Source organism: Dryobates pubescens, chromosome 3 (assembly GCF_014839835.1).
Source record: "Dryobates pubescens isolate bDryPub1 chromosome 3, bDryPub1.pri, whole genome shotgun sequence".
Lineage (NCBI taxonomy): Eukaryota > Metazoa > Chordata > Aves > Piciformes > Picidae > Dryobates > Dryobates pubescens.
The window spans coordinates 24,449,419-24,586,628 of record NC_071614.1 but is presented as its reverse complement, the minus strand read 5'-3'; the positions used below and the strand labels follow the sequence as shown (position 1 = coordinate 24,586,628).

At 39.9% G+C, this 137,210-nt stretch overlaps 2 protein-coding genes across 2 annotated transcripts; one reads left to right on the top strand and one right to left on the bottom strand.

The window, feature by feature from the left end:
- Positions 1–34,706: 34,706 nt before the first annotated feature.
- Positions 34,707–117,727, bottom strand: GREB1 (growth regulating estrogen receptor binding 1). Its single transcript, XM_054179866.1, has 33 exons — positions 117,640–117,727; positions 87,971–88,130; positions 83,938–84,060; positions 82,267–82,443; positions 75,486–75,668; positions 75,025–75,168; positions 73,287–73,412; positions 70,498–70,620; positions 69,799–69,936; positions 69,440–69,625; positions 67,944–68,294; positions 67,105–67,233; positions 66,341–66,466; positions 65,698–65,895; positions 65,426–65,606; positions 63,457–63,649; positions 62,752–62,888; positions 61,413–61,752; positions 59,902–60,017; positions 58,951–59,150; positions 56,148–56,237; positions 53,577–54,193; positions 51,144–51,246; positions 48,791–48,949; positions 48,395–48,537; positions 47,460–47,621; positions 44,660–44,864; positions 43,738–43,912; positions 42,648–42,866; positions 40,315–40,450; positions 39,597–39,797; positions 37,377–37,515; positions 34,707–34,870 (listed from the first exon to the last, which is right to left on the bottom strand). The coding sequence occupies exons 2-33, from the start codon at positions 88,125–88,127 to the stop codon at positions 34,707–34,709; spliced, it is 5,841 nt and encodes a 1,946-aa protein (XP_054035841.1). The 5' UTR covers positions 88,128–88,130; positions 117,640–117,727.
- A 5,605-nt stretch (positions 117,728–123,332) lies between these two features.
- On the top strand, positions 123,333–131,906 carry E2F6 (E2F transcription factor 6). Its single transcript, XM_054179864.1, has 7 exons — positions 123,333–123,775; positions 126,530–126,578; positions 128,023–128,239; positions 128,551–128,710; positions 129,590–129,703; positions 130,312–130,459; positions 131,132–131,906. Exons 1-7 carry the CDS (start codon positions 123,710–123,712, stop codon positions 131,167–131,169), a joined length of 792 nt encoding a protein of 263 aa, XP_054035839.1. The 5' UTR covers positions 123,333–123,709; the 3' UTR covers positions 131,170–131,906.
- The last annotated feature ends 5,304 nt before the right edge of the window (positions 131,907–137,210 follow it).

Here is a 137,210-nt window from a genome sequence, read left to right as displayed (position 1 = left end):
CTTGACTCTCTTTACCAGAAGGAGCTTGGAAGCAGGATATCCCTGTAAGCTCCGAAGACTCGTGGACCACAAGAAGATCTGTTTACACTTTTGAAGCACAGGGATGCCCAATGCAAAGGAGAGAGGCAGAGCTGTCCCACCCTGCTGCTTAGGGAAAAGATCTTTTCATATAGCAGCATCTCTAGATCTGTTTGTGGTACAGGAGGACTCCATTACCCAGTAGGGTAGGAAAAGGAATTGTGTAGAAGAGCAAATATAAGCCCTTTCTGAAACAACTTGGGAGTTCATGGTCTGGATAGCACATCCTATTCCCTGAATAGGTCCCTGCTAGCAGGCAGAGCAGGAGCCTCCACAGAGTTCCTGTACTTTCAGAGACAGAGCCCCAGAGCTGACAGGGCTCACAATTACTGTGGCAATCTCTTTCTGAAAACACAGGAGTGAATGATAATTTCATTTTTAAAGAACACATAGCTGCAAGACACATCAAACTAAATTAATATCTAGTAGAAAGAGTAATCACCCAGTGTTGTTGGAGATGATGGGATTCATGTTTAAAACAAAAGGAAAAGTTATTGATGAGCCTCTGTACTGCTTTTTATATTGTTTTTCCTTAGTGAAATTTTATACTGAAAGGACTCATTCTACAGGAACCATAAATATGATGATATGAACAAATAATTTGAAAGGTTTATCTTTGTTGTTTAGAAAAAAATAGCATTCAAATATGGCCAGGTTTGCTGGTGATGTATGTTCTCAGAATATTCATATTCCCTTCATATTCAAGTCTCAAAACTTTTCAAGCACAAATGCTCATCCCAAAAGAAACAAACTCATTCTACTGTTTAGCATTCTCAACTTAAGTGTCATCCAGAATACTCTATGGAATCTTACTGAGCAACTAGAAAAGGCAGGAAATTATCATTTTTCTGACTGTTCTCTCATTTAAATACAGCTAACTACTACAAACCAAAACAACAACAACAACAAAAACCCCCACAACACACATACACACACAAAAAAACCCCACCGCAAATAAGGAGGAATCAGAAAAACAAGCAGTATAGAAATCAATTCACTGGTAGCTGCAGTTCTTCTGTTCCATTAATGTTCATTGCACTCCCTCACACACTGTGTTATATGTGTAATTAGAATAACATTTCTTGTGGGTGTCATGAAAATTAAGTGTGGGGTGACACTACCAGAAGAAGACAATAGAGATATGGCACATAGCCCTTCTCTGTTCAGACCAATACTTTGCATTTGAACATTTCATTAAGGATTGCAGTGCACTGTTCAAAACCATTCACCAAACCTCTCAAGAACCTTGTGGGCCAGGAAGTATTATTAATTCAATTTTTCAAATTAAGAAACTGAGATGCACCCTGATTAAATGACTTGCTCTGTATTACAAAGGAAGTCTAGCATCAGATTTAGAATAATATAATCACCTGACTGGAAAACACCTTAAGATCATCGAGTCCAGCCAAAACCTAGCATCTGCCTTTACACAACTGTTAGACCTTGTCCCTGAGCTCCTCATACAAATGTCTTTTATGTGTCTTCAGAGACAGTGACTATTCCATATCCCATGGCAACCTAGTCCAGTGTCTGAAGACCCTTTTGGTGAAGAAACTATTCTAATATCCAATCAAAACTGGTTCAACCTGAGTTCATTTCATTTCATCCTATCACTTGTACCTGCGAGAAGAGACCTGCACTCACATGCTACAACCTCCTTTTACATAGTCATAGGGAATAATGAGGTCTTCCTTCAGCCTCCTTTTCAACCCCAGCTCCCTCAGCTGCTCCTTATAGGACTTGTAGGAGAAGCCTTTCCATATGGCCCACTCTTTCAACAACAAGGCTGTCCTTTCTATTTTCAGAAGCAGAACAAAACTTCTGGAATTATTGCACTAATAGTTAAATGAACAGAAATACCCTTGCAGGATAAATTATTAATTGAAATATTGATGTGTGTTCCCTGCAAATACTGGATTTAATATAATTACATTTTCCTGTGACATGTTTTAGTTTAAGAGGTACCTTGTTGCTTTGTTGAGTAAGTCAGTCACATGAAGGTATCATAGCAGTTGACTGCTCAGTGATAGTGTTTTAGAACAAAAAAAAATTAGAGTTTTGTCCCATTTTACACAATCTAAGGTGTGGGTCTCAGTCTTTGTCACTTTTTTAACTCTAGGAGAACTTCCACCTGCCAGGGAGATATGCCAGACTCTTCCATGTGCTGATCATGTAAAAAGGAAACCCTCAGATGTGCCAGCTGGATGCAGTGTTTGGAGAACAACTAGTTTCATTCCCTGGAAAACACCCACTCCACAGTTTGACTGTAGCTTCCAGATTTCCCAAAGGAAATCAGCTGTGCAAAACAAAAACTAGTTATGTTACCAGACTGCTGCTGCTGCACACTGCTGAGTCCAGAATACGTGGGTTTGTGTATGGGCTGGAAGGAGCAGCCATGAGGACAGACAGTACACTAGGAAGATCCGCCTCCTTACTCCCAACATCAGGAACGTGTTTTCAGGGTGGATCAAGGGGGATTTTATTAATCCACCCCTTCTTCCTCTTTCCTCACCCTTTACAGTATGGTCTGGGACCCACCCAACTGGAAAACAATGCAGATGAGTATATTTTTCCCCAAATATCTATATTCAATTTTATTCATTCCAAATGAATGTCTATATTCTGTATTCAAATATCTATGTTCCAATTATCTATATTCATTCAAATATCTATATTAATCTATATTCATAGGCTGATTGTCATTTGCCTGCTTGCTTCCTTCCTTCTCTATCTATTTTTCTTTTCCATTATCCTTCTCTTTCTTTCCCTCCCTCTTGTTCCCACTTTCCCTCCCTTGCTTTACTTCTCTTTCTTCAAAAACACACAAAGTGTTCAGAAATACAGTTTTGGGCACTGCCACAAGCAAACAGTAGATTTCATTAGCAGAGAAATCAACAATGTACTGCAACAGAGTTAGTAATTGTATATAATAGTGCTGCTGCCCCTGCATTCAGTTCCTCTGAAAAACAGTAATCAGAGACAGTCCTGCAAAACATTCTTTGTGTACTGGTGTAACAACCACGCGACACTCCAGGATCCCTGCCAGCAGTTTGAAAGTACAGTTAACACTGCAGTTAAGTATTCAGTCTTTCAAACTGCCTAATCTCTGCTCCTGCTTGCCTTTGAGAACCAACCCTAAGGAGCTTTTGTTCAGTCCTGCAATTAATGGGAAAAGTTAGCATTCATTGAATTGTATTTTGTCCATTGTTTAGAGTGACTGCTCTAAATCAGCTGTCTGCCTTTCCTATTTAATAGGCTTGGAAATGCAAACTGACATGAGCCAAAAACATTTTGAAGCAGACCCAACACATCAAATCTTTTCATTAGTTGTACCCATCTCTGTCATCACCCTGCTGATCTTGGAGAACAAAGCTGACACAGGGAAAAGATGACACTTAAGCTAGAGAAATAGGGACACAAGCTATTCTTGTATAAGGAACTAGACACAGTCAAGACATAGGCAGTGGCACTGGAACACTCTGGTCTGTGCCCTTATGCTAGGAGAACAGCACTTAGCTCCAGCTGGCTAGCAGTTCCCAGTTAAGGAATGAGCACAGAGCATTTCCAACATGCATCTGAATGAGGCTGGCAGGTTTAGAGGGTTGAAGAAGCTTTACAGCGGGGAGGTGACTAGATCACTCCAGGTAGCATCAAAGACAGGGGCTTGGCACAGCCACTGTTCAGTTCACTTACACCAGTGAACCAGTGTAAAGAAGAGATCCAGATCTCCTCTGAGGCTACCTGAGCTTTCTTCCTTCCAGGAATGTGAACATATCATAATCCAAATAATATCTTTCTAAGCTGTCAGGGAAAATCCATTAATATTCAAAAGAAAACTGTAACTCGTGGTGCAAAGCAAAATTTGCCTTTTGTTCCTTAAAGAGAGGTTCTGTCATCTTGTCTTTGTCAGTCTGCCAGCATTAGGCCAAGCTGTAATTTTGCCAGCTAAATACGAAGCATTAAAGAACGAAGATATTTCTTATAAGTGACAGAAGATGGGATAAAACAGGAAGATCCAGAGACAACAGAATTCATGGTGTGATATCTGGAGTAGAACAGATTAGTCTATACTTCATACACTCTCTAGAGTGAAAAATAGATAACAACATTGCAAGGAACAAATGGTGGTAATTGTAACCTCTATCTCCTTGGGAGAGACATGGAAGTACAGTAAAGCATGAAATGCAACAAGAACTATTTAGACATTAGAAAACAATTTTTAATACCTGGAGCAGGCACACTCTGGTATGGCTTGCCAGAAGGGCTGAGATCCTTCAGAACTGGCTGAACACACATTTGTCAGAAATGTTTTAATTATAGTTGAATTTGCCCATAGGCACAAAAATGGACCGAGTGACCTCTGAGTCTCTTCCTGCCTTGCATTCTATTATTCAATGATAAAATGACACAGCAGGATGAGGCTGCATTTTCAGAAGCTCTTTCCTAGCAATGAAATCTCACAGTAGAAAAAAATTCAGACGCTGGTGGCAAAACATGAAATGTTTTGAATCTGACTAAGCAAATAGTGCAGGAACGAGCTGCAGGGAAGCATGGTAGAGAAGCCAGGTGATGGGCTGGGTGATCTAAGAGGCTATTCTGTCTCAAACTTCTGACTCAGACTCACAAAATCACCTGACTGGTGTTTAGCTCATCCCATTAGTGCAACAGATGTTGTAAACAAAATTACTCATTTGTGAATTACTCAGGTAATTTAAATCTAGTTCCTGCAGTAATCAGACTTCTTGGGACTGCTAAGTACACTCTGTATCTGTGCTTGATTGCTGCTAATACTAGATGATAGAAACATCAACCCCTGATGTCCAGAATTGACTTACATTTCACTGTAGTGTGGGTGCCTAGCGCAGAGCCGCTGATCTGTTCTTTCACAGAGACCCAGAGCAGGTACCTTTGGTGAGAAGATGCTATCTCCACTACAGAGTATCTTTTTAAGCATCAAAGAGGAAGGAGGACACCTTCCTTCAAGACAAGATTATAGTACTAAATTAATCACATGACCAAATGACCTTAGGAAAAAAATAATTTCCCACTATCTGGAAAAGTCAGGTTTGCCTGACAGCATTTAATTTTCCTGGAGAGGTGTAGCTAGAGTCAGATGAAGCCTGGGATATCAGTAAATAATGTCAAAGCAATGTAACTACAGAGAGCTCTGTCAGAAATTGGCAGTAGTGAATTCCTAGTCAAACAGCCTGACATCTGAAGCCACCAAACTAGAAATTTGCTGTCCACATTTGCTTTCTACAAGGCTACCAAAATATAGCTGCTGGCCTGTAGGAGGCCACATGGGGAGCTACAGTGCATGGAGATCAACACAGCTCAGTTTGAGTACTTTGCAGCATGAAAACCATAGTTGGGCTTTATTGCATGAAGTTCAGGAGGCCCACCAGGAAACTAGTTCTGCTTTATTAACTCATCCAAACTTGGATTGCATCATTGCTTTCAAGTCAAAGGAGACATTATTAGTAGCTTCAGGGTCTCAAGGCAAAGTATGGAGAGAAAGGCACAGGCTTAGGGTGAATACAAACAGCCTGGAGTCCTGTTACCCTGCCCTCACAGCCTGCATTGCTTCGGAGTTAATGTAGGAACCAGGGCAGCTCCTGTCACACGAGCATGGCCTTCTCCCTACCTCATCACTGCTGAAGATACGAGTAGCTGCAATTTGCACCACCTCAAGTTCCAAAATTATTTGAAAATCCAGGCATATCTTGAGTGCTTTGTACTAATTCAGCCTTTAAGTTAAAATTAAAACCAAAGTATCCTGGTATTTTTCTCCTGGAGCTTGAATCTTCTTGCTAAATGCCAGTGGGAGAAAAGGACTTGTGGGTCTGCTGTGATTCGTAGATGAGCCTAGGCATGGTGTTTTGCTAACCACAACTGAAAGTGAGTTTGAGTAAAGGTAAAAATAAGGACTGGAGGAAAAAAGCTACACAGCAGTTAATTTATTTAGCCAGGCAACTATGTCCCAGCACTGGGTCAATACAAGAGACTCCAGCATATGTTTTTGAAATACACCCCTCCAGCCGTGTGCCTTGTGCCAGGTCAGAATTCTTTCTGCCCAGCTCCTCCCATTTCTTCACCCCACATTACTCACTCACAGCAAGAATTATCAGCTGTTTATCTAAAATTTTATGACACATCTCTTGATGGCTGATAAAGGCTGTTTCCTCATCTCATCCAAACCACTCAGCTTGAGGAGCATGTTTGACTGCCAACTCTATTGGCTGGTGTGGTGGCCCCACTGCCACACCTGCTTCTTGCTTTTTGTGGATATTTTAATGACAACAGTTAACACTGCACCTGAGAATGTTCCTCTTAGGAACTACCTCGGGCTACCAAAAGGTATTTCATGAGGTGGTGTTTCAACATCAGCTGCTCATCACGCCCTCCCTTGTGGCACTAGCCTTTCCAGACCCAGAGGCCTGCCAGCCCTCTTCTTCATAGGGTAGCTTTACCAACAGGCTTGGAAATAGAGATTACCAGCTGCAGCTCTGCACTGAATCACCAGAGAAGGCCACACATGGTTTTCACCAGAGGAGTGTTAAAATTACTGCCTCCTCCTCACAGTCAGGTGCAGAGCAATGACAGGTAGTGGAGCTTCATGACTGTGGTATCTGCATCATACATGCCCTTGTACCTTGGGCTTACTCTTGTGGGAAGCTTTGTATTGTCTGGACCCACGCTGGCAAAGGAATTCAGAAGCAGATCCATCAGAATATGGGATTTGCACCCAAGAGGGATCTGGGAACTTCATTTTATATGATAAATAGAGATCAGACCAAGCCTAAGCCATTTACACTCATTCTAAGATACCATATACATGGTTAGTCATCTACACAGAGGACCCTTAGGAATTAAAAAAAAAAAAGCAGGAGTTATTAGGAAGCTCTTGGCTTAGTTCAGACCTGGTCAAACAGGTATGACAGCAGAGCTAAACCTGGAGCAGTCTTGTTTACAGTCTTGAGAAACTGGGCTTCTGACACATGCTGGATCCTCAGGCTCTACAGCACCCAGAATTACACAGGAATAAAAATTGCTATAATTGCTGTACTGCTGCCTACTGTTGATGTGACACCAGGCACAGCTTGTGTGTTTTCACTTGCTTGTGAATAGGCACAGTCTGAGTGTTTTCACTTGCTAGTAAATATCTCACACACTTGTGAGGAGCTTTTGGTAAGAAGCTTCTTCTGTGTAAATCTTTGCATGAGTTTCTGGAGTGGGAATAGAGTTAGGAAGATGACATGCATAAAACTGGGTGCTGTGCATTGAAAAGTTGTGTGAGTCCTTTGTGTTGTGAATTAAACCCTTTCTCATCTGTCTAAGGCAGCTGCCTCTGCATCATGATGTAAATGTTGTGGCAGTAAGTGGGAGATAAAGGTCACGTCTGGAGCTGATCTTTTGAAAATCATCTGGCCTTTTTATCTTCTCTGTTTACTCACTTTGTTTGCTTGTAGACTTTCATACAGAGGTCCTCACTGCGGGTGTCATAGCTACTTTAGATTGCAAGTGATTCCTCCTATCCCATTGCCCACTGATTTGTGGCAGGTCTCCCATCAGGACACAATTTATTCAGAGCAGATTAAATTTTACCACAGAAATTGCTTCAAGTCAGTGCTGATATCTAAGTACTTACATAGAGGTGCCATCCAGAGTTCATAAGTCTACCAAAAGAGTAATGTGTACCTTAGGTTTTAAGATAGGGCTTCAAGGCAGGCTTGAAAGAATGATAATAAGCATGCAGTAAAGTGCAAATGAATTAAAATATACATGGAGTTGTTTGCTGGGGGTGGGGGGGTGGGGGGGGTTTATGGGGGAGGTGTCATTTTTATCTGCCCATCTAAGAAAAAAACAACAACAAAATTCCACAGATCTGTCTGCTATGATTTTTTCAAATGTTCTGTGTGGTAAAATTAACTGCAGAAAAAATTGTAATTGTCTCACATGTAGTCTCCATAGTTGTTGGTTTGTTTTTTTTAAAGGATTCACTAGCCACAGCATTTTAGGAAGTGAGTTTAGATAATTTTGTGGAATGTTTTTAATATACAAGGGACAGACTCTGTGTCCCAAGCTCATGTTTCTGGAGTGGAAACAACATGAGAGGAAAAACAATCCTACAGCTAAGAGGTGGGTCAGGAAGTTTGGAAACTTCCATTGTGGCTGACACTATTGCAGGCTTTCTGTGCTCTGCTGCACAGCCCAGCTAACTTCACTCTGCTTCTGTTTTTTAATGCAAAATTAAGAAACCAGTACCAACCCCAGACTAATGTTATGAAACCGAATTTCTCAATGTTGGTAAAGGTTCCGAGTTCCTTGGGTCAGTACACAGGGCTCACACGTAGTAAAGACTGTGTGTACATAAAAGTAAACATAAGTTCATAAACAGACTTTGGAAGCAGTTCCATACTGGATTTTATCCAGGAGATCAGAACATAAGGAGGAGGGGAAAGCTAAGTGTGCCTTTCATTGTACGTGATTGCTTTCCTCACGAATGCTACACACTGTTCAGGACTGTTTCTAGGAAGAAGGAGGCAATCACGAAAACCAATCAGAATCCTCTGCAGCTTTGCTGACTAGTGAATGAACAGTACACACAGAGGCAGAGGACATTTTTAATTCAGATTCTTGGGCAGAAACATTGCAGAATGTAATGGGGCAGGAACATGTTGTTCCCAAGGCACGAGTTCAGTGCTTGTTCGTATAGAAAACTTTTTAAAGACTTCTCTCTTTAAAAATATTCTAAAACATGTTACTCAGCTTTTTGGCTTAACTGGGCTTTAATTAATACAAAAATAATTTGATTGGCCTTGAGACTCTTCCATCACACAACAATATCATACTTCTTGAGGTTCCTTGCTTCTCCTCCTTTTTCCCTCAGTATTTTGCCTAAACCAGGCTCAGTGGCCTCCCATGTGTAAAGGTTCAGATCCCCAGTGAGAAGCGTCTTCTCTAAACCAGCCAAAGCCTAAGTGAGTTTACAGTTCCCTCTGTAGGCAGTGGAGAGGTAGAGACTATTTTAAGGACTTGTGGTCGTTTGAGGCTGTGCCTTTAAGAACAAACACTGCTGGAACACACTGGCTAATGTTTTTGGTACTAGAACCAAAACATTCTGATATTCTAAACGAATTTCATTGGTTGATAAACAAAAATTCAGCTTTAGATTGTGAAGCGGTTGGAAAATTTTTTCCTCAGTTCAGTTCGGTTTGGGAGTTGGGGGAGTTTGGTGTTTCAGCCTGTTCTCCCTGCCTGCTTCTTCTGCGAACTGCTGGACTTGGCCTTCAGATAAGCAAACACTAATCCTGCATGGGCTTTTGAAGCTTGCTAACAACTCTTTTCCTTAGTAACTTGCCTTTCTCTCTCTCTAACCCCTTTTTGGGGAAAAAGGGAGGTAAGGGGGGGAGAGAGGAGGTTCCAAAGAGGGGATCCCTCCCTGAGGGAGGGATTTTTGTTGTGTTATTTGTCTTTGCTGTGTATTTCTGTGTATATATTGTAAATACCTGTATATATTGTGTTATATATAACCTGCTTTCCATATATGCTTGTAAATATATAGCTTTTGCTCTTCGACTGAGTTAGCTGTGGTTTCTTACTCTGTGGAGGAGGGAGAGCTGGGCCCTCTCTCAACCTACCACATTTATTGGCTGCCCAACTCGGGGCTTGTTGACAAATTAGTTTGATTTATTGCTTGCTTAAGTCGAACGAGCAAACATGAAGGTGTTTTGGCTTTTTGAGCGTCTGTTCTTCTCGGTCTTTGGTGTATTGATCTACAAGTATTGCCTGGGTATGATTATCGATAAGATAGGTAAATATATAATGCAAAAATTATATTTGTGGTTTAAGTACAAGATTCGGCTTCTGTATGATCAGTGCCTGGAATTCTTTTATGTTAAAAAGTACAGGAATGTTACATCTAGCACACTCCCTATTGAGATAAAAGAGTTTAAGATTCCGCTCGGTGAAAGGGTAATTTTAAGTGATGGCTGGGATCCAAAGCTGATTTTCTTGATGTGTGTAGTCCTGCTGCTGGTGATAAGTAATGTGTATTTGCTAGTGACACTGTACCGGGAGAGAAAAGTTTATAAGGCATGTTTTGTTATTAGACGGAGGACAAAGAGACGAAAACGCCACCCTAGCTCTGTTTCAGGAACATCCAGTGAGGATGATAATGGAGAATCTGTGTCAGTTAAAGATAAAGCTAAAAAGTCAATCGGCAAGGCAGCTCTGAATAGCAATGGTGATGATTCTGGCAAGCAGCCAGGGGCTACAGTAGCCCCAAACATGGCGGCTCCTGTGTCCCAGGCAGCCACCATTAACGAGGCAAAGTCATTTCCTCCTTCTTCCATGGCAGGAGCGGAAGCGTCCTCCAAAGCAACTAATCTGTCTCAAAGCTTATCAGCTTCTGATAATAAGGCAGCTGGAAACCCAAACACAGCTCCAGTAAAGCAAGTAGCAGTTTTAACAACAAGGAAGGGTAAGACTAAAGCTGATTCAGGAGCTGACGGGGATGCACAGCAAGGTTCTTCTGCTGGGGAGGAAGAGAAAATCTGTCTTAAAAATATAGCTGAGTTATTGAGATCATCAGAGGATCGAGATGCATCTCTTGGTAGGACAGCAGCTAGTGGTGGTGCTTCTCAGCTTAAAGGGATCCTTGAGAGGTTGTTGGGACCACAAGTTGAGGAACAGGAGGCAGAGGAGCAAGAACAAGATGACATAACCGACTGCTCTTCACCACGTGAGGAGCTTAGAAATGTGAGAAAAGACTATCTCAGAGCAGATAAGGAGCCAGTTCTCGCTTGGCTTGGTAGATGCTATGATACAGGTGCTCCAGCTCTAATGGTTGGAGACAAGTCAGCAGCCCAGCTAGGAACTCTCTCGAAGGATAATGGAATAGATAGACATCTAGGCAAGGCTCTCGGTAAGGTTAATCTGTGGATACGCCTTCTAATGGCGGTTCTCATGAGATACCCTTCCCGAGATGATCTTCCATGGAATCCTAAGCCCTGGACTACCATAGATGAGGGAATTAAGCGTCTGAGAGAATTTGCTGTTAGAGAGGTACTCTATGGTGAACATGAATCTCTGAATCCTGATGATGTTCCTGTAGGAAATGGTCTTACTAAAAAGCTCATCAAGCTTGCTCCTTCTAATTATGCAAACATTCTGGCAAGCAGAATTGTAGCAAGAAATTATGGTGGAGCTCCTCTTACGGTTGGCCAATTCACTGATCAATTGAGACAATTGGATGATAGCATGACACGTGTTTCTTTGGTTTCAGCCATTGAAACTCTGTCTGGAAAACTGGAGAATTGCATGAAAGAGCTGAAGGATGAATTTAAAAACACCATCTCCCAATTGGCACAAAGAGATGATTCCAATTCTTCCTCCAGGTGGGTACAGGTTTCATCTGTGAGGAATAGACATCCTCCAAGGAGGTCATTCCAAAACAGATCAAACCAAAACAGACCACCAAGGCAGTCACGTAGGACTATTTGGATTACCCTGCGTGATCAGTTTGGTGAGAACATGAACAGGTGGGATGGTCAACCAACTTCTAATCTTTTCAGGAGACTGAGAGAACTGCAAAGTGGCAGAACCCGAGGTAGCAATACCAGAAGGGTAGCTGTTACTTCTACAGTTCCCCAGGACAACTCTAGTAGCTCCAACAGTGGCTCCAGTTCTAACACTGCACAGTGTGCTCGTTGCACCTGTGGACATGTTCCCCATAACTAGGGGTGCCCTGCCTCCCGCCAGGGGGAGGAGAGGGGTAATACAGATAACAGAATCTATTGGGATGTGTACATCCAGTGGCCTGGCACTTCACACTTTCAGAAGTACAGGGCCTTGGTTGACACAGGAGCTCAGTGCACCATATTGCCATCAAATTATCAGGGATCAGAGTCCATAACTATTCTGGGAGTCACTGGTGGATCTCAAGAGTTAAGTAAAGTGGAGGTTAATATAAGCTTAACTGGTAAACAATGGAAAAAGCATACAGTTGTGACCGGACCTGATGCACCTTGTATTTTGGGAATTGATTTTCTGAGAGAAGGGCGTTTCAAGGACCCTAAAGGTTACAAATGGGCTTTTGGAGTAGCTTCTGTAGAAATTGATGGACAAAAACTGAAGCTGTCTGCTAGACCTGAGCTTTCTGATGAATCTGCAGTTGTGGGACAACACAAGATTCAGGACATTAAGTTGCCGGTTGCTTCTCGGACTGTGCATCACAGACAATACAGAACCAACCGTGACTCTTTGTTGCCCATTCAGAATCTGATTCGTCAGTTGGAGAGTCAGAAAGTCATCAGCAAAACTCATTCACCTTTCAACAGTCCAGTGTGGCCTGTGCGAAAGCCGAATGGAGACTGGCGTCTGACAGTGGACTACCGAGCCCTGAATGAAGTAACTCCGCCTATGAGTGCAGCAGTACCAGACATGATGGAACTCCAGTATGAGCTGGAATCCAAAGAGGCCAAATGGTATGCTACCATAGACATTGCTAATGCCTTCTTCTCTATTCCCATAGCAGAGGAATGCAGGCCTCAGTTTGCTTTCACCTGGAGAGGAATCCAGTACACTTTCAACAGACTGCCAATGGGCTGGATCCACAGCTCCAGCATCTGTCATGCAGTAATCCATGATGCTCTGGAGGAAGGTGGTGCTCCAGAACACATCCAGTTCATCGATGATATCATCGTCTGGGGTAAAACTGCTGAGGAAGTCTTCGAGAAAGGTAACAAAATCATGGACATTCTCCTGAATGCAGGTTTTGCCATCAAGAGAGACAAAGTGAAAGGTCCTACCACAGAGATCCAGTTTCTGGGAGTGCAGTGGCAGGATGGACACCGACACATTCCAGTGGATGTGGTAAATAGAGTCTCTACCATGGCAAATCCCACGAACAAGCAAGAAACTCTACGTTTCTTGGGGATAGTGGGATTTTGGAGACTACACATTCCTGGATACAGTCAGATTGTGAAACCTCTGTATGATGTGACTCGAAAGAGGAACAGTTTCCACTGGGGACCTGAACAACAAGCAGCCTTTGACCAGATAAAGCAAGAAGTAGTCCAAGCAGTGGGTCTGGGACCTGTGCGAGATGGTCCAGACATTAAGAACATTTTGTACACGGCTGCAGGTGACAATGGTCCAACCTGGTGCTTGTGGCAAAAAGCTCCAGGTGAGACACGTGGACGACCTCTTGGTTTCTGGAGTCGAGGTTACAGAGGTTCAGAGGCTAATTACACTCCAACAGAGAAAGAGATTCTAGCTGCCTATGAAGGAGTGAAAGCAGCTTCTGAAGTAATTGGAACTGAGTCACAACTTCTCTTAGCTCCCAGATTGCCAGTTTTGAATTGGATGTTCAAAGGCAAAGGTTCCACACCACATCATGCCACAGATTCCACCTGGTCTAAGTGGATGGCCCTGATAACACAGAGAGCTCGAATGGGAAATCTTGAAAGACCTGGTCTGGTGGAGGTGATCTCAAGTTGGCCTGAAGATACCAACTGTGCTAAACCTCCAGAGGAGAGAGTAACTCGTGCTGAGGAAGCTCCTCCTTACAATGACCTTTCTGATGATGAAAAGAAATATGCTTTGTTCACAGACGGTTCCTGTTGTCTCGTCGGGAACAAGCGAAGGTGGAAGTCTGCCGTGTGGAGTCCAACACGCCGAGTTGCAGAGGCGAAGGATGGAGAAGGAGAATCCAGTCAGTTTGCAGAGGTAAAAGCTGTCCAGCTAGCTCTCGACGTGGCTGAACGTGAGAGATGGCCAAAGCTTTATCTCTACACCGACTCATGGATGGTAGCCAATGCTCTATGGGGTTGGCTAAAGAACTGGAAAAAGAATGGCTGGCAGAGGAAAGGAAAACCCATCTGGGCAGCTGAACTGTGGCAAGACATTGCTGATCGAATCGAGAGAATTCCAGTGAAAGTGAGACACATTGATGCTCACATTCCCAAGAGCAAAGCTACTGAGGAACAGCAGCACAACCATCAGGCAGATCTAGCTGCAAGAGTTTCTCAAGTAGACAAGGACTCTGAACGTGATCTCGACTGGAAACACCGAGGTGAGATATTCTTAGCTCGGTGGGCTCACGATTCGTCAGGACATCAAGGCAGAGATGCAACATACCAATGGGCTCGTGACAGATCCATAGACATTTCCATGGATGCCATCACACAAGTCATCCATGACTGTGACATTTGTGCTGCTATTAAGCAGGCAAAGAGAATTAAGCCCTTGTGGTATGGTGACAGATGGTCCAAATACAGGTATGGTGAAGCTTGGCAGATTGACTACATCACTCTACCACGTTCTCGTTCTGGTAAGCAGTACGTGCTTACTATGGTAGAGGCAAACACTGGATGGCTGGAAACTTACGCAGTCCCACATGCAACTGCACGCAACACCATTCTCGGTCTGGAGAGACAGATCCTGTGGAGACACGGAACTCCAGAGAGGATTGAGTCAGACAACGGAACTCACTTCAAGAACAACCTTGTAAAGAGCTGGGCAAAAGAGCACGGTATTGAGTGGATTTTCCATATTCCTTACTATGCACCAGCTGCAGGGAAGATTGAACGCTACAACGGTTTGTTGAAGACCACTCTCAAAGCCATGGGAGGTGGATCTTTGAAAAACTGGGAGAAACATTTAGCACAAGCAACCTGGCTGGTGAACAGTAGAGGTTCAGTGAACCGAGCTGGACCTGCACATTCTGATCTGCTACAGAAAGTAGAAGGTGATAGAGTTCCTGTTGTTAGGGAAAAGAATCTGTTAGGTAAAACTGTTTGGGTATTTTCACCCTCAGGAGAGGCTAAACCTGTCCGAGGGGTGGTTTCAGCAGAAGGTCCGGGTCACACTTATTGGGTAATGCAAGAGAATGGTGAAATTCAGTGTATTCCACAAAGAGATTTAACTTTAGCTGAGAGAGTTTAATTTCAGAATGTTGTACAGCTACAGCGCGTCCAAAGGAAAGAGTCCCTGAGGAATCTACGGTGCACGAACCCTGAGAACCCTGAGAGCCCTGAGTCAACTGAGAGTCCCTGAGTCCCTGTTTCCCTTTTTCTTCGCTTCGTCTGCGGAGAGACAAACTGTTTTCCATTTTCTTGATTTTGGATTTTCTTGGACTTCTGAATCATCTACATCTGAGTATAGCCGGAATGGACGATGAACTTAACTTACGAACTGTAAATATTGTTCTGGATTGGATGGACAGTACGAACAGCCAATGAAATTGTTTAGAAAGGGGTGGACTGTGGTCGTTTGAGGCTGTGCCTTTAAGAACAAACACTGCTGGAACACACTGGCTAATGTTTTTGGTACTAGAACCAAAACATTCTGATATTCTAAACGAATTTCATTGGTTGATAAACAAAAATTCAGCTTTAGATTGTGAAGCGGTTGGAAAATTTTTTCCTCAGTTCAGTTCGGTTTGGGAGTTGGGGGAGTTTGGTGTTTCAGCCTGTTCTCCCTGCCTGCTTCTTCTGCGAACTGCTGGACTTGGCCTTCAGATAAGCAAACACTAATCCTGCATGGGCTTTTGAAGCTTGCTAACAACTCTTTTCCTTAGTAACTTGCCTTTCTCTCTCTCTAACCCCTTTTTGGGGAAAAAGGGAGGTAAGGGGGGGAGAGAGGAGGTTCCAAAGAGGGGATCCCTCCCTGAGGGAGGGATTTTTGTTGTGTTATTTGTCTTTGCTGTGTATTTCTGTGTATATATTGTAAATACCTGTATATATTGTGTTATATATAACCTGCTTTCCATATATGCTTGTAAATATATAGCTTTTGCTCTTCGACTGAGTTAGCTGTGGTTTCTTACTCTGTGGAGGAGGGAGAGCTAAGCCCTCTCTCAACCTACCACAGGACTGATTTACTTCAACAGGATTGTTGCCTTTAGGTTGTAGAAAGGAATCCTTCTGTGGGTTTGAACGAAGCCTCTCTTTCCACTCAACACAAACATGGTAAAAAATCCTGCAGCGTCCTATTTTGCTTCTTCCAACGTGAGTGGAGAGGAAATGAGTCCATAGAAAAGAAGGAGGTGGAAGCCCTCAGAGATCCCGTGAGAGTCTCTGGAGCAACTTGGATTGATGCTTCTTCCCCAGACACCATGCAAGGAAGGGCTAAAGGCAGATGCCTCTGGCCTTCAGTAGCCCTCCTCAGTGGAAGGTGAAGGTTCCTCCAGCTCCTGCCAAAAACTAAAGAACAGCTTTGCTGGGCTGTATGCATACATCTTATATGCAGATCTACATCTCGCATCTGCAGAAGGAAAACCTTTTCCCTATCAACCAGTTCCCCCATTCATCTGAATTTGTCGTCCCTTAGCCCCCAACTCCACTTCACTCTTATATTAACCCCTCATCTCTTCCCAGCCTTTCTTCCAAACCTGCCTCCATCACCACAGGCTGCCCAGCTAATAGTCCTTTCCTATTTACAGGCTGCAGGAAATGTACCCAGCTTTAGATAAATATCTGGGTCCTGCAGTAAGCACTGGATTAATACTCAGTCCAGAACATTTTCATTATGCCTCATCCATTGAAGAAATATCTCTGTCCCACCCAGATGCCCAGAACTACAGAGAAAACTGAGCTGGGAAAATTAACCATTGCCTCTCCTAGTGCACTAACCTGTCATCCATCGGACACATTCTGCCTGCAGGAAATCTGACACCTGCTTTGCTCTTGCAGTCATTAAGCACTGGTGTAGTATGTCTGCCAAATTCCTATTAATAAATCACCTTTTTTTTCTGCCACAGGGTTATGCCAGGATAAAATAGCACTCCTCTTCTACCATCCATCATCTTTGTTTCATGGGCCCTAACACTAAGTTTCCTTTTCTGTACCATATCCTGATCTACAAAGATTTGTGCTGCTCTTACAAGAGGAGGAAGAACTAACCACATAAAGATGAGTTACAGAAGACTACTTGTTCTCACCTATATTATTAGGACTTGACTAACTGCAACCTACTACACTAGAGGAAAAGGAGAGAGATGGAGAGAATCATAGAATCATAGAATCAACAAGGTCAGAAAAGACCTCAAAGATCATCAAGTCCAACCTGTCACCCAAGACCTCATGACTACTAAACCGTGGCACCAAGTGCCACGTCTAATCCCCTCTTGAACCCCTCCAGGGATGGTGACTCCACCACCTCCCTGGGCAGCACATTCCAATGGCTAAAAACTCTCTCTGTGGAGAACTTTCTCCTCACCTAGAGCCTAAATTTCCCTTGGCTCAGTTTGAGACTGTGTCCTCATGTTCTGGTGCTGATTGCCTGGGAGAAGAGACCAACCCCCTCCTGGCTACAACCTCCCTTCAGGTAGTTGTAGACAGACAGAGAAAAAAGAAAAAACAAAAAAGTATATTAAATTTGAGTCAAATGTAAGTTCTATAGCACAGTTTATACCCAAATGTATTGCTTCAGAAATACTCTGTGACCATCTTCAGGGGCTCCTACTTTACAAACCTTAAACAGCTGCTGGAGAGGAACAGAAATGGCAGATGGAATGAAAAACAAAGCAAACTTTCTTCTTCCATCATTTAAACCCCCTCCACTTAATGTTACCTTTACAGGGGAGGGAGGGGAAGGTATTATTGTGTTTCTAATCGGTTTATTTCTTATATAAAGCAGAGCCTCCATGAATCTCAAAACAAATTACAAAAGATGTCATTAGCATAATCCCCTTTCAACAGATGGACCAGCTGAGAAAGTTGCAGCAGATTGTTGGAACTCATTTTGCAGCACAAGGGAAAACATCTTCATCATCCCATCTCAGGCCAGCACTGTTCTGGTTAGTCCAAGAGCAACAGTTCATTTCTCAGTTTTAGCTGAGAATCACATCTTGTTGGACTTACATTCAAGTTTGGGCCATAAAAATGAAGGGGAGGAGTTTTGCAAGTTAGCCTGAATCTTACATATCTTTTTTTTTTTCCTCCAAAGGTCATGTCTATATTGTTTTAAATTAACCCAGTTGCAATGACTGTTGCATTTCCACTGACCTTCCAAAAAATGCTGTGACAGGGCTGGTGAATCCAGTTTAACTAAGAATATAAAGATGAAGGACAATTAAATACCTGTGGGAAAACTCTCCTTAAAGTTTAATCTGTTTTATTTTAAATTGAGCTAATACAAATGAAGGAAATTGCTGTTCTTTATGAGTTCTCATACAAATATACATAGAATACATACATAGAATACAAACATAGAATAAACCAGGTTGGAATAGGCCTTCAAGATCATCGCGTCCAACCCATCAACCAATCCAACATCACCTAAACAACTAACCCATGGCACCAAGCACCCCATCAAGTCTCCTCCTGAACACCTTCAATAATGGCGACTCCACCACCTCCCCAGGCAGCCCATTCCAATGGGCAATCACTCTCTCTGTATAGAACTTCTTCCTAACATCCAACCTGAACCTCCCCTGGGACAGCCTGTGACTGTGTCCTCTTGTTCTGGTACTGGCTGCCTGGGAGAAGAGACCAGCCTCCACCTGTCTACAACCTCTCTTCAGGTAGTTGTAGAGAGCAATAAGGTCACCCCTGAGTCTCCTCTTCTCCAGGCTAAGCAACCCCAGCTCCCTTGGTCTCTCCTCATAGGGCTGTGTTCCAAACCCCTCACCAGCTTCATTGCCCTTCTCTGGACTCGTTCCAGCAAGTCAACATCCTTCCTAAACTGAGGGGCCCAGAACTGGATTTGCCATTTATTACTTGCCATTTATTAATTTATTAAAGAGTCTAATTACATTTAATGTTGTAAGTGTGTCTCTGCAGGAGAGACTCCTGCACATGTTGCTGACCCATGAAAACTAAGCAAAAACTGGTAAATTGGAGGTGCACAGACATTTATGCTAAAAGGAGATCCCTGAACTCTAGAGATTTCTCAGATATATATACTGGGATGGAGATCATAGAATCATAAATGTTGAAAAAGACCTCTAATACCATTAACTGTCACCGCCATGCCCACTAAACCATGTCCTGACATGCTGTGTCTACACTTTTTTTGAACACCTCTAGGCATGGTGACTCTACCACCTACCTGGGTAGCCTATTCCAATGCCTGACCACTCTTTTAGTAAAGAAATTTTTCCTAATATCCAAATAAACCTCCCCTGGTGAAACTGGAGAAAATATCCTCTTGTCCTATTGCTAGGTAGTTGGGAGAAGAGATTGACTCCTACCTCACTATAAGCTCCTTTCAGGTTGAGACCCCAACTTACACCTCTGCCTCACATTTCTTTGCCACAAAGCATCCAAGAATTGATGAGCCCCTGGAATCCTAAAATACTTGGGGAAAGATAGGGCAATCCACCACGATTTACAGATTTTAAAGGAAAACTAATTATTTTATTTGCAAAGCTATGAAGAACTCATCACTGTTTATGTAAGTAAAAATTAACCTTGGGATGCCTGAGTATATGATATTTTTTTATTCATAAAGGTCACCTCTGTCCTGTAGCAGATTGCTGTATGGAGTACAGCCTTAAAGCTGTACAATGTGAAGAGGGTGAGCAAAGCGAATGGTGCATCATACCCCTTCATAATACAGCAAAACACCCCTGAGATGTATAACACTGGTGTAAAGTTAATTAAATGAAAAAAAATCATGCTGTTTAGCAGGTACTCAGAGTATCTGTATGTAAGCATATATCCAGACTAACTGACCTTTCTTTTTTCAGAGTACATATAATTTAGTTGACCGTGGCTGCTGCAGGCTGTTAATGATCACATTGCCTCAGTTCTAGGATAAATGCCAGGCATCCTCCATAGATAATGTGTGTGACCACTGGAGGTCACTTTTGGTTTAGAAATCCTTCACTTTCAGAGGCCTTTTGGCAGCAGTACAACTTCTGCAAAAGCAGGAAAGACCACAACTGGGGTTTGCAACTTGTGCACAAAAAATTAGTTGGAAAATATTTATTTCATTGTAGGGCATTTTGCAACCCAGGATCCAGGGAACTCTATCAAATTATCTGCATGAAGCAGCTATTCTCACTGCATTTTTTTCCCTCTATTACAGAGCTTTCCAATGTGGCTATTTTGTCCTGAAACACAATAGCATTAATAAACCATTGAATTAAAACAATAGCTATAGGATTGTGTTAGAATGAAAAAGAACATGAAGAAGAAAATGTTAAAACTAATCACCTGATCTGTGGATCAGATCTCTAACTCTTAGCCCAAAGGCTCAAAGTTTCCAGCTCTTGCCACTGAAGAAGCAAAGAAAGAGTAAAGGAAAGCAGCAATACTCCTAGACTAGCAATACTCCTAGACTAGTCCTGCAAAACCTGACTCCTCTGAGGGTCAGGGTTGGATGACTGACACAATTAACCCCAGAGGGAAAGTGTGTCTAAATAAAAAAGATTTTTCAGACTGACTGCCAATGTTAAGCCTCTATATTTTTGCTGGGATGTTTTTGTTTGCTTAGGCCCTCATGAAAGGGGGTTGCTTCCTGGCCTCCCATGCTTGGGGCCAGCCATGCTTGTCTCCTTGTGCTCCCCACCTCTGTTGGACAAAGGACAATTTTCTCATCCATTACAACAGTGCATTTCAGCACCAATGCCACAAAACCAGGATTACACCAAGTTCAGAAAAGGACTTTCTCAAAATTCAGAGACAGGGTACTTTAAATGGAAAAAAAGGTTCAACTTCTGCCATGATTGGTAAAAGCTTGATAAATTTTTGAATGCAGACTGAATCTGAAAGTAGGTAGCAGGGAATAAATGTGTATCACTGCTTTCAAAAATCTCAGTTATTAATCTCAGCCCTAGTTCTTGGAAATACGTTTGTGCTTTCTGCCTGTCTGTACTGCATTTCTCTTATGCACTCTAGGACTGTTTTGCACTTGAAGCCCAGATCTCAGTGTAAGTTTTGCTTAGCTGCTCAGTCAAGGTTGCTGAAGTTCATCCCCGGGTTAACCAGTTGTTAGGCTGCAGCCCTGATGCTGTGCAAACTCCTGCTCCAGGTGAGATTAGCCATCACAGACCACTGCAAGGGGTAGGAGAGGTTAACACTCTGTTTGCATGCATGGCATCACAAGATAACTAAGTGCTGTTAAGTGTTGATAAATAAGTGTCATTGAAACGTTACTCAACATGCAAACAAGGGTTATCATGCATAGGCAGTGTAGGTGACAGGAACAGTGGGACAAAGCAGCTGACAGTCTTGATACTATTTGCCTATCACTTTTTGCTCTCACAACCTTTCATCCCCATGGACCAAGATGAACTTTCAAACCTATATTAAGACAGGACAGGCTCTCTGAGACATGATATCCAGATATATAAAGATTGTTGACCTCCCACAACCTGCTCTAAATAAAATGCAAAAGGATTTACTCTCCAATCAACTTCCCAGAGTGGGCTCTGGGAGCTTCAGGGTGAACCACAGGGAAGGGTCTGAATGTAATTTACTCTTTGTTTTTCAGTGGGTAGAAAGGCAGTACATGTGTTTGATAGTGAAGGAAAGCAGATCTGTGATGAATACCTTTGACACATTTACCCTTGTAAAAATACATCCACCGGTCACTGAAGTGTCAGTTCTCCAAAATGGGAGCAAGGGCCTGCAACCAGGCAGCACCTGCTCCCCAGGCTGCATCTGCTGACCTTCTGGGCATGGTGGGCTAAGGCCACCATCAGGGAAGGAAGCTCCTGCATCTGAAAAGCCTGAGGTCTGCTCAACAGATGGCTGCAGAAAAGTACACCTTGGACCCTGTGCATAGTTGACTTCTTGTCCCTGAAGCAGTACAAATAGGTGCAGGTCAGAAAGCCAGAGGAGAATCAGGCCCCATGCAAGAGATCCTTTGCTGGGAAAGGTCCACAGGATGGTGCAGTCCCAGAGTTCAGACCATTCCCATCTGCAGAGACAGCTGGGAACAGTCCTGCTGTCAGAACATCTGGGAACATCCTTACTGTAAAGTCTAGGAGTCTCTGGTGGCCACTCTGATCTCTACTTGGTACAGCACTGATGAGGTGAGAGCAGCCTCTAGTTCAAGCCTGCTTTTTCTGGTTTATGCAAGGTAACAGTTTTCATGCAGTAAAATTCTTGCAGTGAGAGACACACAGATGCTTTTAGCTTTCCAAAGGCACTGACAATAACTAAATTGTTTCCCATGCTGGAATTTGGTGAATTGTTGAGAAATGATTGTGTTTTATCAATGACCCAGTGGCTGGCCTGGAGCTCATTAGAGATTATTATCAGCTTGCCCTTGAGAGCCAAGGTGTCCCTCTCCCATGGCAGCATCAACTGCAGCTGTAACTCAGGCAACAGATGGTAACTTAATTACAGCAAAGCTTTCAATTTCTAGAAGGTTTCTCCCTGAGGATGTCAAAATATAACAGAAGCTTGAAATTAAATTAAGGTTAAAAAGTTGAGTGAGGAGCTAAGTGAAGGTTATGGTTTCCAAGTGTGTCTGTTTATTTTGGGTACCCTACACAAGCAGCTTTGTGGAGGGTTTTCCACAGATGTGGCTCAGGTGAAATTTATAGAAATTTCTCTGAAGGTGAAGATCTCAAGCCACAGTCTCAGAACAAAGCTATCTACAATAGGTGGAAACACTGGAAACTAAAACTTACATTTCACCTACAGACATATGGGAATTTTGTATTCATAGAATCAATAAGGTTGGAAGAGACCTCAAAGATCATCAAGTCCAACCTGTCACCACAGACCTTATGACTACTAAACTATGGCACCAAGTACCACATCCAATCCCCTCTTGAACACCTCCAGGGATGGTGACTCCACCACTTCCCTGGGCAGCACATTCCAATGGCTAACAACTCTCTCTGTGAAGAATTTTCTCCCCACCTCAAGCCTAAACTTCCTCTGATGCAGCTTGAGACTGTGTCTTCTTGTCCTGGTGCTGGTTGCCTGGGAAGAGACCAGCCCCCACCTGGCTACAACCTCCCTTCAGGTAGTTGTAGACAGCAATAAGGTCTCCCCTGAGCCTCCTCTTCTCCACACTAAACAACCCCAGCTCCCTCAGCCCCTCCTCATAGGGCTTGTGCTCGAGGCCTCTCGATTCAGGAATCTGCACACATCTTTTATCTCATATCATAGCATATGTTACTCGTCACAAAAGGCATATTGGTGCTAAGGATCACTTGAAACTGTTGCTAATGTCCTCTAGGAGTTACTGATGCTAGGTTTCCACTGAGGACTTCAGAAAAGATAGATTAATTGCCTCCACAGATTCACTGAAGTTCTTCTGCGTGTTGATGTATCATAAAGCACAGAGAATGGAGATAATGACAGATTGTATTTGAGAATATTAGATGCTCATATTAAGGAACTCTTTGCTAAAAAGCTATGGAAAGATAAATATATGAGCCTCAGGCTTTGAAATGTAGTATAGCATTAAAATATTAGATGCTTCCAGAAGCAAAAATATGGTTTTGCAAACATCTAGACCTCCAAACACTTCCTCTGATTTACCATGACAGTACAAGAGGACCACACGAACATGATTTCATACGAACATTGTCTTTCCCTACGGATATGAATTGGATTGCACATTTGTGTCATTTTTAGAGGAGGAATAAAGGAAAAATAACAAGCAAATTATGCACTCCTGAGAGAAGCTGATACAACGTGATGGGGATGGTGGCACTAGAATTTAAACACAAGTGCCCTTAGGCTTGAAAAAGAAAGATACTTAGGAGAACAGTTTTATGGTAACTACTCAAATTAAGCAGCAAGCAAATATCACCTTAAAAGCCTGCACAATCAGTCCAATTTCTTTTCCACTTTTGACCAGTCATTGAGAATGTGACAGCATGTGAAGTTTCAATGGAAAATTATGACTAACTTGTGTTGCTGGAAATCGGAATGTTTGAAAGGGAGGACTCCACTGGAGCGGTGTGACCTGCAGCCCAGGTTGCTGTTGGACTATTTAGGTTATGCTGTCCTTAAGTATTTACCTTTCTAGAACTCCTGTGAAAGCAAGATAATTTTAAACCCTCTGCAACTGTTATACTGCATTTTCACAACTTTGTGTGGATAATGCAAAGATGGGTACCTCTAGCCCATTCTTGTATCAGTTTAGCCCATATCTAAATCGGGGAGAGGTTGCCACAGTGCTCTCTTGTGTTGGGGTGAACTTTTTTCACAGTTCTGTGTATCTTGGTAAGGGCAGACTACAGCCTTGCCAGTCCATTGCTGACCTTTGAAAGCACTGAACTGGCAATATCACTAGACTGCACCCTGCAAAGGTGGGAGGAGGTGAAGGCTCAGGAGATAAGAAGTTCACGATGTACAGAAAAAGCAGCAGAAGACAACATGACAACCTCAGGAGAATGGTCTGGCTCTGATGGACAAGTTGAACGTGGCAGTTCTGTGCCGCATCATAAATAACAACAGCTGCAAAGGGGTGCTGTGGAAAGGATGGCTGTGTGCTGGGCATGGGAACCTGATCACAGTCCTCTGAGCTCTGTTGTTGATCCAATTCTTAATCCACCTTGGGATAAGTAGTATAGAGTCTAGTTGAAGGCCTGTAGCTAGTGGTGTGCCCCAGGGGTCTGTACTGGGTCCAGTCTTGTTCAACATCTTCATCAACATTCTGGATGAAGGGACAGAGCATGCCCTCATCAAGTCTGATGATGATACAGCACTGGGAGGAGTGGCTGACACACCAGAAGGTTCAGTGACCCTTGGACAGGTTGGAGAGTTGAGAGAAGGGGAGCCTCATGAAGTTCAGCAAAGGTGGCATGGAGTCATGCATTTGGGCAAGAACAATCCTGTGCTAGGAGCTGACCTGCTGGGAAGCAGCTTTGCAGAGAAGGGCCTGGGAGTCCTGATGGACAAGAAGTTCACCATGAGCCAGCAATGTTCTCTTGTGGCCAAGAAGGCCAACGGTCTCCTGGGGTGCACTAAGATTGTGACCAGCAGGTTGAGAGAGGTTCTCCTCCTCTTATACTCTGCCCTAGTGACGCCACATCTGGAGTTCTCTGTCCAGTTCTGGCTTCCCCAGTTCATGAGACACAGGGAACTACTGGAAGGAGTCTGATGGAGAGCTACAAAGACAGTTAAGGAGCTGGAGCATCTCTTTTATGAGGAAAGGCTGAGACACCTGGGACTGTTTAGATGATTGAGAGGGGACGGTATCAACTTTTATCAAGATCTGAAGTCAGGTGTCAACAGAATAGTGCCAGACTTTTTCAGAGGTGCCCACTGATAGGATAAGGGGCAATGGGCACAAACAAGAAGACAGGAAGCTCCACTTAAAATTAGGGAATAAAGTCTTTCCTGGAACAGGCTGGCTAGAAAGGTTATGTAGTCTCCTTCTCCGGGGACTTTCCAAACCTGCCTGGGTGTGTTCCTATGCAGCCTGATCTGGGTGAACCTGCTTTAGCAGGAGGGTTGGACTAAATGATCTCCAGAGGTCACTTCCAACTGCTACCATTTTGTCTGTGATTCTGTGAAGGGAATTCCTAGAAAGAAACTGAATCTAAAGTGCACAGCATACAAATGCAACACTCTAAATGTTGTATAGGACATCTTATTGTTTAGTAAAACTGATGGCCATAAATCTACTGGCATATAAATAAATAAACCGATAAATAAATAAGAATCCCTGCCTTCTTTGTTTATACATAGATTCTGGTTTATGTGGAATGTGGTTTAGATGTTCTTTACTGCTCCAACCATCTGCTAACTATTCAGTATCTTTCACTCCACATCCAGACTCCATTCTGCTCAATCTGTAGGGGATTTTCAGTAGAAACAGAAAGTTTCCACTTATATTTATTTAATAAATCAGTATCTATACATTATCTTCCTATCCATCAAAAAATAGACATTCCCCAACACACAAATACTGTTGCTTGCCAGGAAATGTGTGTCCTGATAGTGAGGACAACCAGCAAACCTTCTCACCCTCTCTACATATTCCACCAGAGATGAGACTATTTTAAATCCACGTTCCCATCATCAGCTAAACCATTTTAACCTTCAAAAACCAGTCTACTCTGATAACTCCTTGAGTATCTGCAGGAAATAATCAGTTCCATGATTACATGCACATTTCATACCTGACCACAAACACTTAGAAACTATTTCAAACATAGGTATGTCCAGAAAAATTGCAGAGGTGTCTGTCTATGAACAGATATGGAAATTTAAGGTTATGAAATTAAAACATAAGTACTGATTTAAGGCATATCATTGCTTTTTAATTACTTTACTGCTTTTTAAAAAGTAATTGAAAGCATTGGTGGAAGCCCCCACCTTTTTTTTCCTGAGAAATTCCCAGACCATTCAGTAGAGCTATTCCTATTTCCATTCAAAGCCCTTTTGAAGTGAATTCATTCTCTATCTTTCCATCAGCAAACCTTGCTGACCCACATCCTCTCTAGCAGCATTAGGCATCAAGTCCAGATCTTAAAACGCAGCACCATGCATCCACTGTTAGTGAATCATCAGTGCAGACTCTTTCACTAAGGCAGCTTCTATCTTACTCAAAAAAAAAAAAAAAAATCAGCAAGAGACTCCTGTATTTGTAACAGAGCTCTCACTGATTCTCAATGCAGACCTTCACAACAAACATTTACACTATGGTTTACATTCTTTTTCTCACCATTACACTGCAAAGGTACTTCTGAATAGTGCTGCTTTACGCGGCCAGTGAGACAGCAAAGGAAGCAGCAGAGAATCAGCCACGTTTTCTTGTAGCATCAGACACATCAAATAGAAGCCAAAAAAGATTTTCCCTATTCAAATGTTTGTTTTGTTTTGTTTTGTTTTGTTTTAATTTCCACATTTAGAACTGGAACAGAAAACAGTTAAGGAAACAAACTTCAACAGGAGAGAAAAAAGCTGATGATACTAAGTTCTATCCAGGTTCACACAGTGCAGCTTGTTACCTTTTTCTATAGCTTTAAAATGATATTTATGCAACCATAAACTCTTACCCAAGACCAAGGGGAGCCGGTTGGGGTCTCTGGCTGGTCATCCTCCTCAGACGACATCTTGAGCTGATAATTTTCCCCCTTTCTTGGCATATACTATTAAAATCACTCTTGGTTTCAGCCATATACAAAAATGCTGCCTTCAAGTTTTAAGCTGTTGACAACAAAGCTTCAGAGAATATAATTTCCAAGTGATTCTGTTTGCTTGCTAATTTTACCTGCTGAAGTTCTTGGAAGCACAGTCAGAGCAAGAAACCTGAGCTCAATAAACCAGAGCACGCTTTCCTTGCAAGTGACTCCTCAAGTATCCTAATTAAGTCATAAGGTTAAATGAAAAATCAGAGCCTGACAAACATAAATTCACTTCCAAACAGTCAGTATCTTCACTTTCATATGAGATTTTTATGGTCAGTTTTCCATGCTATAAATTCTGTGAAGAGAATATAAGGAATTTTTACTGCCCACATTGTGCTACCATCTTTAATCATGTTTTGTATGGATTTTCATGATTAATTTGCTTTCAAGACAGGTTTTTAATGTCAAAATCTAATTCTGCCTTTCTGCATAGCTTCACAACCATAATTGTATGCACATGAAGGCAGCACAGCTTCGTTTTCTTCTGTGCAATCAAGTTTGAAAGAAGACCATTTTCATTTCCATTTGCTCCTTGCAGTCCTCTATCTGACTTGGTCCAGACTGTAGAATAGAATAGAGCTCACCTCGTTTATCTTCAGCCAGACCTGCCCTGATACCTGTGAGACTTCTGATTCTCTAAGAGGGAACTACCAAGTCTAGCATCTTGAAATCACTTCTGGCAGCTGCCACGAATAAGCAGCTCTGCCACCAAGATGAGGTCTAGAGGACACTTTGTGCCTGAAGTGACTACTAATCCACAGCTGCGATATGCTTTCTAACAGCCTTTAGCTTGGATTTAGTTATTTGCTATATTCTTACAAAGCCTCTCACTGCAGTAGCTGGTGAAACAAAATTGCTGTCAAAATTCCTGAATGCTTCTGATATACCTCTGACTTTGGGGAAAGGCTTCTAAATCATTCCACTGAGTTATGTAATGAAATGAGCCATTTATAGCACACCAGGAGAGTGCTCATGTTAGTTGTGAGCTGATAATGATTATCAAATGAATAAACATGTCCAGCTATGTTTGACTTCTAAACTTACCCTGCACATATGCAAATTCAGTACAAAGGAAAATAATTAAGTGGTGGAAAAAAAGAAAGAATTGGAAATGTAGCATTAAGTAGAGAAATAGCCTGCTGCCAGCATGTGGTCTCTCAACACTGTGAGTGTCACTAAGCTGGACAGTATGAAAAAATAGCAGTTGCCCTCTCTGATAGTTGGCAGCCCACCAAGCATTGTCAGCTTCAGGATTAGGGCATGGCAGTTGCACAGGCTGTGGTTTGACACTGTATTGTTTTCAACAGCAACATCCATATCAGCTGTACTTGCCTCTGTCATCCTTCTTACCCCAAGTTACAACATGCAGGGCTTTTAAAAGTCTGAAACAGACTCCTAGAACAATTTATTCTGGGGTCTCAGGAATATTTGTGACATCCCAGCTGAGAGAAAAGCTCAGTGCTGCACGGAGTTGCCATTAAGCTTTGGCAGTATTAGGAATGAGGTGTGACTCCTGTGCATCAACCAAAACTAACACGGGTGCCAAATTGCTGCAAATGTCTGCCATGGCAAAGGAAATGTGAGTTTACATCATGGGACAGGCATCCTGTGCAAGGAACACACTCTCATCTCACTATGGTTATTCACTGGACCTATAGGGGTCTCCTGGGCTGCCCTCAGGATCCCTCCTACACTGTCAGGCAGCCCAGTGCTACCAGCTCTGACCTGCTTGTGCCCCTGCAGTCCCTGAGGGACATTCCTCCTGATAGATTACTAAGGATCATAGGACATTGACTTGGAAGACATCTGGAAGAGACTTAATTTTCAGAGAAATTGATGCTTACTCTTTCACATTTCACTTGGCCTGATAGCCAAGTCACTTCCAAGAACAAACAGCACAGCACTTACTTTTACCTAGGTGCTCAGGTTACTCATTCCTGTTGTACACCAAATGTTAAGACTGTAAGCACAGAAACACATTTATTAGCTATCTGACAGATCACATTTTCTTTCTGGAACAGTGTTGGGAAAGGAAATTCAATACAATTCTTCTCATTTCAGATAAACAGGAAAATGCCACACCTAATGAATTTCAATGGCATTCCTGTGTCTGCTGAGAGGTCTGTTCAATAAACTTAGAAGATAGGAATCACTTTTTGCCGAAGTAATTTTCCACTGTCCCACCCCTTACCTCTGTTGGCTTTGCTTTCAACTTGTGGTTGGTAAGTATAAAAAATCTACCAGAAATACTGTGCAAATCATCATAATAATGTATGCTTATAAAATTCTTCAACAGGTGGCTGTGCATCTTTCCCAGCACACTGTATTTCTGAAGACTTTGATATACTCTGCACCATCCAGCTTCAGGACCTTTCTGCTGTCAGCAGGAGGTGCTGACAGGTAAGAGCATTTCTTCTGTGCAACATACATGAACTCAATGGCTGCTGTTTCTAGATCAATTCATCTGATTGTCCAAGGGCAATTGTCACCAAACACTTCTGATTAAGATAGTGGAATAATAACCAGATGTAAAAAGATCTTTCTCTGTAATTTTCACAAATTACGACAGTGGTTCCCAGATTTTTCCAAAGGTTGTCATTCCCATCACTTGTTCCTCTTTCTACCTCCTCTTACTGCTGCTCCTACAGAGCCAAGACACTGTTCTCTTTGCCTCCTTCCCAGTATTCCCTCATGACATGAGCATCCTTTTTTTTCTCCAGTCTCTTCCCACTTCCCCACTCTGAGGACTTTGCAGCTTTGCTATTTCCCCAGTTGGCATTTTCAATCACAGGCACACATGGAACATGAGGGCTGACACAAAATTCACAGAAGCTATTCTAAGACTCACAGTTCATACAAGCTTCACAACATTGTTCTGGATTCCTGCTCAGCTTGTAGTCTCTGTGAGACCCTCTAGCAGTGTGTTTCATTTGATAATTATGCAGTGTAAACAGAAATCTTGATGTCAGTTTTAAACACTGCCCAATGATTTCATTGCATGATGACACGAAGTAAACAGAAGCCAACTTCTTTTTATAAAGTGTTTGTAAGTGCTGTATCATGAGAAGGAAAGGGGGGGGGGAAATTTTATGACCATCCCAGAATACTTGAACAGAGCAATATTAGCTCATGGTAACCTTTGTATTAACATTATTTGGCTGAACTGGTAAGGTCACAAAAGCATTCAGGTTGGAAAAGACCCTCAGGATCACCAAGTCCAACCGATAACCCTGCTCTACAAGGTTCACCCCTAAACCATGTCCTCAAGCACTACATCCAAACCACCTTTAACCACATCCAGGGCTGGTGACTCAAGCACCTCCCTGGGCAGCACATTCTAATGCCTGACCACTCTTGCTGGGAAAATTTTTTTCAAAATGTCCAGGCTAAACCTACCCAGTTGTAGCTTGAGGACATTCCCTCTTGTTCTGTCACTGACTATCTGGGAAAAGAGATAGTGTTGTCTTATTTATAATAGAATAATTGTTCAACTGAAAGATTAATACATAGATTTATTATTTTTTTAACGCAATCACAGCTCTGTTGTACTAGGATGATGTCACTCATCTAAAATAGTTTAACTTTCTCCAGTCTTTTCACATGACTGCAGTTGCCACATGAAAGCGTATGAAACCAACAGGAGCAGGGAAGTCATTCTGCCCCTGTACTCAGCACTGGTTAGGTCACACCTTGAGTACTGTGTCCAGTTCTGAGCTCCTCAATTTAAGAAGGACATTGAGAGTCTCATAGATGCAGCCTTTGAAAAGCAGCCCCCTCTCCAGCAATGTTTAGCAGCTGCTTTTAGATGCAGAGTGAGAGATAAGATCTGTACATTGCCTATCACTCCAACAGGAGGCACTTGCTAGGGAGGGATAAAATCCCTTACATCTACTAGTGTTCAAACACTCTGTAATGTGCAGATAGATGATTAGATACTAGACATTAGTGCTTATGTGCTTGTGAAGAGCACTTTGATTGTATAGTGAGGATGGTAAGAAGGAAAATGATGTCACCTTTCCAGTAACCTTCTCTATATTTGTATACTGTATTTTGCAGAAGATGAATCACAAAGTACTTCACTCTGACACACAATACAGAATATGCTAACAGTATAGCCTGCAGGTGATAATAGTGGATGACTAAACCAGCAAGCATGGAAGGCAATAGAGAAGGTGGTGGAGGTTCTAAAATGTCTGTAAAACCATGCAGGCAGTGCCTTTTATTTTGCTTGCCACTACATTACCAAGTCAATGCTTTTATTTATCACTATTATTTATCTTTATTTATCTGTATCACCTCAGAGTCCCAGTTATCCTTCCCCCTGAAAGCTGAGCACAAGCCCTATGAGGGAGCTGGGATTGTTTAGCCTGGAGAAGAGGAGGCTCAAGAGTGACCTCATTGCTCTCTACAACTACCTGAAAGGTGGTTGTAGCCAGGAAGGGGTTGGTCTCTTCTCTCTAGCAACCAGCACCAGAACAAGAGGACACAGTCTCAAGCTGCACCAGAGGAAGTTTAGTCTCGAGGTGAGAAGAAAGTTCTTCACTGAGAGAGTCATTTGTCATTGGAATGGGCTGCCCAGGGAGGTGGTGAAGTCCCCATCCCTGGAGGTGTTCAAGAGGGGATTGGATGTGGCACTTGGTGCCATGGTCTAGTCATGAGGTCTGTGGTGACAGGTTGGACTCAATGATCTTTGAGGTCTCTTCCAACCTTAGTGATACTGTGATACTGATGCTCTAAGGGAGATTAGCTTGCAAACTAAGTCAGGAAAGAAGAAACTTTTGGATGGAGCTCTGGAGAGTGCCACTCCCTGACTCATTCACCATTACATTTTTTGTCATCCTGTGAACAAAATGCCTTATTTTTCTATGATGCTGGGTGCAGAGCTGATTGTATGATGGGAAGCAACTGCATTTTGTTCACACAGTAAGTGCATATCTGGTCTCATAATGGGATGTGCTCCATTTGACAATGAGCTGTCCAAGCAAGTTTCACCACTTGCAATTGCTTGTGTGTATACTCCCTGATGGAGAATGATTTCACTTTGTCACATGATAGACATACATCTGGCAAGGCCAGTTCCTATGACTCCTGTCCTCTATACAGCATGCAGTAGGTAGGTAACTCCCAGAGCTAAAGGTTAACAGTGAAACAATACTCAGGAGTATGATGTGAAGTTTCAGCCCACTTGCACCTGCATTATGTTAAAGTTTTGAACACATTGTGGCTGAGGAGAATGTTAAGAAAGGGTGTGATTTATTTTTATTTGTTTATCATTATATAGTTCAGGCCTTCCCCCCCCAGTTTCTTAGAGAAGATGGTTGTCTAAAGACTTGCTAAGCAAACCTGAGACCCAAACCACAGCAAAAGTGTATGAGGGAGCTGGGGTTGCTTAGCCTGGAGAGAAGGAGGCTGAGGGGAGACCTTATTGCTCTCTACAACTACCTGGAGGGAGGTTGTGGACAGGCAGGGGCTGGTCTCTTCTCCCAGGCAACCAGCACCAGAACAAGAGGTCACAGTCTCAAGCTGCACCAGGGAAGGTTCAGACTGGATGTTAGGAAGAAGTTCTTCACAAAGAGAGTGATTGCCCATTGGAATGTGCTGCCCGGGGAGGTGGTGGAGTCACCATCACTGGAAGAGTTTAGGAGGAGACTTGACAGTGTGCTTGGTTGCATGGTTTAGTTGATTAGGTGGTGTTGGATGATGGGTTGGACTCGATGATCTTGAAGGTGTCTTCCAATCTGGTTTATTCTATTGTATTTCAAATTGGTATTAATTGTTGAAGTATTTGGTTGCAAATCATAGTTCTGAGTTCCTGTAAAAACTCTTACACCTTTGAGGCTATGTTATGCTTCAGGTTATTAAGCAGTACTGTAGTTTGTGTTAATCTGCTCAGGGCATGCCTTAGTTACAGCTTCTTTCAGTCAACTCTTTTCTTTTCATTTCCCCCCTTATTGGACAGGTGTGTGCATCACCAAGACAGACATTCATGCAGCATGGACTTTATTTGTAAAGGATAGAACAGACATGAATGTCACACTTATTTGAAAAAAAAATAAAATAATTAAATTAACTAATCAACTGGTGAAAACCAAACAGATAATACTATTTACATAGCACAATGTTTGCCTCCCTTCCCAAAACTTAAAGTGACTTTTCACTCTGAAACAAGGGCAATGGAATAGAGAAACACAATTTCTAGCAGCTTCCATGTAAATAGCAATCTAAGCCTCTCAAACTTACAGAACTTATCTTTTCCCTTTAAATGAAACTAAATTACCTCTTTGGCACCATTATACTGATGTTTGCATTTCGAGGCCAGTGCTGTAATGGACTCGGCCACCTAATGGCATTTTAACAGAATAAAATCACCGACACAACATCACATCATTGGTGTATCCAGCAAGAAAAGACTGACAAATGGTAGATGTCTTTTGATTATATCTGTACTCATTCTTTCTGCACCTGGACTGAGTGGAGTTAACACTGATTCTATAAAGGCAAAAAGGACGTTTGCAACTCATAGAGTATTTGCAAAAACCTAGACAAAGACTGAGATCACTGACTTCACATTTAGAGTGTACAAAATACAATCATGCCTGGTGCCATTCCAAAATATGTTTTTAGATTTCTACCTGAATTCCTCAGAGATATATCTCCAGTTTCTCCGTCTTTTGAAGCACCTTGGCAAGAAAATATCCCCATAAAGTGTATTGAGAGTGTTTCAGAACCATCCCATCTGCTGGTTTGAGTGCACTGGGCACAACTTGAAGTCTACAGGCAGTGCAACAGTTGGATCAAAGACCAGAAAACATCACTGAGCTAGACGAAATAAGCCATTTGCATCTCAGTTTCAGCATCTCATCTACTCAATTACCCAACTGAGTAATTTCAATTTCAGCTTTAAATGTTCAGATCTCATTTTAAAAGCTAGTTCGTTCAGTCCCTTCCTTGCACCAATAAAATCAGACCCATAATTCTGCTTTTCTCCAAAGAGTTCTGTATGATAAAACTATGCAGTGTGGCACCTCTTCCAAAAATAAAAGGCTTCAATCTAGTTCCCACTATTAAAGATCACACTTTACAAATCCTCATATAAAAGGCCTACCTGGATCAATCAGTAGCAGTATACTACAAGACTGTAACAGTTCCTGTTGCCTTGTGCCATCTGTTAGATAAATAAGACTGGTAAAACAAAATCTGCTCCTAAATTCACATTTCCTATATCTGGAATGTACATGAAGTTTCCTAAAGCTCTTGCTTATGAACTTGCATGTGGTCTTTTTTGTCAGGGAAGAAATGCGCTCACTGCCCTCCCTTCTGATCCAAAATCATTTCCACCATGCAGAGTAGAAAGTTTCTGCACCTCTCCCAGGAATTAGGAATGACTTCCATCAGACAATTTCATTAGGAAAGTCACGTCAATCTTTAGATATATGAGCATAAATCGTCTGAGTAGGAGTTATTCCAGTAACCAATGGAAGGCATTTCTGTTCAGAAAGCAGAGATTCTCTAAAGTCATTTTATGAGGTGGTGGCAATTTGTGCCTTTCAAGAAACATGTCTCTTTCTGATTAAATATGTCGTCCAGTTAGGAAGAAAAGTGGTCTGTCCTCTTTCGCATTGGCAGTCTGGAATTCATCCCGCAGTCGGAACTGCCATTCGTCTTCCAGCTCTAGCCGGACAACAGTCTGGCGAAGAGAATTGCGATCTTGACAAATCACACACAGGGTGGCACCTAAGCAAACAGTTCAAAAGAAACCCATGTCAGTATCCTCTTTGTTCTCAGATCGCCCAGCTCCCACCAGCCCTGAGCACGTGCGACTCCAGCACTTTCATAACAGGAGTTCAAAATGTGCTTGAGAGGAAATGAAGACACCCATGTAGGACTGATAGCTATGTTCAGCTCCCTTTTTATCAGGATCTTATTGTGTAGCTTGAGGTATCAAGTAAACAGGACTAACAATACATTCCCTGCTCTTTAGGGTAAGGAAAGGTAAAACTGTCAGGTCTAAGGAAGTGGTGGGTCCTGGCAGAAAATATCAAGGCCCACATCCATTACTGTTCTAGCCCTAATGTCAGGAGGAGACTTGATGGGGTGCTTGGTGCCATGGTTTAGTTGTTTAGGTGGGTTGGATTGGTTGATGGGTTGGACACGATGATCTTGAAGGTCTCTTCCAACCTGGTTTATTATTCTATTATTCTATTCTATTATTCTAAGATCACAAGGTGTTAGTTAGGGCTTGTAAAGCACCTCCAAAGATCATCAAGTCCAACCCCCATGCCAGAGCAGGACCATAGAGTCTAACATAGGTTGCACAGGAATGCATCCAGATGGGTCTTGAAAGTCTCCGGAGGAGGAGACTCCACAACCTCTCTGGGGAGCCTGTTCCAGTGCTCTCTGACTCTCACAGTGAAGAAATTCCTCCTCATGTTGAGGTGGTACATCCTGTGTTGTAATTTATATCCTTTACCCCTTGTCTTATCACAGGGTGCAACTGAGAAGAGCCTGTCTGTCCCCTTCCGCTTGACGACCAGCCCTCAAATATTTATAAACATTTATTAAATCCCCTCTCAGACTTCTCCAGACTAAAAAGCCTCAGGTCTCTCAGCCTCACCTCATAGGGCAGTGCTCCATTCCTTCAATCATCCTGGTAGCTCTCTGTTGGACTTTCTCCAGCAGATCCCTGTCCCTGTCAAACTGGGGAGCCCAAAACTGGATGCAATATTCCAGGTGTGGTCTCACCAGGGCAGAGTAGAGGGGGAGGAGAACCTGAGTGACCCCCACTAAACAAACCTTTATACCACCAGCCGGCTGGCATGATGCCTGACCAGCTTCATTGTGCTTTGCTAACTAGAAACAGTCTAATGATGTCCTTTAAACTTTAGTGTGTTGGAAAACTAATGTGCTGGTGAAGAATAATGTGGTCTGTATGGCTGTTGACACTGGCAAATCCAGAATGCCAAAGTTAGAGATACCATATTTTAGTAAACAGTATAAGCCATCCTGACTGGCATGCTGATACCATTTGAACTTGCACACATGATTTCTTTGCTTCTGAGAAAAGTGTTCAACTGAGAGAAATTACTTCATCAGCATTCAACAATCTGAATGAGAGATGGTGAAGTAAGTGGAAATGCCCAAGACAAAAAAAAATAAATAAAATTGAGAATATAATAAGAAACCAGACAGACAGTCATGTGCAGTGTAATGCTTATGTGGCAGACTGGAAAATGAAGCAGACTGCCAAGGGAGATGGAGAAATCCCAAATCAAATACACTTTGAGCTACATGCTATAAAAATTGCCTGGTTTATGCAAAATGAAACTGATTGATAGCCTTTAGTCACTCAAAAAAAATGCAGTACAAAAGCACTGCTTTCAGTTGCAGTTACTCTGAAAGCCTTACTGGAGAAACTACAGGCTGGCTCCAGAATGAGCATTGACACCGGCACTCATGTGGCGTCAGTGGCATCTGCAGATGAAAGCACCGTGTACCCCAATTTGCACTTTGCTACACATACCTACATGCAACTCTATTAACTGCAACAAAGAGCACAGCAGTTCACAGCTCTGCCTGTTTCAGAAAGGCATTTGCCACAGTGTTCTTCCTTCACTGATAGCTAGAGCTGTGAGGGAAGCAATCCCAGGAGCACTAAATACCTAAGATAGTAGCAGAACAATCCAAAAGTAGCTTGCAACGTGACTGCCTGCAATACAAATGGAAGTTGTGTTCACTGCTGTCCACCACCATAAGGATTACATGGAGAAACTAGTTATTAGGACTACATTTTAGAAGAGCCAGCTTTTATTTCCAAGGATGGCAAACAGATTTTGGTGGCAGTTTGTCCATCGTCCATGTTCTGCTGAAAATTAGAAAACTTGCAAGACACAATTAGAATGCTTCATACAGAAACCTTAAACACTCAATTTTCAGATATAAATTAAGGAGCTAATGCAATATACACTTGGCATAATGATATAGAGCCAATATTCCTCCCCACTTAGAAATCTGCAGAACTTAGAGAGCTGTTCCATAGCAGTTTGCTACAACAGAGACTCATTGTGACCAAGCGTCAATGATGGGTGGAATGCATAAGGACAAACATGAATACATGCATATACACACACACATATATATATACACACACACACATATATTTTAATACAAGATGCATTTTTCTCCATGTTCCCAGAGACCAGGTGATATATATATTCACTGTAAGAAAATTATTGCAGCTCACCTTTAAGAAAATGAAATTTCTTCAAAAAGCTAGCTACAACAAAGGAGTCACAGAGGTACAGCAGCAGACCACTGAATGTCAAACCAGAGGAACTGATATTCAGGGAGTGAGGCCGAGAACTCACATAACAAACTGCAATCTGATTGGGAGAGGGGAGAAAAAAAAATAGCATTTTTCAAGCTTCTATATAAAGCTGAGTCTTGATACAAGGAGAGAGATGGAGAGAATCAGTGAATCAGAGAACCATAGAATCAATAAGGTTGGAAAATCAAGTCCAAGCTATTACCTAACACCTCATGACTGACTAAACCATGGCTTCAAGTGCCACATCCAATCCCCTCTTGAACACCTCCAGGGATGGTGACTCCACCACCTCTCTGGGCAGCACATTCCAATGCCTAACAACCCTCTCCAATGGCAAATTACTCTCTCTGTGAAGAACTTTCTCCTCACCTCGAGCCTAAATTTCCCCTGGTGCAGCTTAAGACTGTGTCCTCTTGTTTTGGTACTGGTTGCCTGGGAGAAGAGACCAATCCCCACCTGTCTACAACCTCCTTTCAGGTAGCTGTAGACAGCAATAAGGTCTACCCTGAGCCTCCTCTTCTCCAGGCTAAACAACCCCAGCTCCCTCAGCCTCTCCTCATAAGGTTTTTGCTCAAGACCTCTCACCAGCCTTGTTGCCCTTCTCTGGACACATTCAAGTGTCTCAAAGTACTTAAACTGAGGGGCCCAGAACTGGACACAGTACTCAGAGTAAATCAATACTTTCTTTCCAGTTTCAAATGCTGTGATCTACTTATCAAAAATCTACACATAATTTGTAACTCTGTTTCAGTCATTACTTCTAATTGCTATTATGAGGGTTAGAGATTATAGAGTCTGAAAGGTGCAGTAACAACAGCTCCCCACAACCATATTGCTGTGACTTGCTCAGCACAGTTTATCTACACAGGAGTAAATATAGTAACTGTGCAGCCAAACATGAAAAGAACCCTTTAGAAATCCCTAATTTAATTTACATTACAATAAGATTACTCAGGTCAGAAGTAGAGTTGTGCAAATACATAAACACAGAAGGTTTCCTCTTGTCTAGATTGTTTTTATGGCTATTCTCCAAATCCACTAGGAACTGGGAATATTTATAGCACTCTTTCAGGATTTATATATTTAAATTGAGGAATCTTCCACACAAGGCTTTGTTTCCAAAGTGCCATTATGCTCCTTCATTGGGGCAGACTCATCTGCCATAATCAGTATGATTCCAGGGAGGAAGGTTGGCCCACAGCAACTGAAATTGTGGCCCAGGATGCCTATATTTATCCATATTCCTTCAAGTCTCTTGTATCATATTCCAGATCAGTTAACAATTTCAGAAACAAACTAATTACATGTGCTGAAAGGATGCAACAGAGACAGTAATAGCACAATGCCCTTCCAAAGAGCTTGTTTTTTCAAACATGGTGGGAACATAGACCCGTAAGAGCTTAGCCAGAAAGGATATTAAAAGATACAGTTCAAAATGATCTGAGAGTAGTGTATTTGGGGAGGTCATTGCACAGCTGTTTTGGTAAACAAGTTTATTAAACCTGGCAGGACTGGATTTCATTTTGTATTTAAGTCAGATGAAAAGGTAAAAACAGTATCTCTCTCCTAAACACCACCTTAGTATCGTATTTCTATCTGTCCTAGATTTGAGTTTAAACTCAAATGACCTTGGCTTCAGATCCAAACTCATCAGAGAGTGCCAACAACTCCTGAGATCTAATGTCAGCTTCTCCCATTCTGTTTTCTTAATTTGTGCTTCTCTGCCTCAGTTTATCAGTCAAAAGTGAAGTAAACCACTTCTGTTTTGAAGTACTTTCTGAAAGGCAGCTAATATTTGTAACATACTTATGGAAGAAATTTGCTGTTCAAAGGGGCAAGTCATAGCAAACTAAGAAAATACTTTAAGAAAAATGTGCTCTGTGATAATTCAGAATCTAATATAATTCACAGACTCTATTACTATTTAGGGCAACTCAGACATTGTTCTCCATGTACTTTATTTGAAGCCTTTAATAATATCTCTATGGGACTAAGAATTGGATTGTTTCATTATAGGCATCTAATACTAATTCTTCAAAGGCTGTATAACTATTAGTAAGGAAATGCATCAACAAACTCATCCAAAACATAGCCTATGCATTTCTAGAGCTGCTTGAAGATTATTTTGTTCAGTACCTGTGGTCCTAAGTTAAGGTAACAGTCCACAGATAGCACTGGATGGCTATAATTCTTCAGTGAGAGAGGGAAGAAGCGATGGCTGTGATACTGGAGGTATTTTTCAAGAAGCAACTGAGCAGGTGCTGCCAAGAAGGTATGCTTGCTGTCAGGAGCACAAATGTACTGAGCAGGGGAGACTGAAACTGGAGTGTCAGATACCTATAAGGAAAAAAAATTTCTGGTACAGATCAATCTTGATCGATTAAGTTACACTTATCTGACTTTTGATTTGTATAAAACATCTCTCTACCCTACAAATCCAGGATTCATTTAAGAAGCAAAGTCACTCCACCAAAAAAATATCTGCTACCAATAGTTTCAGAGCTTCACTGAATTATATTTGTATTTAGAGAGTGAGGTTTCTTCTTTGAACCTAAAATACTCCTACATATGAAGACATGAAGATGAGCCATTCAATAGCTATAGAAAAATAAATCATAGTGGACTCTTACGTGGATCATAAAGAGACACATAAGGCAATCTTAAGTTTTAAAGGCTTAAAGAAAGGTGCATTAATGCCAAGAATATTGTGGATTTCATATTATCTGGGGTTTTTTTTAGTCCTCATACAGCAGACATACCTCATTACTGGAAGCTAGTGAGATACCAAAATACCTCATCTCTCCTGGTTACAGAATACCAAAAAAAAAGGGAAAACAGAGGTCTCAGTTCCTACCTTAGATTTAATGTGGAATGATCGCTGTCCTCCTACTGCAATTTGCTTTTTCATGACACTGAAGTGATTGAACCGACAGACAAGAAGGCCAGCACTGTGGACACGCAAGTTGAAGTCAACATCATCACATGTGAACCTGGAAATAAATCACAGTAGTTCAGAGGAGTGTTTCTCATCACATACTAACACAAGCACTCAAGGCCTTTGATCAGCACTGTAGAAAGGGCAGGTGTTAAACATACTGACCCTCAACCAGCCGTAATCAATTAGGGAAAGAGGCTTCAGCTTTGTAATAATATACCAGGCTAGAATGAGTTCATGAAGACCACTTATGGAGGTAAAGGACCACAGTGGAAAGTGGAAAGAGAAAGGTAACAAATTGCCAGGGAAAAGATTGAGGATAATACTCAGATTGAGGACAATACTCATAGAAAATAGCTACCTATGTTACTACCCCAAATAAGGTTAAGGAAAGTATTTCCTTTGACTTTCAAGGAAATAGATGAGGCCCTACATTTGATCTGCCAAATGCAGAGAGGTCTCTACCTACTCATTTTTCTCTCAGAATACAAGTACCCAGTAACTTTTTTGAAGTTCCTCTACAGAATGCCATTTTTACATTGGAGATAAGAACTATTTCAAGATAAGGAGCCTTTTATTAATACAACAAAACTGATGAGACATAGGAATAAATTAAGCAGAGTGAAGTCAAGCCTCCCTGAGCTAAAGCTGACCATTTAGAAAATATGATGGGACAGAATAAAAGGTTAATTTATAAAGCTGATCACATTCAAATTCTCTGGCCTTTGGAAAATTCAGACTCAGTTCTCTATTTTGAATGTGTAAGTTACACAGCAAGCAGAATGATTTGCAGACTGGATTTAAGAGGGTTGAGTCATTATGGTGGTGGTCGACATCACTGGGAAACGTGACATACAATTATAGGGTTTTTAAAGATTGTCTTTGATCTTTGAAATATTTACATGGATATTTGGTATCCCTGACTGTCAAAGTCTCTGTGTTTTAAATGTGCCTTTTTCCTTGCCAGCACTGGAGTGTCATACATATTTCAGGCTTAACAGCAACCACACAAAAGATTATGGTAAGACGTGTACTTTAAAGACACAGGGAGGAAATGTCTGTTGTGAGCTGGTGTTCCTGACTGTCTATTATTGTTGCCTGTACTCCTATTCTTTTGCTTAATTATCAGTTTCTTCATTAGCCCTTCATAATGCTTCATAAAGTAATACAGTTAGACAGTCTGGCAGTACAGTTCTGCCAGGAGATGCACAGGAGCTGCACAGGAACAAGTTTTAAGTGCACTTTTAAAGTTTAAGTCTGGTGGCAACAGAAATGTAAAGTCAAGTGTTTATCCACAGGTTAATGAAAGGAGTGCTTCCCTGCAGGTGTAAGTAAAGTTGGACTTCAAAAGACATCTTCCTGAGATAGGAGAGTTTTGAGTACAATGACTGATACTCAGTTATTTAAGTCAAGGTGTGCAGAGGCATTTTAGACTACCTGGGTACACACCTGGCTTACAGAAAAACACCTGCAGATTTCATGTTATACCTATCAGCCCCTTATGGACATCTTGCATATGCTGAAGTGACTGAAGACTGGCTTCAGACAGATGAATCCCACCTCTGATGATATCTGCTTCATTCTATTGTAATAAATGTTTGTCCCTAAAAAACGGAGCCAGATCCAGTATTTGCTTCACACAGGTCACTGTAATTCTGTGAGATGATGTACCTAGTGAGTACAGTTCTAGTGTCAGTGGTGACAGTCTGTATGGCAATGTTATAATCTGATAGAACAAAAAGTGGGATTTTAGAGACAGTTGAAAGTGAGAAACAGCCACCATCGAGGTTTATTTCTCTCTTTCTTCTGATTGCCATGATGAGCACACATACAGTATGTTCCAGTGTTGTGCTTCTCAGAATAAAAAGCTCAGATATATCTCAGTTTCGTGCCAGAGCAAGACTTGGTTACTCGCCATCCACCTATACACTCTAGTTACCTTTGGAAGCGAACGCAGATAAGCTGGCAGGAGAGGAAGTATTATGTTTACCAAGAGGCCATTTTGACTAGACAACTGAGGGATCAATACTGCATGGTCCACCCTGTAAGTCATATATGACTGATTTGGAACTAAGGAAATTAATATCTTTTTCCAGCTGCTGGTAATTTGGGAAGGCTTTGAACCACCGGTAAGAAAACAAAATCTGTATGAATCCCATAAACAAATTCCTCAATAAAACAATAAGAGCTTTCATGAAACTTCTTTTATTTGGTTCATTTTCTCCTCTGGAAGATGCTACTGATTCACTTACCTGTTCTGATTGTACTGAACATTCTGTGTTAGATCAACATTCAGCATAATGAAGTCATGCACGTGGCAGCAGGAGAATGGTTCCTTGATCTCAGCGCTGTTTGTTTTACTGGACCACTTTCTCATCCCAATTAAGGCATAGTGAGTGACATTGGGAGTTGATTCAATATGTTGCAGTATTTGCTTCAAAGAAACATTCCTTTCAGTCCGTGTATAGTCACTACAACAATTAGGAAAATGGGTACATTTTAAAGTATGTAGACAATATTCAGAATCTTATTCAGCCAAAGAGTAATTCTTAACAATCAAAAGTACTTATGAGTATGAGGTAAATAACTTCAGTGTTGTCTCACTTTACCGCTTCTTTCTGTCCTCTCACTCCAATCAAAATTTTAAATTAACTGGAGCTTATGTGGTGGGAACTGGTATCTGAAATTCATTCTGCACCTGTCAAAATAATCACTCAAGTATGTAAACTTTTAAAGTTACCTGGATCAAAATTACTCTAGGAGGGTTGCTGAGTTTATGTCATAACTTAAGTGCAAAATGTAAGATCATTCTAGCCCACCCCTAGAGTCTACAAATCTCAGTTTTCACTGAGGTTGGTCCTCTTTGAAGGTTTGCTGTAAATCCTGCATAGCACTCTTCTGGAAATAGATACAAATATCTAGTACAAACAATGTTCTAAAGCAATAAAACAAAGACACTCATTGGGGGTTTGGGAGAGCTAATAAAAGACCCATACAGACTGGGGCTGACAAAAGAGCCAGAGGAAGCAAGTTGCATAATTTGCACAGAAATGTCCTTTTGCTTCCTCAGAAAAATCCTGGTACAAATGTACATGTGAATGCCTGTGCTTGCCCAGTGCATCAGGGATCTGCAGGGCACTTCTATCCAGAGGGGACAGGAATGAAAAACAAGCACTAAGCTATGTGCTAGCCAGTCAGATATCTAGGGAAAATAACTCATTAGGCAAATGTTCTCCACTTGTACTGGGTAAAATTGTAGTACAAAATCCATAATTTCAAAACAGATACTCAATGAAAGGTTAAACCAGATCAGCTGCAAAAAGCATATATCACTGTATTCACCTTTTCCTGTCTCCTGAACAATCAACTTCTACTGCATTCCACATAACACAGGAGTCATCTGAAATGACAATGAAAGGCCAAATGTCCTGAGGTTTTATCCCCAGCTCCTCCTGCCGATTTCGTTCAAGCTCCAAGTTATGATAAGACAATTCTTTTATCAGGAAGTGTGCAGCACCTGAAAACAAAGGTACAACCCATTAAAGTAGATGCAGAAATTGTTTGCTTTTAACTTGGAAGCCTTTTGAAGTGAGTATTCCTGCAGAATAGGGTATGAATCACTGAAGATTTTAACACCCCCAAGCCAAGTGAGTTACTTGCAGAACCACACTGGGACACACAGAAAATGGGACCTGACTTCTGTGGTAAAGATTTGCAAGTGCCTTAAGGGTTTAGTAACAGATTATTTTAGCTTGGTAGATATCTGGCTCCACTAGCATCTCTTAGTGCAAACATCTAAAGCTATTGATTGACCAGCTAAATAATAGGGGAACAAATTCCCCTGATGATCTACTTTGAATGTTTTTGAATGCCTGTTAAGTAGTTTCAGCTGTAAAAAATACTGACTATTTCACAGATGTTATATTAGTAGAACTTGCCTCTAGAGATATACTTAGGCAGTGCATCACTGCCTACGCAAATAGAAATTAGTTCCACAAGGGAACAGAGTAGGTAACTCCATCTGAGTTAAAACCCTTGAATCCCTTTAAAATCAATAGTATTTTTGGGGTGCAATTTAGGTGACCTGAACTAAGTGAATAAGTGACTTGCATCTTTGACTGTGACACACTGTCTTCAAAGAGATTCCAGATCACCTGATCAGATCCACTAGCTACAAGGTGTGTGTCTACTCTTCACTATTGAGTAACACCTCAAGGGTCCAAGTTGTGCATCCTGCTTTGTCAGAACCTCTTATTATTCTTACCAACTCCTGCACTGTTGAAAATGCTTGGAAGAACAAGCATGATGTGGTTGGGCCAATACTTCTTATATATGGCCATTTCATATTCCTTGACAACTAAAACATGCAAGTGGCTGGCCCCATCCATTGCATGATACAAATTGAAAAGTCCATGCTCATGACGACCAGTGGTGGGAGTAAAAGTGGGGCTCTTGATGTAATCTTCATTCTGTAAACAAAAAGAAGTGAGAGTTTCTGGATTAAGCTGGATGATCTTTCAACAGATCCTTCAGGAGAATAGAACAGGTTCAGTGACACTGGACAAACTGCTACAATTTAAATCAGCTTAATTTTTTAGAGCAGGGTAAAAAACCCAATTCCACCATTTAGCTTATTCGCCTGATGAGAGTGTGGTGGGCTGGATGGGATTGCTAACCTTGACCTGCCAAGTGCACAGAGACCTTGAGACTAGATCTGGAAAAGGGTTTATGAGATAAGATGGTAAGAAATACCTTCCTCCAAAACTACAGTGCAATGCTTCTGACTAGCTATCACCTGATCATGAATGTACTGAAATTCATTGGGTGCCTCCAAGTTTGATAGTACAGCTTCTGAAAGCCCTCTAGAGATTTTAGCCTGGTTCCTACTAAGTTGTTAATGCCTCAAAATGAAAGTATGTTTTTTGACAAAGTCTTTCCAAAGCCCTCACAGTTAAGCACTCCAGATTTAAAATTGCCAAGGCATAAAATGGTGGATTTGATGGCAGTGGAGTTCATAAAATGGAATTAAAGTGGATCAAGAAAAGATATTTCATAATGGTTTAGTAATCTAAATTTATATTCTACAGTACTTCCCAAGCTTGCAGCAAGATTGCATTTTGAAGCAAGTGAACAGAAAAAGGAGCAAAAGAAAAATAAATAGTTTTGGCAAAGCCTCAAAGCACATCAGTGGCAGAAGCAGGAAAAGAATCTTCAGTTCTGACTGCACAGCTAAGCACACATTTACTATTTGAGGAAGACCAGGAGATTTCATCCTCATATTGCACAGTCGCTGCTGTGTTTCCGCCTGGGTTCTCCCCTTTCAAACTTGAACTAGACATAAAAGCCCAGACTGGAAGCATTGGAAGCAGCTTTTTTTTTCCCCCCATACTGAAGTGCTACTGCTTACTACTGTAGCACAAATTTCTTCAGTATTCCAAGAATGATGGAGGCACAACTTCATCTTAGACATGGATATTAGGAGTCACTGCAAAGGCCAACAATAGAGTTTGCATAGCCTGTTAGACAGAGAACCTTACAAAGTGTTTTCTACAAGCATGAAACGTGATTATTTGGACGCTCTTGATGCCATGACAAAGATTCTTTGAAGGCCTTATCTTTATATGAAAGCAACTCAGCATTTATGCAGAGTAAGACAGGATAATCCACTGCCTTCCTCTACCATAAAAAAATGCTTCCTCTTAATAGCCATCAACAAAACCATGTCTCTGAGGCACATTGCTGAAATCATTCTTAACATCTTAAAACCATAACCAAGACCCTTTTGCCCCAGATAAGAGTGTTTTATACCAAATAATCAAACTTGATAATGAGCAAAGGAAACAGTTTATTGATGGGCTGACAGTTCTGCTTCCAGTCTCCATTTCTGGGACAAAGTACAAACTTAGTATCAGGACATCTTCACTATCTCTTGACAGCAAGACCAGAAGTGCAAAAAATCCCAATTAAATAAAAATTTAAATTGGTGAAATTTGCTGTCCATAAATGGTCGCTAATCACAGAGTCACAGAATTAACCAGATTGGAAAAGGCCTTCATCACATCCAGCCTATCACCCAACACCATCTAATCAACTAAACCATGACACTAAGTGGCTCATCCAGTCTCTTTTTAAACACTTCCAGGGACGGTGACTCCACCACCCCCCTGGGCAGACCATTCCAATGACCAGTCACTCTTTCTGTGAAGAATTGCTTCCTAACATCCAGTCTAAACTGCAAAATTGTTTTAGAATCATACAATTGTTGGGGTTGGAGGGGAGCTCAAGGATCATCCAGTTCCAACCCCCCTGCCATGGCCTGGGACACCTCACACTAGATCAGGTTGCCCAGAGCCACATCCAGCCTGGCCTTAAAAGCTCCCAGGGATGGGGCTTCTACTACCTCCCTGGTAGTAGACCTGTTCCAGTGTCTCACCACCCTCATGGCGAAAAATTTCTTCCTAACATCCAATCTGAATCTACCCATTTCTATTTTTTTTCCATTCCCCTGGTCCTATCATTACCTGACACCCTAAAAGTCCCACACCCACCCCTTTTTCCCCTTAAATCCCAGAGCACCTGGGCTCTGTTAGAGTTTCCTCCCACCCCAGGTGTGGCCACTTGGCCCTCCCCAACCACTCCCCTATTTAATCCCCGCCAGGAAAGGCAGAAGCCCTAAGCTGAGCCCATCTGGGCTGAGGGATCCTCCTCTCATCTCTGGTGAGTCCGAATGGTGCACACTGGGTGATGGTGGTGGTGACAAAGGCCAGGGGGCCTGCTGGCCCCCCGGTTAGGTAGGAAGAGTGTTGATGGCTTCTCCACTATCATCTATGGGTGCTGGCTATACCTCCTTACTGGTGCTAAGCTCCTTTGTGTGGTATCTTGGCTGGTGGGGGTCTTGCCCCTAGCTCTGGGATGGGTGCAGAAATGGTGGTGGTAGAGCAGGAGCTGTTTAGTCATAGGATATTCTATTAATTACACTATTTTTTACCTGGGGGCCCCTTGAGTCTGCTCTCATCATTCAATAAATCTCTGCTTTTGTGTAAATAACATAATTATCCATTTACCTTATCTGTGACTAGTGGTAGTCTCATGCTTTCCAATTGTCTTCCTGGTTGGCTAAAGACAAAATGGTGCTCTTTTGACTTTGGAATGATAAAATGCAGCTGGATTTCTTCTCCAAGCATAGAATAGGAAAAGGCAAAGGCATGTAGAGTGGACTCATAAAGCTGAGGGTGGGGAAAAAATAAGGTAATTCTAGTCATTACAGTGAAATCACAAAGTCTTAGGGTAGTTTATACATTTTATAACAATACCAAGCAGACTAGGATCACTTACTTTGCTGCATTAGATTTTACCTCATGATTCACTTGCTATTAAGCAATGCCCTCTTAGGCTAAAGCATATACTAAAAAAATATACAAATTAAACTGCTGCCTGTTTGAAACTACTGTTTGAGCTTTGACTTGCAAATGCTACCAATGCTCACAGGCCACTCTTGGCTTTCAGAAATACTGATATATGTAAACTAATATTACATTGCTGTTAGCCTCTTCCTCATATGCTAATAGGCAGGAAACTGGAGGGTTATTCTGAGTTATAACAGTCTGCATGCCACATAGACAAATCTGTGCTGGACTTCTCATGTATTGGAAGTAACATCTTTCATGACTCAAGTGAAGTAACTTGAGAGAAAATATAAGCAAGGCTCAATGGGAAAAGTTTACCAGGAAAGTAGTTTTAACAGGAAACACATGTAGAATACAGATTACAGCACTGAATAAGCTAGGCTAAATGAGGCAAGGACCAGTCCTCCAATATCCCCAAACCTGCAATCTGATCAAGGAAGTTAAATTCTCAAGAAGTTACAAAAATCTGTCAATTGGATGCTTTTAACATGAGCATAAAACTTCTAGGTTAATTCATGCACAACACACAAAACCCAGCTTTGAGTAGTCTGCTGCAGTTTCCAATCTGCAGAGTAATATCTGAAAATATTTACCTGGTACCTGGGATTGAAACCCATGTATTGATGACACTGTTCACAGTGATGGTAGGTATTGTATGCTGCGTACTTGGACAATCTCATCCTAGTTGTTTGACGGCGTGTATACATATCCTCCTGTCTCCTGCTTATTGATCTCTCTATTAAAATAATGGAACATATATTCAAGGCCAGCCTTGCAACAAACTGTTTCTGCCACTGTAATTAGCTTCTAGGAACAATGGCAGAAATAAGCACAGGCAAACTTCAAATAATTTTCCACTTTTTCTTAGTGAAATGCATTTCTGGTAAATTTAACTTAGATTAAAAGTTTGACAGGATTCCCACATTAAAAACAAATGAATGAATGTATGTATATATACACTAATTAATCTAGATTTTTCAAATTCTAACCTTCACTGTTTATAATCTGAAGCTTTGAACAAATCAGACTGGCATCTTCATATTTCGGGTCATGGATCGTGTAGTCAAAAGGCATCTTCTTAAATGTCTCCAAATTGGGCCACATATCTCCAGGCTGATGGTAGTATTGATTGAATTCCTCCTTTATGTCTATGATATCATTGAAATATAAGACTTAATGTAATCACAACTTTTAAAACTCTATCCATTTCTCTAGATAGTTTTGCTATGCTTACTTCTGTATAATGTTTTCTCTGTTATCATTCTGAGGAAACAATCCTATTATACATTAAGAGGTGCACCTTTGAACAAAAGTGCCTCATAGAATAGAATTAACCAGACTGGAAGAGACCTTTGAGATCATCATGTCCAACCTATCATCCAACACCATCTAATCAACTAAACCATGGCTCCAAGCACCCCATCAAGTCTCTGCCTAAACACCTCCAGTGATGGTGACCCCACCACCTCCCTGAGCAGCACATTCCAATGGGCAATCACTCTCTCTATGACTAACTTCTTCCTAACCTCCAGCCTAAACCTTCCCTGGTGCAGCTTGAGACTGTGTCCTCTTGTTCTGGTGCTGATTTCCTGCCTACAACCACCCTTCAGGTAGTTGTAGAGAGCAATAAGGTCTCCCCTGAGCCTCCTCTTCTCCAGGCTAAGCAACCCCAGGTCCCTCAGCCTCTCCTCATAGGGCTTCATAGTGCTCCAAACCCCTCCCCAGCTTTGTTGCCCTTCGCTGGACACGTTCCAGCAAGTCAACATCTTTCCTAAACTGAGGGGCCCAGAACTGGACACAGAACTCAAGGTGTGGCCTAACCAGTGCAGTGTACAGGGGCAGACGGACTTCCCCATTCCTGCTGGCCACACTATTCCTGATACAGCCCAGGATGTCATTGGTCGTCTTGGCCACCTGGGCACATTGCTGGCTCATGTTCAGCCTACTATCAACCAGTAACCCTAGGTCCCTTTCTACCTGCCTGCTCCCCAGCCACTCTGACCCCAGCCTGTAGCACTGCATGGGGTTGTTGTGGCCAATGTAAATGAAGTTTACCTCAATGAAGTTCCAGCTTTTAAGCATTAGTTATTAATTCGAGACCTCTGTGATCTTATTGGTGCAGATGGTAGCATGATGAAAACAATGTCAAGGGTCTGCTGAGGGTGTTCTACCTGCATCTAGACACTTTGATTCTTTCCATTGGCTATCTCATTTGTGAATTCAGTTCAGGAAAAAATGTTATTTTTATGTAGAAAAAGCCCTTTTAAAGTTTCAGAAATGGAAGTATTAAGTAGAGTACAAAATTAAAGTCAAATGCCCCTTATAGCGATAAGAGCAGAGTAATCAAAGATAATTCACCCTACGATAAAAGTAGTAAAAGATATTAGTACCATGTGGAGTGAAAACATGCTTTTTGTTCTGAATCAAGTTAACTGGCATAAGACCCTAGAGGCACACAAGTTCTTAAAACACTTTTCTACCTTTGTCTGGAGGATGAAATATTTGGCAAGATTAAAATGGTCAGTACTGAGGAGTTCAGTTAAGGGTCAACTGTAAGCTGCTGTAAAGAGCCATAACTCCATATGTACAAGTATAGACTAAAAGATAATTTACAACAGGTGTCTTTTGGCACCAAAAGTAAATATGAAATTCAGGTGGAATTAGTCAGATGGTGAAATCCTCTTCATGCCTTTACTGTGAGTTACCTCCAAAATTCTGCCCAAAATTCAAAGGCTTGCTTGCACAAACCTCTTCCCAAGCAGACTGACCACCTTTTTCACAGGTTTTGCTGCCTCTTTCTCAAGTACCTCTGAGTCTGGAGGAAGACTGCCCCAAAAAGCTCTCCGAGACAAGAGCTGAGGCGTAGTCCCACAGTGGAACAACTGAATGGCTTCCAGCCATGTCTGACAGAGACAGATAGCAGGCAGGTAGCATCTAGCCACTACTCTCCAGAGCTGACTAAGCATGTCATTGTTCCTCATAGTATAAATCTGCTCTCATTTCACTGATTCTTTTTATACACTTCATAAAAGTTCATTCCAATTTTACACAAAAATAATGGCTAAATATAATTTAATACACACAAATGCTGATGATTACTTCACAAGCAAAAGAGAGGTATGTGATTGTCTTATGACAGGAAGACTAAATGGTGAATAAAATCATAAAATATTCTGAAGTGCCTGTTGAAGACTATGCACAAAAATATCTTGGAGGATTTCAATAATGTAAACTAATTACAAAGGTGAGTGGCATAGAATAGATAGAAAATTATACCTTTCAGTTTAACATAACAATTTTCTACAGTCTCCAGAAGCAAATATTTTTACATTAAGAACTTACTAATATTGATTTCTTCCTCATCATAAACATCCACTTCTGTCAGTCTAATCAGCATTCTGGACAAAATACTGAGGAATTGTAGATAGGCACCTGTTTTTCCTATCTGTAAATACATAAATTAGGGGGGGGTGGGGGGAACCATACAAAAAACAGAAGTCAATATTGATATTTTTTTTAACATGTTAATTTTCCCCATAAAGTGGAAAGTACATAAAGCATGATGGTTTTGAACATACTTTTCCATATATACAGCTGCACTGATACTCAGTATGAATATTCAGCTCTTGCCTATCCTTTTTTTTTGTGTATTCCTATGCATAAATTAAATTCTTAAATGCTCAGCTGTGTTGTACTCTTTATGTAGGAACCTAGTTTAGAAAATGCACTTTGTATCACAGGTCTAACTGCAGGCTTAGATTAAAATTTTGTCTCCTAATGTTAAAGTTTCAACATAGGCAACAAACTTAAGAGTGTTCCAATAAAACTCTTCAAACTACAAGCTGATTCTACTTCTTTTTTAGTTTTTTGGGGGTAACTGTTCCCTAGAATAAATACTGCATTCTTATAACTGAAACCAATAAATGATCAACATACTTTTATAGCTCTTTGTTTAGTTGACAAGATTTATTTTTTTTTTTTTTTTAGAGCTTTGGGAGGTTAACATAGTGAAGGAAGCACATACTGAAATGAGTGCATATCCCTAAATTTTCATATATAGGAAGAAGGCTTGAAGCATCCAATGTGAATTTTTTTTCTGGATAAAACAGGTATATTCCTCAGAGGCATATCAAATGAATAAACATGTGAAGAATGCCCCTTAGGAACTGATCAAACTGTGTGATCCAATGCAAGATTAGGAAATAACCTACACTGTGGAGACAGCTGGAGAAGAGAGAGTTTCAAGTAAAATAAGTGTTATCAAGGCTAAAATTCACTGCTGTACAGAGGGTCAACAGGAGTCCTATTCAATATTTGCATGGAAAAATAAAAAGCTTCATAGTGAAAAGTAGTGAATCTCATACCCTGGAATGGAGTCAATGAATAAATAAGAGGCCTGATTAGTTATAGCTAATTGGCAGGTACCAGGCGCATGCTTGCATCAAAACCTTCTCACAGATGTTTAGCATGCTCTCAGAAGTCTCTGAATGACTATTGTGAGATTCACACATTTACATGGGTGACACATAACAGCAAAGAAATACTTGCTTAGGGGCTTATCTGGGTATGTAAGGTGCCTTTGGGAATATTATCTTTGTGAAGGTTGATGTGTGTGAATATAAAATCCTAACAACAGTCATCACAGCCTGTGTTTTCCTTAGAGATGGAAATGAACATCTCTCTTCAAAACATTCCTTTTTATGCTGCAGCTGACTATATAATTTACAAAATACTTCCATCTTTGTCAAACAGACGCAATTTATATCAAAGGAGTGGACAGGGAAAACTGCTCATCAGAGTATTTTCTGGAATTCCTCATAGGTTACAGAGATACTTGCAGGAAATACTAATAGGAGAAGTTCATTTATGCTCCTGCAAATCTACTACTCCATACACTTTGGTGTTCAATTGAATAAAAGCATTTAACATGTAGCAATATGTAGTTTTGCAATGGATGGGCATAGAAGAGTGGATCATCTGGTGAGTTAAATCAGTAACTAGAGTAATTCTTTGGGTTGATGTTACAATAACTGGAAATGTGAGTCTTTGGCTTGGATTTATCTTTTTTTGACTTCTGAGGTTTGCTGGACATTTGTGTGCTCTCAGTAGACATGGTGTCTCTTTCATTCTGCTGAGGGGAAAAGCAATAAGATAGGGAGACACAATGCTTTTAGCATGCAATATGTGCATTGAACTAGGAAATAGCTTGCTGAATGATGTCCTAAACGTTCTCAGACAGTTTAGAAGCAAATGAACCTTTTAGGACTATACTAAATTCCATACACCTTTTCAAAAGTTATTTATAAACTCTTGGGTCAGCTACTCATCTTGTAAATATGGCTCTGCTAAAGTTGAACTGGCCTTCTTGCATGTATTATTTACAACAGCTTCTATTTCTGTCTGCTGTGTGAAGGAAACAGAAAAGATCTTAATTACAGTCTCTCAGATGCCTTCAGATTAGTCATAAGCAAGTGGTTTTGTGAAGATCTTTGTTTAACATGTAAATGCATATTTACTCAACTCTAACAAACTGAAATTATATCTAAAATCCATCCCTTGACCAAGCCAGTGGAAAGAGGCTGACAGAAAATTAATATTGCTGCATTTTCATTGTCTGTGAACTCAGTGTAGAAAGGAAGACTAGAAGGGATTAAGCAATAAAATATAAGCAATTTTTCAACCCTCCAAGTATGAATGATAACCCAAAAAATCTCTTCTATGAGATTATTATAAAATTAAACTAAATAATGATAATACCTTGCTCTTATTACACACCTGTGGTGGTCCACTCAGCAATAGTCTCCTTGGATGGAAGGTGTCCATTCTGCCCTCGTTTCTGTTGTTGTAGTCCATATGGATTGGCTTGGGAACCGTCCATTGGCGATAGTATAGAGACTGTTCCGTGCAAGTCATCATCTTACTCATAAGAGGACGAAAAGAACTTGCCCACATCACAGAATGGTAAGGCAAGAGGGAAGATGATTTGGGAAGTCCACTGCTGTCCGTAGAAGTAACAATGTCATAAACCAGTTTGGGTAGGAAAACTATGGGAGGTTGTTTTGATGCTTTGGTCATGGAGCATTGAGAGTTCTGTAGGATGAAGGAGTTATGGGTAGGTGCAGAGGAGGAAGAAGAGGAAGAGAAAGGTGAGGAGGAGGATGAGGTGATGGAAATTTGGGTGGGTTTTGTGTTTTGTTTCATATCCAGTTGCTCAGTTCCTGGTGGCAAGTGTTTGCTGATTGTTGTTTGTGCCCCCTTGTCTACTTTCTGCTTCTGCCTTTCATAGCTATTTGTAATTTCTTCTGCACTGTTGCTTGGCACTTGGTGGGGGGATTTTGCTGTGTCCCCTGCTGATGTTAAAGGAGGAGATGACTCACTGCAGAATGCTGTAACTAAAAGAAAATTTGTATTTCAACACAGTACAACTATCTCTGCTGGTCAATGATGTAGTTAAACAAAAGAAACTTGGGGAAAAAAAATCATTTGAACAGAATATCCATCAAACGCTGCAATCCCACTCCTCTTCTTGATTTCAACTTTCTCATACAGGAAGTTGTAATGGGACTATTAGGGAGTATTCATCTCAATGCAGAAAGCAGTTTTTAAAGAAGTGAAGTGTGTAAGATGTCCATGTGGTCTGATGGAATAATAGCCTGTGTGTATTTATTTTCTTACGCTCTTTTAAACAATGGCTTTAATAATTGTTGTTTAAGAGCGTGTAAGAAAACAAATTATTAATAGGCTATCCATCAGACTGCATAATTGTCTACACAGACTGATATCTAGAAACAGTCGTCTTGACTCAGCTCTGATCTGTCACTCAAGTGTCTGCATCACTGCAGCACTTAAACTGATCTAATAAAACCTGGCTCTCAAGTCTCTGCTGGTACATAATGCATTAATGCATCCATACAGCAGCTTTTGGTCAGCTCAGAGCACATGCTGAACCCATGAATATTGCACTTGATTATGTCTCATAAATACCCCCCACAGCTAACTGCAGGTTTTCTGGGATTGGTATATTTTTACCTTAGTTATTTTAAAATACCAAGATTTCTTGAATGTTTAAAGCCTCATTTTAAATGGTTCTGAGTACCTTTAATGCTTAGTGAATTTCAAGGAGGCGCTACAAATACTTCAGTCTTTAGGCTGAGAACCAAGTGAGGAATCAGTCTCCACATGATACTAGGAATATCTGCCTGAACAAAAGCATCTTTTATCTCCTGATAGAAACAGTCACAATTCTTAAAAACAAACCCCAACTTGAATTCATGGAAGTCGGTAGTTTAAGTCTCAAAAAATGGTAAGATATGCTGCATAACAGTCTAAAGTAGACTGTAAAGGACATTAGTAATAAGCACAAAATATTTCTGGCAGTATGAGTTATTTCAAATAAAACACCTGCGACATTCCTCATGTATTCAGGAACAGGGGGGGCATAGGGGAGCAGAACAACTATTACTTTAACTACAGGCAAACTGAGATCGCAAACCCACAGGCAAGTCATATGGACACTGGAAATGATGAGCAGCCCAACTTTAAGAAGAATAAAGCATTTTGAGAATTAGTGTTGATGAGGTCTATCCAAATAATTTTAAGCTTTTTTTACTTCTGTAAGCCCCACTGTGCCCATAGAAAAGAAATCATGGGCCAAATGTGTTGAAATCTCTAACTAAATAAAAAAGAATTTACTGTCACTGAAAAAAAAAATCTAACATTTCTTTAAAAGATGCATGAGACTGTGACTCCTAGGAAGTTATGGTAGATATATTCCCTGGTTTTATTCAACTCTTAGTATTATCTGAATAGAAAAAAAAAAAGTGCAAAGAAATTTATCAGACAAAAGAGCTGTAGTAGTTCTGAACGTAGCCTTATGCTTTCTACATCAGCCTGTAGATTAAAAAAGAACTGAAGAAAACTATCCGCCTTCAAAACAGTGCAAAATTAGCGAGTAAACATTTCAGAGCAAAACCAAAAAGATAAACAATACCAAGAGGAACAAACATTCTTTTTCTCCTACAGATTTTCAGAAGTTTGGTTGGTTTTTTTTATGTGAAACATATTTTATTTTTCATAAACTGTCATAGCTTCAGTGAACACACTCGGCCATCACAGTACCAACTGAGGATTTGTACCTCAGTGGAACGTATTAAAGTAGTGCCTGGTTTAGGTGCCTCACCCTCCGATTATTCCAGAAGTCTGATCCTTATCTTCTTTGAAGTTATCTTTAGCAATCCCATTCAAATAGGCCTTACCAAAACCTTAGTGATTTATGATTTTTATTATTGAATAAAAGGTCTCTTTTATGTCCTAAAAATAACGAAGTAGACGATCATAGCATCTTACCGGAAGCTTTTGAAGAGAGAGATGAAGATGCAGAGTCATGGGAATGAGATCTTTCTCTTTTCAAAGGACTTCTCTTTTCTGAAGTTGAACCTGTTTCGTGAATGATATTAAGGGAAAACAAAACATAATTTAAGTAAGTCTGTGAGAAGGCATGTCTACACTGTCAAAGCAGGAGTACCTGTGAGTTTGTGTGGGTTTTGTCCTCTGAGTCCGTTTTCCATAGGAAGAGTATCTGTTTGTCCTGAATGGGCAAAAAAGCCTCGAAATTGCTCTGAATCAGACAATGAGGCAGAAGTTAGTAGATCTGGTTCTTTAGGCTTGCCTGAATATGTTTCAGAGCCAGAATGAGCCAGGTGGGCGTGCTTTTGGCCGCGTTTGGAAAGAAGGCTTTCTCTAGGTTGCAATACCAGGCTTTTACCCCTAGATCTGTGTGGCTACTGGCCATTTTTGCCTCGGGAAATCTATAAGTATCAGCCCAAAGAGCCAGAGGGTCATCTTGCAATTGTCCACCCTCTGGAAGGAAGCGCAAGCTTCGCTTGGAAGCTGAACTGTGTTTCAGTTTACCCAGACAAGACAACAGAGACCCCTCGCTGCCTCAGCATTGTAAAGCCCAGAGGACAATCACAAGTCTTGCCGGGCTGAGAGGCGAAACCCCAGAGGAGCTGAGTCCCTGGGACAGTTTCGTTTGACTGGAGCAAGGAGCGAGCGCTGCTACAAAAGGATTACAGCCGAGAAACCTCCTCTCTACAAAGCTTTCAGCTACAAATCTTTTGGGAATAAATCCTGCCTCAGTAATAAGCTGCAGACACCAACAGAAAGTGAAACGGTGCTCCAGCTGTTTCCACGTGGTCAATGCCATTTTAGTTTGTCTAGATCTTACTGTGTGCCAGGAGGTATCAGGATCAATGAGTAATTACAATATCTGATTTTTATAAGCATCTATTGAAGGTCTGTTGCCTTAGGGAATTCTGGAGTTCCCCCCCTCCCTGTTGTGGGCAATCGCCAGCTTCATTGCTGAGGTTCCTTTTCTTTACAGTTTAAAGTGCTGTTTGTTGTATCTGGATTTTTGTACATATTGTTCAAATTGTTACTTGTTCCTGCTGTTGAGGTATCTGTTCCACAACCGAACACCTTGAATCTGTAAATAGGTTTTAATTAGTGTGTTTTGTGGGATTTTTATGATTAATAAAATTATTAATATTTTAATTAATCGTGCTGCTTATTGAACATTAAAATATCCTTTTATAGACCTCAACATTTTCTACCACACAATGCTGGATCAGCCTGTGGTCTAATGAGCTATGCTGAGCTGCACTAGCTTTACAAAAACAGTGCTGCAGTCAGGAGATGATAATTTCAAACATGCTTTCTCTTTCTACCCAGGTCTTACTCTCCTCACTAATCCAGTGTCAGGGAAACCCACATGCAACAAGTTCTATTTTAAATGATGTTATGAAATTACCTTCTCTCTCCTATACTACAGCTTTATATCCAGATTATCTCTCACTTTTAGTGACAAATATCCATATTTGGATGTCCACCAAGGATATTCACTTAAGATCTCCAGTTTAGGCTTACACATTAAAATGCTTCTTTATGTACAGTTTTACCATGATAGAGACATAAGCACTGCCAGTGGAAAACTCAGACTGTAAGCCCATCTCAGATGTTCTGAACTGATCTGTGGAGGAGCATACCATACTTCGAAGGAAAGCAGCCTAACAACGAAGTTCCTTTTGACTCAGACCACATACAGTCTTGGTGTACTTCAATTAATTGGAAAGAAATACTTATCTAAAGCAGGTCTATGTTGTAGACAGTCTGAGGGCGACCTCAGATATTTAATTTCTCTAGGAAAAGTATATATTTGATTAAAGAAAACATTTTTTGTTCTTTGTGTTCTATTGTTATTTTCAATGATGAAGAACTTAATAGGTGAACAGCTCTCTTCTTCTTCTTAGTATGGGAATGGAGGTAAGCAGTTTGAGTTGTAAAGAACCTACAAGGGTTCAAGTCCCTTGTTTTCAACAGTAATAAGGCACCATAAACAGTGAAGAAAAATGTGAAGTGCTTGATGATAACTGATAACACCCAGCAGCTCTCCCTCAAAAAAAAATGAAAGCCCTCAGCAGTTCCTAGGTAAATTATTGTTTGCTTACACATTTATGTCATTAACTGTTCTCTTAAGAAATTATGAACTCACCAACTCCACACTGTCTATTTTGATTCATGGACATTTTCAAGGACTATGCAGAAGTTACTATGGTCGGATATTTATTCTGACAATGCTATTTAATACCCTTGAAAGGGAGACTACTTAGCTGTACTATATACAATTTGCTTGGGAGAAATCATCATTGGCAATATGCAAGCACAGGTTTGATAGCATCAGTCAGGGACAGTTTAGGTAGAGTTGCCCCCACTGTGAGGGAGGGGATCTGATTGCTAAGATGCACTTCCCTGCTGCATGGAGGGCGTCACAGCACAGTACCCAGCAGTGAGCGTCTCTGCATGGACCCACTCAAGGTCTGCTTTATGGCTGCAAGAGCATACAGGGCAAAGGATGTACAGAGGGAGGAGATGGGGGCCAAAAACCCCCAGCACTGCCAGAGATTAAAATGCTGCAGAGGCAGGAGTCCCCAGGGAGAAATGGTGAGAAAACACAGGTTCAATGAGCAAAACTAAAGAGCAGACCTCACTCAGTAAGCTCCAGAAATTCTCACCAAGTAGGTAACCATATCATCCTGTTTTTTCTAATGCAACTCAATCACTTTACGTCTTTTATTATCACTATTAATAATACCTTCTGTTGCTATTTCTTCATCTTCATTATCAGTGCTGCTTAGTTTCTCTGGGTCACTTTCTAACACATCATTCACAACTGCTTTCTCTGTGTTAATTTCTGAGCCCACAAAGTATGCTGCCAAACCAAGTTCTTGCTCCAAGGTTGTCCTTACCAATGAAGATGAGTTTATTAAACGTAGGTCACAGTATCTCAGTGATCTGGAGAGAAAAAAAGAGAGGGTTTAGTGTGAAAACTTACCGCTATCTACACCCTTATTTCTTTTACAAATACAGCCAGAGGGGATTTTTGTCATGATCTACAGATGAGACAGAACACAGTACATCTTTTGTTTACCACTGCAGTGCACACACTTATCTTTCTTGATCCAGTGATGCATCTTCAGGGTTGGACTTGATCTTTCAAGGTCCCTTCCAACCCCTAACATTCTGTGATCTTGATCTAGAGCACTGAACACTAGTGTCACCAGAAGAAAAAGAATAATCATTTGGGTTCTAAGCCTGACACACAGCATGGATTTCTGTTGAATATACAAAAGCAGTTGGTGTCCCAGGGCATCTTGTCTTGCTTTCAGATGCCATCCCAGAAGGCACCAATCTCTCCACACATTCTGTAGCACATACACCAGCTTCATGCAGATATCTTAGCTACACTGACATATCTAAAGTAGCTTTTTTCTTCTCTCTCTCTTTTGTTTTAATATACCTTTATTCTCCCCTTTAAAATGGGACAACTCTTATAATTGTTTGTGAGCTAGTTTTGTCTTGCTATAAACAGGAGGTTATCATTAATAATATGGGGGTTGTATTTGTGATACAAAACCTTTAAAAAAATAAACATCTTGGTACTGAAATCTATTTTCTTCTCCCACAAGTAATTACACAGTTGATCTTCAGCAATTGGGTAAGCTATTGAATAAAAAGCTGTCACTGAGGGAACACTGGATCTTACCGTGGCAAAGACTCCCCTTGTGGATCCATACCACTAAATATCAATATACAAGGCAAACCTTCCAATTCCAGATAGGTCTGTGGCCTCCAATCTACATCTTCAATCTTCTGCCAGACCTGCATAAGGCAAGAAACACTGTTAGGCATATCTACATGGCACAAATCAAAGTCCAGAAGTACATACTCATCATCCATTATGAGAATCAATTTGTAGAGTGGATGTATATTCTACCAAAAGAAGCCGTAAAAGCAGATCTAGTTTTGACAGTTAGATTGCATAATTCCTAGAAGAGCACCATGGGTAGGAATCTGCCTACTGTAAAACTGAGATTAGGACAGTCAATTCTAGTCTGAAAAGCCTCCCATCTTCCCAGCTGCAGACGAGTGAGGCCAGGGCATAAATGGGTAGAATGGACATAGCAAAATGGCCAGTAAAGCTGAGTAGGAGGTTTGGAGAAGAGTGCTGTATCAATGTTACCCTCTGACGTCTCTTGCTCTCCCCCAAAGCTGTTTCCTGATAATTTTGTGAGAAGTTTGATAACTAGATCTACTGTCTGACCACTTAGCATCAGGCTATACTGCTTTTCTCATAGCAGTCAATTCTTTTAGGTGAAAGACTCATCTACAGCTGAGGAGTACACAGTAGGACCAGCAGTACAACAGCTCAGCCTTTGACATTCATGCATGTACCACTATTATGCATGTCAGAGAAGACAAACAGGATGTGATTCAGAACTAACAGTGATTTTTCAGAATCACTACTTATGCCTACTTTACAGAAGAATGAGATTGGTGTTAGGCCCTGGCTTTCAAATGACTTCATCTAACATACTGAATCAGAGAGAGTACAGAGTGTATTGTGTGTATATACATGCACACATATATATAACAATTACACCATCCTAGAATGTAAACACATTTTTGCTTTTGTGATCAGATGATGGTAATTTTATTAAAACCAAAAGAGTATCAGAGGCTTGAGTTAAATAGATAGCCTTAGGTTCAGATCTGTAGGCTATAAATTAATCCACAAACCAAAGTAGGCTGCAGAAAACATAAAGTCCAGAGCTGTGAATACTGGGGTGGGTGAGGACTCACTGATTTGGGACCTTCATGCCACCTGCTGGTGACAAGAATATTATAACTCTTGATCACTGATTAAAATCTTACTTCACTGTCATGATTTTGTGCGAAAATTCTGCTAAAACTGTGACAACTTTGTCTTTTTTCCTCTTTGCTGATAGTCCCTGTAGATAAAAGCAGCTCAACTCTATGGGAGAGCTGCTGCTGGAATTTGTTTTCTTCTAGCCAATATTAGTTAATGTTCCACTGAGTATTTATCAGAGGTAAAACAGGTAGAGGTCACAGGCAGTAAATGTCATTTTCCTTACGGTAGCTTTTAATTTTACTAGTAAGACCCATACTTCAGCTCATGACCATAATTCTCACCAGCAAAGTTTCCCCACCTACCCATCTAATGAAGCTTTCCAACATGTATTATTCTGCAGTTACCTTTAGTTGCTCCACAAAGTGCTTCCCTATTGTGATTCCAGAATTGGGATTTCCCAAGATTATTTCAAAGTTATCTTCAAGAGCTAGTCTTTCCCTCACATTATACAGACGTTCATAGGCCACTGCAGCCAGCGGAGTACAGGGAATTCTCAACACTACCATGAGGCCATGACCACTAGGACATTGTCTTGAAGAGTTTATAAGGTTTTGGGTGATTTCCAGAGTTTCAACTGACGTGTAATTCTTCATCTGAGAAAGACCACACACTGCCATCATAGCTGCAGAGTAGTGTTGTATGAGGACAAATGTCCTTATCACTGCACTGTGTAACCTGGGGAACCTGAAATAAATAGTGAATTAAATAGCAAAATATTAAAGGCTTAAATGAAAAAGCTAGTTTTCACAAGATATAGAAAACTCCAGATTTTCACCCGAAAATGAATCCTTTGTAACAACTAAACAATAGAATCTTACCAAATTGCAGTTGGATAGCCTTTTGCAAGGTATCATTTAGTGATCAGAACTGGCGCTGTCTGTCCATTTCTTAGGAAAGCTTTTCTAAGCAAGTCATTCAATAAGGATCCATCACTCCAAGTTGCCCAGACTTTACTGCTCTTACAAAATTTTTGCATAGAATATTTACTAAGGCACTCAATAATATTAATCAAAATTCTATTCTTCTATCAATGAGAACAATGCTCTTAATGATATGTTATTCTTAAAGCATGGGATGTGGGGGTGTTGTTCTCTTATTTTCTTACTGAAGCTCTGAACTAAATTAGCCTTGTCTCCTGACTACATAGGTAGTATCCAATGAGATGTGGACATGTAATGGCTTCCTGTGCTCTGGTTTTCACAGAAATGAAACTCAGGTGCACAGTAAAAAGGACTATGGATTCCTTAGAAAAGTGCCTGATATTTGTGATTAAAGCTCCAAAGCATCCTGGAACAAAGTCCCAGTGTAGATGTGCTCAGTGCAATACACACAAATTCTTCACATCAGGATCAGCAAGTCTTAACACTGGACAAAAGTAATGACACATTTGAAATTATATGATGATCAATGGTAAATGATTATAACATGGAAGTAGCTACTGTTCACACTAAGAACAGACTCTGAATTGGGCTCAATAGTGTGTACCTAGACTGGTTAGATCACAGACCAAACATATTTTTTGAAGGAGAGAATAAGAATGAGTGAAATGCCCTTGCATACACAACTGATTTGTGGAACACGAAGAAACAAACGAAACATCCTAATCAGGCTTCTAACTAGTAATTCAACTCACCAAAACCCAAGTCCTACATTTCTTGTGTTAAACAAAGGAGGGTACCATACCTCTTTCCCAAAGCCATGACCATTGCTTCAAAAGAGCTGTCATACCGAAGAAGTGGAATACTGTGTCCAGAGAGGGTGGACTCAATGAATTCGGACAATCCAAAGTATTTCTTGTTTTCATGGTACAAATCTACACCCTAAAGCAATAGAAGCAATAAAAAATATAAAGGTAAAGTCTATCACTTATTGATTTACAATTGATTAACCATTGGAACCTGCTATGTTTGCAGTCACATTCTCTAATAAGCATACTTCTACTCAGACATGCTAAAACAAAAAAAGAAATAGAACTCATTATTTTGAGAGAACACAAGTTTGATCCAATTTTTGTCTTGGTTTCTTTCTCGTCACATATACAGAGATAAAATATTTGTGTATGGAATAAATATGCACACATATGAAGAACATCCATGCATATGCCTATGTTTAAGCAGTAATGCACTTGACAGATTTTTCAGATGTATCTATTTATATAACTCAAAGATTTTTAGTAGAGATGCTACAGTTTATTTTTTCTTTATTTCTTTTATATCTTCCATATAAGAAATCACAGGATAAGCAAGAGGGAAAAGAGCTTGCCACAGACTGAACAAGAAGATGATGTCATGAAAACATTGTTTACAAAAATCCACAGATTTATCAGGTATGTAAATGTAAAACAACTTATGAAAAGGTCACAACAGCACCTCTAAGTATCCATCTTACATTGCTGTATGAAGAAGGCCAGTGGATCTCGTTGTAAGGGCTGATGTGAGTATGCTGTGTCTGCAGCGCATAGGGGAAGGAAGTCACATGGAGGGTCACAATATTTGGTGCCTCTTTCACCTCCCTGCAGTTCAACAGTCTATCAACAAGTCCTGTAGACAGTTCTGTTTGAGGATAAAGGCTATGCATAGCACTGCAAAAAAGAAACCCAAAACTCTCCAATATGGTCAGCACAAGGGAACATTTGTGTCTGTGGAATAGCTTCCACCAGGATGGGAAACCAAAGTTAAACATGTACAAGGAACTTAGGACTCTCTTCTTCACCCTGCTTTTGTTGTATAGAAAGATGGGGATAGAAATGCAAATTATTACACTGCAGCTCAGAACTCCTGTCATTCTGATAAGTTCTCTAACTAGCAAATTACCGGACCCCCATGGCTTCCAGAATATGAGAGGTGAAGTATGAAAGGAACCTGATGTTTTAGCAGTTAACAATAGACTCATAGTTCTGTATCAACTTTGACCAGGTTGTTAGTGCTGTCTTAAAATATCATTCCTAGCTACAACACCCAAGAGAGAAAACAACAGACAGAAAGTCAGTCTGACAGGAAAATAGAGGGAAACTACCTGTGATAGAGCTATTATGAAAGGAAAGAATAGTTATTGTTAGAGCAAATGCTAATGTCATGGAACACCTACAGTTAATTCCTTGCTCTGGTGTAAAACTTCAGTACAAATTCATGCTGTTTAGCTTTTGGCATTTACCTGCAATGACTCAGTTACAAGCACAGTCACTGCAAGCTCCTTCTATTACTAGCAGAGAGAGATAAGCAACTCCAGAAGCTGCCTATGTTCACCCATGATCTAAGTCAGCCCTCAGAGATGCCTGTGTCAATGTTGCGACTATGCAGGCAAACCCAGACAATTTCACTCCTGTTTTAGGCACCTCGTTTAACTGACTTCAGTCAGGTGCCATGAATCCTGCTGTGCAGTTTGTCAGATGCATATCTTTATCAGATAGAGGGGGGAAATATCAGAGTTAAGCAGCAATACAGGCTCCTACCTGCCACTCATGTTATATGAATAAATGCCTTCAAGCTGTAATGGATCATGTAAGTTCCTAGGATTTGGGGGTGTTAGGATCTAGGGGTGTTGAACAGGAAACCCTCACATACAAAAATAAAGTTTTTGTTAAAATCATCATTCTTAACCAGTGTGAAAGACAAGACTGCCATTTCATTGTCAAGGAAGAGTCCATATTTTTTGGTTTCAGGAACACTATAATGCTCCCAACATTGGAATATGTTGTTGTTTCTGGAATTTAGTATGTTCTGCAAGCTCCCCACTGCCTCAGGAGCCAGAAAGCAAAAACAGTCCAACTTCTTAGCAGGCAGATTCATGAGAAGCCAAGGACACAGGACTCTGTGAGAGAACTGCTGAGTTGTACTAGTAAGCTAACAGGGAACTAAGTAAACATTGGACAGAAACCTTTCTGCTTCCCTGAGAAGTTTACCTTATGCTTATGTATGAATAGAAGCTTTCAATTCTTATGAATCAGGGATGTTGGATAGTAAAAACATTGTACTGGAAAACTTCCATTCTGTTAAAAAATAAGCTGCAGTATTGGTTCACTAGCTGTCTACTCACTGTGAAGGGGTTTTGCATGTTTTGCAGCCCAGAGGACGCTAACAGAGGATAAGGAGCTCTGTGTACTTTCACAGGAAACTCTCCCTTGAACAAAGGCAAGAATGGTGAGCAAGAAAAGCTGAAATGTTCTGAGGCACAATATAATAAACAGGATAAGAATAAGTCAGGAAGAAGCTTAAAAGGAAGCATGTTTATTCAGTGCATGGGAAGACAGAGTTAGCAGAAAGACGTAAAGATGAATGAAGAGATAAATCAGAAAATCGGTCTTGAGAGCTAATAGGAACAATAATATTTTCTCTAAAACAAGTTACATTTTTCTTACCTCATTAGATCCCAATGTGCATGATCATGGATTAGGACAAAGAGTGTATGTGGATTCTGCATAGAGTTTTGTAAAAAGACTTTGAATTTCATCTGGGCCTCTGCATCTAATTTCATTACATACTGTTCCACCCTCTGCTTTGTAAGATGTTCCTTTTCTAATCCAAGTTCTAATAAGATACCTAAATAAAGAGAACCAAAACTCAGTATTTCCAGATACGAATGCTTTTAACAATGTCCTGTAAATTTAAATTAAAGCTTACTAATGAGCACCTGAGTGCCAGAGGTGAAACAAGGTCTGCCGGTAAGTCACTTCGGAGGGTGGAACACAAATCAAGAAATCAATCTTCTCAAAGGAGCCCAAATCAAGATTTTGAGTGCTGGAGTCAGCAATTGAGCAAATATGAGACAGAAGCTTCTGGGCCACTGCTAGCTGGAATGGACGAATCTGATGTCTTTCAATCTCATAACCTGGAAAAGGGCAAAATTCTGTTTAGATATATGCCCACAGTCTAATCTAACCCAAAATGTTACAAGTCTAGACTGATCTACTCTTTAAGGTACTTTGCTTATGAACAGGTCCTCCAGTTTATGAAATTCCATATGGAATACGAGGAGCAACCTTTCTGTATTTGGGCGTTTTGATCTCTATGCCTCTTAAGTGTCCCAGAGCTGAGTATGAACTTGTGCAATAGTGTTCTGCTACCACTGGTGCAAGACTTAAAGCTTCAAAGAGTACAATGCCCAGTGGAAGGAGCAGAGCATCTATCAGTGTAAATCTGAACATTCCAAGACATGAGTTGCAGTTTGCCTCAGGACCTTTCTCTCCAAGAGCCTAGGACTGGATCTAACTGCATGCCCAGAGACCTGCTCTCAGGTATTCTACTTTGTTACCTCTTTAGAAAATCCTCCTTACTTGTGCACACAGCTGTTCCAGTTCCATTCAGCGTAGTTGCTTTATTCACTGAAGTAGACAGTGATGAAGAGATGTGCCCTTGGTTTTCCTGATAAAATTTCTCCAGCAAAAGGTCAATGTCACCCTCTATAAAATTGAAGGGGTAGTAGAAAAAATACTTACAAGAGCTGCATTTGATACTGATTTTGTTTTGTAGATCTTAAGAGCTTTATGTACACTAGCTAGATATCCTCCCCCTGACTTATTGGCTGTTTTATACAGTGGTCCTCTCATTTTCTATAGCATCTGTTTTTACAGTATAACACTAATAAAATGCAAATCAGTCCAGGAAATGACAAACCAGCTCTGCAAATCACTGTCTTGAGCATTTATGGAGGATGGTAGAAAACTAGCCTGAAAGCACAGACCAAAATCAGCAACACTATCTAATCAACTAAACCATGGCACCAAGCACCCCCATCCAGTCTCTTCCTAAACACCTCCAGGGATGTTGACTCCACCACCTCCCTGGGCAGCCCATTCCAATGGCCAATCACTCTTTCTATGAAGAACTTCTTCCTAACATCCAGCCTAAACCTCCCCTGGTGCAGCTTGAGACTTTGACCTCTTGTTCTGGTGCTGGTTGCCTGGGAGAAGAGACCAACCCCCATCTGGCTACAACCTCCCTTAAGGTAGTTGTAGACAGCAATAATGAGCCTAGTTATTTTCTCTGACTCATAATTTCAGGGACTTGGAAGCATGCCACTTTATAATCTGTTCTATACCTGGGCAGAGTGTGCTAAAGAAGGACCCCAGAGTTTCCACCTTCCCTGTGACCAGCTGATAGTTAACTTCTTTTTGATAGTCTGAGGGAGTGAGCATGCTCTCAGACAGAATTCTTGCCTGATACTTTCCTAAAAGAGAAAAAAAAAATAAAGTGATTTTGAAAGCCCTTCAAGCTAAAGTTAAAAATGTTCTAAGTCAAAATAAAAATACTACTCAGCTAAATGAATCCCATGCACAAAAATGGCAGAGATGAGTCTTTTCTATCTCCTATACAAGTATGCACCAGACACCTGGCAGATGGATTCATGTTTTATAGTTCTTTGTGTTTCTTTCCCAGTTTACGAAATATTTGTTCCTACAGTACATAAAAAGATAATATAGCCAAGGGAATTGTCAGTTATTCTATATTCATAATGAATCTTTCAATAGCTATTCAAATAATTCATTTCATTATCAGCATAGCACTCAATGGATGTTGAAGGGAATGACACTGTAAGACCATTTTTTAGGAGCAAGCAAAATGTTAGGTCCTTTGCTGTTAGTCATACTCCAACCACACAGAGTAGGAGAGATTTATGCAATGTGTTCTCTAGCTTGCTTGTTGGCAGTAGTTTTGGCTGGAATGCCATGATGGAAAAAAAGCCCAAAATGGGTAAAATAGGCAGAATGTGATTTGCTGGGGAGAGACCAATTGTACAGCATCGGCCTGGCTTCACCAAAACTCATTGCTTGTCTGTCACAGCTCTGCTTTTTGTGTCAGCTTATTGAAACTCCAGCCAAGCTCCTCATAGCATTCAATTTCTCTGTTTTGCCTGGAGGTACACCCTTGGGACCTTACCTGTTATCACAATGCAGGAATCAATGGATCGATTTCTACCAGCACATATGATCACCACATAGTTCGTCTTTATTAACTTTCCTTCAATGAGGAGCTTAAACATTTCCGAAAGCCCTTCAGCCAGAGAGTAGCTGCACTCGATGATATGGACACTGTCATTACAGGAGCTAGCTGCAAGGCCTGCCAGCCAGGGAAGCTGGGCTGGAGTCACTGGCACGATCTGGCTGGGCACTTGAGGAAAGGTCTGTGGAACAGCCTGTTGGTACTGACGGATTTCAGACAGGTGAGATTCCCGCCACGAACGCATGAATATTTGTTCCAAATCCTCGATCAAAGGGACCTGGTCAGAGGCTAAAATAAATTGAGAGGAAAGTATTAGAAACAATTACACAAAATTGTGGAGTTAAAAAGAACTACTTTTTTTCCAAATCCATACTGTTTGGAGGGACTATCCTGATTCAGATTTTTTCATGCATGACTCATATCTAGCAGATGTGAACCAGAGTTTTTTATTCATAATTGACTTTGTGATACTCAAGTAAAACTGCCCTAACTGGAATCTGAGTACCCATAATTAGAAATATTTTAGAGGCTGAGTGTTGCCTGGCTCAGCACAATACTACTTCTAAATCACAGACTCTATGGAAGAACAGTGAATTACAGCTCTTTTCCTTTTTCTTGTTTTTAGTTGCTGAGGTCCCACATTACAGGAGTAGACAATTTTGTATGACTATATTTCGATCTATCTGGTCATCTTAAACTAAATATTTAGCTTTGTTTTGTTACCATAAATTAAATTGTTCAATATCATGTGTCCTAAGACTCATATTTTATATTATAGCATAGCCAGCAGGTCGAGGGAGGTGATTCTCCCCCTCTACTCTGCTCTGGTGAGACCCCACCTGGAGTACTGTGTCCAGTTCTGGAGCCCCTATTACAGAAAGGATCTGGAGGTGCTGGAATGTGTCCAGAGAAGGGCCACGAGGCTGATCAGAGGGCTGGAGCTCCTCTCCTATGAGGACAGACTGTGGGAATTTGGGCTATTCAGTCTGGAGAAGACTCTGAGGAGACCTTATTGTGGCCTTCCAGTAGCATAAGGGGGCCTACAAGAAAGCTGGGGAGAGACTTTTTAGGGTGTCAGGTAATGATAGGTCTAGGGGGAATGGGCTAAAAATAGAAATGGGTAGATTCAGATTGGATGTTACGAAGAAGTTCTTCCCCATCAGGGTGGTGAGACACTGGAACAAGTTGCCCAGGGAGGTGGTAGAAGCTCCATCCCTGGATGTTTTTAAGGCCAGGCTGGATGTGGCTCTGAGCAACCTGATACAGTGTGAGGTGTCCCTGCCCATGGCAGGGGGATTGGAACTGGATGATGTTTGAGGTTCCTTCCAACCCTAACAATTCCGTGATTCTAAGATTATCCTTCTTTAATAATACCTTTCTAATTTGCTAGCATGTAATATCTGAATATCTGTCTGGATGTAAAACAATCTTACCTAGTTGGACAAGGTAGTAGACAGTCAGTAAGAGCTGCATTTCCTCTGAAATAGGCTGCATTGCAGAGGTGCCATATTGTTCATAGGTTCTAGATAAAGACTGGGAATTTCTGTAACAGGTGTACAACAAAGGACTCACTATCACGTCATTAATATTCCCACAAAGATATGGGAAGTTTCCATGACCTACAAAGTAAACAATGTTTGTAAACATCACATATTTCCAGCGTATGCATTAAACAGTTTTAACAGTACACCCTTTAAAACTGACAGCTTTGGCAGCTTTTGGCAGTAGGATGTAGCTTTACTTCTCTTACAAAAAAAGATTTAAGGCTATTTTTGGAGGTTGAGGGGTTTACCTTTTAGAATAACTGGCTTTGCTTTACAGATTTTCAGCAAGTTGTCAGGAACTGAGACTGGCTCTCCTGAGCCCACCATTGGAGATGAGGCTGGCCCCACCAAAGCAGAGTGTGGTAAAGATGATAGGCTTCCTCCATCTAAGATTTTAGACATAATATTACTGGAGCCAGATATAATAGTGATTTCCTCAAAGAAAAGTTATTCGACATCATCTCATACCCACATTTCCTATCAGTATTAAATGCTTTCTGTGGTTACATTGCACACTTTATGATCTGTTATTACAACCCACACTATTAGGCTAAATATCTTGGAGGACCAATTATATTGTTGCAATCATGAATATCACACATGCATCTAAAAATTTATAATTGTTTATAAACAAACACAGAATCACAGAAGCAACCTCCAAGACCATCAAGTCCAACCAATCACCCAAGCCTAACTAATCAACTAGACCATGGCTCTAAGTGCCTCATCCAGTCTTTTCTTAAACACTTCCAGGGATGTCAACCCCACCACCTCCCTGGGAGGTGCAGGTATGAATGCAAGGTTTAGTGGTGGACTTGGCAGTGCCAGATTAACAGTTGGACTCAATGATCTTAAAGGTCTTTTTCAACCTAAATGAGTATATGATTCATTATCATTATGATATGGTATATTATGATTTATTATCACTACCTTAGGTATTAGCTTACCATTTTTATTTCTGTATGGAGCCTGTGGGTTGAGCTGCAAGTTCCAGGTTTCAGTAGATGAGGGGGATTCTGGTGACCAGCCTTTATGGCGCTTTTTTGGAGGCCCTGAATTTGTTAAAGTGCCTGAAAGACAGCAATGTTTCAGAAAAGTATTAGAATACAATGCATTCAATTTTTGTACACAACAATTCTGTATGTTCTGAAAGACTGTGTGCATTAGGTACAGTAGCAGACAGAGTCAATTCCATAAATACAATAAATTTTGGTGGGTTTTCTTTCACTTTGCTATGTCCTGCATAACTTTCTGGGAACTTTCTAGTGCAGAAAACTTTTCATCATCTAGGTAGACTTCACTTAGTGTATACTAATGTTTACACTGTACTAGCAATGCTGCAGTAAGAATGAGACATAGACTAAGAATGCTCATAGATGTCAGTAGTTGGAATTCAGCACCATGGACATTTAGCTCCTTTTATTTCTGAACACATGGCACTGTTTCATTGAACTTAGTGCAAAATAAAATTCTCAAGGCTTTCAGGGTGATATTAAAAACCATCTGTCTTCTTTTCATAATTTCCCCATTTAGAGGATTTTTTGCCACTTGCTGATCACCATCTTTGGATTTACAGCATTTCGTATTAACGGCTGAAAAATGACTTCTACATTTTCCTCTTATGCAGCCCCAACAACTATTTTTGTAAAATCATAACTTTCTTACAGGTTTTTAGTAGCTCCTGATGACTAATTTCTTGAATTTTCTCTCATTGATTTCTTGAAACTTCTTGTGCACTCCTGCAAACTCCTAGAGTGATGAACTTCCACTAACATCAAGTCTTTCTATTTGAGAATCAACAGCCTTCCAGGAATTGCTCAGCATCTTGCAGGATTGAGCTATTTGTATTTCTGGGCCTAACTATGCAGAGATCACCACACTATTTCACACTGTCAGGGCTGTATCTAGTGGTAGAATGGCTAATCCAACATAAAATTCAAGACAGAAGAAGAATATATTTTTTAATGTATATATAAATTATATATTTATAAATTTATAGATCTACAAAATGTTATATATATTTAAATATTTTAATGTATATGTATATATATGTGTATATATATATACTACATATATATATGTATATATATGTAGTCTTTGGAACACAAGCCCTATGAGGACAGACTGAGGGAGCTGGGCTTGCTTAGCCTGGAGAAGAGGAGACTCAGGGGTGACCTTATTGCTCTCTACAACTACCTGAAGGGAGGTTGTAGACAGGCGGAGGTTGGTCTCTTCTCCCAGGCAACCAGCACCAGAACAAGAGGACACAGTCTCAGGCTGCACCAGAGGAGGTTTAGGCTGGAGGTTAGGAGGAAGTTCTATACAGAGAGAGTGATTGCCCATTGGAATGGGCTACCCAGGGAGGTGGTGGAGTCACCATCATTGGAGGTGTTTAGGAGGAGACTTGATGGAGTGCTTGGTGCCATGGTTTAGTTGATTTGGTGGGTTGGTTTGGTTGATAGGTTGGACGGGATGATCTTGAAGGTCTCTTCCAACCTGGTCTGGTCTGGTCTGGTCTGGTCTATTCTATTCTATTCTATTCTATTCTATTCTATTCTATTCTATTCCATTCCATTCCATTCCATTCCATTCCATTCCATTCCATTCCATTCCATTCCATTCTATTCAAGATAGATAGATAGATAGGTAGATAGGTAGATAGATAGATAGAAAAGAGAGGACTCATTTAGCTAAATATATTAAAATTAAAACTAAGCCTGAAGTCTTTAGATCTAGAATAACTGTTCATTTGTAGAACTTCATGTGCAGGTTTTGAAAGATGCCTTTGTCCTTTAACCTTTCACCACGTGAGGGCAGTAGTTTGCCATGTGGGCTCCTCATACTCTCAGTTTCCTGGCCTGACAAAAGTCACAAGCTAGCTAGAGCAATACATAGAATTTTTAATTTGAAAAACGCTGTAATCTTTCCTGTAGGTACGTTCATATGTGGAAGTAATTCATTTGAAGTCAATTGGCAAGAGTATGTTGCTGCATGGAAGACAGAGACCCAGATCCTCGACAGGCAGTGAAAAAGCATTTGGCTGTGAAGCTGTGGTAGTTTTAGGCTATGCCTTTAAAATTTAGTTACTGCTTGGAGGGGAAATTTCACCACAGAAGCAGCAGGGAAACTTGGGAAGATTTATTCTAAAATAGAGCTACAGCGTGTTTCTAGCTATAGTGTACACTAATTTTCTTGCTTAAAAAGGCCAGTGACACAGAATACAGTCTGTAATGAAAAAGCTGATACACATCATTGTAATAATGGTGCAGTGAAGAGAGCCTCTTTAATTTGGAGCCAGCTGTCAAAGTCTAGTGCTCCATCACAAGGTGAACTGCAACACAGGAATTATCCTGTGAGCAATTACTTGTAGATCTTCCTTAATTCCCTCTACAAAATCTGTTCATTAGATTGATGCAAACTAACTTCTTTAAGAATTTGGATTCAGAATCTAGTCTGTGCTTCTATTAAATGAACAAACTGTAACTATAACAAAAAACTTGCAATTAATAATCTGAAATGTAACAAGGCTGTGGCTGAAAACATAAACAATTCATTTTCTGAAAATTGACACAGAAAAAGGTATTCTTACAGTCAGAAAGGACTTGGAAGGGAACAGCAGTTTCTATTCAAACATTCAAACAGGATATTACAATCATTATATCATTTGTTCATTGCTTCTATTGTATTCGTGGAATATAGAGTTTAGGGTTATTAAATAACAAATCCATACAAATACCTAACACTGAAGGTCTTGTCAGAGCAGACAGATTATTTTTCACCAGCTGTTGTTTAGGTGATTCTATGCCATCATAAACTGCTGAGCTGAAAGCTGCTGTGGAAGGGAGGTGGTCTGTGGCTGCAACTGGCAAGAAATAAGCAAGATACATACATTAAACATTTCTAGGTCAAGATCCCTAGCTGATAGAATAAATTGATTACGTGATCATTTACTTTAAAAGGGCCACCAGGATCTGCTCTGAGTGAATGCAGTTTTGAATAAAACAAGCCCACTTCTGATTTCATGACTGGGTAAGATCCTATTATGCAATTAAATACATGTCAGATCCTTTCGCTCTTTGCAGGGGAACCCTAGCTCTCACATGAAGTTTGTACAAGAACCAGCTCTGAGAGTGATAGAGGTTGTTTAAAATTTACTGAAAATATTCTAAGCCTTCATTCCAATTTGCAATTATCTTTCCAAGCTGCTTTTTCACTATGATTACAGAGAGGTTTTCTCAAGCCTAACATGCTTCTAACTAATATAGCATTTTTATATATGCAACTTCCACCAAGAATAAATAAATAAATGCATTTGTGAGTCTGCTATTATAAAGAGATTAATACCCTTACAAGGGTACCAGTATTCCAGATCACAACTACTTAACAAGCTCCTATCTCACAAAGAGAATATAAGCACCAAGTAGCCCTATGTGAATCTCTACAACAAGACATTAAAGAGCTGTTCTCATTATGAAGAAGCTTAAAAGATCATTCTCTATCATCTGTCAGTTTTTGTTTATGTCCATCTAGTGGAAAAGATAATGTTTCAGAAAGAAATTTTCATTTAAAAAAAGACAAAAAAAAATTACAGATATTGATCATTAGTTCATTTTCTAATATTAAAGTGACTCTTTTTTTTAATCTCTGAAGCTTTCCTGCTGATGCCTGTGTAACGCTTCACAATATCACAGTACATGAGAGGTTGGAAGGGACCTCAAGAGATCATTGAGTCTAACCCCCCTGCCAAAGCAGGATCACTTAGGGTATGCATCCAGGTGGGTTTGAAGATCTCCAGAGAAGGAGACTCCACAGCCTCTCTGGGCAGCCTGCTCTAGAGCTCTGCCACCCTCACTGCAAAAAAGTTTCTCCTCATTTTGCGGTGCAATCTTCTATGTTCTAGCTTGAACCTGTTGTTTCTTGTCTTATTAGAGCACACCACCGAAAAGACATTGGCCCCTTCCACTTGACACCTGCCCCTCAGATATTTATACACATTGATGAGATGCTTACAGTAAACAAAATTCTGATCATAGCTTAAAATGGACTAGATCAGAAGAAAAAGCTGAAATGCTACTGTAATGCTTGTAATATAAATGTCTGTAATCTTTTTTGTGTAACCAGACAAGCAATGGCTCAAGGAATGCACTACCTACTCTTTGCAATTAAAAAAAAAATTTAAAATAATTGCTTTTAAAACTTTTTGGTTTGTTTTAGCCATGAGTAAGCTACAGAGCACCTATTTCATCATTTGCCAACCTTTTACACATAAAACCGAGAGGGAAAAGTAGACAATGAGAAGCCTTTGAAGTATGTTTGCTTTATTTGTAATTTATCTCCAAACCTAGTCATCTTGTTATATTTTATGTGCTAGTGTGCTTTGTTTGTGTTTCCATTCACACAAATACACACAAATACTCATGCACAAAAGAGTAAGAGTAGGGGGAATCCCAGTGTGTTTTTCTTCTAAGCAGTACCTGTTGGCTGAGTCCCAGATGGAGCGCTTTGGTTTGCTGCTGGGAGTAACTCGCTTGAGGTGCTTCCTGAGAGGCCCGAACTTTCTGGCAGCTGGAACAATGTGCTTGAGCAGGTGCTGGAGGAAGACTGACGCCCTCTGAACTCTTAACAAAAAAGAAACTTCTTATCCCCTGACCACAGAGACATTTGTTTTTTCTCTGCATATTTGGTGCCATAATTTCGCACATTAATTACTTAGAGGTTACAGTAGTTGGAAAGGAAGGAACCAATGTCTTCAGACATGCCATCCTTGCATTAGGTCAGTCAATTGCTTTTTACAGCTGCTCTAGCAATCACCTAGCTGTAAAGAGTCTTTCTTTCAACTGATCTGTCTTAGGTTTTACACAGACGCCAGCCCTTCTGATAGCTAAGCTTGGATGATGAAAACCAGAGCTTGCGGAAGACAGTTTCATTATCTTACCTGTCCCTTTCCAGCAGATTACAGATCCTTTGGTCAGAGCTCCCTGTGCATTCCTGACCAGATAATACTTTAAGTGTTTCTGTTTCTTGGGCTGAGTGGTCAGTTTAAGATTAATGTGATTTGAGAATTCTGTAAAGTAGCAGAAACCCTTCTTGCCACAGCCAACACAATTGCCAGAGAAGCCTGATAAAATAAACAATACATATAATCCAATGAGATAGGTGGGTTGCTATTAATAACATTCATATATGACTCTTTCCTGGAGAAAAGCTGTATTTAGATTTTCTTTTTCACAGAGAGAACTTTTTGTTAACATGTCCCTCCTAAAAAATATTACATCGAGTCCATTTTATTGCATTTTGGCCACCAGATTGCAAACCCAGAGTCCCATGGTGAAGAATAATTAAAATGGGCTGCAATTTCCATTTTCTCCCACCAGAAAGAAAAGATCGCAAATTGTATTTATTACCTACCTGTGAAACATTAAACCAAGAATTTCTGATTGAGGAGTACTGAAGCACATGTGCTTAACCTCAGCCCTACACAACACCAGAGAAATTACTTTCTTCACTTCTGTTTCAGTTTTTACTAAAACTACACATGCAGTTGAGTCTCAAAAAAATGAAATATATTCAATTTATTACATTTAATTAGATGTATGAGTATTTAAGTACCAAGTTTCTACTGCACGTGATTTTATATAGAAGAAAAAAGTACTAAAGCCTTCCTGGGCTATTAATTTAAAGTAGCTTCCTCAAATGATGGCTGGACTGTGTTAGCACTTCACAGCAGTTTAAACTACTTAATGTTTACGGAAACAAAGTGTCTGCAACTTTATAGACATGACAGAGACACAGTTCTTGCACTATGTAAGTAGAGAAGCTTATTGTACTCTGCCTTGATGAGGTATTTCCAGGGATACTGCCATTTCCTCTCATTCTGAGGTACACAGTTTGAGCCTCAAAGAGAAGCTTGTGATGGTGATGTTATTACCACTGTAAAAAAAAAGGCATTCCTGGCACAGCTGTCTGCCTTTTTTATTCTTAAACAACAATTTTTGTCCTTTTTTTGAAGTATTTCCTAAGACATTTTCATCTTGCATTAGACCAATGGAACTGCCTGAAAATAATTATCTACTACACTCTGTAGCATGTAATTAGAAGCTAATCTTCCCTGGAGAAATTTTCCCTGTGTTCCCTGCACGTGACCTGAAGCATAAAGTTTTATTTTATTTTAATCATATCTAATGAACATTTTTTATGTGCTGTCAGAGGAACTGAAATGGAAAGGGCATGTTCTCTGAGTTGGAAGATGGTGAAAACAATGGAAACACGTTTTGCATGACATACAATTACACTGAAGGTAAATAACTGGCGTAAAGGATCAATAACACAGTAGATAAAATTAAGAGTCATTTATGAAAATTATCATTTCAGTCCCATGTTTCAAATCACCTTTCCCAATTAATTACTAATATATTTTTCCTCTTTAAAACAGAGGCACTGAGATGCAATGCTTTGTAAACACCTGTTGCTTGGTTTACAACTCAAGCACTTTCATTAGTTTTCATTTGGCTTGGGAGAATTTATTAAAAACCTAACTTCACTTGGAAATGGGTCTAGTAGCCATGGGAACAAGTAGCTAACAACTATTGAAAGCTGCCTATTATCTCTCTGATCCTGGTCGGTAGGATGATAAAGGTCATTATGACTCATAAAATCAGGACAAGCCATGACTCTGCAGAATCCTCTGTGTTATATCAGTCAGCACAAAAGCATCTGTCTAACATCACAGAGCCTTTCAGCAGCTGCAATAAAAGCAACAACAAAAGGAAACAAGATTAGGACGGATGTGGGAAAAGCTGTAGAATTTGCATGCATTTTATGCAGATTAAGAAATCATGAAAAATGCTTCTGCTAGTAAATGAAAACTTCCCATCCGTTTGGCAGCACACTGGCCATGACCAGCAGCAGCGCTGCACTTTTCGCCTCATTGCCGCTTACAAGCTCTTCCCTGCTTTCCAATTTGCAAGCATGAAGCAACCATTTCCAAAAGTCATATAGAAGTACCTGCATGATTTTTAGGTTTTATCATTTTCCTGGAAGTGTCCAGCCACTTGCCAAAGCCATGGGCATAAATTTTGTTCAATACAATCATTTTTGGTAACTTTTATAAACCACCATCAGCCTAAAAGCGGCCTTAGCAACAACTTCTACCTGAAATAATCTTTTGCTCTAATCACCTATTTTTAACTCTGTGAGGTCAGCTGGAAAATTAGTTTACACCACATACAGCACATAACTGAGACCTTGCAAGGATTAAGATCTAAATTGCCCACTTGTTTTGAAAAGTCCTTGCAGAACATTTTAGAAGTTTTTTTTTATTATTATCATTTTCCTTTGGAGTGAAAAAGCTATCATCTTTCACCTCAAGCTTCCCCAGATCCCCAGAGTCTCCTTTTCTGCAAGCTCCTGCCAACATCATTTTTCATCCCATTCATTCTGACCACCACTTTCTGTGATGGCAGTCATTGCTTCATTGATGCAGCTGACATCTCAGAGAGAACACGGTGTGATTTTATAATCCCTCTGCAACAAAACGCTCTTCAGCCATTATTCATTGCAGAGCTTTGCCAGCCTTGCTCATACCACTTTATGTAGCAGATTGAGTAACACGGGAAAACCCAAACATTTCATCATCCTTATTTCTCTGAGTGCCCTGCTCATGTGCCATGGCCCAAGGCAGCAGCTAACAGAGGGGCCAGCTTGTTTCATAAACAAGCTGCATTAAATATTCTTCCCTACATTATAGAGAGGACAAAGGTCAAGGGAGTCAGGGCAGCCATAAGGTGACTCAATATATCTATGTCATGGGATTGATTTCACAAGAGAATTAGAAATCAATGCCTGGAGTTTAGGGGCTAAAAGCCTTTCACCTTTAGGTCACCACTTCATATACAACTCAGTTCAGTAGTGACTTTAAGCTGTTGCCCTCTGAAGATTGTTTAATTAGAAGGTCTTTGATTGTATCTGGTATTTTATCATATACATTTGCTTGAATTTGCTCATGTCACAATGATCAATTACCCATAATTTAAAAAGCTCTTCCACAGTAGGGACCTTGTGCTCAGAAGAAGAGCCTTGGACTAAAAGAGTGTGAAACCTGACCTACATCCTCACTGGGGAAATGAAAATGGTTCCTTTGGATCAACAGCAAGCTTGTGCTAGAAATAAAGAGAGGGCTTAGGATGGAAGGATATCCATCTAATATTTCACAACCTAATATTTCACAATTTAGCCTCTCATAAATCAGCAGACAAAATTTATTTCCTCTTTCTTTTGTAAATTAATAGCAAGGTTTTAATTAGTGTTAATCGTTTCATGGAAAATTTACAGCTTGCTTAAACAAAGGTTGATTATACTTTCAACTTTTCAGTGAAAATATTTCTTCTTTTCCGGTCTACTCAAATAAAAAAACACATAAACACTGACAGTGGTCCACATTTTATCCCACATACACAGTACCACTCCATTTGAAGACTGAAGTTCTAAATTTAACTAAATGAAATCAATATGGTCAAGCTGGGGGGCTCCACTATACAGAAATCAGTACTATTACAAAAGCCCAGTGGAACACTGCACATTTTAATAGAAGCAGCCACAGTATTTTATACTTCAATGTTTTCACCTTACACATAGCTTAGAATGCAAGCAAACTAATCTTTTCCTCTGTCATTCTGACCTCAGGGACCCAGTGGAAAAGAAAGGATTTCTTATTTCCTGCTAGGAAAGTGGGCAGCTGTTTGGTCTTCTGGGAAGGAATATGATGGGTGAATAGCTGCTTTGTTTATCAAGAGAGGTTCTCCTTAAGAGTGAGAACTGGAAGGGGGGGGAAAAAAAAATAAAACATAAATAAAGGAGGAAAAGCCTTTGGGAATGGTACATGCTAGCTACTTTTATTAGGAAACAATAAAAACCACACTGTCACAGAAGTGTTTCAATAAAAACCACACTGTCACAGAAGTGTTTCCTCCATCTAAGCATCCTTTAGGCTGCGTAAAACCTAAGAAACCTCTTCCTAAAGGCATAAATCTGAATCTGTTTCATAGATTTGTGATCTAACTTGATTAACAGAATCATATGTGGCACATGTTCCAACACAGAGAACTTTTTGCTTGCCAAAAATGTAGTCTTTTCTAGAAAATGGGAATTTTTTTCTATGGAATAATGCATCAATAGTAAAAACAAAGAAACAACATGACTTCCAATAGAAATTGCTTTCAAATCACAATCACATATGCCTTGATGGTGAGACAACTTATTAGCATAATCTGTAAACTGGCATGTGCCCCAGAGGTATATCAACACCCTTAAAGGAAACAAGACCATAAGTAAGAAGTTATCCTGGAAACTACCAAGACATTTGCTGTTTTCCTCAGGGATTTTTGTACTCTTCACAAGCATAAGCGCGCAGACTATGAGAAAACATGAAACTATTGGGTGATTCATTAGTTTCCTTTCCCTTCAAATAAATTGGTTTTGGGGGGAAAAAAAAAAGTCTACAGTACTGGGTAAGAGCTGCCTTGCAAAAAATCAATATATTTAAAGAAAAAAAACATGAAATTAAACAAAAGCAGTGGGGCTGAAGGGTTACAAGTGGTGTGCCTGTAGGAGCAATAAGCCTTAACAGAAGTGTGGGCCATAGTTTGACTCATGATGATAGCTCATTTTGAATCAAAATTACTTCAGTTTGGTTTCCCTCTAAACTTATAAAGGCTTGAAGGGACCACTTTCCATGCCATTGCAAAAGGCCATGTTTGAAGGAGAACTTCCTAAACTTTGAATACCAAAAATAAGACTTGTATCCTGTTTTTAAATCAGGATAACTAAAAGAGCTTCCCTTCTTCATATGAAATCTTTTCAAATTAAATCTATTACAAGAGGTCACTGTGTTATATCAATAGAGAATGTAAAGCAAGAATGGTTCTGACTTTTATCTTCCTGTCTCTGAAACCATGAGACTCTGCATGTCTGCTTTTAATGTTACTTACCCTGATTTGACTTGCATCAGTGTAAGAAAACCAGAATCAATCATTTCTATATACAGTATGATCTATTGCATGAATAGTATGTTATCCTCATGTCATTAAGATATCTCATGTTTTTTGATAGGTGAGGGACCAGGCATATTATTTTATTCCCAGCTACCTGATGAAGGCTTTGGATCTCAAAGTGTGTAAGCCCTTTCATATTTAAGCTAGTTATAGAATACATAGAAGTCATCCTACAGAATGATTAAAATGCTTTTGCAAAAGAATGTGATTCACTGGTTAAGTGTATAATAGTCCACAAAATAAGCATTTAAATGCTTTCAGGAAACCAAAATGTATTAAAAAAGCAAGTTGAGGATGTGAGTAGCATAAAAACCTCACAGTTATGTTCCTGTTGCCTTTTTCTGTTCTTGTTTAACATGCAATTAACAAATATACTACTTCCTCTCTGCTAACAACAGCCTAAGGAGCTTAAGCTGTTAATAGCACTAGCACTGAATGACTTGAGTGATACAAATTCCTGTCTTTATCTTTAAAATGACAACACATGGGTGATTTACAGCTCTCTTAATTCCTTTACAATCACTGGTCAAATACACTGTGACCAATCCAACTCTGCAAGATGACATGAGGAAAGAAATTACTGTACATAGAATTACATTATGCACCTTCACACTACTCTGTCATCCCCAATGCCTTGAAGAGTTGCTCAAGATGAGGTAACAATTGATTTAAAATCATATCCCTCCATCTTTGTGAAAGAAAACTGTTAAAAGACGTGACAAATCTTTCCCTTTTGCTATTTAAAGATCAAACTGGTACGCACATAAAGGAGGCAGAATTTTTTGGTTAAGTAAGAAAACAGTGCATAATAGCTTGAGAGTGTCTGACTGAAAAGGGTTCTCCCTCCAATTATATACACTTTTCCCACTATAAAACCTATTTCATAATCTTCAGTTCATTAATACACATGGCTGCAGATTTTCCCTATTTATGTTCATGTGGATGAGGCTAATAAAATAATAATATAGATAGAAGGACCTAGTTTTATGCCAGTTTTAAGTCAGAATTTTAAATAGCTGCAAAGGAAGATATTGAAGTAGCCTACAAACAGTATTATTCAAACACACAGATTTACCTGATTACATATACAGGAAAAAATCCAACTTCTACTCATTCATTCTTTATTATATTGTCATAATAGCAAAAAGTCTTAGTATAGGATCCAGAACACATGCTAATGTTCAAACACAGTGAAGGATATTATCCCTTTCTCAAAGAGATAAATCAAAGAGGTCATACAGTTTTTTAGTCCAAACAATCATCAAACTTTTCACATGTATATAGTAGCCTGAAAGTTCCACTTGACAGCCCTATAGTCTGTCCATGTCAGTATGTGGAAAGGCAAGATAGAGACAGGCAGCAGCTCAACTCGCCCAGATTCCAGGTGTGCAGTTCCAGCAATCAGGACATAAACTGACTGGACAACAACTTTAGCCTTGGACTAATGGATAGGAGGTGATGAAGCATTTCTAATTAACTAGCTCATTGTGTATCTTCCCAAAGCAAACATAGCCAGCTCTGAGTTGTTATCATGTTGTGCATCACCAGCGAGCATTACTGTAGAAGTGGAATAGAAATAACATCTGCCAAACTCATTCTATAAAAAAATTAACTAACTATTAATTGTAGCCCACAGAAGAATCACTTACTGCAGTCACAGACACTTACCCAACAGGGCATTGCGCCCACTGTCATCTGGCAGGAATCTTTTATCCACAGCACACACTAAAAGGTGATCAGGTAAGCTTGGTGACTTTGCACCAACAAGTGAAAAACCCGATGGTATCTCAATATGTTCGTTGGAAATTGAAATCAGCCTCAAATCTTTACCAGCCTGGCAAAAACCTAGGGGGGGCAATAAGAAATCACAGTATTTTAAGTTGAGGAGATCATAGAATCATAGAATCAATAAGGTTGGAAGAGACCTCAAAAATCATCAAGTCCAACCTGTCACCCAAGGCTTCATGACTACTAAACCATGGCACCAAGTGCCACATCCAATCCCCTCTTGAACACCTCCAGGGATGGTGACTCCACCACCTCCCTGGGCAGCCCATTCCAATGGCCAAGAACTCCCTCTGTGAAGAACTTTCTCCTCACCTCGAGCCTAAACCTCCCCTGGTGCAGCTTGAGACTGTGTCTTCTTGTTCTGGTGCTGGTTGCATGGGAGAAGAGACCAACCCCCTCCTGGCTGCAACCTCTCTTCAGGTAGTTGTAGACAGCAATAAGGTCACCCCTGAGCCTCCTCTTCTCCAGGCTAAACAATCCCAGCTCCCTCAGCCTCTCCTCATAGGGCTTGTGCTCGAGGCCTCTCCCCAGCCTTGTTGCCCTTCTCTGGACATGTTCAAGAGTCTCAATGTCCTTCTTAAACTGAGGGGCCCAGAACTGGACACAGTACTCAAGATGTGGCCTAACCAGTGCTGAGTACAGGGGCACAATGACTTCCCTGCTCCTGCTAGCCACACTATTCTTGATGCAGGACAGGATGCCATTGGCCTTCTTGGCCACCTGGGCACACTGCTGGTTCATGATCAGCCAGCTGTCAACCAGTACCCCCAGGTCCCTTTCTGTTTGGCAGCTCTCCAGCCACTCCAACCCCAGCCTATAGCTCTGCATGGGGTTGTTGTGGCCAAAGTGCAGCACCCATCACTTGGACTTGTTGAATGCCATCCTGTTGGACTCTGCCCATTATTTTTAGTCTTCACAATTATCTTCATGAAAGGACTTCATATATTTTTAGTGAAATGCAAAGTTGTATCTTCTGAGGTTGAGGGCAAAGCATGTGATATTTTTCTTCCCTTCTTCTGAAAATGTATAGTGAAGTTTCTCTTGATGATGTCTTGCAACCTACATATTTATGGAATTATTTACTAATACCATCACAAGTTAGGTCAGACATTTGACAATAGAGAGATTAGTTCTCAGTATCTAGTGAATTTCACTGGCTTTTCTTGGGATTTCTAACATTTTTTACAGCAACAATGAATGAGGCATACTTTAAATAGAAAAGAGCAATGAAAAAGCCATAAGAATTACCACATTCATCTTAGCAAATGCCATGCCTGCAAACTCAATCTTTTAAAGGTCATGCTGTCTAAGAGAATAGAAGTGCTGCCCTCATGCCAGGCGTTCCAACACAAATGTTTATCTAACACACTGAGAAAGACCCTGTCAAAAATAAGAGCAAACAAGAGCAATCCAGCTTTGTCTGGCAGGTAACAGTGACATTTTTGGGACTTCTATACCATACAGATTATCTCCTTCCGATGAATTATAGGGGAAATGGCCCCAATTCTATCCTTTTCAGTAGGGCAAATGCCTTCTGACAGCATTTCTCACCATCAGTAGTGCAACATCCTTCTGGGGGAGGCTTCATCTGGTAAGAAACAGGAGGACTACTTGATTCTGAGCCTTCTTCCTCCTCCTCTTCTTCTTCTTCCTCATTGTCTGCTCTGCTGCCTGCTGCAAATTATCATAGCATAAATGACTTAGACAACAGACAACACTGGCAACGAACCAATGAATGAACAGGGTGACCCAGTTACAGAAAATATTACAGCAAACTGGATTCTCTCCTCTTGAAAATGACTTTATTGTTGCCCATTCTAATGATGTTTGTCATTCCCTTAAAGCTCCAACTTCCAGAATGTCTTTCTGGAAAATAAATAAATAAATAGAAATCTTTTAGCACTTGTGCAAATCAAAGTTCAAAAGCTTCACCTCAGAAAGTATAAAGCTCTGAGCTCTGCACCTCAGAAAGTAAAAAGAACCTAAAGGACAAATAAAAAGAAGCTTCAATGTATATTTTCTTTTAATTTAATTATTTTTAAACTGATCTCATGATTTTAAAGACCTAACTCCTGCTGATTGAACACTTGCTGATAACAACAGTGTAACTACATCCTTTGTTTATAATATTACCAGCTAATATAAACCTGAAGTCGTTACTTCTTGGCACTTTAGAATGTCCTGGCTACAGTCCAAGTACAGATTTTATTAATTAGGCATTGACCATGTCCTTGATGTTGTACAGGAAACTGAAGAAACAGTTCCTGCTTGAAACAAGGTTCATCACAGATGATACTTCAATAAGAACATCTAATTCTCAGTCCGTCTGTCTCCTACCAGAATCCAGAGCTCTGAGTAAAGCACTGCTGCTCCCTGCAATGTATCAAGGAAAGGCAGATATCTAGGAACATGATTCACAGTGGCCTGTGCATGGACTGTGCTAATCTGGGAGGCAATACTAAATGCTAGAGAGAAGAAAATGGGATGTAGGATTCATTTTTCAGAGGATTTCAGGTGTTTCTTCAACAGTCCCAGCAAAACATACTGACTATTCCCTCTTATGTCTCAGGCATTCTCATAGCAAATGAGCCAAAGCTAGCCCCCAGAGGAGTACATCTAAATGATAAATTAGGAGACCACTTTCAGGAACAGGACTAATGAAAATTTCAGACTACATCCAGCCTTACATACAGCAGGCTTCAGGCACAAGAGCTAAGTGGACCCAGTGGGGGTTATGCCTTAGGCTTCTGATTTCTTGGCTTCTATAGGAATGTGTCTGCAGCAAACACTGGCAAAATTCAGCAGTGAAGAGATGCAGGTACTTGAGGATCTGCAAGAAGCCAAATAGCTCTTTGGACCTGGGCAAGTAAAGTAGTTAGGCTTCTACATTATCCTGTTGATCCAGTTTTTAGTCTTGAAACAGAAAAACAATTAAGCCCACTGCAGTCATCCTCCAACTGACTTTGAGTCAGGAACTTATAATTCTTCATAAAGGACTTTTTCCCTATGAACTTCCTCAGAATGCCTTTTTATTTTATTTACAAATGATTGTAGAATCAGCTAAACAACTGCTACATGGTAAATTAGTAAGAAAGCTGAAGAAAGTAAATCTGGTGTTTGAACATTCCTCTTTAAAGGTTATTGAGACTCACACGCCAATCTAGAAGCGGATTTGAAGGATATGTTTACTTTTTAGTATCTAAACATCAAGCTTCAGTCCTGGTGAACACAAATAAGGACAGAACATTAAACACAACTGTTTTAAGGATGTAGTCTAGTGAAAAAATGCTGAAAGTGAACAAAGCAAAAAGGTGTTTAAGTAAGACTCTAGTTCTCTTCTCTTTCTGCAGACTTCCAGCCATGAAGTTCTTTCCTTCATCTTTGTATCCATTCTGACACTTAGACGATTCTGTGCTGAGACATTTCAGCTTTCTAATCTGGCAAGAAACTAACTAGGCAGACAGAAGTGACCAGGTTTGTTTGGTTTGGTTGTTGTTTTTTTAAACTGGACTTATTTATTAAATGAATGAAAAGGAAGAAAATCAAAATATGTGGCTAGGAGGAGTTGGAGGGAGCAGGATGTAGGATTTTCAGGTATATCAGTGGTATAGGACTTACATGCTACTGCAAAAATAATGAACATGTTAACGACTATCAGGCAGCTGTGATGAATAGTCCAAGTTTATCACTATGGTAGATTGGGAGGGCACACAAATGATAACAATGAGAGCGGAGGACAGAGGCCTATGCAAGATCCCAAGGATGGCTGCTTCAGATTCCTCTTGGCCCTCAGAACAATAAAAGATTCATATAGATAGAAGTGGAGATTTTGATTTATGATGAGGCTGGAGTACATGATGAAAAGATGCCGATCTCTCCCATCTGAGGATCAACTTAAAAGAACCTCTATTACATGTCTCTTCAAAGTTCCCCTTGTCTGAAACTTTCATAAAAGCAATGTCCTCTGCCTGGCCGTTGTAAGACTTTTAATTAACTATTCAGTTCTGTTAATTGTTCAGTTCTGTTAATTGTTCAATTCTGTTTCCATTAACTGCAAAGAAAACAGAATCAACCCCTCAAAGTTGGTAAAATCCTTTGAAAGCCTTGAAAGGAAGAAGTTACAGAAGTGTGAAATCTCACTTTTGTTCCTAAACAATGTATTTGCTCTTGTAACATCTCTCCCAGTTGATGTCATAATCGATTTTGTGATATCACAATAGGTTGTCAGAGAAAATTTTATTAGATCCCCATTAATGTGTTTGATAGAAGGATCACATTTTGTAGGGAACAAGTAGCATAGATATTTAAACAACAAATATACATTCATTATTTATGCCTTATATTAAAAGAAAAGGAAAAAGAAAGAAAAATAAGAAGAAATTACTAATGATATGTGAACTGTAAGCACATTTGCTTTTTCAAGACAAAATGTTTTGTCAGCTGTTAACATGAGGAAATGGTAAAGAGTTTAATCTTTGCAAAATACTTTTATCTGGTACTACTTCTTGGACTGGTTTGTTGGGGGTTTGGTTTTCTGTTACTGTGGAATGTTAACAATTATGCATTTTTCATCACATATGTATCTAAGCCATCGATAGCAAAGTATGCCAGAGGAAGCAGACTTGGTCAAAAGAAATGAAACACCACCCTGGTGATGCAAATGGTTAAATAATGCAATTATTAAACATAATCTTTCCCCAACATGCCCATATTCTGCACTTACCAGCAAGCTTATGGGAGACTACTACACATAACAGCACATTAGAATGTCAAATTCTATCATGATTTTGCTTACCAGACCTATGCAGTTGATATAAACTATATTAAGAAAGAAAGAAAGAAAGAAAGAAAGAAAGAAAGAAAGAAAGAAAGAAAGAGAGAAAGAAAGAAAGAGAGAAAGAAAGAAAGAGAGAAAGAAAGAAAGAGAGAAAGAGAAAACTAACAAAACCCAAACACAACAACAAAAACAACAGAATAGATTGCACAAAGAAAAAATCAGAAAGCTGGCTTCTCTTACTACACACCAAAATTCATTGAGAAATCCCTTGTGTTAAATAACAACTTGTGCAGAATTTACAAGAGAACACAGCCTAAATTGTTACATTTGCAACCACAAAATAACAAAAAATATGCCTAAAGTAATGATAAAACTTCTTAGAAGCTACAAATATTTCTGTTGTATTTATCCACAATGAAAATCACTCTTATCGTATATCTTTTATAAATCTGTTGTGTGTTTGTGCTTGCCATAATTTACTGCTGATGTATAACTTTCAGTAGTGCATAATAAATTATAGGATAACAGATTTATGTTCCAAATCTCCAAAGATTCCCACACACATTTAAGGAATCAGTTCTTAGTGCTTTAGTTTATGTACATTGATGAACCTGAGCAAAGAGCTTCATCTTGTCAAAATGAAAGACAATGTCATCTGTATTTTTAAGCCAATTGTGGATCATAGAAATACAGACTTTACATACTGCTGGTTTTCTGTATTCTGATTTGAAATGTGTGTGCTGAGCCTTGGGAAAGCAAATGGCAGAATTGTCTTTGAGCAGAAATACAAATTCTACTAGTTCCTACCTTCCAATGATGACAGTTGCTGTTCAGCTTCCAAGTACAACTGAGAAAAGATTGGTCGGGGCACTAAGTTGTTTGAGCGGAGAGAAGCCTCAATAGAATTATGCAATACTTCTTCAAATCTTGTTGTCTTGAGCTGACCAGCATAAGAATTTCCCATGTTCTAAAAAAAAAAAAAAGTCAGGAAAGGTGAAAAAAAATGGTATTTCAATTTCAGCACTCAGAACTCAATCACTGCATGTTGATGTCAGACTACAACATTTCTCTGAAAAGAGAGAAGCTTCATTGTCCACAAAGAAAGGAAAAGGAAAATAACATTGACTGCAGCAGTTGCTGAGCAGATCCTGCTGGTAAATTACAGGAAGTTATCTAAAGTAACAGCTTTCTGTAATTCAGCAGAAAGGCAGTGAGCTTTGACACCTTCTTGAAGATGTGCTGGAAATCTGATTTGAGTAATTCCTTAGTTTATATAGCAAGCGAAGATATCCATTTTCAATAGTCAGCAATCACTCTGTTTTATGTGATTTGAACAGGATAAACACATTATATGTATTAAGTTGTAAGTATTTATCTTTGCATGGCTTATCATGTCTGAAAACTCCTGGCTAAATAAGTCCAACATATCTTTTAGAGATGCTGTCCCATAAATAATGACCATTGCTGTAAATCAGATACTGTTAAATACAATGGCTTTTCCTTCTCACCTTAAGCAGTATTTTCCCTATAAATATGTTTTTCCTTTTTTTTTCCTTTTTTTTAGAATAAGATTTTATTGATTATTTATTTGATTTTGCATTTAATTATTCAGACTTGTCAGTTAATGAAACCATAGAACTGATTCATTCTGTTATTGAGGAGTCAATCTATTCCAGCTGAATCTCCCACGTATTTAACTGCCGCCTGCTTTCCACAGCAGATACAATGAACTGCTATAACCAAAAGCCATGTCAGCTTTCTTTTCCTATTACAAAGTAGCTCTTGCCCTGGGCCCCATGTCCTTTCCCTCCTCAAGTAATTGTGAATAGAAAGCATGAAACGCTTCCTGTTTGTGGCAGTAATTCCTAAACACTGAACAGCCCCTCCTCAGCACTGGGTACGGCTTGGGAAATGAGGCTTTTGAGAAGCATCCTGTAGGAATCAGTCAAGCAAAACAACAAAAACTACTGTGAAAGCACATACTGTTCTTGATGGGAAAAGGGGGTTGAAAAGATCAACATACAAAAAAAAAAAATTGACAATTTGGGTTTAATTGTAGGACTTTACAAAGCACTTTTTACAGCTTTACAAAGCACATTTTACATAGATAATGATATTTTTGTATACTTGTTTGTATCATGCTAATATTGTGTGTAGCTAGTCAATGCTATATAATATAGCATTTTGATATTATATGGTATTTATAGAAGCACAACAAGTAGTACAACACAATGCAGGCAGCATTTAAGAAGATGATCTAGACTAAAAGCAGGCACTACTAACAATATGTTCATGTCTGTACACAAAATCAAACACAGACATTGCAGTGAGTAGTACTGGTGAAGGGTAAATAGGAAGCTGCAAAACCTGCTAGTGATGTTCAGCATTAAGACAGAAATGAGGATGCATCTTATCTTCCAACACAAAAAGCAGATTACATTTCTCATTCCACACCTCCTATTTTAAGTACCACTTCGCCTACACCAAAGGCATCTAAGACCATAGGGAAAGCCTGACATCACTCTTGTCCTTTAAAAGCTTCATCAGAGGTAACTGCAGGAAATCCAAGGTCAAGCTCTGAAATGAATTACACTAAATGTTCTGTCTACACAAAAGCACTAAAGAATGTTTAGTTCTGACCTATCTTTTCATCATTATATGATCATCAGGTATCTTGATATTATTTGTCTTTGCTACATTGATTTCATGTTACATTTACATTTAATGTAACAAGGGCAAAACAGCAATTATCAAGATATCTGACAGGTATCTATTTAATCCTTGTAATTCTAAATTCCGCCCTATATTATGAACTCATAATCTCTTTCATTAAGGGACCCATCTCTAGATTTTCTCTGGCAGGTACACTATGGCTCTACACAACTGTTATCACAGTCTTGTAAGTTTGGACTACAGAGAAATGAAAATCCATGGACATGCTTGCAATATGAAACTTTAAAGTGACACCTTCAGGAATGGATATAGCATTCAGCTACCATCGATTCCACTCACTTTCTTATGTAGACTCCTTATTTAAATACAGAACCAAATCATGAAAAATGTATACAGAATCCAAAAGACTTTTTGCCCCTAAAAAAAATCACTGATACAACACGAAGAAAATATATAAAAGTTTGACCACAGTGGCAGAGGTTTATCCTACTCTGAGAGTGGCAGAAACCAGTATCTTATCCATGTGATGTTACAGATAAGGAATCAGTTAAGGTTAAGTTATTTGTGCAAGGGGCAGGTCCTGGAGTCTTTCACTATGTAAGCGTGCTTGTTTATTCTTTAAGGTGCTAATTTAATGTATTGGGTTTGTAAAATGAACCCCAAAAATGCTTTCTGGATTTGTGAACCTGGTAAGCTCTCATGTACCTGTGAGATCTTATCATCACAGTGCCAAACACAATCATAAATGCAGGAACGTACTTTGGAAGATGTGATAAGTATTTTATAGCCATTTGTCATCATCAAAGACACACCACTGGAAACAGAAGACTAAGCATTGCAAGAGGGTATATTTCTTTCCTGCAGCAGCCTTTGACATTCAGAGTCCCAGTGACTCTTTCAGTTGCAGGAGAAATTTCTTCTATGAAACAAGGAATGGAGAAGCTGTTTCCCACTGACTCTGTGATGGTTGTCTTTCACTCTTCTCTTTACAGCTTCTCAGACTCTGGTACCTGAATTGTCAGTTGCTGACTTCATGGCACCAGGAAGCAAAGGTTTTTAGTTCTATTTTCCCGTTTCAATGGACTCGGCATTCCCGGCCCAGGTTTATGTCTCTCTTGGATACAAGTGTTTGACATGGGCTAAACATTCAAATGCTTGTGAAATTCCAATCCATGAACATAGATGGTGACCAGATCTGTTAAGAAAAATCCAGCCCACACTGACAAAGCCCTCAACCCCAACTACTGATAAATCAAAGGACACCTCTCTATCCCACTGTCAGTTTCCATGGAGAGCATGCAGACAAAATTACTTGCCAATACAAAAGAAAGAAAAAGGGGAGAGATCTGAACCTGGCAGAGCTGCTTAAATCCATGATAAAAAGAAGAAAACAGCTCTGAGGATATTGGGAACCTAAGAGACAATTGCAGATACAAATGAAGCAGGTCAGGCAAATGTCTTAGAAATCTGTGAATAACATTGCCAAAGAGAGATGCCAAAGTCTAGGCATCCGAAAATGATGCTGGAAGTGTGTTTGTCACTAAAGAGAACAGCCCTCAGATTCCAAACAAGGAACTTGTCAGAGTTCCCGTGGTAAATAGAGATTACATGACTTGGAAAACCAGAGATCTTCTTAAGGGTTAACGTCTGCCACATACAGAGTCAACTTCAAGTTCAGCTGCTGTTAAACTAGTGAGGAATTGAAGAGAACCAGCACTATTCTGCTATGACCCTGTACTCCATCTTCTGTGATTTAGAAAAGAAGCAGCCTCTCTGCCATGAGGGTAGTACCTACCATGAGAGCCATGACAGTAATTGGTCATAACAATACAGAGCCATTGATGGCAGCAGGAGGACATGAAGTTCCCATTACCTAGAGCATAGAAGATCTTTTGTACAGTGTAACAAAGATGGTAAGACACTAGCTACTTTTTAGTTGCAGTTTTCGATGATAAAGATCAGAAAACAGCATTAAGTTTTTGTGAAGAATGAAGATCTAGCACAGCAATTCTGGACCAAATTTATCCTATACCTAAGGACTTTCAGAGGGTGGAAATTAATTTGGGGCTTTTGGTAACTCCCATTGAAACAGACTAATGAAGAAAGTCTACTTTCAGCAGAAACTCTATAAAATAAAGACTGTATGTGGGCTGTGTTAAGAAAGCTGGAAAAAATAGTCAGGGGATCCAAGTGGGAGATTAGGAGGACACAATCAATTACCAACAAGTTCAGTCTTTTGGGAACAAGTTCAAGTTTTTTGGCAACTTCGTATTTCAAGGCAAATTGTTTCTATTAATCACTGAAACCACTGAAGTAAAAAACAGAGAGATGTCTCTAATTCTAGGAAACTGCTGTAGAGATTAATAAGACACTTTTGCAATGAAATTAAATTTATGCAATTTTGCTCACCCAAACAAAAACAAACAAACACAACTCATTTGTTAACTGACCTCTGTGCCCCTGAAAAAAAAAAAATCAGACAGTTCCATATCAAACAGGATGAAAACAGAATTGGGCAAATCAGTGTTAAACAACCTCAGTAAAAACACTATTAAAGAGCTGTTGCATTCTTTTTTTTCCTTCAGGCAGAAAATACATCAAACTATTTTAAATGTCATTCTTAATATGAAACCAGTGGCAAGAGAACTTCAGCTAGAAACAAATATTTTCTTATTTTTGCTGAAATTTTTAAACTGCAAACCAGCAAGCGTTACTTTTGAGGACAGTGTTCATTTTTCAATGGAAACGCTACAACTCATGCAGAGAACTGCAGCAAACCCAGCAATTTACTTTTTACAGAAAAAGGAAAAAAGATTTTCCCAATATGTGTTTTAAAAAAAAAAAAAAAAAGCAATCATATTTTTAAACTTCTCAGACAAATTCATCTTTACTTTGAAAAAACCAAATAGAAAGCTTGACTAAATGCAAAGCACTTCACTTATTATAAATCTATTGAAATACACAGCTCTGCTTGGAGATTCAGACTGAGGCATGCTGGTAATTTAGTGACAAGGAATCTCATCTGTGACAGCCTACTTTGTCATTTTCTGAAACAGAAAACTCCAGTTGCATCCAGATTCCTTTAATTATTTAGAGAGGAAAGGTTATTTTGGTTGCAAGACCTTGCAAGATCTTCTTTTATGACTATGCAAAACTTAAACTTCCTTTACCCTACAAGCTTTTATGCCTACTCTCAAACCAGACTTGAACTTTTCTGAGACATTCAAAGCAATGGTTTGTTTAAAAATTCCACCCTATTTTTGCTTAATAATATAGAAGAAAGAATGCCAGATGAAGTTCCAATTGATCATAGTAGAAAGTCTTTCATGAGAAGTCATTGGATTACTCCTCAATAGTTTAAAAAATCATAGTCACTACTAGGACTACTTGCTTTTTTTGATTTAGCATAAACCTTTTCTTCGTAGACAATCTTACATGTCATTCATTAATATCCTGACAACTGGGCTAAGGAGCCACTCCATAAAAGCAAATGCAGAGGTGGGTGACAATCCAGTGTTGTAATAAGAGTGCAGAAGGAGCCTAATATATGATATGGCAATAAATACATTTAGGCAATAGCACTTCATCTTGTAAATGCTTTCACATTCCTCTCTGCAGGAAACAATGTATTCTGATGCAGATTTCTTTGATTTTCCTGCAGTATCTCGTAAACTTTGCAGGTGTTGCTGGAGAGAAAATCCCTTATCAGCAGCTTCCAGCATAGTTCAGCTGATATGCTTTACTGTTTCTCCTGCACAGAACACTGACCCTATGGCTGGTCAGGCAGCTCTGCCTTGGCTCCCATTCGGCTTTTGTGTGCTGCTTTGATCAGCTCCTGGCTTTGGATGAAAGCAACTCTTTTAGAGACCACCTTCAAACTCTCTTAAAAAAAAAAAAATAAATTACATGCATAAAACCAATTGAGCTTGTTAAGCAGCAGGAAGAAGCCAAGTAGAGGGAGGAGAAAGAGGGAGAAGGAGGTGCCACAAATCAGCTCCAGGAAGCAATGATCAAAGTGGAGACTGGAAAATTAGTGAAAAATGATCCCTAAGCTGTACAGGTCTAGGTCACTCCCTTTGCCGACTCTGGACACACAAGAGCTTTCTCACTATTATCCAGGGAAGAGATTCAACTCTCTTTCCAAGAACTGCCTAACACATCTGCCCTGTACCTTCAAGTACAGCAGCACTTGATACCTTAAATTAGTAGGAAGCAAACTGGCAAGCCAGAAGGAGAGAGATTGTCTTGAAATTAACGTTATCCAAAGGAAATTCTAAGAAACCAGCACTTGAGGTATATTATTTTCTTCCAATTACTGGTGCTAGAGACTGTTTCAGAGATTCTTTTCAGAATCTAAAATGAATATACAATGAGTAATCCTACACTGACTGTACAGATTAGCTTTTAAGCCATCCTTAAAAACAGACTTTTGTTTTCACTTACCCCAAGCCTACCCTTGTAGGCTCATTCCTGGAAGCAGTGCAGCAGCAGTCTATAGGACAGCCACAGGCACACAGTGAGACCAGAATGTATAGCTTAAAGATAGTTTGGAGTCATCTCTTTCAGAGCATCAGAAGCAGATCCAGACAGTTGCTGTGGCAGTTATCCAAGGATATACACAGAGTGCACAGGCTTAGAGGCTTTACCTAATTCACATAGAAGCCTCACAGCTTGAAAGAGATCTTCACTGATTTTTTTTCTCAGAGAGCACACTATGCTGTATCTGGATCATATTTTCCATTTAATAAACTATGCTTCACCATCTGTGGATAGCAAATATATCTCCAAATGAATGTATTACACTGCAAAATAAAACTGAACATCAAGGTATATTCAGTCAGGAGATCAGCTGCATATGTATTATAGGATGAAAACGTTAAATGAGAAACATTTGCAAACATTGCAACCCAAAAGTTTAAAATAAGCTTCTTTAGTCAAAGAACCACAACAAAGCCCAAGTTTCATCAATTTATGCAACTGAACTTAGCAGTTTGAGATCTGAACTCTTCACTTAAAGCTTTAAAAATTCAAGTTTTCTGGGTTTTAGGGGGTTTTTAAATTATTCACCCCAGACAAGACAAGAGGTATCTCCTGTCTGACAAGAGAAAAGGTACACAAAATTCGTACAAATGCTTATACATAAAATATATTAGCTGTAAAATACCTCTCAACTGCTGTATTTCACAGAATCACAGAATGGTTTGGGTTGGAAGGAACATCCAAAGGTCATCTAGTCCAACCCTCTCTGCAGTCAGCAGGGGCATCCTCATCTAGATCAGGTTGCCCAGAGCCCTGACAAACCTCACTGAATATCTTCAGAGATGGGGCTTCAACCACCTCCCTGGGCTATCTGTTCCAGTGCTCTGCTACCCTCATGGTAAATAATTTGTTCCTAACATATGATCTAGACAGAATCACAGATTATGATATGTTGAAGTTTTCATTAAATAGTAGCAGTATTTATCAGCATGGAAATACTAGTTGTGTAATAAAAACGACACTGAGAGCATGTGCTCCTCAGTGACATTCAGTAAACTACTTTCAGAGTTTCATATTCTGCTTCAACTGCTGAGTATCTTATACCTGTGGTAACTGCCAGTGATTTTATCTTTATGGAGTTTTCCTTCTTTTGATTTAGAAGAGTCTGCTGCTTGGCAAATTGGTTAGGACACTTAAGCCTCCTGAGTCAGCACTGTACACAACTGAAGAACTCAGTCAGGTCACCATGACATGAACACTCTCCTGTCACAGTAGAGCACAGGAAGGTTTCAAAGCTATCTGTTCTGCAGCTATGATGAAAACAAAGTAATGAGACCACAATATGCCCTGGAAAGATGGTCTCTAATTTGTGTGCTTGCTATACGAAAGGATAAATGGTCTGACTTTATGTCTTATTAATTCAGAAGTGCTGGGTCATGGTGCTCCTGGACAAGCACATCTCAATCTGTCATGTCTGAAGTATTATTAATGTCAAGAATTTTGTTGCAGGTTTTGGAAGGACTGAAGGTGAGTTGTTTTAAAGAAATTTAGGTGCCCTTTTGCATTATATAGTTTTTTAAAAAATCACTTCAAAGATAGCACAAAGAGTATGCCATGAGTACTTCATTTTGCTTACAGAATCACAGAATGGTAGGGGTTGGAAAGAAGAAAATATTAACAGGAGAGGAGAAACCAGATATGTAGTGATATCTTTGTGTTGGTACTATGTCTGTATCTTCTGAATAAAAGGATACAAAATCCAAACAGTATTGGAGAAAATATGTTCAATATAATGCTAGATATTCAAAGAAACAGCTCTTCCATCATGTTTAAACCAACACTGCATCCTTTGAAGATACATCTAGAGTAGATATAGAGAGAACATTTATTTCTGGTAAAGGCATATTTATCAAACATTTTCTTAGGTCATAAGCCGCAGTACATCATGTCAGAAGATGAAAGCATTTATTCTGAAAACTGAACTTTCTTTTTCCTATGGCCCCAAGTCACAAAACATTCAGATATGTGTTTGATTTTAAACTCAGTTAAGCATCACTGAAATTAGAAAAATCAAGCATTTAATAGGCTTTCAGGTGAATTAAGGTTCTGTATAATCTTTGTACACAGGATGCACCAAATAATGAAAAGATTATTTTTCAGTGAAGCTTGCAAAACTGTTTCCACTCTTCACTTTCAGGCTACAGGTTTCACGACTGGTTCAAGATGCTCTAAACTCAAGTTACAGTTTAAAAGGAACATCTCTCACTCTTGATCATATATTCCCGCTCAGTGGCAGGGATCTGAGCTGATGTGGTTGAAGAGTAATTTTTCTCACGTTATGTTCATGATCAGATCCCTCAACTAACTATGCATAAAGTATATGACCATTAACATGTGCAAAAGAAAAGGACTAGGAACATGTCCCTAGGTATGGCAGTGAGAGAAGAATCTTTTTCTCCAGACTATGAAAGTGCTTTAAAGAACATTATCAAATACAACACCTTTTGCTTTTTCTTCTATAACCCAAAAGGTAAAAAAGTCTGCTGAGGAATCCCTTGGAGACTTAGGTGATTTAGTGCTTTCACTCAAACCAATTTTCATATTAATGGAAAGACTTTATTGTTTATTTGGTATTTTTTAAAAATACATTCTCTACATGTATATTCTCCACTCAGTGTTTAAAAGGCATTTGAACAATGCCCTTAACAACATGCTCTAAAGTGGTCAGGCAGTTGAATTAGATGAGCGTTGCCCCTTTCAGCTGAAAGACTATTCTGTTCTACACTTAAATTTTAGATGCAAGCACTGTATGAAAGAAGGTGAAAAAGAAACTCTACAGAAAGTACCAGGTAATGCTCTAGGAAAGTAACTGGTGTGTTTTTGCTGTTACTATGAAGTGAACTAGAAGTTTTAGAAATGTTCTATACTTGACGTCAAATATGAGAGACCTCACTCATGTCATCTTCAAGTACTATACAAAATCATTCAGCTAGGGAATGCAGAAATCACTGTGTGGTTTCCAATCAGTACTGTACAATTGTGCACCTTAAACACATTAACCTGACAAGATGACACTTCGAAGACTGTTGACAGTCAAAGTTTAGACATATCCAAAAGGAAAACAAGCACTGCAAGAAATAGCTAGACACGTGAAAGCACATGATTTTTGAAGAGCCACTTTTAATCATTTACCAAGTCAACAACAATATAAGGCAGAAAATACACGTTCTGAGGAGGTATAAATTGACTGACACCAACGAAACACCATTGCTCCACAACTGTAGTTCATGTGTGAACAAAATTTCCATAGGTGCTATCTAGAAAGAAGTGTAGGATGCTGCAGTGTCTGTCTGACTTTGGTTTGGGACTGGAAACACCGCATCACACTTAAATAATATTAGTACAGGGTAGGTGCTCAACATTGTATTCAGTAATGGAACACAGAAAGTAAAAGGAGCCTGCCTGCTTTGAATATAGGGCATGGAGCAGAAGTTCCAGAGATTGAGGAGAAAGTGTAAGCAACCTATAGTGTTTGGCTAGTACCCAGAACAAAAATCCCTGCAATGGGTGATGAGCACAGAGATTTTATGTAAGAAACCTTTACAGAATCAGTAGATGTAGTTGGTATGAAGCTGCTGATGCAACAGACATCAGAAAAGAGCAGGTCTGCCTGCTGAAATAAGCTGCTGAAACTGTGTGAAATGAGTCAGAACAGCTGTTAGGGAAAACCTCATCACATAATTATTTCAACAAAATGTATGTAAAATATATACCTTGTATCCTAGGAACTTACAGGAAAGAATCTTTTTTTACAGACATCAACAGGGCATTTTTTTCCAAAGTTTAAGGACACTACAACAGAAGTGAAACAAGGGACATAACCTGAGGCTACAACCTCAGGTTAACAGGATTTTCAGAAGTTCAAAGCACAGACTAAGATACAAGGAAAAACAGCATCATGAAAATAAATGAATAAGTAAATAAATAAATATCAGGACATTCATTTATAAGGAAGAACAAGGATGGGGTTGTTTCACTGTGCAGCCAGAAGCAAAATTAATTGTTGTTTAATGCTTTGGGTTTTTTCCAACAAAGACAAGCAAAAGTTATTTGTGATGAAATGACCAATTTGTTCAGCAGCTTTATAGGGGAAAATGAAGATTGTCCCTCCAAAACACTCAGCAACTTAGTACCTGAAGCATTTTGCATGCAGTTTATGTATGGAAGAAATAAAACTGGGTCCTGCCCAGCAGGATGACTGCTTTAATTGCAAGACAATTACTTTTCCTCTCAAAATGTTAGAAAAATGATTGCAGGCATACCAGCCTTTTGTATGTATGCAGAAATATTGAAATGTTTATAAAATCTTATACAAAATGTCATACATTTGGGGCTAAAAATGTCTGTGTGGAGACCAGAGGGTCTCCTCCACAAGAAATATGCTCAGTCTTGTACTTCAGACACATACAAAAGGACCTTTAAGGTTATCTAGAAATACAGTGCAATTCAGCTTCCTAACCACAGGTATCCTGTCTGGATTCTAGCTGCTGCTGCAAAGAAGCAGAGGTCTGAGGCAACTCCTTTATCAGCATTTCAGATAAACCAACAAAGTGCATGTGCAATGTGGGAGTCTATATTCAGGCAACTGAATCAGAGTGGACAACTTCAGTCAGAAGTTTCCATTATGATCAATAAAATCAGCGGAGGTGAGAGAGTGATTCAGCTGATCAGCCACTACTGTTTATTTTCTTCAACATGACCTGAATCTCTTACCTGACCACATTACCTGTATCTGTACTGACTACAAGGAGTTGAACCTGTATATGTCTACATGAAGACCTCTGCATTTTGGAGTCTTGGAGCTCAATTCAGTTGCTTACACACAGCCTTTCCGTGGTCTTTGATAAGCTCCAGGGTATCTAAGGTAGCTGCATAAACCCCACAAACACAGTGTAGAACTTGCAAGAAACCAAGCCAGGCAGCATACCCAAGGATATTTCAAATGTCAAAAGAATCTTGTTAAACAAGAAACAGAATCAAATCCTTAATCTCAAACTAAACCTTACTCCTTTTTTTCACCACCAGTGAAAAACTGGCAATTCCACAGGTATATCTACATTGAAGAAGGAAGGAAGGAAGGAAGGAAGGAAATAAGGCAGAATGGAAGGCAGGAAGGAAGCAAGGAAAAAAAATTAAGGAAAAAATAATGGGGGGGGGGGGGAAGAAAGGGAAAAAATGAAAGGAAAAGAAGTGAAAGAAAATTGTGGCCAAAAACTAAATAAAGCTATCTCTTGCTAATTCCTTCCTAAACATCAGCTGCACAGACCCTCAAGACTGACAAATTAAAATAAACAGGGTCACATTGACCTTAAGACAAGTAACAGACTTAATTACTGCAACAGACAACGATGAATCATATCTAAGTAAACCTCCCATTCCTTTTCAACAGAATGCATTATTAACACATTGTTTTACAACTGGTACAATGTTTGCCAGAAAAAGCCTTTGTTTTCTAAGTTCACAACAGGAACACTTTAGAGTGTCTCAATTGTTTCTTCATTGCTCTTAACAGCAACCAAAACTGTTGCTGCTTTCATATCTCACCCACATTACTTTTTTCTTCACACACTGCACAAAAGCACCCGCTACTTGTTCAGTCATGCTGTACCTCTGTAAAAATCTTAAATGAATGTTCAAAGAACTATTTTTTTAACAAGTAAAAGCTACAGCCTGACTGATACTTCTGGAGCTATTAACGGCTCTAGCTGTCCAACACACTTCCATAAGTGTTCCTTCATTTCTAATAATTGTACTGGCAAAAAACCTCTGAACCTTCAAACTGAGTAACATCCATTGGAGTGCTTGGAAAAACAGCTCTTAAGAACTCTCAACTTTCTTCACTTTCATTGTGAAAGACCTCATAAGCCAAGACGTGTGACACAGGACCCACACAGTACATTGGGTCAGGAGACAAGATGTGGCACCATCTTACACCTGGGGAGCAGACACACTACATTCTGTCGCGAATGTGAACTGAAGCTAATTGAACAAATCTTGTGCTCACTGTGTGTGACTCAGCATGCTTGCTTTAACCTGCTATCTGTCTCCAAAGATGCTGCAAAATATTAAAGATACTTAGACAATTTCCACTGTCGTTGTGTGGCAGTTTTAGGCTGTGCCTAGGAAAATTTTCCACAGATTGAGTAGAAAAGTAGTAGACTGTAAATAAATTAGCATTGGATGTAAAAGGGAAAACAATGATAGGGTCTAAATAATCCCATTGGCCTGGTAACTACATAGAGTTAGTTGCGTAAACTAACTCTCTTTTCAGTTTCTTTGCTCTAGCAGATACTTGCTGGTGCTTTTGCTTAGCTGTTGCTGACCTTGGCTAAGTTTCTTTGTTGTGGCTAAGTACTAATAAACTACTCTCTGATTTTCTCCTTTTTCTCTTTTGCCATGTACAGAGGGGAAGGGAGCAGAAAGGGGGAAGATGTTGGTAGCCCCCTGGGTTTGTCCAGGTGGGTTCTTGTGCTGTTTATAAATTGTAAATATATGTACATATTGTATGTTCTGTACATTCATTGCATTTCGCATTTCTAGATTGTTGTGTGCTTGTAAATATAGCTTCATTTGCATTCAACTGAGCTGGTCTGGTGAATTTATTTTGGGGGGTAATTTCAACCCACTACACATTGCCATGCTTTATACCTACTTCCCAAACTGCCATTGGTCTGTATTCCCAATGTCTACATACTCTTAGGAACAAATCATGGCCACATGTACCAACCAATGGCTTTTTTGCATGTTCATTGAGCACCATACAGATATGGCAAGATCAGATGACACAGATATGATCAATTTCACATGTTTGCTAAAAATGGAAGAACTTGAAAGCAAGTTAAAAGGATTCTCTATCTATTGTACTTTTCACATAGCATGAACTGGTACCTATCCCATTACCTAGGAAAGCTCTATAGCTGACAGTAAATCTGCTTGTACACAGGGAGTTTGCTAACATAGATTAAAAAAAAATCAAAACAGGTCTAGTATTTGTAAATAGCATAAAATAGTGTTAGTAGACTGGGAATCCAGCTGCCTCTGTTTTTTCATTACATAAAAGTGGAAGGCAGGTACTTAGAATAGAATCGTAGAATAGAATCATAAAATCAACAAGGTTGGAAAAGACCTCGAGGACCATCAAGTCCAACCTGCCACCACAGACCTCATGACTACTAGACCATGGCACCAAGTGCCACATCCAATCCCCTCTTGAACACCTCCAGGGATGGTGACTCCACCACCTCCCTGGGCAGCCCATTCCAATGGCCAAGAACTCTCTCAGTGAAGAACTTTCTCCTCACCTCAAGCCTAAACCTCCCCTGGCGCAGCTTGAGACTGTGTCCCCTTGTTCTGGTGCTGGTTGTATGGGAGAAGAGACCAACCCCCTACAGGCTACAACCTCCCTTCAGGTAGTTGTAGACAGAAATAAGGTCTCCCCTGAGCCTCCTCTTCTCCAGGCTCAATAATCCCAGCTCCTTCAGCCTCTCCTCATAGGGCTTGTGCTTGAGGTCTCTCACCAGCCTCATTACCCTTCTCTGGACATGTTCAGGAGTCTCAATGTCCTTCTTAAATTGAGGGGCCCAGAACTGGACACAGTACTCAAGGTGTGGCCTAACAAGTGCTGAGTATAGGGGCACAATGACTTCCCTGTTCCTGCTGGCCACACTATTCTTGATGCAGGCCAGGATGCCATTGGCCTTCTTGGCCACCTGGGCACACTGCTGGCTCATGTTCAGGTGGCTGTCAATCAGTACTCCCAGGTCCCATTCTGTTTGGCAGCTCTCCAGCCACTCCGACCCCAGCCTGTAGCTCTGCATGGGGTTGTTGTGGCTAAAGTGCAGCACCCGGCACTTGAACTTGTTGAATGTCATCCTGTTGAACTCTGCCCATCTGTCCAGCCAGTCAAGGTCCCTCTGGAGAGCCCTTCTACCCTCTAACAGATCAACATCTGCTCCCAACTTCATGTCATCCACAAATTTAGTGATGACTGACTCAACCCCCTATCCAGATCATCAATGAAGACATTAAACAGGATGGGGCCTAGCACTGATCCCGGGGGGACACCACTAGTAACCAGTACTTGGGAGAGTTATGGACACCATTTTTCAAACTTTGAATCCTTTTTCTCACATTCTGTTTATAAGAATCAGTTAATCATTACTGTAAGTTCTATCACACCCATTCAAAACAGTGCAGTCATTTACACAGCTTTAGCATATCGACTGACACCAAGGGGGGGAAAAAACACAAAGGAATTGTTTTTGCATCTCCTATTTATATATCAGCATCATTGTGCTTTCCATCTGAGTACATAAAAGTTATCAGCTACAAATGTAGTAAGAACAATGTGAAAATACTTTCATTATGCTATCATCATATAAATGCTTGTGCAGTTTCCAAGGCCTCAAAACTTAGCTTTTAGCAGAATACCGACTGCCAAATTGCAAAGGCAAAGGTCCTACAGAATCTGTTTTAGCTTAACATTCTGCACATCTAAAATCTGGTGCTGAAATAGCATAGCAACTACAAATGCTGCTGCTGAATTTGGGGAAAAGAAGTTAAAAAAAAATTAAAAGCAAGGATTTTCTTCCTAAAATAACATGATTAACTGTAATGACTGCCCTTTCATCCTCAGAATTCATCAAAGAGTAATTCTGGGCTCAAATCTGCCACAATGGTATTAAATGCTTCAACAAAATTAGAACTCATTTTGACAGATGCATGATTTCTGACTTTATGTTGAAAGCAATGTTAAAATCTTTACCATTTTCCAACACTTCATAGTACTGAAAAGAAGGTGGAGAGGAAGAACAATGCCATGATGACATTTTTTTTCCCTGTTTGATTCTTTGTCTTGCCCTGGTTTGAAATCATTACTGCATGTTATATGACATACATACCAAAAGTATTATTAGAAGAGGCAATCCAGAGCTACAGACCTATACAAAAAGGAGTATAAATTACAGGTAATAGCTTCTTTTACCATAAATATCTTCAGACAGCACAATGACAATTATATGCTATACAATGACAGTCACATTCCCTCTTCCTGTTGCACATGTGTTGTGTAATTCTAATGATTATAATGTTTGTATTTGCAATTGCAGTGATCAAAGAAAATGGTTATTAAGAATGATTTCCTTATACCTGAAATTATTTTATGGCCCTATAGCAAAACATGGCCTAGCATTTCAGTGTCTTTGTTGAGAAAAGCAACATTTGCAGTATTAAGTGTGTTTCTTAGCAGCTTTTACCACTTGAATTCTCTTGGCTTTAATCAGATTTTAAGAATGAAGAGCAAAGGAACCAAGAGCAAAACAGTAAATGTGTTTATGCCACTGGATGAATCCATTCAGTGAGACTTAGGCTGGAAACTCGGGTAGGGAGAAATTTAATGAAATTCGAGGGCGAGTGTAGAGTCTTGCACAGGGAAAGAATAACCCCATGTATCAGTATAGGCTGGGGACTGACCTGTTGGACAGCAGAGAAGGGGAAAAGGACCTGGGGGTCCTAGTGGATGGAAGGCTGACCCCAAGCCAGCAATGTGCTCTTGTGGCCAAGAAGGCAAATGCCATTCTGGGGTGTATTAGAAGGGGTATGCTTGGTAGGTCTTAGTAGAAGAGAAAGGTTCTCCTCCCTCTCTACTCTGCCCTGGTGAGGCCTCATCTGGAATATTGTGTCCAGTTCTGGGCCCCTCAGTTAAAGAAGGACCTCAGGGAACTGCTTGAGAGTCCAGCACAGAGCCACATAAATGATTAAGGGAGTGGAACATCTTCCTTACGAGGAGAGACTGAGGAAGCTGGGGCTCTTTAGCTTGGAAAAAAGGAGAGTAAGGGGGGACCTCATTAATTTTTATAAATATGTAAAGGGTGAGTGCCAAGAGGATGGAGTCAGGCTCTTCTTGGTGATGCCCAATGACAGGACAAGGAGCAATGGGTGGAAGCTGATGTTCCATGGAAACAGGAGGAAGAATTTTTTCACTGTGAGGGTGACAGAACACTGGAACAGCCTGCCCAGGGGTTGTAGAGTCTCCCTCTCTGGAGACCAAGAGGTTAACAAGCTTCAGGACTATCTGTATGACTGGGATTCTTCAGAACAGAAATAAGGTGACTTAAAGGCATTTGCTAGAAGTCTATAAAATAATGACTGGCTTATCAAGGGTGCAGGAGGACCCACAGTTCAGTTTATCTTTGCATATAAAATTTAGGACACTCTCTCAGTTATATTATTTTTAATGCTGTTATTTCAGTTGGTTGATAGTGCCTCACGTTTCTTAAAAATAAAAAAGGGCACTGCTCTCACATTTGAGAGTTATCCATCGTACACTGTCCCTGCAGCAGAGAACAGTTTCTCACCGTCAAGAAATATTTAAATGAACAGAGCACATGTGACTAGATGGAACAGCACTCTAAACAGACAGCAGGAACAAAATGGTATGCCTGAATCATCATAACTGGACATATTGTAACAAATTACATGTAAGGATCAAGTTTTTATGTAGCAGCAAAACTCTTGCCTTAAAGGGCTGACTCTTTGACATCTGCCAGCATCCATTTAGCTGTAATTTCTATAAGTGCAAAACTTTCTTCTTAAAAGGGTGGCTCTTTCACATCTGCCAGCATACGTTTTCCTGTAGTGATGCATTTACTGTATTTTACACACACATGTAACTCATACAATAGAAGTAAACATGCCTTATAACGGGCAGGGTTTTCTCCTAGACAGGCTCTTTCAGAAAAATGTATCTTGGCTTTGTGGTATAATTTGAAAGCAAAAAGAAAATGCATTCAGAAAAGCTAGGACAAGATCAGCAGGGTGCAAGTTTAGACTTCTAATTCAGACTCCAAGAATGACAGTTTTCTTTGATTCCAAGAAGGCCACTTCCCCTACCCACCACAGGGCACCTTGGTCCCATACTTTGTTCTGTATCTCTTGGGAGACTTAAGATTAACCTAGCTTGTTATATCACACCAATACATTAATATTATGGTCTCTGTTTTTGTCTCTAAACCTGTATAGTTACTCACTGAAAAATACTGATAATTCTACTTACTGAAAAGGTAGTTTCTTAAAAATGCCTTGTATCTTGAACTACTGCCTATTTTGTAAACATTATTACACAACTTTCAGGAAACAGCACTGCATTAGGCCTGAACTTTTGAAAAATAAAGAAAAACATTATATTAAAGGTACCCAAACAGTAGCTCTATGACAAATTAATGGATGACCCATGTATGAACAATTTTAAGGAATTTATCCTTTGTAGACAAACATCTCCATAAGTACTGAGGAATGATCGTAACTGTTCCTTGTCTACATGCTGTCTATGATTCAGGAACATGATCTCTGGCTGGAAAAAAAAACCACAAACAAACCAGGAGACAAGCCCACAAGGTGCCCAGGTCACTTTCACATAGAAATATTACTTTTGTTCATTGTTTCCTGTGCCAAAATCTGTGAAGAGCACTGGAAGGAACAACTGGTTCACATGACTGCAAATTCAACCTCATAGATTCATAGAATGGATTGAGTTGAAAGGGACCTTAAATGATCTGGATGATCATTGGATCATCTGGTTCCAACCCCCCTGCCATGCACAGGGACATCTTCCACTAGACCAGGTGGCTCAAAGGCCTCATCCAAATTGTCTTTGAACTCCTCCAGGGAGGGGGCATCCATGACCTCTCTGGGCAACCTGTTCTAGTGTCTCACCATGCTTACTGTAAAGAATTTCTTCTTAACATCCACTTCAAATCTGCCCTCCTCAAGCTTCAATCCATCTCCTGTTGTCCTGTGATTTCAAGCTCTTGCAAAAAGTCTCTTCCCAGCTCTCTTGCAGACTCCTTTCAGCTACTGGAAAGCCATTATAAGGTCTCCCTGGAGCCTTCTCTTCTCCAGGATGAACAGCAGTCCCCACAGGGGTGGTGCTCCAGCCCTCTGATCATCTTCATGGCCCTCCTCTGGACCTGCTCCAGCAATTCAATGTCCTTCTTATGGTGGGAGCACCTCCACAATCCCCAGCCTGTACTACCAGTGGGGGTTGCTCTGATCCAGGTGCAGGACCTTGCACTTGGCCTTGTTGAGTCTCATAAGGTTCACACAGGCTTATTTCTCAAGCTTATGCAGGTGCCTCTGGATGACATCCCATCCCTCAGGCATGTCAACTGCACCACTCAGCCTGGTGTCATCTGCAAACCTGCACGCTATCTCAGTACCTGTATTATTAAGATATTAAACATCATTTGTCCAATATGGACCCCCGAGGGACACATCTTGTCACCAATCTCCATCTGGCCATGGAGCTATTAACCACTACCCTCTGGATGCAACCATCTAACCAGTTCCTCATCCACTGAACAGTTCTTCCATCAAATCCACCTCTCTAATTTAACATGAAGGATGTTAGGGGCAGCTGTGTCAAAGTCCTTAATAAGCCTTTCCAGTACAATTATTTTTCATTACCTACTAGACCTCCTAGAACCTCTGTTCCTTTTGCCATGCTTCCCAAAGCTAAAGAGCTCTTGCCCATTGAGTCTTTCCTATGAAAACTCCTCCAGTCATCTTTGACTGCATTCCAGGAATCCTCTAGCTCTGCTCCGCTCTAAGACCAGAACTGTACACTTTGTTCAAGATAATGGGTAGGCAACAGATTAATACAGTGGCAAAATACCTTCTTCCTTTTTTCTTTTTTTTTTTTCTCCTTGTAATAGTTATTAATGTCTTACTTACTTAACTACCACTGAGCTTTGACCTAAAAACTTTCAGAGCCTGTCTCTCGAGGAAGAACAGTTAATTCCAATCACATCACTATGCATGGACATTTACTTGCCATATTAGTTTTCATTTTTTGTAACATTAGACATTAGCTACCCTTTCATTACCAGGTTATTAATTCTACTCTAGAACTGGGGACGAACAGCTAAAATAATGTCCGACTTCTTTTTACAAAAAGTCTATTTACTTCTGCAGCAGCTTAAAGTTTAGATCATTTCACCATATAGCTACACAAACACATATGCCACCTATGCAGCTGTGCAACTGTTGTAGGAATGCGTGGCCAGCAGCAGCAAGTAAGTGACAACAGCCACTGTCACTGTGAGTATTATATAGCAAATTTGGTTTTTAAAGTACGTCTTTCAGTGGTGGTGGGGAACTATAGACTGTTCATCAATTCATATAGCAGAAAGTTCTGCAAAAGTGTTGAACAGAGAGAAATAAAGAGGCAATTCTGCAAACCTCAGAGATGGTCTGGAAATCTTCATGAGAGAAATTACATTTTTCTCTTGCTCCCTAGACTTCTGTCTTCTTATTCTTACCTATAAATTATACATTCATGACACAACAGAACATGTTTTCACTTGCAAGGAGCAGTAACTTGTTCATTATCTAAGTCTAGGATCTAAGCCACTGATGAAATATGATACTTGTAAACAAATATCACTTTGATAAAAATTTAGATTCATCTATTTAGTCATAAGATCTCACTTCTGCAAACACTCCCCTTTTATGTGATTTGTCCTTGTTCACTCATGGGAAATGTTCTTTTGTGTAAAGCTAGAGACAGAGATGTTTGTAAAATCAGGATGCAACTATGACAGGGGAAAATGAAGTGCCTATTTTTCAGCATGAATTGTGTCAAATGTCAGCTCTTCTATTTTTTTACTTTAAAAATATCTCAGTACATACAACTCATGAATAAAAACCCCCAAATTTATCTGCAAGTGTTAAAGAAAGGCAGGGGGGTTGTTTTGTTTCATTTTCTCTGAACAGTTGCTCATAATATGTCAAAGCAGGCAGAAAAGGAATTTGTTAAAGAGTAAGTTCTCATTACTTATGCATTATGAAAAAACATTGAAATTGATTCTTGGATGTGCAATGTATAATTTGTAGGCTGTACTAATCTGCAATTTTAGAAACTAACAGACTGTTTTACTTGTTAGTGCAAATGTTATTGATCTGCTTTCTTGCTGAATTAATAGCACTGGCATAGGAGAACTCGCTTTCTCAGCTTTCCCAATGTTTTCCTGAAAAGAGGCCCATTACATGGCAGGGGGCAAAGGACAGGCCTAGATAACACTGTTTAGACATTTCTTTGATGTCCACAGGCATCATCGTCGACAACTGACCACTGGAGACAAAAGAACACTCTTAAGGCTGCTGGAAATCCCAGCCATTCTTCTCACCACCTTTTGATATCCGAAGGCTTCTATACCCTGACCTCTGCACTCTGACATCCTTATTGGAAGGATGGTTAGACATGTCAAAAATTCTTTCCAAATTTACCCAATAAACCAAGGATTTAATTTGCTTTTCATAATTGCTTTGTGTCTTAACGTACCAGTAGGAATGCTGAGAATACTTTACCAAAAAAGAGCGGAAGGAAACGTGTCATAAATTGACAACTTCCAATTTCCTAGCTTGTAAACCATTCTTAAACTACTCTGTCTAAAGCTTCTTGATGATGCCATGTCATGCACACATACTCACAATACTCGTACCTAGCCGGTCCCATACAGAATTACACTTCTAACATGCAGATGTTGGTTGCTAATGTAATTTCACTCCATAAAGATATGAATTTTAAATAGTGTGTATGCTGCATTTTAAGGAGCATTAACAATTTTTATACATTCATGTTTTGAAAATAAATGTAATTTCAATTTATTTCAAAATGTTTTCCTTCCTACACAGTTGATAATTGGATCCTTTCCCCATTGTCTTCCAGAATACTTAGAGAAACACAAAACTATTAGAGATGATTATGGGCACTAAGTGCTTTTAACCAACTAGTTTTATTTTCCCCTTTCTGAACAAAATAGTCAAATAGACATAATATACATTTAGTCAAGTCACTGGGAGTCCCTTAACATCATTAGCAGCACAACACATTCCCTGTAACACTCAAACAACATTTTCTGCAGGAGCTCAGCCAGGCAAACACCTAGAGAAACACCCTTCTCTCCTTCATTATTATAGGAAGTCCTGCTGAAAACCCACTCTAGATACATAAACAAAATTTGGAATTCAGCCAAAGTACTGTCTATAGTCCATCTCTGGTGCTTTGACAACCCATTTTGTAACACACCACTAAAATATTGTCCTGCCATGAAGTACTGTTGATAGGAATGAGGAAAAACTCTGATCCAAAATCTGATGGCTTTTGCAGTGTGCACTCTCGTAAACCAACTTTAATTTTAAAACCTGTGCACAAGTGGTAAAGTGGTTTGTATTGATTTGGGTTTTTAACTGCCATTTATAGATTATTGTCTTCCACACTGACTATATTCCTCCTAATTTATAAGTCAATGACGTATCAGTGATAACAGAACAGATAAAGAAAGCATACATGCCAGCATTTTCAAAACAAAACAATTCATAATTTGTCATAAAACAGTGGCATTTATAATGTTTGTTTCAAAGCCAGTACTAAATCACCTAATATTATCTACTCAGTTCAGCTGATGTTTATTTACTTTAACATAGATGTCTATCAGGAAAGAGTGAAAACAAACTGACAAAAAGAATGTGATGAGAATGACCAAGGATATTGCCATCTTTAGAAACTCTCTTCTCTTCTATATTAATCTACTAACATAAAAATTAAGGCATATATCAGCAAGAAGTAGAGAAGAGGGAAAAGAACAGGGTTTTTTTAAGTCTTAAAATCCACAAAGTTCTCAGACAAAATGCTGATGCTAGCCATACAAGGAGCTGTTAGAATTGATCTTATTGGTCTTGGTGGGTTTTGAGCTACACCAGACCCTGAGCATATTTGCTCAGTTATTATTCTTCTTATTTTAAATATAAATTGCATGTCCTTAGGCAGAACTGGGAGCTTGACTCTGAATCAGTCAGAGTGCTCAGAGCAGCTCCAGCATGAATGTAAAACAGATAAAATTAAACCAAACTTCAAAAAGCTCTACTGAACTATAATGCTGTATGTATTTTCGTTTTTACTGAATCCTGACCATGGATAACAAATTATACACAAACAGGCAACATATATATGAACCTAAGGTCATATCTATATAGCAACATGCAAAAGCTAAACAATCAGTGGCATTAATTCAAGGCCATAGATAAAACTCCCAGTTCTGGCAGCATCCACTGAAAAGATTACCATCACTTCTATCAAGGCTTATTATTGCTCTAATGCTGGAAATCACTGTCCTGCCAGATTTACCCACAGGGTTGCTCCAGTGAGCTATCCCTGACCCTCTGCAGGGTGGGGGGGGGGGGTGTGGAACAAAAAAAGTAAAAATGTTAAAATAATAGATCTTCAGTATCCCCATTTGTTTCAAGTAAAGTAGATTAAGAGCCATGCACAGGAACTATTCAGCTGGCAGTGTTACCTGTGATAACCTCTGACAGAAGTGCAGTAATGAGGTACTAGAGGCAGCAACCTTCTTTGCCAGCACAGCCACTGTTGAAAGAGGCTGTGTGAATAAGGTCTTAGTAAAACACACTAGATTGTCATGTGCATGCTTTTATACATGGCCCTAAATGCAGGCAAATTCTAGGGCTGCAGTTACACTTAATTCTGATGAAAGTAGAAGATACAAAATTGGACAGATTATTCCTTTGCAGTCCTGCAATTTGTCAAACTATTCCTTCTCCAATCTCATTAGGAATTTCATCACATATATTGACAACTGTGTAAGTAATTTCTAACTGAATATATCATATTCAGATGCACCTTAAAAAGAAAGTATTTCATCCTGAATCCACAGAAACACACAATGGGAAAAAATGAACCTCAAGGAAGTTTTCCTTGTGGATTAAAACTGCATTTGCAAAGTTTAAATAGATCATTCTCACACTTAGTAAGATTTAGCTTGAATTCAAAACAACCTTCTTTCTTTTGAAAGTGAATATACTGCCAATGAAGCCAAATCACAGGCAAAAGCAATGCCATCTAGCCATGAAAATGCTGTGGAACAGTGCAGCTAATTTGAAAATAGGATAGTACCATCCATCAATTTTTGTTTTCTTGCTGCCATACTACACATCATTACTTCACATCCAGATTGGCCTCCCAAAATGACTTTACACCTCTTCCACTAAAAGCATCTGGCCTAGGAAGAGAGACCTGTCCTGCCCTTTATGTTAAGGGATGGAGAATTGCTTGCAGGATCATATTCATATCTTTTGATGTTTGGCAAAGTGTCTTTGGGCCTCTGTTAGGCCTGCATGGCCCTGACATAAATATTTGTGTGTGGTCTTTCCCCCAGTCAATTTAATTCAATTATTATGCAGGCAGTGTTGCAGATTTTATCAGAGCAATATTTTTTGGCAAGTAACTAAAAGCATGTGATACATGAACCAGGATGTTGCATCACATTACACACAGTGCAAGGGATTTAGTTAAATAGCATTGGAAAATTGTGAAGGATTAAGAAAGTCACAAGTAATCGTGTCATCCATTTTGCCTAGTGGGAGCAGTCTTTGAAATACATTAGCTCCAGAACAATGCTTAAGTTTTGCCTTGGAGAGAAGTCATTGAATTACTGTAAAAGAGAGAACTGTAAAAGAGTGAACGTTACCAGTGGGCTGAAACCTGGGAATAAACTAAGAAACCACCCTGCCCTTCCTGCTGCACTCTTTTTCATACCCACTGATACTCTCAGTTGTATCCCTCAGCTGCCATTGGCTTCTTCTTGTGCATTTCAAATGCTGGCTGCAAAAAAGAACTAAAATAAGCATCAAAATGTCTCAGGAAACTTTGCTGCATAAAAGAAAGCAAGGTAGACACAGGAAAGATATATACCAACATGTGGAGAAGACTAGACACAAATCACTGCCTGAGATTTTACAGATGTTAATCCTTTAATTCCTGTGAAATTGAACATGGCAAACTGGCCTTTTTCAGAGTGTAGGGATTCTTTAAAGCACAGTAACAATGGAATACTAAAAATGCATAGATGTAAACAAAGCATTTGTGTTTTCAGGGATTATAATGTCACTCTCTAGCTTTTTGATAAGTACATTTTTTTTTACAAAAACATTGCAGTTCTACATTCAGTAGAAATCTTGCATTATACATGAAGAATATCATCATTTCCCATGGACTTTAACTAATCAGCCGAACTCTAGATAAAAACATACATATCTGACATACACAGGACATGGAATCATTGCCTCCTCTACATGGGAAGGCAGCCTCCTAGACAGATATTTGATCCATAGAAAAAGCTTCCATATGAATAGTAATCTTATGGCTTGATTACTCAGATAGGAGCATAAAATTAATCCTATGAAGCAATATTCTAGACCATACAAAACATACACGACTTAAGCTACAGAAATCCAGGACAGGAACATAACAGAAAGCAAGAATGATCAGTGGTGCAGCCAGAGACAGGGGCATTAAAGACTAGCAGGTCCATTCATCAAAGAGCCTCATTAACACATCTATCTCAACTGGTATGAATAAAACCAGGTTTTGCATTAGCAAACTCTCTGCCTGTTCAATAATTCTAAGGAAAAAAGCTGACTATACTTTCCCTCTATTCTGTCACCTGTGTCAAGTACGTCTTCCCAGAAAACTGCAACACTGCCCATTTTCCTAGTTGCTCCTTCAAGTATTTCTCTGAACGGGAGCCCTTTTGCTTTTTGTACTAAACCTCCATATATGATTGTTAAATTGGAAGATGTAAGACTGTCAGTGTAAAGATTGCTTATAGATGAGTACCATGAAATTAATAGCTCGCCTTTCAGAAATCCCCACTAACTCTCCCAACCGTACTATGAACTCTACTAAGAGTTATAGCAAGGTGTACTTCAATAGTGCAGTATACAAAACATTTGGAAAAAAAGGGAGGGAGGGAGGGAGGGAGGAAGGGAGGGAGGGAGGAAGGGAGGAAGGAAGGAAGGAAGGAAGGAAGGAAGGAAGGAAGGAAGGAAGGAAGGAAGGAAGGAAGGAAGGAAGGAAGGAAGGAAGGAAGGAAGGAAGGAAGGAAGGAAGGAAGGAAGGAAGGAAGGAAGGAAGGAAGGAAGGAAGGAAGGAAGGAAGGAAGGAAGGAAGGAAGGAAGGAAGGAAGGGAAGGAGGGAGGGAGGGAGGGAGGGAGGAAAGATAGCAGGGTGGCAGGAAGGGAGGGAGGAAGGGAGGGAGGGAGGGAGGAGGGCAAGAAAGCTGGATGTCAGGATGGGAGGGAGAAAGGGAGGGAGGGAGGCAGGCAGGGAGGGAGGAAGGGAGTGAGGGAGGCAGGCAGGGAGGCAGGAAGGAAGGAAGGCAGGCAGTAAAGCCGGAAGGAAGTAAGGAGCACATCTATTCATCTTTAAAATGCCTCCAGGGATGGTGTATTTTCTCTCTCAAAAACAGATGACCTAGCTCCACTTTCCTACTAAGGAGCTCTAAAAGGTGATACATCTAGGTTAAAACAAAGATAGGTTGTGCAGCAACCATTTAAAACAACACAAAAGGTGTTAAAAGAGTCAATAAGTATCAATATGAGTTATACCTATAAATACAGCTTTGATGGCAAGTTTTTACCAGTACTGCCTATTTTTATCACCCTGATGTTAATATACTTTCCATGAAAAACTTTTATTTCTATCTACTCCATAATTACATGAATTATGCTTCTAATATCATTACAGATTGCTTTTTGCACATTAAGTACTGCTGTGCTGTTTAGATAGGAGTAACACTCAATGGGTATTTCTATTTAACAGCATTTTTTTCTAAGATATAAAATGTCTAAATGGAAAAGTTCTTTACTGTTATTCAGAAATAGACCACTAGCTATGTGACTTCTTAGCCTTCATTTATTCCTTACCTAAACATTCAAGCATAAAAGGCAACTCATGGATAATAGCAAATGAAGACAAACTGAAAATCAAACCAATATTCTTTGTAATCCTTAGATGTAATTATAAAGGAACAACTATATATGCCTATAAAACAAGCATAACATTTACATTTCCTTAGTAAATTATAGTTTCTTCTCCTGCCACAGTCTGTGTAAAAGAAGTTTGGAAGTCAGATTTGCAGACTGAATGAATTATTAACCAAGCAAAGAGTTTTCATCTGTAGTTAAAGATGCATTGTTTTCCCTGTGCATGTGTGTCATACATGAATGCAGTCATGGTTTTGTACAAGCAGGGATGTTTGTATGTGGATTTTGGTTGTTGCTGGTTACACTAACCTTTTAAGCATCTTCATGCAGCTTTTTCACATACAATAAACTCCTGGCTGTGCCTGATCTCAGCTTACAGTACATGCATTCAGTTGTATGAAGATGAAAAAAATGAGTAACAAATCACTTATCATTTGCTGTGCACACTCTGTATTCATTATAAGAGCCACAATCAATAAGACCAAAGGCAATTTTTCCTTAGAGATAATTATTCTCAGCATCACTAGAGGATTTAGGAGTCTGACAGGCTTGCTTTTGTCAACAGGAATCACCTTTGAAGGTTTACAAATTCCTAATCCAAATTTGGCCTTACATTATGTATGCTGTAAAATGTTTCTGTTTTATTTTGTTACGCAAAACATTTTTTTCTCATGATTACTTTCACATTGTGTAAGTTGCATATTTTTCAAATGCAGAAAAACTGCAATGTCAGACAGCCACTTTCACATTTCATAGAGCATTCTCTTTTTGTAAAGAGAAACTACAGAGGCCATTAGATTCTTATGCAGAATATGTTCTTTGAGTTTAACAAGAAAACCAATTCAAATCATTGTTTTTAACTTGCTATTTCACATTAGAAAGCTCTTTCCTTAAATTTGTGCATGGCATGTACAGTATTATTGAAGTTCTAAAATCTCATCTAAGAGATTCTGAACTATCATATTGAAAGACAGACTCCCTTAACAAAGCCCTCAAACAGACACAAACAGACAATAGATTTGAGCCCTAAGAAGAAAATTTCTGCAAAACTACATATTCACAATACCAAAGAATGCAGACATTTTTAACAATAAATAAATGAAGCATTACTTCAAAAACATTGTGCCTAACAAATATTCACAAAGCAAAGATGATCACAGCATAAGTGAAATTCCATCCTTAAATCATTCTCTTCTGTGCTTTTGCCTATAAGATCTTCTGTCAGGAGCTAATCTCACATGACAGGCTTGATCCAAAGCCATTTGAAGTCAAAAGAATGCCTCTTCCTGACTTCGGGGAGCTTTGCATCTAGCCTTATAAACTTCAAGAACAATACAGTACAGAGAAGGTTGTTTTAAAAGAACAATAGCTAACTATTGTTTAAGTAGAAAAAATGTTAGCTTCAAACAAAATTTACCTGCAGTAGTAGAATTGTGTTAGCTTTGGTTTGCAATTGGTTTTTATGCACATAAAACAGTCAAGCTTTTCCAGTTAGACTACTCTATTTCTTTAGCAGCAGCCACAGAAAATCCAGATTTAGTCAAATACATAAATAAATAGGCAAATTTTTAAGGTAGTAAGTTTAGTTTTTCTTAAAAAAAAAAAAAGCCTTTTAAGACCTCAACTTGAGGTTTTCTTAAGCAGATGGATATTAAGGACAAGACAGAACAAGAGGTTTCAAAAACATATATTAGGCATTCCTGTAGTCAGCAAACCAAAAGCTAGACGGAAAAAAAAATAAACCTAGTTGCATAAGCAAGGGTTTAGGCTGACAGAAAAAGAGGGTTTTTTTGGTTTTTCTTTTTAATAACCCCCCTGATTATCTACTGACCAAAGTCCATTTCAGAGCTGCAGCTGCCAGCTACCACACCAGATAAAATGACCAAATCCAAACTGCCATAACAGAACTGTAAGCCCTGAAATTAACATGACTAGAAACACTGGTGAAAGAAAGATCCCATTGCTGTGATGTGGTTCTTCTCTCCTTTTATAAGAAAAATGGGGCAACACTAAAGTAGACCAGTACAGAACCTGTTGCTGATCCCATGCACACTTGTACAAGTAAATTTAAACCAATTAAAAAGCAAATAAAAATCAGGTCCACCATCTCTTAAGTTCTCCAAGGCAGCAGAGAATAGTGGCTCTGACTTCCCCACTCACACACCAGATGAACTCACTACAGCTATTTTAGTTACTTATTGTGGAGAGGAAAACACAGAAACTTCCATTTAAACACAAATATTCCAGAATGCCCACCTTTGCAGTCAAATTCTGTGTTTCATAGTGGGGAGAAAAAAAATATATTAAATCGTAAAGACTTACTCATAAGACATACAAGCCACTGTTAATTTTCTTCATAGCTGGTTCAACATGTTTAAGAGCAAACATTGCCATTACTGCCATTAAGAGTTCATAATTTTTCAGAAGGGTCCATAAGGTGTTAGATCAAAACCAAGGTAGCTCATACTTCAAAAAACTCAATGAGACAAAGCACAAGGCAAAAGTGACAGTTTCTCCAGCATATAGATGCTGTATTTTCTGTCTGCCCTCTTCTTCTGAGTTTCCATGATCCACAACTAGAAATAAACAGCTCACTTCATAAAAACACCTAACCAAATTGTTGATCTTTTAGGCTGGGTGGACGAATCAAACACATTTATAGATTTCATTTCAGGTCAGTACCAAATTATGTTGTTTTTTCCTAAATGAAATGAAACAGTATTTCTCAGGTCAGACAGCATACCTTGGCTTGGTATTCACAAATATCTTCTTACAACAATTTTCAAACAGCCCATTTTGTTTGACTCAAAAAACCCCAAAACATTTAACTTGCAGGTTTTGCCTCTTTTTTTCCTCCTTGTAGCTCCTAAATGCATTTTTAAAAACTGAAACATTGTCCTAAGATGAAAAATCAAACTTTCATATTGGAAAAAAAAGTCAAAACAATATGCAGGCATAGTTTTGCTTTTCAGGATTTTTTGTTGTTGTTTTGGTGGGGTGTTTTTGTTTTCTTCTGACATGCAGAAATTAATGAATTGTTTTGTTCACTCCAGGAAAACATTTTGGGTAAGTAAACCATTCATATATTTTCTTAAGCCTTATTTAACCATGTATTTCAGGTCTCATTCATAGCTCTAACTTATCTCCTCTTTCTACACAGGCAGTTATATCACAAACTGCTCCCTGATGAATATTGCTGGCTGGTATCCTGATCCCTTCAAACCTGATCTGCTCCCCTCTTACTCCGTTTTGGTTGCTTGCTGCTGTTATTAACAGTTCCTTAGCCTTTAGGGGAACTGGGCTTCCAGTTACCCCCCTTCCGTTTCTGAGCATTCCCAGGTACTGATAATCTTTTTTCTGTATCGTTGCTGCTGCTTCTCTTAATTTTGCAGACGCTACAGCTTTGCAAGTTGCAAGGATCTTACCTCGGAGACCCTCTTTGTTGCTGTGTCTTTGACCACGCTGGAAGCAGGGAGTGATGGATATTAGGGAAGCATGAGCCTCCCGTCGCTGTTTAGCAGCGTGGTCTGCAAAGAAAGATAGAGATGCTGCTCTCTCCTCCTCCCCTTTCACTGTCCCAGCTTCCTCCTCCCTCCTCCTTGCTCCCTCCTTCCCATACATAAACTCTGGTTCTGCCTGTACTTCGACACAATACGCTACCTCTCAGCACCAGCTACCTAAGGTCAAGAATACAACCCCCTCACCCTTCCCCCCTGCCTTTTCTTCTCCAGTCTCATTCATCCCCACCCCTGCTTCGCACTGAATATGGTATCTTCCCAAGTAGACATGCCTCATTTGGCTCTAGGGTCTAAAGCACAGGCAATTTCAACAGCTCTAGGAGAAAAGGAGTTTATAAAACAGAAGGTACACAGGGGAGAACAGGGATATGAGGGGAAAGTGGAAGCATTCTGGAGAAACTGGAAACTTCGATCGTTTATCTGTGTGTGAAAGAAATCTAGTCACAGTAGCCAACGCCTGCCACTTGGAGATTAGTTTAAAAGATCCGTACAGATTAATGAAAAGTGCCCTGGATAATGACTTATCTCCCAACTCCAGTTTGCCTATTGTTTATGCTGTTTGTTTCTCAACCCTTATTTTGAACAGACTTTTTAAAAGAAGCTTCCAAACATTTCACTGAAATGCCAGACTTGAATAGCAGTGTAATCTAATGCAATAGTGAATGGAAGTAAGAAAGTAACCACTGGTAAATTTTTAAGGTTATGAGCTGTAAAACAATCACCTTTAAGATCGTGGAAAACACAGGCACAAGTCCTCTGACTTTTCAGCTTGAATGATAAATGTGTTCAAGTGGTCTTTTTTTCACTTTCAGTAGTTATGAGGAAAGACCCCCTTTAGGAGGCCAGTACCTGTCCTCCAAAAATCACATGCAATTACAGCTAGCCAGCATGTTCTTCTTAAGGGCCTAATTTTAGATATGCAATAAACTATTCCTTCTAAAGTGTTTATGCTTGTTACAGAGACTGTGGAGAGAGGCAGGTGATGATGAAGAATTCTAAAATATCTTGTCTGCTTAAGGTTAAACACTTCAGTTAAGTGGACAAGATCTCCCTCTGGAGGCTTTGAGAGGCACCTGACGCTCTTTGGTGATGTATGAACACGTATTAGGCACTTACTTCATGAGGGCTGTTTTACTTACTGCATAAAATCAAGCAGTGAGTTAGCTACTGCAAGGCCAAGGTCAGACACAAGGAAGATATAGTAACTACAAGTTACTTTAAAACTCTAGCCCGTGCTTCTTTGTTCTTGGTGGCTTCATAGGGCAACTAAGAGGCATGACACAGGTAAGGGCAGCAGAAGATGGTCCATGTAAACCCATCCAGAAGACAGGTTATGTAAATAGCATCCTCCTGTGGCAGCTGTGATGTTGCACACCCTTATGCCTAATCATCATGCAGCATTCAGGATTTAGGGAGGCTAGGAATTTTATACAGCCAGACATAATTTCATACAAAAATATGGATGATTCTGTGATTCTATGTAGTTTAAACAGACTCTTACAGCTATTTCTGTCTTTCATGATTTTGTATTTTTTAACCTTTTTGGGAAGATGTTTCCTCTGGCTCATCTTTTCAACAGTAAATATGCACTTAGTACAAGATCCACTTATAAGAGTATCACTGTTAAAGGGAAGGTTGCATTTGATAAAAAGTGTACCAGTTGGCTCTGTCTTTAACTGCAGTATGTTGGAACTACTACATACATAAGTAAAACAAATGGATATCATAATGAGATATAGAGGTACCTATCAAGTGGTATAACTCCCAAATTCAGGATTACATATATAGGCTAATAAATAGACAAGTTTTAAAACAGTACAATGACAATTTAAAAAGCCACAAAACATCCTGTCTTGCATGAAACTCCAAACCTTGCACCATTACAGTGCTGCATGACATTCACCAGTAAAAACTTTTGTCAAACACTCCAATTTCAGCTGCTTAAAAGTAAAACCTGTATGCCTAAGTAGTGCAGAGTAAAATATTCAATTACGCAAGTGAAGGGTTTTCTTGGCTTGTTTTGGTTTGCTTTTGGTTGGTTGGGGGATTTTGGTTCATTTTTTTATTGTGTTTTGCTTTCATATGTTAGACTCAGTGACCTTGAAGGTCTTTTCCAACCTTCATGATTCTGTGTAGTCCCACAAAAATTTTAATGAAGCCACTGTTCTAGCACGCATTGATGGTTAAAGATCAGATTTAGGAAATGGAATTATTGCCCCCTGGTGGCAGATTAAGAATCAAATCAATCTAAGAAAACTTTCACATAAACATCCATTTGAAGAATTATGTTTTGTATGATTAACATCTGAAGAATGCACAGTCTTTTTTCACATGCAATAAGACAAGAGTAAATGAAGTATAAGTAACATTTTCCTCTGCAAGAATAATAAAGCATGCGGGATAAGTTTCATTATCAGCTTTATAAAATGTAAATAATAACACACTAGAATCAAACTCTTCAGTCAACCGAATGTGACAGCCAAAACTCTGGATAGTCCAGTCAGTTACTTCAAAATATAATTTTCATTTAACAGAAAAATTAGGCTTTATAATTTTCATATAAATATAGAAAAGTCTTTCTGAATTGGAACCCATGTGGGGCTTTTCTTTGCTCAGTTAGGTATTTCAGCAGCCAAGGACAGAGAAGCACAGGAACAACAGAATTTGATCTTATGACTGGCTAGAACAACGGCATAGTTAAATATTGATGCAATGTTTTCCACGTGAGTTAATATAGAAATTCATGTATCCTAATTCTCAAACTATGACTTGTTAGCCTTCCTCAATAGCTGACTACCCAACAATCATCAAAATCCTGTTTGATGATTTTTATATTGTATGGCACATTCCTTATATCACCCCACATGAAAGCAGCCCAAGATACCTATTTTATACCGGTCTGTTCTTTCAGCAAAAAAACACCCTGCTTTATCACAGTGGGCTTATAGAATCTGTGATTACAATGGCAAGGTATGTCTTCCAGTTAAGAATAGGACACAGAGGAATAAATACTCATTCCTTATGGAACCACATTTATGACCAGAGGATAGTTAGGAAGGTTCCTACTGCTCATACAAAAGTCAGCATTTTTACATTTCAGTAATGCATTGATTCCATAACAGAATCACAGAATGTTAGAGGTTGGAAGGGACCTCCAGAGATCATCGAGTCCAAACCCACTGCCAGAAGCAGCATTGCCCAGGGTAGTCCGCACAGAAATGCATCCAGATGGGTTTTGAAAGCCTCCAGAGAAGGAAAACCTTTTGTATCTGCAAGAACACACCTTAGTTCCACACACCTCTACAACACAAATAATTGATCAAAGCAATTGGGTGACAGGTTGGACTTGATGATCTTTGAGGTCTTTTCCAACCTTTTTGATTCTATGATTCTATGAATTGCCCATCCTCTACCAAGGTATCTGATGTATCAGTGGTGACATAAGCTACTCCAAAGGAATCTCTAACCTGAAGTGATGTGAAACTACTAGCAATGGAATTGAAATTTGTGAAAGGATCTAGGGCCTCTTGCTGGCAGGTAAATTGACAGGGTTAGCTCAGACAAGCCACATGTGTTGGCTCCCCTCTGGTGCTGGAGGAAGATACCTAGCTCTTCACTAGCAGGTCGTGACAGAATCAGATTATTTGGCAAGACAGTAATACTAATTATTTTCACACAACAGAATTGTGCTGGGAGCTCTCTCAATGCTCATGATGCACATTGAGGGAAGAAAAAACTCCCTCCTTGCAGCAACTGAAATGGTGAGAACTTCCTCATTTTAATTCACTTTGGCCCACTGCAGTGCTTAAGGGAGATCCCCTTGCCAGCCGCACCTCACTGGCAAGACCAGCAAAGCTGGACAGGAGCCAGCATTGTGCACTCATGGCACAGAAGCCAACTGCCTCCTGGGCTGCATCCCCAGCAGCACGGGCAGCAGGTCAAGGGAGGGCATTCTGCCCCTCTGCTTTGGTGAGACCCTTATCTGCAGTGCTATGCCTAGTTCTGGGGCTCTCAGCATAGAAAGACATGGACCTATTGGAAGAGGGCCAGAGGAGGACCTGAGCAAAAATGCTTAGAAGGAAGGCACACCTCTTGTGTGAAGAAAGGCTGAGATTTGGGGAAAAGGCACTAGGGAGACCTTCTTGCTGCCTTTGAATGCTTGAGAGCCCTGTAAGATGGGGTCAGAATTTTTAGCAGAGCCTGTTGCAACAGACAAAGGGTGATGGTGTTGAACTAAAAGAGGGAAGATTTAGACTAGATACAAGACAACATTTTTTACAATGAGGGTGGTGAAGCCCTGGTACAGGTTGCCCAGAAAGGCAATAGAAGCCCCATCCATAGAAACATTCGAGGGCAGGTTAGAAGAGGCTCTAACAACCGGAACTTGTTTAAAGATGTCCCTGCTCACTGCAGGAGGGGGGGACTAAATGATCTTTAGAGGTCCTTTCCAACATAAGGCATTCTATGATTCTAAGACAAGGAGGAAGGGGTGAACAAATTTTCGCCGCCACCCAGGAGGTGGATCATTGAATCATAGAATCAATAAGGTTGGAAGAGACCTCAAAGATCATCAAGTCCAATCTGTCACCCAACACCTCATGACTACTAGACCATGGCAGCAAGTGCCACATCCAATCCCCTCTTGAACACCTCCCAGGGATGGTGACTCCACCACCTCCGGGGGAGCCCATTCCAATGGCTAACAACTCTCTCTGTGAAGAACTTTCTCCTCACCTCAAGAGGTTCTCCCAGCATAAAGTGTGGAAGCATGTATTCAAACCATTCAATATTTTTTTGCTCATACTCTGAGTAGCTGACCTAGGACTGTCTTATGAAGAAAGCTTAAAACCAACTAAAACATACATGACTAACCAAAAATGACTCGTGTGCAGATGTAATTACAGGCTGTAAGTATCAAGGAAAAGACACCATTTAGCCTGGTCAAAGAGGCAGTCTGGATAAAGAGATGATAATATGCTACTTAGGGATTTTGCATTACTAATAAACTAACCTTTATCACTGTATAATTCTTGCAAATGTTGTAATATAAGACACTTCATAGTTTTAAAAATGGCATTAATATGTGTGAAGTTTTATGTGCTTCATGCATTTTTTTTCTGAGTTTATGGGTCTGTTGGGATACATAGGGTTTTTATTAACTCTTGGATACTACATCAAAAACTTAGAGAATCTGCAATAGTGAAGGTAAAGAAGGGTCATGGCAACAGTGCCCCTGTACTCTGCACTGGTTAGGCCACACCTTGAGTACTGCATCCAGTTCTGGGGCCCTCAGTTCAAGAAGGACACTGAGACTCTTGAACGTGTCCAGAGAAGGGCAACAAGGCTGGGGAGAGGCCCCGAGCACAGCCCCGCGAGGAGAGGCCGAGGGAGCTGGGGTTGTTCAGCCTGGAGAAGAAGATAGTGGAGGAAAACACCAGCCCAAGCGAAACCCTGCATCTCCTTCCTCACAGCTTTCCAAGGAGAGCACTCCCCTCAACAGACACGGAAGCACGGCGTGAAAAGTATACACCGCACCGGACGCAGAGGGGCGAGAAGCAAAGCCGGCGTGGGCGGGGCGGCGGGGCGAGCGCAGCGCAGGGGCCGCTGGGTGAGGGCAGTGGGGTCTCCGCCGCCGCCCCGAGAGGGAAGGTTCCGTTGTCGCTACCTTCGCTAGCGCCGCGGCTCTGGCGGGAGGGCGCCTGCGCGCGTTCGGCTCTCCCGCCCAAGCGTCCGCTCGCGGAGGGCGGCAGGGGAGAGGCGGCCACAACGGACTGCGGTGGCGGGAGGGCCCTTGCCGCCCCCTCCTCCCAGAGGTGGAGTGAGGATGGCGGCGCCTTCTTCGGACAAGGAGACGCAGGTTCGTCGTGAAAGCGTCTGAGGCGCCCGCCCTCCGCCGCCTTGTCCAGGGCAGGCGAAGCCTCCCGCCGCGCTAGGCCGCGGCTGGCTGGCCAGAGGAAAGAGGAGGGGCTGGGCCAACATGGCCAGCCCCGGCAAGTGGGAGCGTCTGAGGCCGCTGCGGCCGGACACGCTGCGTGTGAGTGAGGTACACGGCAGGCCGGGAAGGGAGGTGCCGCCTGTGGATGGCGAAAGTGCGCTACGGCACTGCAACGCTTTGCTCCCGCCGCGGGAGGTTTTAAGGAGATTCCCCAAAGTCCTGCCTCTCGGCTGTTCGGCAGGAGGTGGATACCCGAGCTGGAAAGATGTAGCAGGCCTAGCCAGAGTAGTGCACGAATGGGTGTTGTGGTACAATCCTCCTACACTGCATTTTAGGAGCCTGCCCGAGAAAGGAAAATGCAGTGATGTTAGTCATAGTACAAAGGGATATCTTTTTAAAATCTATGTTACCTGTAGCTTCTTAATCGAGTTAAATACATTGTAGCTATGTTTAAGAAACACAGACTACAACTGTGTATTTTGTACTTTTCGGGACATCTCTGCTGTTCAGGTAATCTGCACCTTCCATCACTGCTTTTAGTAATGTTATGAGATAGGTAACAAGAAAAAAACAGGCCTGCTTTCAATTCTATGAAACTCCTTATAAATGCTTATTTTTATCAACCTTGACTGTGGGCTAAATGTTACTGCGTATTAATGTCTTCAAGTACTGAACATTTTACATGAGCTTTTATGCTGGTAATTGGAAATTACTTACTATTGGAGATGATTGTCAGAAACAAAGAGCATTGGGAACAGCTTCTTTATGTAGGTGTTTGGATGAAGCAGCCCGAGGTGATGCTTTCCTGAATCTGCTTCTCATGAACAGTGAAGTCAAGGATGTAGTAAATATTAGCAGCATGGGATGGAATAGTGAAGTTCAAGAGTGTAATGAGGAAGGCTAGTACAGAACCTGGATTCTAGCTTATTCAGGCAACAGGTAGTTGAGATATTAGGGGAGGCAATTTTGAAAGCTGGAAGAGGCAAAAAGGTGAAGGTCTGTAAGGACAGGGACATTTTATCCTGATACTCATGACAAGAATTAGATGCATTGAGGGATAGGTACAGCTATATCTGCACTCTGGGTAGGGCAAAAAGAAGTGAAAGGTGAAAGCAAGGACAGGCCATAAAGGAGGATAAAAAAATACTGTATGTATGTGTATATATATATATGATGCTAAGAGGTACAAAGTGCCAATGTTGAAGCTAGCAAGGAATGTCAAAGGTGACAACAACATAGTAGGAAAGGAGGTGGAGGGGTATGTGAACCTGCTCTTAAATGGGACAAGTGCTTTAGGAAGAAATGACACAGGGCTGAAGTACTCAGCCTTCTTGCATGGTCTTTAGAACTGATGTCTCCTAGGCTTTGTGTCTAAGACAGTATTCAAGGAGAGCATGACTAGCAGTGGAAAGGTGTTGAGGTAGGACCCCCGTGAGAACTCTCAACCCAAATTCTCAGCCCATAGGTCTGCATCCTGAGAGAGCTGGCTGATGTCATTGTGAGGTTGCTGTCAGGATCTTTGAGAGGTCAGCTTCACATCAGGTCCCTTTGAAAATCATGAAGCAAGTTCTCTTGGAAGTTATTTCAAGGCTCATGAAAGAGAAAGCAATTGAAAATAGCCAACTTGGCTATACTTGCAATCTGATTACCTTTTGTGATGAAATTATTAGATATCAACTCAATTAGCTTTAGCAGGACTTTTGAATCAGTTTTCTGTAGTATCCTCCTCTTTGAGTTGGGGTGTTACAGATTTTAAGCTACTAGATGAGTTCAAAAATCTGTCTGGATCAATAGGCTCAAAGAGGTGCATACTTTAGCCAGAAGAGGATTGTTAAATGGAGTTCCTCAAGGGCCTGTCTAGGCACCTGTCCTGTCAATAGGAGGACATAAGATGCACATTTGTTTATGAGTGAGGAAGATGCTGTAGACAGCTAGGCATGGCTGGAGAATGGGTCATCAGACACCTTATAAACTTCAACCAAGAAAGCTGAGAATTCAGTTATGAAGTCCTGCATCTCAGCCTAAACCCTGCAGTGGTACAAGGGTGTCACCCCAGGCTAGAGGACCATCTTGCCGAAAGGACCTGCCTGGACATAAACAAGAAGCTGTCACCAGATGCTTTGTAACTCTGTATGATTGGAAGCTGAAAGCAAATAGCCATGAATTGAAAAAAAAAAAAAAAAAAAAAAAAAGCAAGAGAGGTTACAACTTGATGTAAAGTGAAACTTTTTCACTGTAAGTACAGACAAGCAGAGGTGTAGCCTTCATCCCTTGACATTTTCAAGACCCAGCTGGACAACGCTCTGAGTGAGCTGCCCTCATGTAATGGCTCTTCCTGTATGGAGTTGGAGGTTGGACCCAAGACCTTCCTCAGATCTCTTCCAGCTGGAATGAACAAATTTGAAAATACTCTTTTTGTTAAATTAGGATGAGGGGTGGAATGAAGTACCTGCTTAGGCTTATCATGTCAGTTTCTTGACCAGAGCAGACTACTTCAGTCTTTTATTGTGGTGTATAATTGTAATGCCATATAATAGCAGTGTATTTTCTGTATGTAAGCGGTTACATGGAACAGCTGAAGCTTGCATTTGTAGAGTTTATGCACGTATCTGTGTTGTGATCATTGCCTGAGCATTAGGGATTTCACTGCTTGCCAAGTCAAGGAGATGTGCTGAGGTGAAGGGCTACAAATCCTGACAGTAATATCAGTAATATCCTTCACAGTAATGTCCTGAAATGTCAGCAGTCAGATGGCTATAGTATCTAGAACTGATTTGAGGGTTTCTTCTGCAGGAAGCTTCCTGTGTTGATAGCATTTTATGTCTGTTGGTTTTTCTTGTTTGTTTGTTTTTTTCTATCCAGACACCAATGATCAACATGAATGTGGACAAAGACGTACGGTTTGTGAGAAGTAAGTTGCTGTATTCCACGTGTGAAGATTATTCCTGGATTATTTCATGTTTTTTACAATGCGGAGTACATGCTGTAAACAAATGAGAAATTGTTATGTGTGTAATATAGGCAGAACAGGAGCATTGCTGTAGACTAAATGAAATAACAGATATGAAGTAACACAGTCTTCATAGTTTTTCCTCTTCGAATTTGCTGCAAGTGTACTTGCCCAGTGCTATACAGAAAACAATCCACTGGAAATGTGAGTTAGAGAAAACTGGAACATTGTACTGACCAATGTTGGTTTTCAACTAGTACTAAAAAAATACAAGCTTGAGTGAATTTTGTGTTGTTGTTTTGGATTTTTTTTTCTCACCAAATGAGTAGTATTGCACATCTCTCAGTAACACAGTCCAAAACTGAGTTGTTGAACCTGTCACTTCATGTTCAAGAGAGCAGAATGTTGTAGCCATAGAATACATGTAATACGCCAAGTAAAAGTGCATGTCGCATTCTTCTTGGGGAAAAATGCTGAAGTTTGAAGTATAGCACTTCTTAGGGAAGCTTCCTGACACTTGCATATACGTTCTCTTGAAGTTTTAGACTGGAATATTCAGAGACACAGTTTGATCAGATATAAAATACCTGATTTGTTTTGCAAGACAAAGGACAAGTAACAGCAGGATTTGCCAGTCATTCATTGACTCTGGCATTGGATGAGTCCATATGTACCACATCTCTTTTGTCTCAAATACATTCTTTGCACATACATAAATAACAATGTACTTAAACAAGCTGCATCGGTTACTTCTCTGCTATTTCTGCAAGTATACTTGTAATAGATACACATAGCACAGGGATATCTCTGAAACCAGTGGTGTCCTGGTATCTAGATCATTGTTGAATTAGTAAATTAAACAATAGCAGTTTTTTGCCCTGAGGCCAAATAGTACAACCAGAGTTTATCCATGTATTTAAATTCTTGTACTCTAGAAGAAGTTAGTCATGTCCAGACTGGAACATTCCCTGAAGCCAAGCTAAATCCTGAACCATACTTGAATGTTATTTTTAACATCTGGTTAATCTGGACCAAAAGGGTGTGGAAAAAGATGTTTTTACAGTGTCATGGAGTAGACAATAGTGCTGCAGTTCTTTGGCAGCTCCAGTACTATCTCGTTAACTAAAGGTTTCACTGTTTTTTATTCAGTAGTACAGGCTCATGTCCTACAGAACATACAGTTCCACAACTATTAATATCCACGCTAGCAGTACAGTCATTGCAAATAAATGAAGGTATATGCAGTTAATAGACTTGGTATGTCATTGCAATGTCAATGTTAATAATCACAGTGCTTTCAGACTTTATTTTCATTGCTACTTTCTCACTTTTGTGTGGGGTATTTTTAGGAATGCTTCATACTTGTGTAGTAGTTTACCCTAGATGTTGTATCAAAACTTTACAGGAACTCTGAAAGTCAGAAAGCCTCGATTTGATGCATCTTTGGTTTATTTGACACGAAAATTCATGGATCTTGTCAGAACAGCTCCAGACGGTGTTCTTGATTTAAATGAAGTAGCAACAACACTTGGAGTACGAAAACGAAGAGTGTATGACATCACCAATGTATTGGATGGAATCCACTTAATTCAGAAAAGATCTAAGAATCTTATCCAGTGGATGTGAGTTGGCTTTGAAGCTTCTAATTTCTGAAACAATAAAATGCAACTATGTTTCATAATATTGGTAACTTTGAAAGTATTTTTAAACATACTGAATTACATTTAATAAAAATATTTTACTACTTCTGTGTCTTTAGGCTCTCTGAATTATTTTCCCTATTAACAATTATCGAGTGTAAATGCACAATGAATGGTATTTTGAAAGAGTAAAGGATGCCGGAATTCCCGGTTGTTTTCTTTGGTATACTTTGTGTTCAGTGAACAGGCTCTTATATAAATAAACATACTAGACAAATTTCATATCCTTCTAGAGGTTCTAATCTTGACCACGTTGTTGGAAGAGCACCAGAAAAGCAAAGTCTTAAAGATGAACTTTCTGACTTAGCAACCATGGAAGAAGCTCTGGATGAATTAATTCATGATTGTGCTCATCAATTATTTGAGCTAACAGATGACAAAGAAAATGCAAAATATCCTTTTGACTCTTACTTTAACATGGATTTGGTTGCAAGTACTCACATACCTAGTAATAAGCATAGGCTGATACCACAGGTATGCAGTAGTAGTTGATAGTAAGTTTTATAGTAGGCAACTTTTTGGTTATTTTTAGTCTATACAAGTCATGTGCCCTAATTTTCACTATCGCATGTAGTCTAGCCTGTTCTCTGGGGAGTGCTATTTGGTGTGATCTTTGCACTGCAGAAGAATGAAAATGAGAAAGGATCCAAGCAGAGTTCCTGGTGGCCTGTTGATAAAATCTTGTGTCCTAGTGATGCTTTGTCTCATTGAGAGAGATTCCAGTATGGTCTTGTCTTTCAGATAGGCTTTCATAATAAAGGGATTTGCTTTACTATGACATAAACATTGGATTTTGGATTTGGGTTACAATAAGATATGACTTATGTTCCTTGTTTGAGCAAAGACAACATTCTGCCAAACAAAATGTGCCATTTTCTGTATGATGCCAGGAAAAGTTTTCATTGCACCTACAGTTTTTCCAGAAAATTCTTGCTTATATAGATGCTACAAACCAAAGAGGTAGTTTCTCAAGGGCAGTGTTCCCTCCAATTTGTGGACTTACAACTCTGAAAATCATTTGCCAGATGTGTTTGGATGTTTATTATTGAATATCTCTACTCTTTTAAAAAGCATTTCTCCTATGTATAAATAAAGAAAAAAGGTTTTCGGGTTGTTAGCTAATGCTTAATTTTAAAAAATTAGTATTGAAGTTACTTCAGCTAAACTATTTTACAACTTTTCTTAAGCTGATACTCTGTGTATCTTAACATCATACTCTTTGCTTCTGCCTATTGGCAAATGACTTTACAGAATCCTTGACCAATGTATACACTAGCTTATGTGACCTATCAGGATATCCGTAGCATTCAGGCATTTCAAGGACAGATTGTGATTGCAATCAAAGCTCCAGAGGAAACCAAATTGGAAATACCAATTCCTAAAGAAGTAAGTTCTATACATTTATGGGAATAAAAGTTCTCAAATTTGATGTTGCAAGAGCAGTTTGTAATTGCTTCCAGTTTCTTTGACATGTACAGCAAATATTAGTATTTCATAGTTCTTGCAGTCCACTAAAGAATGTTGTAGAGTTAATAGTCTAAGAAACTTATTTTCAGTATTTTTCTGTTTACCTAAATTGTTAAACAATAAACATGTCTGAGCTTTAGTTAATTGGTTTTGCTACAATGGAGAATGGAACAGCTGTAATGAATGCTACTTATGTCCAATATCAGTTTGATAATTTACGAGGATGAAAGAACTTTTTGAAGAGTTATTAATGTTTCTATGTCAAAATCTAGAAAAATTTTATATCTAACCAAAGCAATAAGCATGATTTGATAATGATCTTAATAACATGTAAATGCTGTTTTACTGATCAATGGCCTACAATTCTATGAAATAGTCATAAATTATCTGGAACTAGTAACAATTTTGAGCAGTTATGTCATCCCAGTATTTTTGTTCTTAATCTATTGGCTTGAAAATATGTGCAAAATATCTAATTGATGTGTAAGATTTGTTCTTTGGTTTATATGCAAATGTCTGTTTTACAGGATTGCATAGAAGTACGTGTGAAGAGCACAAAAGGACCCATTGATGTATACCTATGTGAGGTGGAACAAGAGCAGCCAGGTGCCAAAACTTTGGAAGATATGGATACTGTCACTTATGAAACTGAGATATCAGTTCCTCCTGATGAAGGTAGTGTCTTTCATTTACACTTTTTTCCCACATAACCTTGTTGTTTTGTTTTGTTTTGTTTTCCTTAAAAAGAGTCATACCATTCTGATACAGTTGAAAACTATACAAAGAATTTTCTGGGCATAGTTTGTGGGCCAAGATCTGTGGGAGTATAGGAAACGCCTGAAGAGAAGTCTGTGCTGTTGTGTTACCTCACAGCAGCAGGAGGTCAGAGTCAAGGCACGTGCACACATAGGGAAGCACTCTTGTTGCCTGACCTTCTCCTTCCTTTGCTCCTTACTGGTTTCCTGTCGGAGCTGCACTGTGCGGATGGAGCTGTGTGTCAGTTCTCTGCTGCCTCACTGCAGACTCCAGCAGCTCAGCGGAAGTGGTTGTTGTGAGAGTTAAGATGCCGTTTCAAACAAAAGAGTATGCTGCTGTTGCACGTGACTGTGCTAAGGGAGGGCACACAGAACAAGACTGGCTGAATATACTCTTCCAAGAGCCCAGTGCTGCAGGATGTTGTGGCATAAAAATAAATGTGTGAGGAATTGCAGTAGCTTGGAACACAAAAGATAAATTATTTTTGTCAGTGCTGCTTTATAGGTGAAGAGTTGACTTTTTACTTTTTTGACTGTGAGTCTTTCCTACAATGACAGTAATTGTATTCCTTTTTTCACTTTTCTTTCAAAGTGAGATCTCCAGTGGAAGAAAAACAGCACACCATCTGAGATGACAAATTAATTACAGCTCAAAAATCTAATACAGAATGTAAATATCTATTTTATAGAACTTTTCCAAAGCTGCTCAGATCTGCAAAGTTTGTAACTGAAATGTTCCAAAGTGCTTTAAATTTAAAATAGCAGTGAGTTGGTGGAGCGCTTTCAGAGAATTGCTTATCTTTCCAAGTCAAAAGACAGGAGAGGAGTTCCTAGAGTTGCTTTTAGGAGCTTTGTTTTCATAATTGCATGTGATCCACAGAGCTTTGGGTCAATGGTATTTTAAGTTTATTAAATCATTTTAATTGACAGAAGACATAGGTAATTCTAAAAACTAAGATTTTAAAACTATTTCTGGAACGTTCCTCAATTCTTGTGAAAATGTATATAATAAAGAATGCACTTTTCTGTTCTGAGGCTGCACTACTGCTAAGCGGGATTGTCAGATAGGAGTGTAACAAAGAAATAGCGTGTTCTTTATAAGGAACAAGATGTAAATACAATGAATTATGCCTTACACTGTGTAGATGCTGTTTGCATTGTTTGCATCCAGCTCTACGTCAACTATGGTATCAACAGTGAAGTTAAATAAATGGGCATTTTGTATATATCTGTATGATGTCTGGGTAGTCACTGATGTAGATTTATTGAGATGGTCTGCATTTCTGCCTTTGTACAGCAAAGAAATAAAATGAGCTTCTAAAACTACTGACTAGTCTAATTGGTCAGTCTAATGAAACATCTTGGGTTGTCTTTATTGAAATTCACCGGAAACCACTACCAACACTAAAACTGATGTGAAAATTTTAAAACTGTTACAGGCAGGCAGATCTGACTTGTGATGCCACAGTCCTGTAACATTTTCCAAAGAAGCGTTTTGATTGATAACTACTTGAATTGGTCCCTTCCGGTTTCTACAGTTTACATACAGCAGAGCTTTAGCCCAGTACAATGATCTCTTTGTGGCTTGAGCATGCAAAAATACATGAAGTATTTTAGAACTACATCTGTATTTGTCACTCTTTAGCATCTGTAAAATGAGGCATCAGAATTTTGATGCAGAGTTTTCTAAGTGTATTAACCATCACTGTGCAAACACCATACTTAGGCTCATTTCACTCCAGGGCTGAAAAACATACTTCAGTTTTCTGTGTTAGCAGGGAAGGGTTTCTTTTCAGATCCAAACTCCTTGTTTTCCCAATCACATAATACCAACAAGTACTCTACACACAGCAAAGCTAACAAACCCCTGGAGGTTTTAACCAGGAACTATTCAGCTGTCTGGGGGTGTTCAGGGCGAGGCTTGACAGGATGCTTGGTTGCATGGTTTAGTTGATTGGGTGGTGTTGGATGATGGGTTGGACACGATCTTGGAGGTCTCTTCCAGCCTAGTCTAGTCTAGTCTATTCTATTCTGTTTTAGACAGATGCTGTGAAATTAAATGCCCTGTATTCTACTAATAAATACAGTTAAGGTAGGGCAGTTGACAATGAAGATCTTAAATATACCTGAATACAGACTGAGAGTTAATCCAAGTTTCTACAAGGTTCACTATTTCTGAAAGTGTATAGTAGTATACTATGCAAATTGGGAAATGCAATAACAAGTTTGTGTCAGAAAGAAATCTGTGTGCTACCAAATTCCAGCTCCAGGATGTGGGTCTTCAGTGTTACATACTATTTTGGTGTGTCTCTATAAAACGAAGACTGCAGGCTGAGCTGTCAGAATAATAACAAAGTGTAGATAACACTAAAAATGGTGATAGTGCTCATCCAGTGAAGCTGGGTGTGGGGTTTTAAATTAAGAAGTCATCTTTTCACACAGAAAGTCTGTCCTTTCCATTCAATGGCTGCCTTTTTCTTACTCCATGGCAAGCTTGCTATTTGATTTTTTACACAGCTGTTCTCTTTTTGACGGGAAAGGAGGTCTATGCCTAAGCCATATTGATCCCTTAAACTAATTCAACAATTTGAATTAACATTTGTTGTGAAATGGGTACAAATTTCCAGCAGTAAAAACCAATCCGGAATGCTATGTTTTAAAGTGAAATTCTTTTTTTTTTTTTAACTGTGGAATATGGAAATAGGCTTTTACAAAATAATCATCTATATTCAGGAAGTCTGTCTTCAAAAGCAGCACATTATTTAATTGAAACATTAGGATTTTTCACTTTGAACAAATATCTAGTGTTTCTGAATTTTAACTTCAAGCTATACTATTATTGCAGTGAAGTGGATGAAGCTGTAAGATGATAATTACAATTTTCTTAAACACATTTATTGTTTTGTAGTGCACCTTCAGTGGAACAAATGGACTTTTGCAAATTAAACCACTTTATTGTTACTACTTATTTTTACTAGGATACTTAACAGTATTATCCACTTGCAATACTGGAAAACAATGCACTGTATAAACTCAGTACAATGAAAAGATCAGACACTTAGACTTGAGGAAAAGTTCCTGAGTGATGCTGAATTTACATACAAGTTACAAGCTCACTTAAAAAGTAAATGTGACAGGACCTTACTCTCAATTGTATAAAAATGCTTGATGTTTATCTGAGAGCTTGTTAAGATGAAAGTATTTTTGTTGAGTTCATATCTGTCCATTTTCAGCGTATTTGTACATATAAGCACTTCCCTCAGCTATTTGAGGATTGTTTGTGATAAAAAAGCTGTAATAATGTTTTTGTCTTTCCTTCACCAAGAATGGTTGAGCATCTAAATATATTAATGAGCAATAGCAACAGCCAGGATCTGTAGTTGTAAAACTGCCTTAGTTTTGCTGACTCTGGAACTGGAACAAATACTACATGTTGCCAGTTCAGCCCTTACTGGGCATGGGAAATTACTCATCAGAGTTTTCAGATGTGAATTGCAATTTTTAAATAATGTAATTTGTGAAGAAGAGAGAAGACTGCCTTATTTCATTATCTTTTGGAAAGCACTTTAAAGGCAGCAAATTCCTTCATTTTGAATAAACTTTTTGTTGTGTGTGAAGAGCCTCATTTATAAGCATAATTAAATTACACTGATTTTGAAAGCTTCTTTAGTGCTTGTAATACTCAGCGGTGAAGTTAGCCTACTTGCCAGGCAATCTGCTGGTCCCGAGCTGACTGTAAGTTCTAAATCTATGTGCATTCCACCATCATGGTGTATAGGCTGGCTCTGGCACTGTGCTGAGACTTAACTGCTGAGGTGTTTATCCAGAGCAGGAATCTGCTATTTTTGGTTCCACTTTTGATCTGCCAGTAGTAAACTCTGAGAAGTGTGTTGAGGTTAAAATCACATAAATTATATTCGGTATATATGGTTTATATAAATCATCAGGAGGCTTCTCACATAGATGTTTACTGAAGGACTGTGACAATAGTTTGCAAAAAAACCATGTTATATAGAAGAAAATTGTATCTGGAGAAAAGAGAAGCCTCGTACTCTCCATACTTTATGTGTGGTTCCTTCTCTTCCTTTCATCCCACTGCAGTCTGGTGGCAAGCAGTCCAAGTTCCTGTAGCTGTGCTGCTGGGACACTTGATGTGTATACATGGGTTTAAGGTATGAGGTAGTGTTTGTAATCATTCCTGGATTAAGTGATGTGGCTACAGGCGGTGATGCTAGAAGTTTTAACAGCAGATTCAAAAGATACAAGCTCAGAACATAGTCTTTTCCTGAATTTTATTAGGCCTCTAACATTTCGGAGCATCTTTTTTCAAAAAGCAAACTTGTCATTGGCACTTCAAGTGGAAACATGAGGAATCCAAAAATCTGCAGAAAGCTATTCATGCCCCTGGAACAGTTTTGCTTTCATCTTCTGTAGATTATAATGCAAACCTGCACAGACCTGCTTTTAGATAATACAATATTCTTTTCCAGACAATTTTGGTAGTATGGATGCAATTTTCTAAGGAACCCTTTGGGGTTTTTTCCGTCTATAACCATAAAAATGTCACAAGCAGGTTGTGGCAGTAGTTGCTTCTCTAATACACAGCCAAAGCTAATGTCATGAAAAATTAAACAAAAGTTTATTAAGTTTTCCTTGCAAATTAGGCAAGTGTCAGATATGATGTAAAGTTTCAGCAAGCTCCAAAAAGGGAAATCAGCTTTTATATGCATTTTAATTACAAAGGCACACAAATTCTTAAGAGGCTTACTCCCTTAAACCTAGGATAACATATGTGTGCACAAACTGTGACCTTAATGTGAAAAGTTAATTTCCAAATGTGAAAATAAAAGTTAAGTCATTTAAAGTCCAGTAAAAATATTTCAGACTTTATTTGCATAATAAAGTTTTAAATAGGATTGTAAACTAGAGATGGGCCCAAACCTTTGAGCAGAACTTACAAAACAAATACCTGCAAACTTGGAAAGTACACCAAGGTCAATAAACCCCATGTTTATTATACCAGTCATTAATGGTAAAGGCTGAAACTAGATACAGACTTCTCTGAAGACTGAGATTTTTGGCTGAGATTTAGCATGAAATAATAGTTGAGACAGCTGTGATACCAACAGAATAATTCTGGATCTAGAAACATCAGCAAAGGGAGAATTTACTTTATTATTTGCAGTGGTAGCTGTAGGCAGTTACCTATCTCTTTATTTTCTTCACAAGTGCACAAAAAGAAATTCCTGAACACGGCTACCTTGTAGGAAACATATCCTACTAAATATTGCAAGTGGTAAAATTTTAGCATGGTGTCTGGAACGAGGGAAGGCATCAATGTGATTTTTATCAGGAGGACACAAAGTATCTCAATGTTATTGGCAAGATCCAGCTTTCTGCAAACTGTGGAGGCTGTGTTTTGACATTCTCACAGAATCATAGAATTGTTTCAGATGGAAAAGACCTCTAAGATCATTGAGTCAAACTGTTGACCTAACACCACCATCACCATTAAACCATGTCCTGAAGTGCCATGTCTACACGGTTTTTGTACATCTCTAGGGATCCTGGCTGTGTAAATGTAATGCTTAGGGACATGGTTTTATCAGCAGACTTGGTACTGTTAGGTTAATCACAGAAAGGTCTTTTCCAGCCTGAGAGATTCTATGATTCTCCTCTGGTGAGGCCATTCTTCCCTGTCATGCACAACCATGAAAGTACTCTTGTGTAACGTAAGACACTGCTGTTAGCTAGACACACAAGGATCAAACTAGACTTCCCAGAAGTTACTTGTCATCTCTTCACCACCTCCAAAACACCTATGAAAACAGGACAATATCCATGAAATAATATCCATCTATGAAAATAGGATAATATTCTGTGCAGGTTGCACAGAATTTGTAATCGGGAACAGTGAACTGTGATTTACTTGATAAGGTTACTCCCCACAAATCATCAAAGAACCTTTTGACCACCAAGCAGTGTTCGTATGTTCAGTACCAGTATGTCATGGTTTGAACCCAGACAGCTCTATCTCAGCTGAAACCAGAACACTAATACTTGAGTTTTGTGTGTTAGAGACAGATTCAACCTTAACTGCCCAGCAGTATGTGCAAGTCCTTCAAACTGGTGAGAAGCTATTGGAGATTATGATTTCTGCCCCAGTTCAGCTGAAGAGAAAACAAACACCTTGGAAATTATGCAAAATGATTGCACCCTGGGAGAATATTCATGAGGGAAATAGAGATTTGCATTAAGAATGGCAGGATTAATTATTTGTGTGATTTGAGATTTGAAAACAGAAGCAAAATACTGTGAAAACATAAGTGGTACCTTTCTTTTGAGATCAAACGAGTCTTAATTGCAGATTTTCCTTGGAGAACTGGATAGAGGGATAAATACAAATGTCACTCTTCCAGTTGTCAAAACACAGATTGGCAGTCTCAGGGCACAGATCAGTGGCTTTGGTTTGTTTGGAAAGTATTGAAAACACTGACAGCCCTGGGCCACCGAATAGCACAAAAGGAAAATATGGATCACTGTGTATTTATTGATTAATTACTTGTTTCTCCCAGGCTGAAAGAGCCTAGACTGTATTAAAAATTTACTACAGATCAAAGCCCAGAAAGAAACTAAATTTATGACATTAGATGATCACTCCAGGGAGTCTT

Bases quoted from the DNA above. Each gene is read 5' to 3' on its own strand.
- E2F6 (XM_054179864.1), top strand. From the start codon at position 123,710: ATGGCCAGCCCCGGCAAGTGGGAGCGTCTGAGGCCGCTGCGGCCGGAC. The intron at 128,711-129,589 runs TATCCTTTTGAC...CCAATGTATACA, and splicing joins ATGACAAAGAAAATGCAAAA to CTAGCTTATGTGACCTATCA. The intron at 130,460-131,131 runs GTAGTGTCTTTC...TTTCTTTCAAAG, and splicing joins ATCAGTTCCTCCTGATGAAG to TGAGATCTCCAGTGGAAGAA.
- GREB1 (XM_054179866.1), bottom strand. From the start codon at position 88,127: ATGGGAAATTCTTATGCTGGTCAGCTCAAGACAACAAGATTTGAAGAA. The intron at 69,626-69,798 runs GTAAACCCCTCA...TTTACTTTGTAG, and splicing joins AAAGCCAGTTATTCTAAAAG to GTCATGGAAACTTCCCATAT. The intron at 43,913-44,659 runs GTAAGAATAATA...CTTTGTTTTCAG, and splicing joins TTTCAACAGTGCAGGAGTTG to GTGCTGCACACTTCCTGATA.